This window comes from Macrotis lagotis, chromosome X, assembly GCF_037893015.1.
Source record: "Macrotis lagotis isolate mMagLag1 chromosome X, bilby.v1.9.chrom.fasta, whole genome shotgun sequence".
In the NCBI taxonomy this organism is placed as follows: Eukaryota; Metazoa; Chordata; class Mammalia; order Peramelemorphia; family Peramelidae; genus Macrotis; species Macrotis lagotis.
In genome coordinates, this window is record NC_133666.1 from 144,772,592 (window position 1) to 144,909,093 (window position 136,502).

The following is a 136,502-nucleotide window of genomic DNA, read 5'->3' on the forward strand; positions in this document are numbered from 1 at the left end:
TATATTATCATATGAAAAAATGCCCTAAATCATTACTGATTAGAGAAATACAAATTAAAACAACTATGAGGGGCAATTAGATGACATCAACCCTGAAATAAGAAGAACCTAAGTTCAAATCCAGCCTCAGACACCTAGTTGTTGTGTGACTATGGGCAAGTCACTTAACCTCATTGCCTTACAAAAACCAAACTCCACCCCCCCCAAAAAAAAACACAAAGTTCCATCTCCCACTTATCAGATTGGTTAAGATGACAAAAAGGTAAAACGATTAATGTTGGAGAGGTTGTGGAAGGATTGGGGCATTAATGCATTGTTGGTGGAGTTATGAACTGATCCAACATTCTGGAGCACAATATGGAACTATGCCCAAAGAACAATAAAACTGATCATATCCTTTGGGGGTTTTTTTTAGGTTTTTTTTTGCAAGGCAAATGGGATTAAGTGGCTTGCCCAAGGCCACACAGCTAGATAATTATTAAGTGTCTGAGACCAGATTTGAACCCAGGTACTCCTGACTCCAAGGCCGGTGCTTTATCCACTACGCCACCTAGCCGCCCCGATCATATCCTTTGACCTAATAATACCAATACTAGACCTATAAAATAAAAAAGGGAAAAGTCCCACATATTCAAAAATATCTATAGCAGCTCTTTTTTGTAGTGGCAAAGAATTGGAAATTGAGGAGATGTCCATCAATTGGGGAATAGTTGAACAAGTTATGGTACATGAATGTTATGGAGTACTATTGTTCTATAAGAAATCATGAATGATCAGACTCTAGAGATGCATGGAATGACTTACAGGAACTGATGTTGGGAGAATGGAGCAGAAGCAAGAGAACATTATACACTAACAACATTGTGAGTTGATCAACCTTGATGATGCAGCTCCTCTCAGCAGTTCAGAGAGCTTGAACAACCCTAGGAAACTGGCTATGGACAATGCTATCCCCATTCAGAGGAAGAGAAACCAAACCAAACCAAAAAAAAAAAAAACCTCCTACAGAATTTGAATAAGCACTACCTTCACTTTTTAAAAATTTCTCTTATGTATTTCTTTTCTATCTCATGGTTTTCTTTCTTTTCCCTTAAACCTAATTCCTTATACCAAAAATGACTAATCTGAAAACATGGTAAACAATATTCACCTGATTGTTCCCCTCAGAGGGGAGGGCATTAGGAATGGAGGGTGTGAGGAAATTATGTGACTTAAAAATATGCAAATGCATGAATACTGAAAAAATTTCGAAACATGTAACTGGAAAAAATAAAATATCAATAAAAAAGAAACCCTTCTCTAGAAGATTACAGAAATAGGGGAAGAGTCGTAGCAGATTACAGGGGGTTTTAAAGAGTATTCTACAGTCATTTTCACAGGCTCAATTTTGTAAGGAATTCAGAACCCAAGAAGGACACACATTTTACTAAGGTGTAAAATAATAATAATTTAAATAATTTAATTTAGTATAATTAATTTTAACAATAATATGGATTATTTTTTAAATTTATAGTGCTAAATAAATAGTACCATGTTACAGTATTTAAGATTTGCAAAGTACATTATAACAGTATCTCATTTTATTCTCACAACAATTCTATGACATAGGTGCTATTATTATGCCCAGATTACAGTGACTTGTGAGCCCAGGGTCACACAGCCAGTAAATGTCTGACATAGGATTCAAACTCAAGTATTTCTGACTCCAAGTCCTTTGCTCCAGCTATGGCACCACCTAACTATAGGAAACAAGTACAGAGACCATTTCATGAAGATGATCTCACCACCTGCAGCCTTCATTCCTACTTTCATGCTGCTGGATGAAACTGAAGGAAATCACAAGACTATACACCACAAATAATCTCAACTGGGTCCTCCCTGCAACAAGGCAATTCTTTTATACCTACCGAATTGATTCACTATCCTACTTGCAATAACTCTTACAAACCTTTTCATCCCTCTTCAAGACTCCCATGAGTCTCCCTGTTCCTCCCTTCTAAGCTTGCCTTGTATTTTACTGAAAATAAGGTCATTCTCTGAGATCTCTGACTTTTCTCCACCTCCTTTTATCATCCTACTTTCTGCTGCTATTTCCTCCTTCACCCCCTGTCTCACTTGAAGAAAGGGTCCTGCTTGCCAAGGCAAATCTCTCTACAAGCAAAGGTGACTCTACTATATTCCATCTTTTCAAAACAAATTGCTCCTATATCATTTCCATTTTCTCACTTATCTTCAGTCTCTCCTTGCTTACTAGCCACTTCCCTACTGCCTACAAACACACCTACGTCTCCCTAACTTCAAAAAATTCACTTCATCCATCTTCACTAGCTGTCATTCCATATCTTTCCTCTCTTTTGTCATTAAATCCCTTGGGAAGGCTGTATAAAATAAACAGATTCCCCCCCCCCAAGTTAGCAACTTAGACATAGTAATTCTTCCTTTATTCAATTCTTCATGAGCAAAACAAGTTGGGAGCTAGTGAGAATATTAAAGTACATATCTGCAGCCTGCTCAGTTCGTCCCAACTCATCTACAAAAGTAAGGCAGAAATACCTTTAGGAAATGTTCTGCCTACCCTCAGTCTTTTAATGTCCAGTTTCCCATGGAATATCTGGAACAGGAACAGATGATTGATGACGATGAAGAAGAGGATGGTACAATGGATTTTCTGTTGGTTGACAACTCTTATTGTAATGAAATCAGTCACATAAAATTGATGGAAAACAAAATCTAAGTTGTCATTTGTCAAATGAGTTTGGAAGGCACTTGGAAATGTGAGCATCCGATGTTCACTTGACTGACAGAGAACTGACAGCCTGCAATCTTGAAGGAAGACATACAACCTCCAATAGGGCAGAGAGGTTATTAGTTTTTACGTCCTTTATTAGTTCTTTTATGTCCAATATGAACAAGTATAAGAAGGGATCCCTTGGAGATTGGAATTTATAACTGAAAAATGATCCCCATCTGACCAGTGTTCATGCAACTAATCTTTCTTAAAGATTCCCAGTAAAAGGGTTCCACCACCTGTAACATATAGTGCACGTGCAAAACCAGTTACCAATATTTCTATTTACTAGGGCTGATAGTATTACACTAATAAATCTATACTCATAAATGTATTCAGTCAAACTTCATTGACAAACATCAAGCTCTCTAAGAACAAATCACCAACCTGATACCTTAAGGTCCCACTAAGCATGCCTTGTCCTAAAACTCAGGACAAGGTAACCTCTCTGCCCTATTGGAGGTTGTATGTCTTCCTTCAAGATTGCAGTCTGTCAGTTCTCTGTCAGTCAAGTGAACATGGGATGCTCACATTTCCAAGTGCCTTCCAAGTTTGGAAATATAGGAGGAGCCTGTCCTATCTCCACCCAGGATCAGACTGATGGCTGGGACCAGATATGGGGGATGCTTCTGACTTTACAGATTACATCTAAGTTGTAAATGGGTGATGTGTAACTTAAGTTTTATGATGAAAAACTCCTATCAATCACATCTAATGTCATAAGTATTTATCAGTTGTTTGCCAGATTTGGTGGACACATGTCATTAGTAATCATTTACCAAATCTAAGAGAAACTAACATAAATTTGATAGTGTTTACAAAATCTGAGACACACATATCACTGCAAAATTATACATTTGGAAAAATAGCTTATATAACAACTATTTTTCACAAGATGTAGGGTTTAAAGCAAAATGGTATTGTTCAACCCCAACACCCTTATTCCCATTATAGTATCTTACTATACTTTTCATCCTGCTTTTGGAAAACTAATTATTAGAAAGCTTTTCCTTATATCAAAGTCTAAATTGGCATCTTTACCATAGATTGCTCTTAGTTCTATTAGCATTAAGCAGAGAAAGACTAATTTCTGAATAAGTGCTTAATGACAGCCCCTAAAATAAGTGTGAAATAACTTAGTGTGAAATGACAGGTGCTATGAAGAAATTTTGAAGGAGAGGTAGGGAACTGCTGCTTCAGAAGATAGTAAACAGCTGAGGAATTTATAAATATAAATTTATAAAATTTATAAAAATTTTTTTTATAAATAGTTCACTTGCCAGTATCAGCGAGGACAACCATTCCAAACCTAGCAGGACAGACCCCTAGAATCCTAGATATTCATTTTACAGCTATTTCCATATTCTGGGGTAAAAATGAAAACTGCTGAGTTTCTGATCTGGACACCTAGACACATGATCAATTCTCCTTTATTGGTCCCTCTCCAGAATTTAAGCACCCTCAATGTTCTGTTCTCTTCTCTCTTTGGGACTGACTCCTAAGTTTAAATCTCCAGCTTTCGTGTTTCTCCTAACAGTCATTTCTGCATTTCCATCTGCAGGCTAGCTATCTCCAGCTGGATATCCTGCAAGCATCCCCTTCTCATGTCAAAAAATGAACTCATCCCATTTCCTGAAAATATCCTCCTGAATTCCTTCTTTCTGTTGATGGTATTATCAACTTTTCACTAGGCTTAGAATCTTGGCTTCTTCTTTTTCTTCTTTCTTGTTCTCTCTCTCTCTCTCTCTCTCTCTCTCTCTCTCTCTCTCTCTCTCTCTCTCTCTCTCTCCCTCCCTCCCTCCCTCCCCCATGTACAACCAAGTTTTGGCAATTCCTTGTTAAAAATATTTTTCAAGTCTTCCCCTCCCACTACATTCCCACATCTACCATTTTCAACTACACCCTTTCACCTGGATTATTGCAATGGATATATAATGAGGGAAGAGGGTGATCAACAGTTGCTGGGCACCAATCAGAAGAATTCCCGATGTCCTCTCATCAAAGGGTTAGGGAGCATATCTAGCTCCATGGGAGGTGCCATATGACAAAAGTCTAGTCTCTACCCTTCCAAACTATCCTGCACACACTGCTAGATCAATCATCCTAATGCACAGCTCTCATTGTGCTCCTCTTCTCCTGAGAATCGTAAAATGGCACTTCTGTTCACACTGCTTCTTCTGTGAGCCTACAGAGGCCTCCCCTGCCATCTCTGACTGACAAAATTCAAATACCATCTTAAACGCATCCTTTTCCAAAGTCTTTCTTGATTTGTCCAACTATATGTAATCTTTCCCTATTCAGAAACCCCCATAGAATTTTGCATATCTTATAGGGCAATTATAAGCTACTGACATATATACTATATGACCCTGGGCAGGTTGCTTAACCTTTCACTGACCCCAGTCAATTTTCTAAGATTATAAATTGCTGATTTAAAATAGTAGAATTTTCCTCACAAGGGAAACTTCTGATTTAAAATGGTAAGAGTTTTCTCACAGGGAAAACTAGCTGTATGTCCAAGCCCCCAAAATTGCATAGTCCCTTGAATAGTTACTTTAAAAAAAAATAAATCAGGGTTTATTGTCTTGTTAATTGCATAGATTTAAGAAAGTGATGAAGAAACTGTTAATAATTCAGATTAAATTTCAAAGCCATTCCATAGGTACATTTCCCCACACATCCTCCAAAGAAATGATTGTTAAACATTTACCAGCCCTTCTTTGCCTATGAGAATATATGATAGTGAATTCTCCATATTAAAGTATCCTATAGAGCAGAGATTTGTAACTAGAAAGTCCTTAGAGATTAAACCCTCTCATTTTAAAAAATATTTTATTTTTTCCAATTAAAATTTCCAATTTTTAATATTCATCTTATTATAAGATTTTGATTTCACATTTTTCTACCTCCCTCTTCTGCATTCCCTCTCCCCATAACAGTGAGTAATCCAATATAGGTTCATTGTATAGTTCATTTTGAAGAATCACAGAATTTCAGAGTTGAAAGAGATGTCAATGACCAGTTAGTTCAAACATTACCTGAAATAAATCCCTCATTTAACATATATCATATCAGTAGCTGTTTGAAGAACCCATGACTGGGAGCCCTCTACTGCCTGAAGCAGGCCATTCCATTTTTGGACAAATATAATTCTTGAGAAGTTTTTTTCCTGAAACCAAATCTAAATTTACCTCTTTGGAATGTCTATCCAATGTTCCTTGCTTCTGCCCTCTGGAACAAATGGAACTGTTCTATATGTCTCATCTTTCCTCTATGAGGGAAGTGTCCCAGACCAACCCTGCAAATTGCTAATGCTTAGAATAGGACTGGCTGTTTCAACTCTTAAGTCATGATCCAGTCAGAAAGTTCATCCACATTGACAATGAGTAAGGAGAAATGAATGAAGTGAGATATTAAGAAGGAAGAAGAATGGGTTTATCAGGTGCAAGCTAGGGTTTTTTGTCAAGATTTCATCTCTACAGCAAAGTGTGGGGGGGGGGAATAAGAGTTTGAGATTCAAAACCAAGTGTCAATTATTTGTCAGACTAAGATAAAGAAAAAAATAAGAAAAATTATGGTATGACAACAGTTGAAGGAAACATTTGTCTGGTTAAGGACTGCTAGGAGTTACCTATTTTGCAAGCCCAAGCATAACTGACATTGACACCATAATCTCTCCATAGACCTCAGAGACTGGTTTTGCAAAGGTATCATTCAGGTGGAAGGTGTAGATTACTGGCTAATGAGGAGGTTTTGGAAGGGATCCTGTTCTAACTCTTTGGCATCATAAAAAGGGGCATTTGAGATGAGCTTTTAATAATGGGTAATATTTCCATAGGAAGTAGAAAGAAAACAACAGAAGATATGGAGGTAGGAAAGTAAGGGGTAGGAAGAACAGATCATCCATTTGGAGAGAAGGGTACATTTTGAGACATGAGAGATAAAGTTGAAAAAGATTCATAATGTACAAGCCTTTGAAGTCAAACTGAGGAGTCTGGATTTTAAACTTTGCATAGCACTTTACAAATGTATCTCATTTAAGTCTCACACCCCTGAAAGGAGGTGATATTATTCCTACTTTACAGATGAAGAAACTGAGGCAGAATTTGAAGGTCCTCCTAACTACAAGAATATTACTCTATCTACGGTGCCATCTAGTTGACTCGAACCTAGTAGAACTGGAGTGGAATGGAAGGTTTTTGAGAAAAAGAAAGAGAAATGTGATGAGCTATGTTTTAGGAAGACAGTTTGGCAGTAATGTAGAGGATGAACTGCTAGGAGGAGAAATTGGAGATTTGCTAGAAGACTAATCTTCTGGGAAGAGATTGTGAGATCTTGAACTATGAGAAAGGAAAAGAGAGGATGATAATGAGAGACATTACAGAGGTAGAATGGACAGAACTTAATGAGCAACCAACTGAATATGAACAAAAAAATCAAAGGGTCTGAAGTCAGGCCTAAGGGAGGGTAGTGAGTATCATTAACATATCATGAAGTCAAGATCCTGAAATAAGGAGCAAATTTTGGGAAGAAGATGATGAATTTGGTTTTGGAAATGTTGAGCTTGAAGTCTCTTGTTCATATGTTCATTTCCTCCACAGGACCTAACACAGTAATATACATGGTTCTCTTCCCTGTAGGAACCCATTCCAGGTCTCAGATTGATCTTGCTAATGTGTGGTAAACTCAGAATTCAACCATCTCAGTGGCTAGTCTATCTTTAAATTGTCCAGGTAGATGATTTCCCTATTAGGACAAAAAAAAATTCCTTATTAAGGAAAAAAATTAATAATCAATTAATTAAACAATCAAGTACTGAACACCTACCATGTATGAATATTATGTGCCTCGGGAATGGAGAATATAAAGAAACCATGAATCCTCAGTCCTAAAAATCTTAAACATATTTGAGAAGATAAGACTAGGGCATATAAAAAAAACGAAAAAAATACAGCATGACCTATAATTCAGTGCCCCCTTCTACAAGTACGCAATAGAAGCCAGAGAAAAAGGAGATAAATTTAGGGAATTAGATGGGAAATGTTTCATGGAGGAGGTGGAGCCTGAACCTGGCCTTGAAGGGTAGGTAGGTATTAGATTGTCATCGGTAAATGGAAAGGACATTTCAAGGAGATGGGCAAGTGTAAACAAAGTCTCAAAAGTAGGGATAAGTTTAGGAGGTACAGTGAGGAAAATAGGCCTGACTAGGACTTCAGAAGTGGGAGATAAAGTTGGGTAGAAGGGATAATCAGATTAAAGAAGTACTCAAGAGTCACAGAGAACTTTAAACATTTTTTTTCCAGGAAAGGATTTCAAACAAAGGAGATGTTTATTATTAGAGAATGGCTAAGGAAATTATGGTATAGTATTGTGATGGCATGCAATATTAAGATATGAAAGGGCATGTTTCAAAGAAACCTGAGAAAACTTGAATGAACTGATGCATAAGTTAGTAATAGAACCAGAAAAATAATATAATATTAACATTATAAAGAAAAACCTTTGAAATACTTAAGAACTCTCATCAGTGCAATAAAAAGCCATAACTTCAGAAGTACTAGCTTAGAGGTCCACAATGACACATTTTCTGACATGACCAAATGTGTCTCTGTTTTGTTTGGCTATTAAAAAGTTAAAAGGGAGAGTATTTTTAAATCTTATTTTCTCCTGAAGAGAGGAGAGTTATGAAGGAAATGGAAAAAAAAAGAGCATTAAAAACATTTATAAAATGTACATAAATGAGCTAAAGGAAGTTCAGAGACACAAACAGAACAGGTAATATTGGAATAATTGTATTAAATTTATTAGATATTTAATGTTATACATAATTGAAATTCAATTTCTTATGCCATTTTCTTTCTGTTCTTTGTTATTTGAAATATCATATTTGCTTATGTCTGTCAACTTCTTAATTTAAAAAAAAGAAAATAATTCAAAAGTCAGGTAGAGGAACTTAGTATGCATGTAAAATGTATGAACAGATAAAATACCTCATTCTTCCCTAGCTAATTTCAAATGAAGAAAAACAAAAAGACTTTGAGTGGGAATTGTGGAAGCAATACCAGCTATTTGCTTCCCCATTTGGATTATCACAAGGCTATGCCTACATGGGACTGCTGTTTCTATCTCTTGTTATATTTATTAAGGGGAAAATATTTTATGGAAGCAACAAAATGGGTTCCCACCATTTAAGCGTTGGCAGAACATATTAGGGTAAATGAAAGTAACAATACAATTATGCATTAAGAAATCACAATTAGGAGGAATTCAGAGAAACATAGTAAGATTTCTATCAACTGAGGTAACTGAAAGGAAAGAGAACCAGGAGAATAATATACCCATGAAAACATCAAAAAGCAGTCAAACTCAACTTAGTTGTATTGATCAATCCTGATCAGCTTAGTTGTAATGACCAATCCTGATTCTAAAGAAATACTGTCCTACTCTTATGAGGGAAGTGATAAAACAAGAATTGTTTTCTTTCTTTTTTGTATACCCCCAGTATTTACTATATTGCCTAACAAGAGGTGGGCAGTTAATAAGTACTCAATGGAACACAAAACATGGCTTTTGTCCTCAAGATTTTTATGCTGTAATTATGTCTAGACAAGATATAAAAAATTTAGTACCATAACCAAAAGAGATCAAAGAGGAAAAAGAATTATTTACATATAGTCATAGAAGCTATTTTTGTAGTTGCTAAGAACTGAAACTGGAGGAGGTGTCCATCAGTTGGAGAATAGTGAATACATTTTGGAATACAAAAGTAATGGAAAACTATTGTTCCATCAGAAATGATAAAAGGGATGGGTTCAGAGAAACTTGAAAAGACTAGTGAGAACTGCAGTTGATGTAGAGTGAAGTAAACAGAAGCAGTAAATAATTTAAATAACAATATTGACAATAAAAAATATTAAAAAATTCAAGATCTCTGATCAATGCAATCAATGACCAACCATAAGTTCAGAGGATGGATGATTTGTGTTACCAAACTACAGACAGGGATAGATTTAAGATGCAGAAAGAGACATACATTTCTGGACATGGATAATGGGGGGAATTGTTTTGTTTAATTATACATATTTATTACAAGTTTTTTAAATTTAAAAATACTATTATATGGGAGAGAGGGATAGAACTGGAAAAAAACAGGTAACATAATATCAAAAAATTACAATGGGGTTGGCTAGGTGGCTTAGTGGATAAAGCACAGGCCTTGGAGTCAGGAGTACCTGGGTTCAAATCGGCCTCAGACACTTAATAATTACCTGTGTGGCCTTGGGCAAGCCACTTAACCCCATTGCCTTGCAAAACCCTAAAAAAAAAAAAAAAATTACAAAAGAAATAAGTTGGGGTAATGGTAGGGAAAGTAAATGTCAATTTACACATTTGAAAAAATTAAGAAAAAAATTTTTAAATAATGTGAACAAATTTTTTTTAATTAAGAAAATAAAGTAGTAACTCAAGAAAGTCCCCATAGCTGTCAGAGAAGTCTTCATGGAGGAAATAAGTTGAGCTAGATCTTGAAGGATATTGTGTGATTAGATAAATGGGGAGGGATTGAAAGGCAATTGATGTAAGGAAATCGTGAGTAAAAACGGGGATGCACATGGCATTTATGATTACGAGTTTATCGCTTTCTTTCTCCTCCCTTCCTGAAGTGTTCGTATAAGGTTTTATATATGTTATTATGAGACTAGAACAACAGTTCAGGGAAGTGATGAAGGACCTTGAATACGGTTAAACTAGAAATAGGTTGAAAAGATGCAGGTATTCCCCAAGATTATCTAGAAAGTTTAGTTAACCTTTTCATTCCTGCATCTAGGAAGCTTAAGACTAGGTAAAGTTTGACACACGCCACCAAGAAACTACACTTCCCAAGAACCCTCGCGCGCCAACAAGCCAACACCTCCTTCTGGCACGCGCGTCTCCTCCCTTTCCCTCCCCCTTTGCTCTCGCACCCGCTACACTATCTATCGCGAGAGGACGGGCCGCGGCGGCTGGAGCGGCAGTGATCTGTGGTGGTGGTGGTGGTGGTGGCGGCCGAAGGCGGCGGCGGCCATTTTGGTGAGGCCTCTGGAGCGGCGGTGGCGGCGGCGGCGGTTCGCGGGGAGTGGCACCTCCCCTCCCCCCCACCGCCCTCCTACATCCGTGCGTGTCGAGAGGAGGAGGCAGAGACGGGACAGCGGCCGTGCCGGCAGGCCCTGTGAGACCCGGGGCGGCCGCGACGACGAGAGAGAAGCCCTCCCCCCTTTCCCGGCGGGGGGGGGGGTGGCGCGCGCGCCCCCGAGGACGCAGGTAAGAAGAGGGAGACAAGATGGCTGATTGCTCTCTCCCTCCTCCCCCCTCCCCCCTCTCGGCGGGGAAGGACTGCGCGCGCATCCTCGCTCTCTTCCTTCCCCCCCGCCTTCCCGGGCGGCTGCGCGCGCATCTCCGGCCGGGCCCCGGGGCCAGTGCGCGAGACTGCCGGCGCGCGCCCATAGAGAGGGCCAGAGAGGCCAGCCGGGCCGCCCGGGGCACCGGCGTGTTATCCGGGCCCCTCTTTCCCGCCCTCCGCGCGCGTGCACGGGCGACCGCGTCTGAGAGGCGAGCGCCAGATCCAGGTGCGCTCTTGGCCGCGCGTATCCGCGACCCCTCCTCGCGCCCCGGCTCCCTGGTCTCTGTCCCCAAAAGCGCGCAGGAAGGGAGTGGGCAGGCTGGCGCGGGCCGGGCAGCGGCCGTGCGTGCCCGCCTCCGTGTGCTCCCTCGGGTGGGTGGATGGGGGCCCGGCCGAGCTCACCTGTGCTCGCGCCCCTCCCCTCTCCCTCCCCACGCCGGGATGGAGCGCTGGGCCAGGCCGGCCACCGAGTCCTGTGCCCCCCGACCCTGGGCTCCCGCCGCCTCTCCCCGCCCCCACCCCCGCCTCTGCCCTTCCCTCGGTGCGAAGATTGATTTGGGCGGGAGCGCTGGGGCTTGGGCAACCCTGCCAGGGCTCCCCACCCCCCGCCGCGCACGCGCTGCCTGCTCCAACTTGGGATGTGTGTGGGGCGGGGGGGCCGTGTGTGTTGTGTGTGTGTGTTTGCGTGTGTTTGTGTGTGTTTGTGCGCGCCTTCCCCGAACCCCTCCTCTTCTTCCGCGGACCCGAGTGCGCGCACCTAGGAGAGAAAGGCGGAGTTGGGGAGGGGCAAATAAGTGGGAGGAGCTGGTGATAACATGGGTTAAAGAAGTCAGAGGTCAGAAAGGGTTAGGGCTGGAGTCTGGGGGGCGGTGGGACTGGGAGGGAGCCGCGATCAGCCCCTCGAGGTGAAGAGGTCAGCCAGGGCCCAGCGGGAGGAAACGGGAATGCCTTAAAATGTGGTGAAACATTTCCGGACGTTTAGAGGTTAAGCCTGACAACTTCGGGTACGGGCCTGAATCGGACTGTAATCTAACCGCCGGCGCTGGGATTATATCTGCAAAGAAAGTGTATTTGTGAAGCCAGCCCGTCAAGGATTCGTGGGGCCCAGTCATTAAAGCTGGTTGTTTCCATTATGAACAAGCCTGAGAAACCCAAAGGCTTGACTGTAAAAGTCAGAAAAGTCATCTTCCTACCCCTTCTGTTTACCTTTCCTGTGTCCCCAGATGCTCTTCTTTGCTCTATACAAACGGATAGGATTTTTGAAGCTTTCTTTTACCATATTCTCTTTTTCCTGCTCTTCCCTTCTTACTTGGTGGCAGAAATTTGTTCCTACTCCCTGAAAGCATTCCCTTCTCTTTCTTCCTCAAAGCTCTGACTAGAATCTTTCTGTTCTATTAATTTTGGATACATTGAAAAACTCAAAAACAAGTAGAGTAGAATATATCTATAAGGAAGTAGTTCTTAAAATGAAGACTCCTTTCCCTCACCCTCATTTTAGGTGTGCTCTCCTTTGATACAGCGGCACCGTGGAAGTGCAGACTTTCACGGCGGGTGTGGTCTCAGCTCACACAGGTGAGAGGGAATCTAACAGTGGTTGGGGGCAGGATTTCTGGGCTACTATATTGAATGCTGACATAATACTTGATTGTGTTTTCTTTGAGGAAAGATTGACTTCATTTCTTAGGGGACAATCTAAATGCTAGTACTCTGAATGAAAACATTAGGGAATAATGAGACTTTCCATTCTGGTGTTTAGAAATTGGAAGTAATAGGATTTTCTTTCACTGCTTCTATCCCTGGGGATGACTGTGATCCTATCCTGTCTCTCCCACTCATGTGAAACAGGTACTCCAGAGGCCAGTGGATCCGAACGGAGGCTGGGACGCCCTGGGGGGCCCCGGGCCCTGGACAGTGGGTCCCGGTGGCCGGTGGCCCAGAATGAGGCCAGCTCCCAGCATGCCCTGCAGCCGGACGCCAGCCCCTCGGCTAGCAGCAGTGGTGACGACGATACCGTCATCATCCAGGCACCCTACGTGGAGCCCAGGAGTGGGACAATGCAAAGTAGCCCCTCTCCTGCCCACCCTCAACTTCCAGTTCTTCAGACAGAGGTATGAAAAGGAGAGATTTTTCTCCTGTCAGGAAATGTGGTTCTAAGGTGGGGAGAAATAGGAGGTAAGATAGAATGGTTTTGCTTTGAAGAGAAAATAAATGATGAGCATATTCTCCCTCTTCAAATTGCCTTCTCTGTATGCCCTATCCCCAACAAAATAGATTCTCCTTGAGAATAGGAATGATTTTGTTTTTGTCTGTCCCTTTTCCTGACACAACCTTGCATATAGTATAAGCATGATAGATGTTTGTTGAAGTGAGCCATTCTTTCTTTTCTGGAGTGAAAAGTGAGAAACCTAGTGTGTTCGTGGCTGTATGTGGTGCTTCAGTTGTCTTCCTCTTCCTCAGCAGATGGTATCAGACAGCATGACAGGAAGCAACCCAGTATCTCCAGCCTCAACTGACTCTCCAGCCTCCAGTGGAGCAGGTGGCATCTCTCCCCAACATCTAGCCCAGGACTCTTCCTTGGATGGACCTCCTGGTCCTCCTGATGTCTCCTCTGTGCCACTGGTTGGACTCAGCTTATCCCAGCCTGCTGATCCAGCCAGTAAGGGTCCTAAATGGGAGAAAAGCCACGCTGAGATTGCTGAGCAGGCCAAGCATGTATGTACTTTCTGACCCACCCCCATTCCCTACCCGCACAAGTCCTTGAGGGTCAGCAGATCTCCTTTGGGAACCTTCTTATCATGGATATAGCCACATCTGCCCTATTTACCCATTTCCTTTCTCCTATACTTCTAGGATCTATTTGTCTTTTCTCATCTTCACTGTCAGCCTCTAGCTTTTGCTCTCTGCATTTCTTCTTGGTCTTTTGTCCTCCATCTTAAGTTCACCTTTCTGTCATTAGTTGTTTTCTCCTCTGTGCTAAGACTTCCTGAGTTAATTTTTCTCAGGAAAGGAGTAGACAACAAGGAGGGAAATCCAAGGCAGTATTTTCGAGTTCTTTAGAGTAAGGACAGAGTAAGAATAAAGTGACTATCCTTGTGTCTCTGGGAACACATCCTTTTGATACATTTACTCAACTCTTGTGCGTTTCTGTGAAATGATTATGGTTGGGAGCTATTGGCCTCTGCTTCTTTACTCTCCCAGGAAGCAGAGATAGAAACACGAATTGCAGAGCTTCGGAAAGAGGGTTTTTGGTCACTAAGGCGATTGCCCAAGGTTCCTGAGCCAGCCCGACCTAAGGGTCACTGGGACTACCTGTGTGAAGAAATGCAGTGGCTCTCTGCTGACTTTGCTCAGGAAAGGCGATGGAAACGGGGTGTGGCTCGTAAGGTAGGCAATCTTTCTCTCATTCCTCAGGGTAAATCTTATGCTCTGAAAATGTTTTTTATGAGTTGAAGAAGTCTATTAGGCTTAGGGCAAGTTGGAAAAAAATCATGCTAGGATCATAGAGCTGCTGGGGATAGAAAGGAATGATGCTTACAAATAATCAGATGTATTTTGATAATTAAAGTCTCTTTTCCCACTTTTTTCCTGTGGGGAGGAGGAGGAAACAAGAGGAACAAGTTTCTACTGTCACTCTCAATTTTAATTTCTTCCACTAGGTAGTACGGATGGTAATTCGTCATCATGAGGAACAGCGTCAAAAGGAAGAACGGGCCAAGCGGGAAGAGCAGGCCAAATTGCGACGAATTGCTTCATCCATTGCCAAGGAAGTCAAGCAGTTCTGGAGCAATGTGGAGAAGGTAGGAATTTGGGAAATGGGAATGTTTGAACTTGTTTATATACTAGGACGGTCAGATAGATTTGTCTGCCTACTCCAGTTCATTATTACGACTCCTATCAATCAACAAATATTTTAAGTATCTACATATACTAGGTGCAGAGAACGTAAAGTTGGTTCTTCTTTTCAAGAAGTTTACATTTTGGGGCATCTAGGTGGTGCAGTGGATAGAGCACCGGCCCTGGAGTCAGGAGTACCTGAGTTTAAATCCAGCCTCAGACACTTAATAATTACCTAGCTGTGTGGCCTTGGGCAAGTCACTTAACCCCATTTGCCTTGCAAAATCCTTTAAAAAAAAGAAACTTATATGTTAATTAGTAAAAGGTAATTGGAAGGGCTTGGGTATAGGTGCTAGCAGCTGTGAGGAATCAGAAAAGTTTTATTTAGAAGATGATTTTTTTTTTGCAAGGCAATGGGTTCAAGTGACTTGCCCAAGGCCACACACCTAGGTAATTATTAAGTGTCTGAGACAGGATTTGAACCCAGATCCTCCTGACTCCAGGGCCGGTGCTCTATTCACTGCGCCACCCTAGCTGCCCCTAAAAGATGATTTTTTAAGGAAACCAGGTAGTCTGAGAGGTCACAGCAAGAGGCAGTGCATTTGAGATCTGGGAGACAATTGGAGTAAAGGCTATAGTTGGGAAATAGATTGTAGTATGTGAAGATTATACTAAAAAATATGTAAAAGCGAATTATGTGTTAAATCTGGAAAGGCTTATTGAGTCAGTCTGTGAAGGAATTTAAATACTTAATAGAAGACTATATTTGATCTCTGAGTTAATATGAAATCATTGGAATTTATTGAGTAGTGGGACTGTGATCATACCTGTGCTTTACATAAAATCAATTTGGTAACTGGAAGTTGGATCAGAATGAGGAGAAATGGGCAGGAAAACTATTGCAATAATCCAGGGCAAGAGGTGACAAAGATTTCACTAAGATGATGTAGTGAAAGGGACAGATAGGAAGGTACAAACTGAAAGATTTTTTAACTGAAAAGATACGTGGTGAAAGTAAGCAATCAAAGAAAATACCAAGGATAAGGACTTGAATAACTAGGATAGTAGTACCCTTAAGTTGTTGTTGGTGGTGGTGGTGGTGTTTGTCCTTCATTCTTGAAGAAGACCTGACATCAGAGAGGTGATGTCACGACACACATGTGAATTGTATTTGAGTGAGGTGTGGGGTTCAGTGCCTAGTCACTAGTCTCACTTCATCTGTGGAACCATTTGGTTCCATTGGTCAGATATATGAATCAAGATGACTGGAGATAGCCATGGTGGCAGTCAGGATTAAGTGACATGCCCAAGGTCACGTAACCAATAAGTCTCAAGGAATGAGGTCAGATTTGACTCCGGGCTGGTGTTCTAAAAACTCCACCATCTAACTGTCCTAAGCCAGGTTTAGGGAAGTTGGGTGAAGATGGATGGATTTGGTGGGAGAAATGATTATGATTGGACCTGTTGATTTTGAGATCCTATAAGATAAACCAATTTAGAAATTCTAGTAAGCAGAAAGGATGCTCAAGACAGCCTTGGGGTACAGACTTCAATAGAAAACCTGATTTGGTGATTAAAGGAGTCTGAGGAATGATCAGAAAGGTATAAAGAGAACCGAGAGGGAGCACACACTGTCACAAAAATCTAGAGAAGAGAAAGTCTACTAGTTAAGAGGATGGTTTACAGTGTCAGTAGGCATGAAGTCATAGAGGATGTAAATTGGAAAATTTCACCATATTTGGTAACAGTAGAGAATTTCAGTTAATTATTCAGACTGAAGCCATAGCCAAGCATGGAGAAGGGGAGTGAGAGGAGAGGAAATAGATGCAACTTTGTATTAAAAGTTTGATTGGAAAAGTATTGGGTGTTAGTCTGAGGCATAGCTGCAATGCAGAGATGATTTTTAGGGATAAGGATATTTGGGTCCTTTTATAGGCAGCCTGTCAGGTATGGACAGGGAAAGAAAAGATTAAAGATTATCAGGAAGGGAGAGAAGAGCAATCTGCCAAAGTAGGCAGGGGAAAATTTGAATGAGAATGAATTAATGAAGCATTTATTAAACACTTGTTTATGTACAAAGCACTACAAATAGAAAAGTCAGTCTCTTCTCTCTAGGAGCCCACCCTTCTTCCTGGGGAAAATGTACATAGGGAAGATTCCATTTGCAGGTCACATGGAAAAATCCCATGGTCCTTAGGTACAAATAACTGAGCAGATGTTGATGCTTCTCCTTTGACATCATTTCCACTGATAAAGTCATATCAGTTTGTGGTGTTAAACTCTTTGATAGTGCCCAGAACTTTCTTTTCTGGGTTTTTGGCAGCTGTTGCTTTAGCAACTGCAAAAGCAGTTGACGGGGCAGCTAGGTGGCGCAGTGGATAGTGCACCAGCCCTGGAATCAGGAGGTACCTGAGTTCAAATGTGACCTCAGATACTTAATAATTGCCTAGCTGTGTTGACTGTGGGGAAGTCACTTAATCCCATTGCCTTAAATAAAAATAAAATTTTTAAAAAGAGCGGTTGACAGACTGTATCTCTATAGGGCTTGCTTCCTAGCAAGCCTAGGATGATAACAGATCCCTAAACTGGAGGAAATAGCATTCCAAGCTTCTTGGGCTCAGAGTCCCCAGTTGTCTCCATTAGGGGCTACGGGGAGATTGTGCTTAACTTGGTAGTCGTCTGACTTACCTAGCACATGCTGTCTCCTACTTCTCCCCAGGGTGTCCCAATGCTTCAGATGGGATGGCTTACCTGTCCTTGTGTTGCAGTTGGGTATCAGTTGGTAGGGGTAACTGGATCCTTCTCCATTGGAATTGCTTCCTTGGTTGATGGCTGTGAGGGCTAGAAACAGGGGTGTCATATCAGCACCACATATAGATAGGTTGATCTTTGCTGAGGGATACCTTAACATCATTTTTGTTATGCATGTGGGTTCTAATTGGTACTGAGTGACATAGGCAAAAAGTAGACAACTCTTGGAGAAAACAGACTTATCTTCAGGGATCATATCTTGTACTTGCTCTGACCTAGATTTTTCCTTGTTCTTCATAGGTGGTACAGTTCAAACAGCAGTCTCGACTAGAGGAAAAGCGAAAAAAAGCCCTAGACCTTCAACTTGACTTCATTGTGGGCCAAACAGAGAAGTATTCTGATTTGCTGAGCCAGAGCCTCAATCAGCCCCTTGCCCCAACCCCAAGCAAAGCTGGCTCTTCCCCTGGCCTTGGTTCTTCTCACACTGGTTCAGCTGCTTCTAGTCCCCCACCTCCTGTCCTCTCCCAGCTCGATGATGAAGGTAGGTGCTCTTCAATTCATTTCCCTTTCCTCCTCAGAAACAGCTCAGACCTGTGACTTAGTTAACTTCATAGTTCTGACCTTGTTTTTTATGTTCTAGATGGAGACTTTCAGCCACAAGAAGAAGAAGAAGATGATGAAGAGACAATTGAGGTGGAGGAGCAGCAAGAGGGCAATGATGCAGAGACCCAAAGGCGTGAAATTGAACTGCTTCGACGTGAGGGAGAGCTGCCCTTGGAAGAGCTGTTACGTTCTTTGCCCCCCCAGCTGCTGGTTGCACCTTCCAGTCCCACCCAGGTCCCTTCATCAAGTGATGGTGACTCCCAAGAGGTCCTAGAGGAAGATGGGGAAGAAGAAGAACCTCAGCAGGGCCTGAAGGTGCAAGAGAAAAGGGCAGGGTAGAGAAGAGGGATGAATTTTAGGCCTGCTTTGGGTTTTTGAGAGGATTAGAGATTTAATATCAGAGCTTTATAATGGAATCAGTCAATGGACATTTGTATTTGACTCGTGGAATCTGGGTCCAGCTCTTGACCATACTTTATAGTAAGTGGAATAACTGGAGATTTATGCAGAACTGTTGTCTTGGTTAATTAGACTACATTTAGAATATTAGGTTCAGTCCTTGGTCCCACATTTTAGAAGAGCTATTCATGAAATGTAAATTGTTCTGAGGTGGGCATCCAGGATGAAGAAGGACCTTAAATTTATAAAGGATTAATTCCTATAAGGTTGAAGAAAGTTGAGATAATTATCTTGGCAAATAGAAATCTTAAAAGGGATATGGTAGCTGTCTTAATGTATTTGAAGAGCTATCTATTGAAGAAGAAATAGTTTTTCTTTATAGCCCTTTAAATCATTTGATGGAAGTTGCAATGGCAATTGTAGGTTTCACATAAGAAGCACCCTCCCAGTAATTAGCCTTAGGAAATAGTGTAAGTACTCACTGGAGTTATTCAAAGACTGGATGACTATCTGTCATCTGTGTTTCAGAATTCATTTTCTGATATGAGTTGGAGTAGATGCCCACTGGAATTTCTTCCAACTGGAAATCTGTGATTCCGATTCTGGTATCTGAATTTGGAGACGATTAGGGACTGCATTGAAGGTGTTTTGGTGTTAGCACAAGGTGGTCTTCTAAGGCTCAGCACTTCCACAGGTCTATCTCCAGGCAATGGGGTTAAGACTTGGTAGCTGGTGCTAATAGTAAAAATCCCTTGGTTATTCTTTTGCCCTGGCCATACCTGTGGCAACAGTGACTTGGGGGAATAGTAGGATGGGGGGACTCATTTTGTGGTGTCTGAGCTAATTTTATCAATTTTCTATGTTTCTAAATAACCTTCCTCGTTCTTCACTTAGAGAAAGCACCCAGCGTCTGTCACCCACCGAAACAAACAGCTTTGGCATCCAGATGAGGAGGATGAGGAGTTCAAAGCTGATGAGGATGAAGGTTAGTCCTTCAGATTCCTCTTTTTTCTCCTCCTTGGGGAGAATATATAACTTCTCTCCACCACTGACTTTTTACTCTCTTCCCTAGCAGAGGATGAAGAGGATACAATAGCAGCTGAGGAACAACTGGCAGGAGAGGTAGACCACGCAACGGAGCTCAGTGAACTGGCCCGAGAGGGTAAGGGTACTGGGGATGAGATGTTGCAGAAGTTGAAAAACTTATGATTTTTGGGAATATAGCACTTTCACAGGTCCACCCCAGCTGTGGGGCTAGGATTTGGTAGCTGGTGCTGAAAATAAACCCTTCAGCCTCCCACCCCTGCCCAGTCTAAATCAATGACTGTAGCATTTGTTGGGCAAAATAGGCTGAGACAACAGACATTGGGGAAGAGATAGAAAACTGATCCCAGTTTGTCCTCTAGGAGAGCTTTCAATGGAGGAGTTGCTACAGCAGTATGCAGGGGCCTATGCTTCAGATGCTTCAGTTCCAGGTTCAGGGAGTAGTGAAGATGAGGAAGATGAAGTTGATGCTACTAACTCTGAATCTGAACAAGATCAGGAAGAGGAAGAACATCCCCATGAGGATAGTAGCAGTCAATCTGGTATGTGGGGATTTAGGAATCATGGACTTAGAGATGAGAAAGAACCTTAAAAGTACAAAAGTAGATAGACATTGTAAGTTAAGGATTAGGTGTGACGAGTTCTGATTCCTGTCCCTGTCAACACAGAATCAGCTGATGAAGCAATTGAGGAGGAAGAGGAGAATGTTTCGGAGGAGGAAGAGGCAAGTGAGAATTCAGACTCAGAGGAATCAGAGTCAGAAGTGTCTGAGCAGTCTGAGGAGACCCAGCCTAGGAACGGAGCAGATGAGGAAGAAGAAGAGGAAGATGATGACTTTGGAGTAGAGTATCTTCTGGCTGAGGATGAAGAACGGAGTGAAGTCAAGGAAGACAGTGGCCCTGTTGCCTCTGGGCCCCCTCCATCACTGGGCCCTAAGAAGGAGATAACTGACATTGCTGCTGCTGCTGAGAGCCTTCAACCCAAGGGCTACACTTTGGCCACCACCCAGGTACCAGCTAATCCTATCTTTGACTTCACTTATCCATGCCTGTCTTTGTCTTCCATGTTTCCCAGTCATATCTACTTTTTTCCTACACAAAACTTCACCATTCTCCAAAGTTATCCCTTTTTTCCCCTTCCCTACCAGGTGAAGACTCCAATCCCCCTTCTTCTTCGAGGTCAGCTACGGGAATACCAGCATATTGGACTAGACTGGCTAGTCACTATGTATGAAAAGAAGCTCAATGGCATCCTTGCTGATGAGATGGGATTGGGGAAGACTATCCAGACTATCTCCCTGCTGGCCCACCTGGCCTGTGAAAAGGGTAACCCTAGAAAGAATCTAGATCCTGGGGACTTTGTCTTGATACCCCAGGAAGAGGATGTTTTTCCTTTGGACCCTACTTCTTTGGGAGCAGTCCTTGTGTCATTAGGTAGGAAAAGGTGGGATAGAGACATGAAAAAAATTTGACCATGGATGAAGAGTATTCAAATTATTTAACCAGTAATGTGGTTACCCATCTGACTGAGGATTAGAAACCACATGAGTACTGGGGGTTGATGTCTGTTGCTTGGAAGTCAACCCCATTGTTGAGGATCTGATATCTAGATAGAAGGACAGGAACTGGGAAACTGTGTACCTATCAGGACTTTGGACAGAGTGACAATGGGATTGACTGAGGACTCCATTGGGGAAAACTGGAATATTCTGGGGCTTCAGAGCTTCATGGCCTCATCTCTAACCCTTTGTCCTTATTGTTGAATAGGTAACTGGGGACCCCACTTGATCATTGTCCCTACCAGTGTGATGTTGAACTGGGAGATGGAACTAAAGCGTTGGTGCCCCAGCTTTAAAATCCTCACTTACTATGGAGCTCAAAAAGAAAGGAAGCTCAAGCGGCAGGTTAAGACTTTTGCCACTTTTATTTGATCACCCTTGATTCTGTCTTCCTTGTTGGCCTCTTCTTGCCCTCTTTTCTTCTGTGGATCTTTTTTTTCCTTTTACAAATGTCAAAAAATTTTCTTCGAACCTATCCTTGATTGCTAGATCTTTCCTTTGTTCCTCCCCCTTACTATTCCTCACTTCACCCTCCTATACCTTATTCATTTTTCTTTTTAAAAATTTTTTCTTCTTTTCTGGTCTCATAGGGCTGGACTAAGCCCAATGCCTTCCACGTTTGTATCACATCTTACAAACTGGTGCTGCAAGACCACCAGGCCTTCCGCCGAAAGAACTGGCGATACCTCATCTTAGATGAGGCACAAAATATCAAAAACTTCAAGTCACAGCGATGGCAGTCTTTACTTAATTTCAACAGGTGAGGATGGAAAAATTTGGGCAAAGTCTTAGGGTCTGACAAAATTAGTCTAACCATCTACCTGAATTCTGGGAGAATGTCCCAAGAAAATAAGTTGAACCTCCAAGGTCTTGCCATGACCCTTTTGCTCTCTGTTCTGTGCTTTCCTGTAGCCAGCGTCGTCTGCTCTTGACAGGGACACCATTGCAGAATAGCCTAATGGAACTGTGGTCCCTGATGCACTTTCTGATGCCCCATGTCTTCCAGTCCCACCGAGAGTTCAAGGAATGGTTTTCTAATCCCTTGACTGGCATGATTGAAGGCAGTCAGGAGTACAATGAAGGGCTAGTCAAAAGGCTACACAAGGTAAGAGGAAGGAAGAGTAAATTAAAATACAAAGTCAGTGGGGAAAGACCACTGTTTTGCTTAAGTATAGAACAGTCAGTATTCATACCATATTGGCAAAAGTTGGAGGGAATATCCCCTTTTTTGTATTATGGACTGACTTGGGGCAGCTAGATGGCACAGTGAATAGAGCACTGGCCCTGAAGTCAGGAGGACCTGTCTCAGACATTATAATTACCTAGCTGTGTGACCTTGAACAAGTCACTTAATTCCACTGCCTTGCAAAAACTAAAACCAAAACCAAAAAAAAAATAAATGAGTTGACTTTTTCAAGGAAATGTTCTTAAGGAGTATTGTTTGGGATCTGTTGGGAAGTTTCTGTTTCATCCAAACAAAACATAGCACGTTTTAAAAGTAAATTAGTCTAGGTTTAGATTCACATAAAAATTACAAGGAGATAGAATAAAAGAGTAGTAAAAGAGCACTGAACTTGACAGAAGACTTAAAGGCAAGTACTAGTGATAAATTCAGACAAGTCATTTGAACTTTCTGGGCCTCAACTTCCATAAAATGAAGGAGTTGAATTAGGTGATGGCTTTTATTCTTATAGTCTTAATATATCTGTTAAGAAATATTTCAGGATGCTGAAAAGGTTGGGACTCCAAGGAGTCTCAAGGAATCTAGGGCAAGGAAGACAGCCTTTAATTCGAAACATTTTCCCCCCATGATTTGACAGGAGAATGTGGGTTGTAACATGGAGAAGGCATGGTTCTTAGGTGGAACTTGGACAAAATAAGTCTTTTGGTGTATTAGTGGTTTCCAGGTTTTGCCCATAGTTTTCACTTGTTTGTTCCTAGGTCCTCCGACCCTTCTTACTGCGCCGGGTTAAGGTGGATGTTGAAAAGCAGATGCCCAAGAAGTATGAACATGTAATCCGTTGCCGTCTATCAAAGCGACAGCGCTGTCTTTATGATGACTTCATGGCACAGGCTACGTGAGTCTCTCTCCAAGGTCATAAGCATAGGTGCTAGACTTCCAAGTAATAAGTTTTTGTCCAAGTGGCAGTTGGAGGGATTTTCTGGAATCTCACCTGTGTTTTACTTCTTTTTTCGGACAGTACCAAGGAGACACTTGCTACTGGTCACTTCATGAGTGTCATCAACATTCTGATGCAGCTGCGTAAAGTCTGCAACCACCCTAACTTGTTTGACCCACGGCCTGTGACTTCTCCTTTCATCACTCCTGGCATCTGCTTTAGCACTGCTTCACTGGTGCTTCAGGCCACAGACACCCATCCTCTGCAAGTAAGTGACCTCTCCCATTTTGTTTTTAGTCATTAGTAGTCACTTCGTCATACCCCCCCCCCAGCTCAATACTCACTTTTTTTTGAGTTAGTGACTGACTTCTGACTTGAACCTCTCCCCTCCCTCACTGTGTTGACTGCCTACCTTATCTCTGCTTACCAACTTCTAGTCACCTTGATTGACTTTGATTAGTCCTCTTTTCTCTGGCTCCTTTGATAACAGCGGGTGGACATGGGCCGGTTTGACCTGATTGGGCTGGAAGGCCGAGTATCTCGTTATGAGGTTGATACATTTCTGCCCCGGCATCGCCTGTCTCGCCGGGTACTACTGGAGGTGGCCACTGCTCCAGATCCCCCTCCCCGTCCCAAGCCTGTCAAGATGAAAGTTAACAGGTACTAGGGCTGATGAATAAATGAATGGGAAATAAGGGAAATGGAATAGGTAACAGTGGAAGAGAGGAATGATATGGGAGAAAGAATAAACAATGGATATTTAAAATATTCTGAATGCTAGTAAAGAATAGGTTGTAGATAATTCTAAGAGGACTGAGAAGTAATTATGGGTTGGTCTGGTCTGGTTTTTTTCTTTTCTCACTTTCATCTACTTTTCTGAATCTTGTCTGGATTCTTCATATCTGATCTACATTTGTATCTTTTTTTCCCTTTCCTTTGTGTAATTTTTTTTGCTTCGCCTTTCTATTTTCTCTTTGGTTTTTCTCTATGATAGGATGCTGCAGCCAGTGCCAAAGCCAGAAGGCCGAACAGTAGTTGTTGTGAACAGCCCACGGACACCCTTGAGCCCTGTCCCAGCCCGACCTCCTCCAGGCCCTGAGCACTCAGCCCAGCTTACTCCTGGCCCAACCCCTCCAGTGCTGCCAGCCCCACTACTGATGTCATCCTCATCCCCTGGGACTCCGCTTAACCCAGCATCCCGGCCATCTGGTCCAGTCCTGCTACCCCCTCTGCAGCCAAACAGTGGTTCCCTTCCCCAGGGTGAGTTGCCTAGGTGCTAGAATACTTCAGAAGTTACACTTGGGTCTCAGAAGAAGTAGGGAATGAAAGGGACTTGAAAAAATGGTTAGGGAAAGGGAATAAGAATGGTTTGGTTGGGGTGGAAGAGACCATGGAGGTTCCTGGGACCAGCCTAAGTCTAAAGATCACACAAGGTGCTGATAGTCCCCTACTTTGTGTCCACAGTGCTGCCACCCCCTCTGGGGGTGCTGGGCGGAACCCCACGGCCCCCTGCCCCGGCCTTGCCCTTGAAGCCATCTCCACCTGCCCCAGTGCGCCTGAGCCCCTCTGCTCCACCTGGCTCATCCAGCCTGTTAAAGCCCCTGACGGTGCCACCGGGCTATTCCTTTCCAGCTGCAGCTCCTCCAACCCCGGGGCCTCAGCGCCTCATCCTCTCCCCTGATATGCAGGCACGCCTGCCCTGTGAGTCTTGAACAGTTTGGAGTGACTCAGGGATGGGGGAGGAAGTAAGGGAAAGGACTGTAGAGGAAAGTTCTTAATCCCATAGAGACAGAAAGTGAAATTAAAGAATGCTACAAAGGGGAAAATGGGAGGCAGGGAGGAGAATGTAATAGAGGAGGTGAGTTTTCAATGGGTTGATAAAAAAAAACACAGGATTTCAGAGAGGACACAGAATGTGTGTCTTGTGGGCAAAGGGATATGGCTAGTGGAGTAAGAAACCCAAAGAACAACTAGCTTTTCTCTCTCTCCCTCTCTCTCTCTCTCTCTCTCTCTCTATTTCTCTCTCTTCTCTCACAGCTGGCGAGGTGGTGAGCATTGGGCAGTTGGCCTCTTTAGCACAGCGGCCAGTGGCCAGTACAGGGGGCAGTAAACCCCTCACCTTCCAGATCCAGGGCAACAAATTGACTTTGACTGGTGCCCAGGTGCGCCAACTTGCTGTGGGGCAGCCCCGCCCACTGCAAAGTAGGTAAAACCCACCCCCTGTCCTGCCTTGTCCTCTGCCTTATTTTCCTCCCCTTGTCTCTGCTTTTCTTCCCTTTTTTGAATTTCAACCTCATGTCTCCTTCCACATATAGTAGGCAGCCTAGGGTGGGTGGCATTGAAGGGAATAATTTTTATTAGATCTTAATTTTAAAAGGAAGAAAGAGGCTTTTGTAATGGGGAGATATGCCCTCTTTCTCTATTTTTTCCCTTATTCTCACCATCACTCCTGCCTTTGCCAGCTGACAGCTGCCCCCACCCTATTTCTTTCTTTCTCGCTCTTGTCTTCTCTTTCCTTTCTTGTTTTTTCTCCCTTCTTTGCACCTCTTATCTCTCTCCATTCTTCCCCTATCTCCTCTCCCCCTCTTTTCTCCTTCTCTTTCTTTCTCTCTTTACCTAACCCAGGGAACGTGGTGCACCTGGTGTCAGCAGGGGGGCAGCACCAAATCATCAACCAGCCTGCCCATGTGGCTCTCATCCAGGCAGTGGCCCCGACCCCTGGCCCCACCCCTGTCTCTATGCTGCCTTCTTCGACCCCCAGCACCACCCCTGCCCCTACTGGTCTCAGCCTCCCGCTTGCTGCCAACCAGGGTGAGGCTCTTAGCTTCATCTTCATCCCCATGCCAGCCTTGGTCCCTCCAGGCAACCCCTAGGTTTCTATCTGTGCAATTCCCAATCCTGATTTGTCCATCCCATATAGCCTTTCTGTAATACTGCTTCCCCTTGCAGTACCTTTGATGTCTTATCATCAATCTTTTCTGTTCACTCAGTACTCTGTTCATCTTCTGGTTTCTTCTCAATATGGCTTCCTCTTGCAGTGCCCCCAGCCATGGTGAACAGCTCAGGAGTGGTGAAGATTGTAGTGCGCCAGGCCCCTAGGGATGGATTGGGTCCTTCACCCCAGTTGGCCCCTCCACCTCGGCCTTCCAGCTCTGGACTTCCAGCACTACTAACCCCACGACCTGCACTATCCTCTGGTCGGCTTCCTACTCCTACACTGGGCCCTAACCGGGGCCCCCTGCCCCCACTGGTCAGGCCCTTGCTCAGGCTACTGCATAGTCCCCCACCAGAGACAACTGGTAAGTCCCCAGAGCCAGACTCTCTAGGATCTTTGCTGAGATACGGAGCCCAGAAGTAGTTAAGGGATAGCAGGATTTACAGGGTGTGCTATGTAAAAAAACAAACAAACAAACAAAAACATGGTGAGTGAATTCATTGAATCTGATTAGTCTTGTAAAGCAATTCATGTTTGCACAGGACTTTAGGGTTTACAATATACTTTACACTCAATAAGTATTATTTTTCTTTTACAGATGAGGAAATTTAAGGCCTAGAAAGGTTAAAGGACTTGCCCAGGATTATGCCCAACTAAGTGTTAAGGTCTAAGATTGAACCCAGATCTTGTTTCTATTCCTGTGATCTCCCATTACACTAAGCCAGTTCTAGTGATCAGATTTTGGGTTGCTTTGGAAATCCTCTACCTTGGAAGTAGTGATTAAACTCATACTGGAACTTTTAAACTGATTCTCCTGGGAGATTCCTTGATCCCAGGGTATTTGACTAGAACTTTGGAAGTAAAGGACATTGAATGGCCTTTAAGGAGAGTAATTTGGTAAAGGTAATTGAAAGAGTACTAGACAGGTGTCAGGAGTAGAGTTCTACTTTTTTTATTCTGCCATTAACTGTAACCTTGGGCAAGTCATCAGTCGTCTTCAGGCCTCAGTTTTCTTTTCGGTATAATAAATAGGTTTAACTAGGTGATCTTAAATCTCTTCTTGTTCTAATATTCTATGATTTTAACTATAATGGGTTGCTGATATAACCTATAATGTGGAAAAGTAGGATTATGAATCTTTCATGGAAAGCAAGTAGTTAGAATATTATTTGGAAATTGCAGGGGTAGAGTGAGAATAGACTTTTGAACTAACTCTTATCCTTTTTCTCCACAGCCTCAGTTCCTGGCTCTGCTCCTGTCCCCATCTCATCATCTTCCCTTCCAGTCTCAACTTCACTTCCTGGTTCAAGCTCATCTCTCTCTAGTCCTATCTTGTCTCCACTTCCCATCCCAGTCTCATCTCCACTTACTGGCCCTGTCTCATCTCCCCTTCCCATTTCAAGTTCCACTTCACTCCCTATTCCAGTCTCAACTCCACTTTCCAACCCTGTCTCATCTTCACTCCCTGTCTTAGCTCCACTTCCTGTTTCAGTGTCAACCCCAACTCTCTTGCCTAATGTGACTTCTGCTGTCTCAACACCTGCTTCTTCAGCCCAGTCTCCATTAGGAGTTGCCTCATCAGCTCCAGCCTTGACACCAGGCCTGAGTACAACTCCTTCACCTGCATCAGTTCAGGCTCCAGTCCACCCTCTGACTCTGGCCTCAGCTTCCACAAATGTTCAAAGTCCTAGCCAGACTGGAACTCCAACACCCACACCAGTCCTGGTTCCTGCTTCAGCTTTGGCCTCCCCTGTTCCAACAATACCAGCCCCAGCTTCCACTCAAGCTCCCACTCTGACTCCATCATCTACAACATCTCCGGCTCTGACTTCTTCACTGACTCCAGGACCAGTGCCACCAACAGCAATCCTGGCTTCATCTCCACTTCCATCACCAGTTCCCATTCCAGTCCTGGCTCCATCACCAAGTCCTACTCCTATCCTGGTTCCGTCACCAACTCCACTTCCAGTCTTGGCTCCATCTTCAGTTCCAGTATCTACCTTAACTTCAACTCCATCATTGGTGTCAGGCCCAACTCCAGTCCTGGCTCCATCATCAACTCAAACTCTGGTACCAGCTATAGTCCCAACACCTTCAATAGGCCCACCTTCTACCCAGACACTGACCCTAGCCCCAGCTTTAGCACCACCTCTTAGCTCTTCTGCTCAGACACTCTCTCTGGGTCCAGTACCTCCTCTGGGTCCTTCTCCGACTCAGACCCTCTCATTGGCTCCAGTGTCTCCCCTGGGTCCAACTCCAGTTCAGACCCTCACATTGGCTCCCACTACACCACTGGGTCCATCTCCAACTCAGACACTTTCATTGGCTCCTGCAACTCCTCTGGGTCCGTCTCCAGCTCAGACACTTGCTTTGGCTCCAACTTCCCCCTTGGGTCCTACTCAGACTCTTTCTCTGGCCCCTATACCTTCATTGGGTCCAGCTCAGGCACTCTCTCTGGCTCCCACTCCACCTTTGGGTCCATCTCCAGTTCAGACTCTATCTCTGGCTCCAGCTTCCCCACTGGGATCAGCTCCAACTCATGCACTGACTTTGGCTCCAGCTCAGACACTGAACCTGACCCCAGCCCAAGTTCCAGTGCCCCCTCTGGGCCCAACTCCAGCACAGACACTGACACTGGCTCCAGCACAGACAATATCTTCTGCCCCTCCACCATCTTCCCTCTTGGCTCCAACTTCAGGCCCGGCTCCCTCACAAGTCACCATGGTTTCTCGACTGCCTGCTCCCAGGGATGAGCCTGAAACTCTGACGCTGCGTTCAGGCCCCCCTAGCCCTCCTCTTCCGGCTACCTCGTTCTGTGGAGCCCGGCCCCGACGCCAGCCACCTCCACCACCCCGCTCTCCCTTCTATCTGGTAAGTCTTGGATTCCGTAGGAAGAGAATTAGTTTGAAGTGGGACAGTGGCTCATTTGGTAAGTTTCTGGAGGGAAATGTAGGGAGAGTTGCTTCTTGCTTAACACATGAACAAACAGCAAATTTTCAGACTTCCAAAAAATGGATGAGACATTTGAAAAGAGATCATTAAGGAAAGAGTGGACAACTATCTCAGCTGAATAGATGCTCCCTTTCATGAAACTGGGGAGGCATAATTTAGAGCAGTAGTGACCAACCTTTTAGCTCTTATGACCAGGTGGAATACAGAATTCTGTACCCATTCATGAATACAGTGTAACAACAAATACTAGGATAAGCTCAACCTCATTCACTTGACTTTAGCTCCAACCTACCTCCTGTACCTCCCCCCTCCACCACTCAGATGAATGGGCAGCAGGTTGGACTCACTTGATCTAGAATCTAACCAGCTCTGATATATGAGTGTGCTGAAATTCTGTGGAATTTTCTTGTCCTGTATATATCCAGTTCAATAGAATCCATACCTGGGATGGAAAATTCCCTAATAGACCCAGGCCTTTCAGTGAGAGGCCCCCCCCACCCTCCTTTTCTCCCCTGTCCTTCACTCTGTGTGTCTCACCTCCCTTGCTGTTGGAGTTGCCAAATCTTCAAATGCTGCCAGTGCTGGAGTTGCCAGATCCTTCAAATGCTGCAGACCCCATGAAACCACCCTTTATCCCTAAAGAAGTTTGAAAGGAAAATGGCATATCAAAGTTAATGTAAAACCTATAGTTCATTGGTATGCAGACTGTTAGCCTTCTGCTACTATGTCCCCTTCCTACTGTTTGCCACATAATCGCATCCTTAACCTTTCTTCCTATTTCCCCTCAAGTTCCTAGACTATAAAGCAGGAGAATCAGGGCAGAACTTTGAGAGTATCATTTTGACAATTTTAGATTGTTGCTTTTTTTTTCTTCCCATCTCATCATTGTTCATTTCTTTCTTATTCGTATTGCTTCTAGATCCTTGTACCCTGAAAAGCCATGTTTTCTGAGTTAAACAACCTGGAAGGGATAACAGTTAGAAAGTTAGGGTTTTTTTTCCCTCCCCACCAAACAGACATTTTGCCTGAAGGCAAACAATTGGGATGAAATGTTCTTAAGAACTTCATCAAATCAGGAATATGGGTAAAGATTCCAAAACTAAATTTTTTTCCTTAGATTTTAGGATTTATTTTTTTTTTTTTTGGCAAGGAAAATGGGGTTAAGTGGCTTGCCCAAGGCCACACAGCTAGTTAATTATTAAGTGTCTGAGGCTGGATTTGAACTCAGGTACTCCTGACTTCAGGCCCAGTGCTCTATCCACTGCACCACCTAGCTGCCCCTTTCTTTAGATTTTATTACCTGGATTTGTGTTTTTGACTTTACCCAAACCTCCTCAGCAAGAACCCAGCTTCAGATTTGATTGGCTATCTTTGTATTTAGTTGTTGATCCAATAACCCAAGTTGAATCTTCTGAGATAGATAACCATTTCATCCAGAGGTAATCTTGGAGGGCTAAGTTTTAGCAGGAAATCCTTTTTAAAAAGTGTCCTTTTGACTCATTTCTAAAATATACAGAGAACTGAACCATATTTTTAAAACAAAAAGCCATTCCCCAATTGACAAATGGTCAAAGGATATGCAAAGGCAATTTACAGATAAGGAGATCAAAGCAATCCGTAGTCATATGAAAAATTGCTCTAAATAATTACTTATTATAGAGAAATGCAAATTAAAGCTTCTCTGAGGTACCACCTCACACCTCTCAGACTGGCCAATATGACCAGAAAGGATGATGATCATTGTTGAAAGGGTTGTGGGAAATCTGGGACATTCTTACACTGTTGGTGGAGCTGTGAACTCATCCAACCTTTCTGGAGAGAAATTTGGAACTATGCCCAAAGGGCAACAAAAATGAGCATGCCCTTTGACCCAGTAATACCGCTACTGGGTCTGTACCCTGAAGAGATGTTGAAAAAGGGTAAAAACAGTACTTGTACAAAAATATAGGCAGCCCTGTTTGTGGTGGCAAAGAATTGGAAATCAAGTAAATGTCCTTCAGTTGGGAAATGGCTTAGCAAACTGTGGTTTATGTATGTCATGGAACACTATTGTTCTATTAGAAACCAGGAGGGACGGGATTTCAGGGAAGCCTGGAGGGATTTACGTGAACTGATGCTGAATGAGATTAGCAGAACCAGAAAAACACTGTACACCCTAACAGCAACATGGGGGTGATGTTCAACCTTGAAGTACTTGCTCATTCCAGCAGTGCAACAATCGGGAACAATTTTGGGCTGTCTGTAAAGGAGAGTGCCATCTGTATCCAGATAAAGAGCCATGGAGTTTGAACAAAGTTTAAGGACTATTCCCTTTAATTTAGAAGAAAATCCATATCTTATTGTCTGATCTTGTTATCTCTTAGACTTTTTGTCTCTTCCTTAAGGATGTGATTTCTCTCTCATCACACTCAATTTGGATCAATGTACAACATGGAAACAAAGTAAAAACTGACAGATTGCTTTCCATGGGGGGGGGGTGAGGGGAGGGAAGTAAGATGGGGGGGGTTGTAAAACTCAAATAATATCTTTTTTTAAAAGTGTCCTTTTCTAAGATAGCCTTGGGAGAGGAACTGTTATTTGGAAAAGTCTCTTTTTAAATAATTTTTTATTACCTCTTTGTTTTGACCTTCCATCTCTATTTTCTCTGTATTCTAGTGAAACTGGTATTCTACTAATAAGAGCCACCTTTGTTTAGCCTATTAGCAATGTCCACTTTAGAATAAGAAGGTTTGCAACAAAGTCAGAAGAGTCTCAAGATCTTAAGGTACTCATTGACTTCTCTGTGCTTATCCCATCCCCAGGATTCTCTGGAGGAAAAACGGAAGCGACAACGGGCAGAACGACTAGAACGGCTCTTTCAGCTGAGTGAGGCCCATGGAGCACTGGCACCTGTGTATGGGACTGAGGTGTTAGAGTTCTGTTCCTTGCACCAACCCCTTGCCAGCCCAGTTGGACCCCCTGTCCCTGGTCCCAGCCATCCTGCCTTTTGGACTTATACTGAGGCTGCCCAACAAGCCGTGTTGTTTCCCCAGCAGCGTCTTGACCAACTGGCAGAAATCATTGAGAGGTTAGCAAGATTTGAGATTGGTGTATGGAGGAAAAGTCAGTGGTATGAGATTGAGAGGCAAGGTTCTATGACATAATCTTATGATTTGTGTGGATTAGGTGAGGGCAGGGTGTAAAGGAGACCTCTGGGAGCTCCAGTTCCCTCTCTCCACAATGTCTCTTCCCAACAGGTTCATCTTTGTCATGCCTCCTGTGGAGGCTCCTGCCCCATCCCTACATGCCTGCCATCCACCTCCTTGGTTGGCTCCACGCCAGGCAGCCTTCAAGGAGCACCTAGCTTGTGAACTTTGGCCCCGGGCTCGGCCCTTGCACCGCATAGTCTGCAACATGAGAACCCAGTTCCCCGATCTGAGGCTTATTCAGTACGATTGTGGTAAGTTCATGACCTGGGGCGAGTATACTAAAAAACAAGTTGTGATAAACTTTTATTTCCGTTTTTTTTTTTAATAGAATTACTAAAGCCTCTTGGGCAATGTAGGGCATTCTGTGTGACATGGTGTATCTGAATTTCCCATTAGGTGTTTCACTTGTATTATGGACAGGATAAAGAAATAAAAGCTAGCTGGATGATAGCTGGATTGATTAAGTGATCAAAGAATCCTTAAAATTTTTGAATAAATGATTGATGTCAACGTAGAAGACAGTCTTTAGTTGTATGCCTTGAGGCCATATTGAATTGAATGAAAATATGAATAGAAGGTATGCTTATATTTTTAAATGGCACAAAACTGGGAGGGATAGCTGACAAGAGCATATGACCATGCTAGGTTTCTGAAAGTTGGGGGGGGAGATGTTTAATAATGAACAGTGTAAAGCCCTGTGTTTTTTTTGGGGGGGGGGTAGGTTTTTGCAAGGCAATGGGTTAAGTGGCTTGCCCAAGGCCACACAGCTAGGTAATTACTAAGTGTCTGAAGCCAGATTTGAACTCAGGTACTCCTGACTCCAGGTCCAGTGCTGTATCCACTGTGCCACCTAGCTGCCCCAGTCCTCTGTTTTTACTTAAAATTCAGCTACACAAGTACAGGCTGAGGGGCTGCCAGGCTTAGTAGCAGTTAATATGAAAAAGATCTGAGAATTTTATCATTCAACACTTGTATAAAATTAATGCAGTTATTAAAGGCCTAATGCGCAAAAGCAAGTGAGGCAATTAATCTTGGTTGTATTCTTTATCAGACCACATCAGAATAATATTTTGCTTCATTTAAAGAACTTAGGGGAAAAGTGAAACATGAAAAAAAGGTCAGCCTAACAGTATGCAAAATAGTTGAATAAACTGGGAGCATGACCTAGGGTAAAAAAATTAGGTACATGGTTGTTATTGTCACATATTTGAAGGGCATTTTAGAGGGATAAGGATTGATCAGAATTAGCTGGATAAATTTTAGCCTGATTAGAAGCAATAACTTTTCTAAGGCACTTGTTTTAAACAATTGGAATGGGTTGCCTTGTAAGCGCAATCACTGAATATATTTACTGAGAACCTAATTTGTAAAATATTTAAGTGATTTACTTAAAACATCAGTAAACAAAGCAGAAAAGTACAAATTTTTTTACTTGTTGATTTTCAAAGTGTATATTAAATTTAGCATGATTAGTAAGAAAACTGCCCTGCTTGTCTGTGTCCCTTCTGAGTTTCCTTCTTTTTTTTAGTGCTATTTTCTTTTTCCCAAATCAACTCTCATCCAACTTCTTTCTTTCCTGTCTCCCTCCTTCCCACCCCAGAAACACATAAAAAGCCTTGTCAGCAAATATATGGAATAAGATTTTTTGGTCTATAATTCCCTGACAGTTCCTGTGATATCTTCTATACCCTGTTGCTTGGTGGATCTTTGAGTGAAAGTTAAAAGTAAAAAGTGGTAAATGTTAGTATATATTGCTTAGTGAGGGGGAGCAGATTAGTGAAGTTCTTCAAGAAAGGAGACAGGTAGTCTCTGCCACTCCTGCACAATTCTTGATCTCCCTTTGGTGAAATAGTAGGGAGGGACTTTACCTTCAAAGCCTGATTTATGACCTAAGTTCACTGTACTTTTTAACCCACATTCTTATTGCTCTCCTAGAACATAGGTGTCTTTTCCATGCCCAAACCCAATTCCTGCTCACTGTGCTTCTGCTCTCATGTTTTCTCAGGAAAGCTGCAGACACTTGCAGTGTTGCTAAGGCGACTCAAGGCTGGGGCACACCGAGTGCTCATCTTCACCCAGATGACTCGAATGTTGGACGTGTTGGAGCAGTTCCTTACCTACCATGGCCACCTCTACCTACGGCTGGATGGTTCTACCCGTGTTGAGCAAAGACAGGTGACCCAGGGGTCCCTGTCATCCTTACATCTTCAAAGTCTCTCCATTCCTTGTGATAGTAAAGCTTAGTTGTGTTTCTTAGGTCTTTGTGACCTTCCTCTCTGCCTCCCATCTTCTCCCTGCCTTGATCCTTTGACTCCCAGAAAAAGGCAGGTTCCACCTTCCCACTGTTTGTCTTATGGGCACTGATTCCACCTCTTGACTGATTCTTTACCGTTTCTGTAGGCTTTAATGGAACGGTTCAATGCAGACAAACGAATCTTCTGCTTCATACTATCAACACGAAGTGGGGGTGTGGGTGTAAACTTGACTGGAGCAGACACAGTCATCTTCTATGACAGCGATTGGAATCCCACTATGGATGCACAGGCCCAGGACCGCTGCCACCGCATTGGCCAGACCCGAGATGTGCACATCTACAGGTACTGTCTCCTGCACACCCAGAGTCCACTTGGTGATCTGCCTCATCCCTGGTTAGAGAGGCTTCTCACCTTCCTTGGATTTGTTATAGAAATAGTTCTCCCACAATCCTCAGGCTTATCAGTGAACGGACCGTGGAGGAGAATATTCTGAAGAAGGCCAATCAGAAGCGAATGCTAGGGGATATGGCCATAGAGGGCGGCAACTTCACTACAGCATATTTTAAACAGGTATCCATCCACACCTTCTAGCCCTACTGTAATAAACCTCACCTTAACAGACTTTTTATGTCTTAAGAGGCATCAGAGATTTGTCTTTTAAGTCTCTATACTCTTCCCCCCCCCCCCCCCCAACCAGAATGCTCTAGCTGATGGAACTCTTTTAAGAGTAATTCCCTAATGGGGCGGCTAGGTGGCGTAGTGGATAAAGCACTGGCCTTGGAGTCAGGAGTACCTGGGTTCAAATCCAGTCTCAGACACTTAATAATTACCTAGCCGTGTGGCCTTGGGCAAGCCACTTAATCCCATTGCCTTGCAAAAAAAAAAAGTAATTCCCTTCACTTACATAGATTTATTCATTGTTCCTGATCCTTCTTCCTCTTTCTCATCAACAGCAGACAATTCGTGAACTGTTTGACATGCCCCTGGAAGAGCCAGCTGTCCTTATCCCATCTGTTCCTTCTGCCCCTGAGGAAGAGGAAGAAACTGTGGCTAACAAGCAAACCCACATTTTGGAACAGGTGAAAGAATGATAATACATAAAATTGGGACTGTGTCCCTATCAATTTTTTGGACATGATGAAATAAGAGTGATTAACACTCTCCATACTTCTCCAGGTACTAGTCAACTCTTGATTTTAATAGTCATTTATAGGCTATCCATCATTCACTTTGAATTACTTTAAACTGTCATGCCCTGTCATTTTGTTGTATGAGATTAAGGAATTTGAGGGAAAACATTTTAGAACCATATTGTCTTCCAAATCCAAAGAAAAACTGGTTAATCAGGTAGTATTTTGAATTATTTGTGCTACTTTTTATCTGTTAGCATGTTGCAGAGGGCTTTCTGCCTAGTCCAGAAAGAAATGGAGTCCTACAAAATAATCTGAATTAGTTCTAGTTTGGTGGGTTTCTATAGGCAAAATTTCTGGCTCCTTTGAAAAGAGTATTGATTTGGTCTAGAATTAGTTTTGTTTTCACCAAGTTACGAACTGTGCTTGTAGACCTTCCTGAACATTTGCTTTTGAGTATAGAATTCAAGGGAAAGATTTGTGGTGGTTGGTGAGAGCTTTTTAAAAAAAAAAAAGCATAGGGTTATTTATGGGCAGTTCTAACAAGTACCCCTTCCCTTTTCCACTTTCTAGGCACTATGCCGGGCAGAGGATGAAGAGGATATCCGTGCAGCCACCCAAGCCAAGGCAGAGCAGGTGGCAGAGCTTGCAGAATTCAATGAGAATGAAGGTTTCCCCACTGGGGAGGGAGAGGAGAGTGGGCGGCCAGGGGCTGAAGATGAAGAGGTGTCCCGAGCTGAGCAAGAGATAGCTGCCCTCGTGGAGCAGGTCAGTCTCTTTCTCACCTTATTTTTCCACTTGCTTCATCTTTCTATTAATATAACCCTCCTTTAGGCTCTTTCTCTTTATCTCCACCCTGCCCTCTCCAACCACTTTCTAATCTCTTTCTTTCCTTGATTTCTCTCCATCCAGGCTTGCTAGTTTCAGTAATAATGCTTTATCTTAGTTTCAGTAATAATGCTTCATCTTAAATCTATCTCAGTCCCCTTTTATTCCTCATTCTTTCTTCCCCTCCTTCTGCCTTCCCTTATAAATGAGGATAGTGGCTGGGGTACCATATTCCCTGTATTCATGTCTACTTCTTCTTTAAAGCTAACTCCTATTGAGCGCTATGCCATGAACTTTTTGGAGGCATCGCTGGAGGATGTGAGCCGTGAGGAGTTGAAACAAGCAGAAGTGAGTTATCTACCTGTCCCTGGTCTAGTTGTTACTCCCTCAGTCTTTCCCATACCACTGAAACCCATTTCTCAAATCTCTCCTCACTTCATCTTTTTCTGGTAGGAGCAAGTAGAGGCTGCACGAAAAGACCTAGACCAGGCTAAGGAAGAAGTATTTCGTCTACCCCATGAAGAAGAAGTGGGAGCAGGAACTGGGGATGAAACAGCCTGTGGCACTAGTGGGGGCAGCCATCGTCGTAGCAAGAAAGCCAAGGCCCCTGAGCGTCCTGGAACCCGAGTCAGTGAAAGACTTCGTGGAGCCCGGCCTGAGACACCAGTGGCAAATACTACTGCTACCCCTCCTGCTCATCATACACGTAGTAACTCCTCTGCTCCTCGTCACAGCCGAAGCCCTGCCAATGAGAGAGTCCCACGGGCTACCTCACGGCTCCGGCTCATTTCAGTTCCAGCTCCTGCCTCCACACTAGCTCCTGCCACCCCACCAGTACTTAGTACCCTGCCAGTTTCCACCTCTCCACCAGTCCCCAGCCTTCCACCAACCTTGAGACCTGAGGTAGAACCATCAACTCAGTTGGAGCCACTCCCTCAGTCATTGGAGCCTAAGTATGAGGAGGCAGTAGTGGCTGGTCCCAAGTCCCCTCCACTAACCCCTCCGCCCACAAAAGACCTGCCATCAAGTACCATTGAGCTCCCTATACCAGAGGAGAGTCTCTTCCCTAGTATACTTGCCCCAAATCCAACCCCTAAGACAGAGGCTGTTTCTAATGGTCATGAGCTGGAGCTTCCAGCACATATTGAGGAGATCATACCAATACCACCTAGCGATGAAGAGTTAACCCTAGCCCTAAGTGAGGACAATGATTTTGGGTCCCCATTTTCTGGAGCCCCTGCAGAGCTTTCCCAGGAGTTACCAGACATTGAACAGCCAGTGGAGGTTCAAGTCCCATTACCCAGCCCTGAGAAATTTGAGGTCCCTGCTTCCTCAGAGGTTACAGGTCCATCAGCTTCTTCTTCTTCAGCTGCCTCTTCACCTGAGAGTCCTTCACCAGCTCGTCCCCCCAGACGTCGCACCAGTGCTGATGTGGAAATTCGAGGACAAGGGACAGGACGAAGCGGGCAGCCCCCAGGGCCCAAGGTATTGAGAAAGCTTCCAGGAAGGCTGGTCACTGTAGTAGAAGAAAAGGAGCTTGTGCGAAGGCGACGACAGCAGCGTCCAGCTTCAACACCGCCAGCAACAGGGCCTTCAGAGATTGGGGTCAGTCCTGGAAGTTCTTCAACTAGGAGTAACTCTGAACCTGAGTCTTCTCCTCCTCTGGGAGGCTCCTTTGATTCTGTGCCCCTTACCGCTCTGCCTCCCCATGCTCGGCGGCCTTTGCCTGCTCGCCGCCGTATTGATCTGGGCAGTTCTAGTGGGGATAGCCCAGAGAATGGGGAACAGGGACAGCTGGGTTTACCTGTTATGAAACGAAAACGTGGCCGACCACCCAAGAACAGGTCCCCCGGAGATGCAGGACGTGAACTACATGAGTTGCTCCAACCTGCACCTAAGGACAAGGCCAATGGGGCTGAGTTAATGGCATCACCTGTGGAAAAACGAAAGCGGGGGCGGCCCCCTAAGGCACGAGAACCACCTACCCCAGGAACTCTGCCCACACAGGGAGGTGGTGGCACTGAGAGCCGGACACCGCCACCCCCCTTGCCACCTCCCCCTCCCCTTCCTCTTGTCCCTTCTCCTATCCCTGCCTGCCCTACAGCTGTCTCACCCTCCCCACCCAAACGGAAGCGGGGCAGACCCCCAAAAAACCCACCATCACCCCGACCTAGCCAGCCACCAGCTTTTGAGCATGACAGTTTGTTGGGTCTTGAAGCTGGTGGAGGGGGGAAGCAACAGCAGCAAAAGCTTTCTGTTGAGAGTGAGGGTAGCTCCTCTGATGAGGATGGGGGCCGCCCTCTTACTCGCCTAGCCCGCCTCCGCTTAGAAGCAGAGGGTCCCCGGGTTCGGAAGGCAGAGGGATCTGTGGCAGCCATCTCTAATAGGGATGATGCAGAGTCGGCAGAAAGTGGCACTGGTGGCACTGATTCAACAACACCCCCTGTATCACTGCTCCCAGTTCCCCGTTCAACCCGGCTGCGTCCGGGCTCCCTAGTCCCCCCACTGGAGAGTGAGAAGGTGCCCCGAAAACGGGCCGGGACACCAGCCACTGGTGGCCCTGTCCCAACCAAGAAGAGGTATCCACGACCTCGAAGCCCTTTGGGGGCTGAGGTATCAACAGAGGAATCGGAGGCTGAGGCCTCAGGTGAGGAGGAAGCCGAAGGTGATGATGTCCCACGCCGCCGGTCTCTGTCCCGACGTCCAGTTGTGGCCACCTCTGGGGACCAACGTGTCCTGCGAAGCAGTACCCCTATGAATACAGTTGGCCCTTCCCTCAGCCACAGAGGTCGGAAGGCTAAGACGTGACCAGGCCCTCCCTCCACTCTGACTGGCCAGCTCTGCCCCTCTATCCCCACAGCCAGTCCTGACTGTTAAACCACTACTTGAAGTCTGGGGGGAGGCCTTCAGGGGAATACAGGGGGCCTTCCCCCTCTCCCTACCAAAGTGTGTGTGGGGGAACTGGTTGTCATGGAAACAGGGCTCTCTTTACCCACCCCCCCCCCACCCCCCCCATCCCTTGGCTGGGCAGTGTTAAGGGTGGCAAGATGGCCACTGTCCCCACTTTCCTATACTTGATTCCCATCCGGCTGTCTTTCACAGGTCCCCACCCCCCCAGGGGGAGGGGGAGGGACCCCTTTCTCTGCGATGAGTTTTTTTTTTTAAGAAGAAAAAAAGAAAAATAATAAACTTAGTTTCCGTATGAGCATCAGCGTAAGGAGACTTCTGATTTCCTGGGATGCTGGAGGGTGGGATGGGTCTTCATTTCTTCAGTCTTACCCTAACCATCTGATATTCTTCTGTGACTTAGGGTGGTTAGAAAATCTTTGAAGTCTCTTAAGAATAACATTTTTCTTAATACAGATTTCTGTGCATCTTGCCAACCATTCAGATTGTCTCATCCCCCTTCATTTCCCTATAGTTGACTCCAGCTCAGATTGTCACCTAGGAATAATATTCTTTGCCAGTGGGTCATTCTTGACTTCTCAGAAATTGGGTATAGCTTAGCTTCAACCTCATACATCTCCCTTCTGGCTTCACCCTTCCATCTTCCAGACTCACCCTGCTGCTCAAACAGGTTTGAGGTGACTCCACCTTACTGCTCCCCTGTAGTTCCAGCTCTTAGGGTGGGTGGATAGAGAGCCAAGCCCCACCCTTGAGCCCAGATCCTTGAGCCAGAAGGAGATGTCTCCACCCAAGCCAAACAAACCAAGAGGCTGGGAGCTGAAATTCAGGACCTACTTCCAGGTAAGAATCCCTTTTCTTTGACTTTCCCTGGCTTTATCATAAATCTCATATCCTTATTCATTTCCCCATTAGCTGGAACTATTACTTTAACCTAACTTTAAACTGACCTTAGCTCACAGTTCTTCCATACACATAGCTTTTATTTGCATTCATTACTTGACTTTTTTCCTTCAACTTCCTCATCTGTTCCCTTTCCATCTCTTCAGTTTCTCCTGGAAACTTCCTCCCCTTTTATCTATCAAGTCTTTCTCTAAACCAGTGATTAATTTGGTCAATGCTATTTTCATACCAATTTATTTCCCATTATGATGGAAAGGGTAAGAGGAAGTTCTAGGGAAGGAATTTAAGTCGTAAATCACCTCATGCATGAGTCATTGCAAAAACTTAAAATTCCTTGTCAGACAACATTCCTGAGAAATTGGCTGTGCCATTTGATACTCTAAAAGAGGATTTGAGATCTGAAAAGAAGAGTTAGTGCTTGGGGTCCCAAACACCCAGACAGACTATTCTTTACAGGTGATGGGAGAAGAAAAGGCACTGGAGATGTTGGTGAGCATAGAGACTGACCCTCCTCCAGCCTCACCACCTGTTGGCCGCAGCAGGCACTCACTTCGATGTCTTGCCGTCGCCAGCATCATCTGTGGCTGCTCCTGTCTTGGAGTCATGGCTCTTGTGTTTGCTGTCAAGGTGAGGGATGTGGGACTTGTGGGGAAAGGGCAGGAATGGGCTAGGTGGTTGGGGTCTAAAGGAGTGGGAGAAAGGGTGAAATGGAGACTGGCAGGACAGTTGGGCATAAGTGAGACAACCCATAACCTGGACCCCAAGCCAGGTTTTGTTGAGCTCCTTGAGAGCAGGGATTGTTTGGATCCCCAGCACTTTGTGTGCTTTGCACATTAGTAAGCACATCTTTGCTTAAAAAAAAAAAAAACCCAACAACCTTCAGATTTTGTGTATTTGGTAGGAAATAAAAATGGAGGAGCACCTGGTGGTAGTGTACCACATAAATATAAAGCTAGTGTTTTCATACTATTACCTAATTTACTACTTAGAGTAACCCAAGAGATTGAGTTAAGTATAAATTATGCTCGTTTTATAATTGAGAGGAACCAGAGATGAAGCCTTTAGTATTTGTATTTTGAACCAGTTAAATAAAGGATGAGAAAGGAAAGAGCTGACCCGGGGTCCTGACTTCACAGGCTGAGGAACGACATAAGGCTGGGAAACCAGAGGAAGCCTTGTTCTGGGGGCATCGAGCCAGGCGACTTGCCCTGACTAGTATTGCAGTGTGGTTTGGAGTGCTTGTGCTGGGACCCCTGCTCCTCTGGCTTCTGTCATACGCCATTGCCCAAGCAGAGTGACCCTGTGACAAACCTGGACAGCATGAGGTTTCCCTGTGGCCTCATAGGTGGGACTCACCTACGGCAAGGTCCTTCACCCTGACCAGAAGAACAACAAGGTCCCTCAGGTCCTGGAGGGTATTGAACCACCTTTCAAAAAGTGGTTTCCAGAGGCTGCCTCCTCAGCAAACAGACCACAGAACGATTATCAGGCGGTTCTGATAAAAGGTTTGGACTTGCATGGACTCACTCCTGCCCTTGGGGGTCTTAGCCCCATACATGGGGTTGGAAAATAAGCAGTCTTGATTCCGTTACAATTTTGTAATTAAAAGGGGGGGTAGGTGGAGGGAAATGCCCCATTCTGGCTGATTTGCACCACTTTTTTCTGTCCCTTGGTAATAGCTGTTCACTTTCAGAGGCGGGGAAAGATGACCTATCTTTTTTAATTCAAACAAATATGATGTGACTCACCTGACACCCCTTGGCTTTACAAATAAAGGTCTCATTAAGGTTAAGTGACATGTCCAGGATCACACAGCTAATAAGTCGAAACTGAGTTCTTCGGTCTCCCAGACCTCTGCAAGACGTTCTGTTGTAAACTGCACTGTACTTGATCAAAGTAAGGCAAGGACTTGGGAGGGCAAGGAAGCGGAAATGGTTGAAATGAAAGTTTTTCTAAGATTAAATCTTTTACCATTCCCCCAAACTCCTCCACCTTGTAGCAGTAGATTAGGGAGGAAATCTGGTGCAAAACGGATAGAGCCCAGGCTAAGAATTAGCTTTTTTCCCTTTGCCAGCAGCAGGGGACACCCCGAAGGTTCCTGGAGGAAGCCTGGACTCCAGAAGGGAATCTGAAGTGAAATCGAGGCTCGGTTTCTCTTCTGTACATCGACCCGGCAGCTGTTCATTAGCTTTGGGCCCCTGAGTCAGGTTAAACCATGTCCCTGGGCATGGATGTCCGAAAGCTAGGGTGCTGCCGGCGTGTGGCCATAGTTCCCAAGTTCCAGAGCGCCACTCCTCTCCGGCACCCGCCGATGGAACCCCAACCCGACAAAGAATAGTCCGCATCCACTGAAGAACGGAATCACTTCCGGAGTCCTTTCCCAGGGTTCCCTAGTCAAGCCTGCCCCGCCCACCTGCCAACCTTTCCTGCGCGCCGATTGGACAAAACACGCCTTCTCCTGTGGGGGGGCAGAGTCCTCCCCTGTTTTCCCGCCCTCCGGGTCCGGGATCGGCTTCCTACGGGCTAGCGCTCGTGGGCCTTCGCCCAGGAGATTGGAAAGCTGGTCTGGGGGAGGAGTGAAAGCGAAGGGGCCGCGCCTCTGATTGGTGGAAAAGGATGGGGGTGGAGTCTGAGGCCCAGGACTCCAGTTGCCGGAGACTTAACTCGGGGCTGCGCGCCCGGAATCCTGGAGCCGGAGACCGCGCGGAGACCCCGGGCCGCCCAAGCCGTCCCCCATCCCCCTCCCTTTCCGCCTGGTGGGTGAGACCGAACGAGACCCCCCATTCCCTCAACCCTCCCCCCTCCCCCGGCTTTCCCAGTGCGCCTGCGTGTCAACGGTCCCACTCTTCCCGCTCCCGCGTCCCCCCCTTTCCCCTTCCTCCCAGCCCCCTCCCCCACCCCTCCTCTCCCTCCTCCCTCCCCCCCCGGGCCGCAGGCTTCTCCTAGGGCGCCTCCCCGAGCCCAGGCCCTCATTCTCTCCGCCGCCCCCCGCTCCCCCTGCCCTGCCCTGAAGATCCTGGCTCCTCAGCCGCTCGCTCGGCGCTGCAGGGATCCCAGATGCGTGTCCCCCCAGCCTCAGCCCCGGAACTCGGGCTGGTGGGCCTCGCTGCCCTCCATCCCCGCCCTTGCCGCCCTCCCCTCCGTGTCCTCGCAGGCTCCGCAGTCTTTCAAGATGACGCTGGACGTGGGGCCGGAGGATGAGCTCCCCGACTGGGTTGCGGCGAAGGAGTTCTACCAGAAGTACGACCCCAAGGATGTCATTGGCAGGTAGGGCTCCGGCGCCCCCGGGAGGCGCCCCTGCACAGGGACCCGGGACCCGGGACCCGGGACCCGGGTGTGCGATGCCGCCGGCCTTTGTCTTTGTAGTTGGGACCAAGCGCTCCTCGTAGGAAACTTGTTCATGGGGAATCTGTTAAACCCTACATTTAGAGCCAGAATGAAGCTTAGCTCGACCAGCCCAGCCGCCCTATTTTATAGAGGAAAGAGCCCTAAGAGCTGGTAATGTCTTGCTGAGGTCACAGAGGAAGTGACAGAGATAGCATTTTAACAGAGCTATAGTTCTGCTTGGGTCCCAGAAAACATCTAAAAACCATGGATAGTACAATTGCAGATGAGCATACTTCTGTTTAAAATAAGCAAAACGTTTGTAACGATTAAAGCTGTTAGAGAAGTAGAAGAGTCTGTCACCGCTTCGCTTCGTTTGTTGCAGGAGATCTTTAGATACAGGCTTGAGAATTGCTCAGACGCTCATGAATTCAACCAGTTCTCTTCAGATCCAGTTTGGTTAAGAGATGTTAAGGCCTTTTTAAAATTTAAAGTTTGATGACTAACATGTTTCACATCCCTTTCACTTCTCAGTATATATTCCACATTCAAGCAATTTCTTATGACAAGTTATATAAAGAGGGAAAAAAAGTTCAGCAAAGTTAACCTTGCCGACTCTTTAAGTCCCACCTTCTGTACAATGCCTTACCTCTGTAAATGAAGGGGAAGATACACACTTTCCTCTTTCAGGGGACCAACTTTGGTCATTTTAATTTCACAGCATTGTTTCAAGTTTTTGTATTTTATGGTTTTGTTTACCGGGTTCTGCTTACTTTACTTTGTTTATATGAGACTTCCTATGCTTCCCTATATCCTTCATAGCAATTACTTTTTACAGATCAGCATACATTCATACATATACCATGTTTAATGATTTTTAGTCATTTCCCAATGAATTGGTGTCTATTTTGGTTTTGGTTTTTTGAAACTACAAAAAAATACTGCTGCAAATATTGACTATATGTGGGATCTGATGTTCTAATACTGAGATACTGTAATTGTTGTGGACGGGAAACTGCTTTGCAGGAATCTGTTGGGGCAACTAGGGGACATAAAGCAGTAGCTTAGGTGTTGAGAGATGAGTTCAAACACAACCTCAGATGCTTATTAGCTATGTGACCCTGGATAAGTCACTTAACCCCAGTTGACCCCCCCCAAAAAGTATCTAAGCATTGTAAAATATGAAGGACTATTTGATGCTTCCAACCACAGAGTATTATCATTTCCATATGATGTCAAAAAGAGACATAGGCACGCACATTAGACAAACAGGTTTAGTAGGAATAGCACAGGACATGTAGTCAAGAGACCTGAGTTTGAATTTTTACATTGACACTTAGATATAGTGACCCTCAACAAGTCATTTAACCTCTTCTGATTCTTGTTTCTTTCCTTATAAAATGAAGCTAACCATATGGCAAGACAAGTGTTAACAAAGTTACCATTATGAATGTAAATTAGGTTAAAAAATGGAAAACCTCAGATATTATGTTAGTGGCAAAGCTGGCTCCTAATCCTTACTTTAATTAATAAATTGATGTAATTCTTTTAGATAAGGTCCTTCAAAGCAGACAACTGAAAAAAAAAAGAGGATAAGAAATGATTAGAGAGAGGCTATAAGATGATCCAAGCGAAGGATTAAGTCTGAAGGAGGCCAGCTGGATAAGGGGTGGCAGGAATGTACAAGTTATAGGAGTAAAAAAGTTCAGCCTTCTCACAATTCCTTTTTTATCCCTTTCCCCCTTCTCCCCCCCAAATCAGGGGTATAAGTTCTGTAGTTAGACGCTGTGTTCACCGTGTTACTGGCCAGGAGTTTGCAGTGAAAATCATGGAGATTACTGCTGAAAGGTTGAGTTCTGAGCAACTGGAGGAGGTGCGAGAGGCAACCAGAAGAGAAACCCAGATCCTGCGCCAGGTTGCTGGCCACCCCCACATCAGTGAGGCTATACCTCCTTTCTTTGATAACCCAGCTATCCCAACCAACTCCTTAACTGTCCCCAAAAAAATTCTCCCTTCCACCTTCACATTGCCTGTTCATCCCCTTCTGGCTTTGTGTCATCATGAATTCATAAATCTTTGGGACCCCATAACTCATCTTACCTCTTTTTTCCCTTCCCTATAATAGCTCCCCTTTCCATCTCACAGTAAAAAAGCACCCTTAATGTGTCTCCTCCTTTGCATTTCTCTGGGTCTTTCCTTCTCTTTTTCCCTCTTTCCCCAGTCACCCTCATCGATTCCTACGAGTCTTCTAGCGTCATGTTCCTGGTATTTGACCTGTGAGTATCTCTCTTTGGTTGTGGTGTGTTTCCTAGACTTTCCTCCTTTTTCTTTTTGCCTTTTGTAACTTCTTTCTAAGAGTGAGAATGACTAATGAACCCTAAAATATTTCACCTAGAAGGCACTGAAAAAGATAAATCAGTGAACAAAAACAAACTGCATAAATGATGGACATCCATTCCTCTGGGGCTTTGACAATCCATAAGTAGGCTCCCTTTAACTAGCTTGAGCCTGAGTAATTACCTCAGTCATAGAACCCATTGTAGGACCTTTGGTTTCTTCCCAAAGAGAAGACTATAAGGGACTGATTCTTTTTCATCATTGTATATATAGGATAGTGATGACCTTGCATATAGTGGGCATTAACTTTATTAAAGGACAACAATGGCTGGTTCCCCTTAGCTTCCCATCAAGATAGATCATTGACCTTTGATCTTTCAGGATGCGGAAAGGAGAGTTGTTTGACTACCTCACAGAGAAGGTTGCTCTCACAGAGAAAGAGGCCAGGTAAAAAGGAGACCTGGGTATGGAGTAAGGGAATTTCTGTATCCTATCAAAAATGAGGGAATGGGGGAAAAAAAAAACAAATGAGTGCAAAAGGTGCTGACTCTGGGGCTGCAGAAGAGAATACTCTTCTGCCCCCCCCCCCAGGTCCATAATGCGGTCTCTTCTGGAGGCTGTGAGCTTTCTTCATGCCAACAACATCGTGCATCGTGACCTGAAGCCTGAGAATATTCTCCTAGATGACAATGTGCAGATTCGACTTTCTGACTTTGGTTTTTCCTGCCATTTGGAACCTGGCGAGAAACTTCGAGGTAAAGGGAATCTGTTTCCTGAGCAGCTGAATCTTGATTGGAGAAGCCTATGCTCAGGGAACTCTCTAGGTTGTAGATAAAATGATCTTTGTGAGGATGGTACCTCAGTCAAAAGGTTCCATCCTCACAAAAATCAAGTAGGAAGCCCGTGAGTGAAATAAAAATTAAAGCTTAATAGTACCTATTTAGTTTGTGACCTGGGATCATTACAGATTTTCAGTAACAAGTTTTAAAACGAGGACTTTTATTAAGAAAATGAGCTAATTATTATACCATATTCTCCAAAATTCCAGTTTTTATGTTAGTGACATATACACTGGGAGTGTGGAAGTGTGGTGGTAACTAGGGAAACCAGAGTATTCCAAGAAACAATGCAAATTATTTGTAAAATTATAAACAAGAGTTTGTAGTCACATATGTGATCAGGGTATCTAAGACTCCTCCCAACAGCCACAAATCAAATGGATTGGAGGAGAGGGAAAGCTTCAAGGTAGGGAAACTAGGTAGGATATTAGTATCTCTAACATGTGTCCTTATCTCTCCAGAATTATGTGGGACCCCAGGCTACTTGGCCCCAGAGATTCTGAAGTGCTCCATGGATGAAACCCACCCTGGCTATGGCAAGGAGGTTGACCTGTAAGTTGCTAGTTGATTGTTGATCTTTCTCCCATTTCATTCCCCTATCCTAAACCTGTTCTTCCCTCCTCTCAGCTGGGCCTGTGGGGTGATTCTGTTCACACTCCTGGCTGGTTCTCCCCCATTCTGGCATCGACGCCAGATCCTGATGCTACGATTGATCATGGAAGGCCGATACCAGTTCAGGTCACCAGAATGGGATGACCGATCAGCAACTGTTAAAGACCTGGTGAGTAGATCAAAGGCTCAAAGTGGTAGGGGAGTTGCAATTAGAAGTCCAGGAATCAGGGGAAGAAGTGTCTCATAGCTTCTGCTCTCTCTTAGATCTCAAGGCTGCTCCGGGTGGATCCTGAGGAAAGACTGACTGCAGAGCAGGCCCTGCAGCATCCTTTCTTCCAGCGTTGTGAGGGTCGCCAGGCCTGGAGCCTTTCTCCCCTCCAGAGATTCAGAGTAAGGACAGAGAGAAAATATTACAGGATAGAGGATCCTGGGAAAACAAAACCTACTACCACATCATTTACCTCACTTAAACCCCACTCCCCTTGGACCTAGATGATAGATCTAGATATATTTTTAGTGTGTCCATGATTGTTTTCTTCTTTTTTTGTTCTTAGGTAGCAGCATGGACAGTATTGGCTGCAGGCCGAGTTGCCCTGAGCAGTTGCCGTTCAAGGCCCATGACCAAGGGAGCTCTATTAGGAGACCCATATGGGCTTCGACCAGTGAGGCAACTCATTGACAATTGTGCCTTTCGCCTTTATGGACACTGGGTAAAGAAGGGTGAGCAACAGAACAGGGCTGCCCTCTTTCAACACCGGCCTCCTGGTCCATACCTGGGCTTTAATACAGAAGAGGAGGGAGATCCAAACAACACTGATGATGAATCTATTGTTGCATAGTTGGGTTCCCCAGATGTCTGCTTCTGCTTCCCAACCCAAGAGCCTTGGGAAGTTCAGGTTCCCCAATTGAAGGCTTCAGTCAACTTGGTCACCTTAGACTCTGGCCAAAGGCATTCTTCCCTTCTCTTGTGCTCTCTGATGGTGATGTTACAAAGGGGACCAGTTCTATGCCCCCATTTCCTGTTGCTCAGGACTACAGGACTTGAAAATGGAAGGAAAAGGGACCAGCTGAGAATGTTTTTCACATCTTTGCTGTTGCTGTCCATTTTTCACGTGTAATAAATCATCCTGCACACTGGGAAACAAAGCTGTGTCTTAAAAGTGGAGTGAGAAGGTGCTCAGAAGGGGACCTGGGGGAAGGGACAGGGTACTTTTGGCCCAGGCTTTTATTTGGGTAAATTCCCCAGGGGTTACTTGGTTTTGCTCTTGGAGACCATGGTAGGATTCTCAAGGGCAACCAGTCTGCTGTTAAGCTGCTCCTCTCCTGCTTTCAGCCGTTCCTCTACCAACTGCCTGAGTTGCACCAGCTCCTGGGTAAGCTGGGCTGAGATGAAATTTCGGAGTATATCGCCTGGACCTGGGGTTGCTGAAAAAAAATGGTTCAAATTTTAACTGAAAGAAGCTTCTCAGTCCCAAATTGTGAGGAGAGGGCATTCAGTGTAGCACAATGCTGTATCAGGGAGTGTCCTGGGAGGTCGGAAATACACTTCTCAATTCAGTATTATCAGGATAAGAAAGGAAGGAGCTTCCCAGGGAAGGCTTAGGGAAACAGGTGCCCCTCAATTTCCTTACTTGGCTCCACCTCGGGTTTTGTTTCTGGTACTGGCTCTTCTAGAATAGGTGACACTGTCTCTGATACCACCTCTTCCTCTTGTACTGCAAGATGAAAGGAAGAATGTGAAACCTTAGGGCATGCTTCCCAACACTATTCCCAGGCCCACTTTAATACATACCCTCTTCTTACCATCTGCTGGGGGCTTTACTTCAGGCAGACCTACATATTGAAAAGACAAATCTAACCGCACCTGGGAGAGTGGAATGACAACTGTTAAGATAGGGAAATGGGATAGATAGAATGGAAATTTTTCTTGTATCCTGTAGGACCAATACCTGGGGGGTGAAGACATACTTGTAGAGCTTAAAATGACGGAAGTAGGTGTTGATGATATAATCTGATAGATTTAGCAGCTGTTCTTCTCCAAAAAGGTCAATGCTGAAGGGGGGCCGCTGTGGGAAAGGATAAGAACATATAGCTTGGTTTGTTTTTTTAATGAACTTTATTTTTTATTTATTTATTTTTAGATTTTTCAAGGCAATGGGGTTAAGTGGCTTGCCCAAGGCTACACAGCTAGGTAATTATAGTGTGAGGTCAGATTTGAACCCAGGTACTCCTGACTCCCAAGGCCAGTGCTCTATCCACTGTGCCACCTAGCCGCACCCCTTTATTTTTTTACAGAATCTTCAGGACAAAGAACGGGAGAAAGCATAGTTTTGGCCTTCCAGGACTTAAGGTGGAAAAGGAGGGAAATAGGGGAAATTCTGCTGGATGCAGCATTGGATGGGGATGTTAAATTTTTCAGAATTCTCATTTCCTTTATGGTGAGACTAACCCTGACTCCATGGCAGAAGAGGAGATTGGTGAAAAATTGGAAACAGTCTTCCATGTTGCCTAAGGGGGTTGCTGAGGAGAAGGAAAAAGAAATGACAGTGAGAACTCCTCTCAGTGATAACTGTAGTGGTATTGGGAACTCTGGGATGAGGGAACTCCCTCTATAGGTACAGGATGGCACCACCCCTGCACCTTTTTGGAGTTGCCTAGAACACCGAGAAGTTATGGCTTGGGTTACTTGGCTCTGTGTTAGTATGTATCAGAAGTAACACTTGAACACAAGGCTATTTCTAATCTACCTGTCACTATCGATTGGAATAAGTGATTTCCCCGTCTAATACCCATTTGCTTCTTTACAAAAGGTTTAAGTAAAAAACGAAGTGTCCCTCCCCAAAATTCTGTTGACCTTACTTCCGACAGCCTTCCGTTCTGTACAAATCAAATCAACAAGCATAAAGTGCCTACAAAAGAAAGGCAGTAACTGCCTTTAAGAAGCTCATTGCCTAATGGAAACAATGCAAAACAATAGTGTATAAAGAATGGCTCCAGGATAAAAGAGATGTGGCTTTTAAGCTACTAATTTCACTTTGGAACCCAGAGTTTTTTTGCTCAATCTCATCCATCCTACCAGGGTAGCCAAAACACTATTTGATGCTTATCATGGACCTTGGCTCCTTGCGTCCCTCCAACCCTCCCCTCGGCCGAGATCTGAAGAATCCTGGCATGGTGCTTCTCTTAACACTAGGACTCACCAATGCAGGCCTTGTGGAGGTCCTGAAGCAGAGCGCAAGCAGCCGAGGTCTGCTCCGGAGAGAACCCCTGCTGCCGGCAGAAGATCAGGGTGTGGCAAAACATGTCCAGCGTCACCGCCTCCCTAGGACTCCTGTCTGCCTTCCCCAGGCCTAGCAGTTCCGCCAGCAACCTTGCGGGGATTGAGGGGAAGGTAAAGAGCAACCAGTTCAGCAGTAAAAGTCCCCCATTGGGGGTTCCTAGAGAAGCTCCCTCCCCCCTGGTTTTCCTCATCCACCCAAAGCATCAGGGTCCTGGGGCGGGGCCCCTCCTGGTCACTTAGCCCGTACTCCTGCATCTCCTCCAAGGTGCTGGTTTTCTCCAGCAGGTCCATGGAATGCACGTCCAGGTACTTCCTGCCGTTCGAAAGGGGGAGACCAGGAAAGAAGTTGGGCGGCCGTCCACCAGGGCCAGCCGGGGGGCAGAGTCGAGGGGAGGCCCCACCCGCCCCGGCCCCGGCCCCGGCCCCGGCCCCGGCCCCGGCCCCGGCCCCGGCTCACCACAAGCAGATCCGGGGCTGAGGAAGCGGCGGCTGCGGAGAGAGAGCGCGTGTGACCCCTGCGCTCGGCCTTTCTGGAGGGGATCCGAGAGGGCCAGGCAGGCCAGGCCGGCCCGCTCGGCCCCGGCGCCGGGGCACTCCCGGGCCGGGCACGCCCCCCCCCCACTCCCAGGGAAGCGGCGGAAATGCCACGAGGCCCGGGGCCACTCCTGCCCGGGACTCTTCGCGTCGCCCGGAAACGAGGGGCTGGAGCCGGGCAGAGGCCGGGCAGGCCTGGAGGGCACGTGAGGGTCCGTCCCCCTGGAGTGCCCGGGCGGCGCTGCCGCCGGGGGAAGTTAGGGGCACGCCTTCCCACGGGTGTGCGTGAGCTCCGCGCGCGGGGCCCGCACTTACGGGCATCAGGTTGGCGCCCGGCTCCTCCTCCCGGCTCTCTCTTCTCGACGGCGGCTCCGGCTTTGGCGTGAGCTCGTTCTCCGCTCTTGAATTCAAATCTGCTTCCTCATTCAGGCCCGGGGCCGCGTCCAACCGCGCCTCGGAGGCGGAGCCCGGGCCCAATTCTAGGCCAAGACTCAGGCCTGACACCCTACTCGATTTTCTCCGTTTCATCGTGCCAACCGCTGCCGCCCCAGCCTACGCGGACCTGTTTCTCGGCCGGGTGTGCCTTCAGGCCGGGGCCGCGGGTCGGAGCATCGAGGCCCTGCCCCTTGTGGCGGTACGTCAGCCAATCGGGACCAAGAAATGATCTCGATTTGGCCAATCCGCGCCAAGCGTCGTTGCTGGGTTAGCAGTTGCTAAGAGGGCTTGTGAGGGCGGGGTAAAGGCGTGTGACAGGAATGAAGAGCAAACCAATAAATGAGGAAATGCTACGCAAGCGCAGTGTTTTCCGCCGCGAGTATTTGCTCAGTCCTCTCCACTTTACCAATAAGGAGGAGGGTGGAGGGACTCGACAGGAAATGTGATCTGGAGACGGTTGCCATGGTGCTTTGCCGTTTCACCAATCAAGGGCAAGAGGACGGACTGCTGGGTAAGGAAGCATTCCGAAGGCAGGAGGCGGTTCTAAAATCGCGGCTCTGACCAATAAGGAAAGAAAGCAGACAAATTTCGCTGCGTGCCCGCCCACTCCCCGACGCCTGCGCCCTTGGAAGGAATTTGATGCGACATCCGGTGACGTACATCATGGCGGCGCTTGGTGGAGGCTGGCACAGGTGAGGGATCCCTTGGGACTGTTGGGGGCCGGGACCCGGGGAAAGGAGGCCGCTGGCCCCCTGGGGAGAGGCTCTGGAGGACCTGAAGACTTCCCGGGAGAAGGAAAGAAGGAGCGGAGCCTCCCTGCCCCCACCGGGTCCTTGAGCCTCCCCCGGCCCCGCCTCTCCCTCAGGTGAAGGAAGAGCCGCTTCTGGTCGCCACTCTCTTTGCAGCCATGTCCGGGGCCGGCAACAAGCGCGCAGCCGGGGACGGGGGCTCGGGCCCCTCGGAGAAGAAGCAGAATCGGGAGGAGAAGACCACGACCACCCTCATCGAGCCCATCCGCCTGGGAGGCATCTCCTCCACGGTTAGTGCAGCCTCTCCGGCCCCCTCCCCATTTCACTCCACACTCAGCCCCCCACCCCAATATCCAGACTCAGTGTCCTCGAAAGAGCCCCGAAACCGGAATCTAAAGAAAGGAAACTGGAACCCGGAGCCCGGCCAAGTCAGTCATGTTCCCTAGGAGCCTCAGGTTTCTCATCTATTCATCTCAAAGCCCCACACATTTACCTTCCTATTCTTGTCTCTAATTTTATCTAAACATTCATCAGAAAATCTAACCGAAACACTGAAGATTATCCTCTAGGCCCTTAATTATTCAGGAAGAATCACTGCAGCACTCTGACTGTGCCTCTGTCATCCTCCCAACTAGTAGAGATTAATTCAGTTTCATTAATGCGTCTTTATTATTGTTAATACTTTGTGACATGACGAAGAGGAAACCAGGGAGACTTGATTCAGAATCCCACTTCTGACACAAGTCACAATTTCTCTAGCCTTCCTTTCTCCTTGTAGGAAATCTGTAATGCTCATTTTACAGGATTGTTCTGTGGTTTAAAGGAAATCATATGTAAAGCACTTTACAAATTACAGTGGACCTTTAAATTCATTTATCATTATAACTTTAAAAGTTACAATGAGCTTTTGACTCACCATACCTTCTTGCAGCACCCTGCTTTCCATTTCTTTTTTTCCAGAGAGTTTATTATAGCCTTCCTGACTCGTGCGTTCTTTTACTCACTCTTCCTTCTACAGGAGGAAATGGACCTGAAGGTGTTACAGTTCAAAAATAAGAAGTTGGCAGAACGACTGGAACAACGACAGGCCTGTGAAGATGAATTAAGGGAACGAATTGAAAAGTTAGAAAAGCGACAAGCCACTGATGATGCTACATTGCTCATTGTCAACCGCTATTGGGCTCAGGTATGTCTCCACTGGTAATGACTCCTGTTACTTGTCTCAGTTTATCTAGTCCGGATCCATAAAATCTCCTTGCCTCCTTGCCATATGTCTTCATTTTCTCATTCCTTCTATCTTAGATTCAGTTCCCAGTTCCGTTTTCTTTATAATCTTTTTCAACTTCCAATTCCAACAATGAGTTTTCATTGTTCCCTTTTGGAGAGAGAAAATTTTGCCATTGAAACCTCCAGAAAAATTATATTCTTCTATTGCTTCCTCACAGCTGGATGAAACCGTAGAGGTCCTCCTCCGACGACATGAGGGACGAGGAGAACTTCTATCTAGGACAGAAGAACCAGGAACCCAAGATGTCTCTGAACTTGATGGGGCCCCTTTGCCTGAACCAGGAACTACAGAGAGAAGAGGTGAGACCAGTGGTGGAGAGATAACAAAAAATCATGGGGAAAGTGATGAGCAGAGTGACAGTGATCGAGGGAGAAGACCGAATTTAAAGAGACATATAAATGTTAATAATAAAGGCTTGCTTATTGGAAGCTATAATAGGGTTTTGATTCATCATACTTCCTCCAGGACCTTGCTTCTCATTTTTCCTTTTCAGTATAACTCTTGAACGCTCTCGTATACCCATGTCAAGTATGACAATTAATATTTGATCTCTGTCACAGATCTACCCACTCTGCAGCTTCGGCCCCCACTAAGTGAGCCAGCTTTGGCTTTTGTGGCAGCCCTCAGGGCCAGCAGTAGCGAAGAGGTAGAACTTCAACTCCAGGGCCGTATGGAGTTCTCCAAGGCAGCAGTGTCCAGAGTAGTAGAGGCCTCAGACCGCCTACATCGGCGAGTAGAAGAACTGTGTCATCGAGTCCAAAGCAGAGGTGAACTCAGGAGTACTCAGCCCTCTTCCCCGTTCAGAACTATACCAGACCTATTTCACTTGTTCCCCAATTCCTTCCAGGAATCCTTTGTCTGTCATTTAATCTTAGTTTCCTGCTCCTTACCTTTTCTTCTGGTTGCCACTACCTTCTCATTACTCCCTACCTTTTCAGGAGAGTGTGAGTCCCTTGGGGAAGGACTTAGGACTTTAACCAGGGAACTCAGGCAGGACAACAGGAGACTACAGGACTTGACCACACAACTGCAGGAGAAGCACCACCGAATCTCCCTGGAAGTAAGACTGCTGATATGGGGCATTTGAATGAATCTTTGGAAGGAGATAAGAGGATTCTCAGTCCACACCTTGATATTTCACTTCCACAGTACTCAGAACTCCAAGACAAGGTGACATCAGCAGAGACCAAGGTGCTAGAGATGGAGACTTCAGTGGAGGATTTACAGTGGGACATTGAGAAACTGCGCAAACGAGAGCAAAAACTCAATAAGCACCTAGCTGAGGCCCTGGAACAGGTAGGGAATGGGAGAAAATAAAGGGGAGGTCAGTGATTTGGTTTCTGGACTAACATAATTCCAGTTCTTTCTATTCTGTTCCAGCTCAACTCAGGCTACTATGTATCAGGGAGCTCAGGCAATTTTCAAGGGGGCCAAATCACACTCAGTATGCAAAAGGTGAGCTACTAGTCTTCCATTCCCCATCACTCCCTTTGGGTCACACTTTCCCCTTCTGAGATCCCATTTTGTTTGTCTATTTTTGGTTACCCATCTCTGTTTCTTCCTTTATCTTCTGGCCTTGGTCCAGTTTGAGATGCTGAATGCTGAGCTAGAGGAGAATCAAGAGTTGGCCAATAGCCGCATGGCAGAGTTAGAAAAGCTTCAGGCAGAGCTACAGGGTGCTGTGCGGAGCAATGAACGACTCAAGGTGAGGGATAGGATGGGGAGGATAAAATAGTTAAAAGGAAAAGGTCACTTCAGAGAGTGTTTTAGAAAGGGCAAAAAAAATATTAAAACATTAAAAAAAAAGCAGCTAGGTGGCACAGTGGATAGTGCACTGGCCCTGGAGTCAGGAGTCTCTGAGTTCAAATCCGGCTTCAGATACTTCATAATTGCCTAACTGCGTGACCTTGGACAAGTCATTTAACCTCATTGCCTTAAATTAATAAAAAAAAAAATTTAAGAGGGGAAAGGGGCGGCTAGGTGGCACAGTGCATAGAGCACCAGCCCTGGAGTCAGGAGTACCTGAGTTCAAATCCGGCCTCAGACACTTAATAATGACCTAGTTGTGTGGCCTTGGGCAAGCCACTTAACCCCATTGCCTTACAAAAAAACTAAAAGGGGGGTGGGATTTGGACCAACTGTTGTGGGACTTTATTATTCTATTTTCCTTTTCCATTCCCAGGTGGCTCTTCGGAGCTTACCTGAAGAAGTGGTAAGAGAGACTGGTGAGTACCGACTGCTCCAGGCTCAGTTCTCTCTGCTCTACAATGAATCCTTGCAAGTGAAGACCCAGCTAGATGAAGCTCGGGGGCTACTTCTGGCTACCAAGAACTCCCATCTGAGACACATTGAGCACATGGAGGTAAGGGAGAATATGATAGGCTCATCATCTGTTCCCAGGCCCTAAATCATTTTATTTTCCCTCTGGTATCCTTCAGGAAAGATTCAGAGCATCATTTACGTGGAGATGGGATTCTATTCTTTTGATGTACCATAGCATTTGGGGGAGTGGAAAGGGGAAAGGAAAGTAGCAGAACCTGTATTCTAATGCATATCACCCTATTCCCTTCTAAATAAAGACAAAAAAGAACTCATTGTGAATGCAGGGTGATTATATAGTTGTTACGAATTTGTTTTTAGGCTAGAAAGGTTTGCTGTCTCTAAAGGTACTGCCTTTACTTTAGTGTATTTTTCTTAAATGCAAAGGCTTAGCTCTTTCCTCAGGGAGAAGAAGTAGGGGGATATGTAGAGAGGGATATATGTGGAAAAGTAGGGTTGCAGTTTATTTTTATTTTATCATTTGTTGGTGGAACAGTACCATTGTGCTACAAGAGATACATTTAATCCTTTTTCCTACCTGAAAATAAGTTGCATTGCACTTTGCAAGAAAAAGAGAGGGAATGGGGTCATGACATCTTTAGGGCTTAGACAATGTATATTGTAAAGAGTATTGAATTCAGCTTTGGAGAGAAAGATTTGATAAGAGAGGTGTCCCTTCTTTGGCCTCTACCTCCCAATTTCTGTGCTCTTGATCATGGACAGAGTGATGAGCTGAGTCTACAAAAGAAGCTTCGAACTGAAGTGATTCAGCTAGAGGACACATTAGCCCAAGTGCGCAAAGAGTATGAGATGCTGCGAATTGAATTTGAACAGAATCTAGCAGCCAACGAGCAGGCAGGTAAGGGATGCTGGAGGTTAAAGGGTCCATGGAATCATCAGGGGCTATCCTAGGTTATCCTATCCTAGACTATCCTATCTAGTCCAGTAAAGTCAAGAAGAAGTCTGGTTTTTCAAGTTCCAGCTTTGTTACTGAATATGACATCCTGTGAGTCATTTCACCTTCTGGGATTCCCTTCCTTCTGAAATAGCAAGAGTTGGGTTCTTGCTTTCCCTTAGAGGTTTTTGAGAATCAAATGATATAAATATCATTTGTAGGAAAGAGTTTTTAAGAACTGTAAAAGTATATGTATATGTCTGATTGTAGTTTCCTAGTTTTCTGTACTTTTGTGACTCCTTGGGGAATGAAAACCTGATTGTTTGATCCAAGTGAGCTTCTGCTGTCACCCTTAAGGCCCCTCCACCCACCTTTTCCCATAGGCCCCATTAACCGGGAGATGCGCCACCTGATCAGCAGCCTGCAAAACCACAACCACCAGCTGAAGGGTGATGCACAGCGGTATAAGAGGAAGCTGAGGGAGGTGCAGGCGGAGATTGGCAAGGTCAGGCGGGTTATATCAATGGAGAGACATGCTGAACTAACCCTGTGATCCCAGGCCAAGCATTTGACCTTTCTGAGACTTTTTCATCATCTCAAAATCAAGGATAATAACATCTTCCCTACTTAAGAGTGGTTATTGAAGAAAGTGTTTTATAATTATAAAATTGTTATAGGAATGTGATTGTTATTGAAGTGTGGGGTAATATATAGTTCCTGATACGCCATAGGAACTGAATAATTGTTTGTTTTATCATATAATTTTGTAGCTGGAGCCAGTGAAGTATTGATTAGAAGTCCTTAAACTGGAACCTGTGGCAGGATGGGCTGGAAAGATCTGAATGAACTGCCACAGGTTCCAGTTTAAGGACTTCTAATCAGTACTTCACTGGCTCCAGTGTTTGGTGCTTCCAGGGACCTCAAAGCCATGACATTTCTTTCCTTTCTGGGTTCTTTTAGCTCCGGGCACAAACTGTTGGCTCAGGCCCTTTAGCCCCATCCCAAACTGCCTCTGAAGATCAGGGATCTGGAGGAGGGGGAATATTGGCCCCAGTGAAAGAAGAAGAGAATACTGCTTCAGGACCAGCTGCTCTCCAAGAGATCAAAAAAGAGTCAATCTCAGCCCCAGTGACCCCCACGGCCTCCACAGCCAGTGTGGTGAAGAAAGAAGAGCCCCCTTTTGAAGAGGAGGTGCCTCTTAACCAGGCCCAAACCCCACACCCCACACCCCAAACCCCTGCTTCCAGGAGCCGTGAGGCTGAGTCTCGAGGAAAACGAGAGCCCCGGGACCGGGAAGGACCAGCAACCGGGACCCCAACATCCTCTTCCTCCTCCTCCTCTTCATCAAGGGGAGATCGAGACAAGGCCAAGGCTGAGGAGAGCAAGAGAAAAGAATCAGAATTACTAAAGGGACTTCGAGGAGAGCTCAAGTGAGAACCAGCCTGTACCCCTTACCTACTTATCCCAAGTCCTCTCTTCCTTTTCCTCCTCCTTTACCATTTTTTTCTACATTCATTCTGTCATCCTTAACAAAAAGGCAAATATATGTGCATTGACTGAAGAATTCATAGTGCTCAGAATCAACCCCTGGCTTGTTCTGCTGGGTTCTATTTCTATCACTCACTCTATACTTTGAATAAGTCACCTGCCCACTCTAGATCACATTTTCCATATCCGTCAATTGAAGGAGAGTTAGAGTAGATGATCTTTTTCATCTCTCATGGTACAAGTATTACAAACTACTTCAGTCCCTGTTTGATTGTGATTGCCCTTTCCTATGGCCTCCTCCTTCCTTTTGCCATTTCTTTCCTATCGCCACTACTCTTTGGTCTCTTCTTCTGAGCCTCTCTTCCCCCTGTCTTCTCACAAAATCTACTTTTCCCTCCAACTTGACTTCTTCCCTGCCCAGGAAGGCCCAAGAGAGTCAGAAGGAGATGAAGCTGCTGCTGGACATGTATAAGTCTGCCCCCAAGGAGCAGAGGGACAAGGTGCAGCTCATGGCTGCAGAACGCAAAGCCAAGGCTGAGGTGATAGAGACTGGGGCGGGGGGGGGGGATAGGGGGAGGGAGGAATATGGACTGAAGTGAGTGAAGTTGATCAAAGCCATTTTGTCTCTGGGGAGGAATCAGTGCAGCATTGGCATCATTTTATGAGTCCCTGTTGTTTGAGCTCTGACACATGATTTGAAAAACCAAAAAGCTTATGGAATCTCAGGCTGCACGAGTGGCAACATAGCAGAGGTTGGGCTGGGTTGTACTATATACAAAATAGTAGATAGCTGCCATACTCTCAATGCTCACTTGTGGACCCTATGTTAAGGTGTGTCTGTTGTGTGTTAGGCAGGCAGCCAGGAAGGGGATAAGGCACAAAACTACAGCATATAAAGACCAGTTGGAGAAGTTAGGGATGTTTAGCCTGGAATATAGAATGCTTAGAGAAGACAATAGCTTCATATCTTTTGAAAGGCCATTTTATAGGAGAGGGAGAATACTTATTTTGTTTGACCTCGTGGGACACTCAATAAAAATATTTGCATATTTGTTCAAATTAGAGCAGTTCAGTATTGGAGTGGACAGTAGCCATGAGTTTCCCATCACTTGAAGTCTTCAATCGCAAAATAAATCACTTGTTAGGAATGTTACAGAGGAATTTTTATTTCAGGCAAGGACTACGTGAAGTAACCTGAGATCTATTCCAGCTCTTAGGTTCAGGAAAGATTCTAAAGAGGCTACAGTACCAGCAGGAGAGAAAGGATAAAGGTGATGGTTAGTTGCATTGAGAAAGGCCTTTTGGCCTCCAGGAAGACAGAAAGACAGACTTTTTACTGGGTTGGGCTTTGTGCTTGAGCTTGAGAAGTAAGGAACCCAGGAATGATTTCTGGAATGGAGGAAAGCAACTATTTTGACTAGCTCCCAAATTCTGGGAATAGAGTGAGGAGCCAAGGCAATCCTGGTCAGGTTAGATAAGAACATTAGATTATAAGTGGTATTTGAAGGAACAGTCCAACAGTGATCTTTCCCCCAGACTTAGTCCCTGAACCTGCCACAGGTAGATGAGCTTCGGAGTCGGATCCGGGACTTGGAGGAGAAGGAAAGAAAAGAGAGTAAGAAACTGGCAGATGAGGATGCTCTGCGGAGGATCCGATTGGCAGAGGAACAGATTGAGCACCTGCAGCGTAAACTCGGGGCCACCAAGCAGGTGTGGAGACCAAGTTATCCATTTGTGCTTCTCCTTCCCATGGTGCCCCCTTACTCCCACCAACCCCAGATGTGTTCCCCCAGGAGGAGGAGGCGCTGCTTTCAGAGATGGACGTGACTGGTCAGGCTTTTGAGGACATGCAGGAGCAAAATGGTCGCCTTATACAACAACTGAGGGAAAAAGATGATGCCAATTTCAAGCTGATGTCAGAGAGAATCAAGTCCAATCAGATACATAAGCTGCTCCGGGAAGAGAAGGATGAGCTGGGGGAACAAGTCCTGGGCCTCAAATCTCAGGTGCAAACATGGCAAGGGGTAAAGGGGGGGGGGGGTCATAAGTGAGGCAAAAAAGCCATCAAGCACTCAGATATCATCCCCTCATACTCTAGGTGGATGCTCAGCTTTTGGTGGTACAGAAGCTAGAAGAGAAGGAACGAGTTCTTCAAGGCAGCTTGGGGAGTGTGGAGAAGGAGCTAACCCTACGAAGTCAAGCCCTGGAGCTTAATAAGAGGAAGGTGAGCATACAGGCTGGGTGGCTGGACACTTCAAAATTCTCCCTGGCCTCCCCAGTTCATTCACCATCTGGCCTCTGACCTCTAGGCAGTGGAAGCAGCACAGCTAGCTGAAGACCTCAAGGTACAGCTAGAACATGTGCAGAGCCGGCTTCGGGAAATCCAGCCCTGCCTGGCTGAGAGCCGAGCAGCCCGAGAGAAGGAGAGCTTCAACCTCAAGAGGGCCCAGGTGAGGCTAGGGCTAGGGAAGGAGATATGGGGCCTCAGACCAGTGGGGTCAGGAGTGAGGGTTCTAGGTACTGATTCATGGGAATCTTACCCCAGGAGGATATTTCTCGACTTCGACGGAAGCTGGAGAAGCAGAAGAAAGTAGAAGTCTATGCTGATGCAGATGAGATTTTGCAGGAAGAAATAAAGGAGTACAAGGTGAGCAGGCAGGGTAGGATTGGATGGGGCAGGGCAGGGTTCAGAGGTTCTAACTAGTTGAGAGAGGAGGGGGAGAGGAAGGTAAAAATCACAATGATACATTGACTAAGCCTATTCCCTTCTTCATTCTTTGTGTCCCAGGCCCGGTTGACATGCCCCTGCTGTAACACCCGCAAGAAAGATGCTGTCCTCACCAAGTGCTTTCATGTTTTCTGCTTTGAGTGTGTAAGGGGCCGCTATGAGGCCCGTCAGAGGAAATGCCCAAAGTGTAATGCTGCTTTTGGGGCTCATGACTTCCACCGTGTCTATATTAGCTGAGGCAACCTGCATCCAGATTCCCCAACTTCTACAATCTTGGTTGAGTTACAGGGTTGGAGGACCAAGGCCTGCATGGTTTCCATGGTGCTGTCAACTGAACCTAGACTTCAAGAGTCATGCCTCCAAACCTCTCTCTTCCTTTCTGCTTTGGACCTTAACTATCCAGCCCTCAAACACTTCATTCATCTGGCATGTGTGAGTTTATCCAGCCATACCTTCAGATCTTTATTTTTCTGGTTCAAAACCCAGGCATTTGTCTGACCCCCACAACTCATCTCCAAGATTGAACTCTCCTGCTAAATGTACCCTCTGCCCTGGTCCGTCACAGGAAGTGGCTCATTTTGGAAAAGGTTGCCTTTCTCCATTTGGCCTTATCTGGACACAGACTGTGAGGGGAAAGTGATTGTGTGAACTTGCCCCTCTGAAGGCTTAGTTGCAGGGAAGAGAGTTATTTTCTACCCCATTAATCTCACTCCACAGGGAAAGCTTTCTCCAATTCAGGTCTGTAGCCAGGTCTCATCCATAGTTTTGTCTTCTTCCTTTATTCCCTTTCCTCTATTTCCTCACTTCAAAAAGCTCCCTGGCATTTATCTCCTTGGGGCTTGTTCTTCTTTATTGATCAGCCTGGCTTCCTAGGAAATTTTCTTTCACCTAACAGGATGCATCCAGGAGGCTTTACAACTTCAGTCTCGTTCCCAGAGTTAAGATTTCTGTTACTAATCTCCACCTCAAGGGGCACTACCCCCCCCCCCAAAGTGCTTGTAGCTGCATCTGGATCGGGGCTGGCCCCATCAGGTGCATCCTCTTGTTGGAGAAGCTGGGCAGGGTACCATGGGGAATCATTTCATCATCTTGGGACTGGGAGGGAAGGGTTTTCCATGTTGGGTAACCTATGAAGGGTTGGTCTGTCTCCCCTTCCATCCTCCCTCCCCCCCATGCTTTCTCTTTTCTTTGTAAGGAGTTGCCAAATTCTTCTTAGCTTGGTACACATGGGCCTTTCAATTCTGGGACCCATATTGCTGGATGAGGCTGGGACTATCAGGTCGGGAGGAGGATTTCACTCAGAATGATGAGGGTCTGCGGGATCCAGTGCAACCAAAACTGCCCCACTGGCATTTGTTCCCTTTGTGACATGCATCAGGTGCTGGTCTACAATTTCCGGAACCCCTGTGCCCAGGAGCTTTACACTGCATTTGCTACTTAGATCCCATTTCTCTATCCTTCAGCTGCAGCTTTCTCAATTGTACTACGGGATCTGGGAATTCCATATGCTAGAGATGGAACTGAATCTTCAGAGCTGGAAAAATCTTAGATTATTTGGCCCCTTGGGCTTTCCATGAGCCTCCTCATCTCAGAGCCCTAGCTATCCCATCTCCTCCTCTGTGATATGATGATAACAAATGGAGCAGGAAGAAGTAACCAGACAAATTAGAGAGAGATGGTCTAAGACAGCACTGTAGCCGAAAAGATTTTCTAATAACAAACTCTCACATCTGAGTCCAAATATTTTTCTTCCTCATGGCCAACTTCCATTCTTATCCTTCTCTCTACACCTCTCACCAACATCCTGTCTCATAGCTTCATTGCCAAGGAGGAGTACAATTCATTTTTCAAGTTCCTATGTGCTTGGACTCAGAGAACCTGTGTTAGATTTCTTGTATGGCTGATATTTGTTATGAGGAATAAAACTTTAAACCTTTACCTGAACATCATATTTAAGTTGTGTGATTCAAACCCTAGTTAGAGTCCTGTGTTTTTAGAAGAATAGAATCCATTTTCATCAACTATTCAAGCCCCAGGATTCCTTAGCCTTCTCCAAATTCAAACCAATTTTTTTCATCTTAGTACATGGAAAGCATCCTGGACCAAGGGCCCAGGAGTATGAAAGAATTAACAAAAGAGCCAGAACTGGAAAAGTTCGGCTTTAAGAGGACCTCTGGGCTTGTTCTCTCCCCACCCCACCCCCAGGTATTTTATAGACCTGGTCAAGGACTACTGAGCCTATACCCTCATACTTTTTATTTGTATTGCCACTGCCCTAAAATCAGCCCATCTCACAATTGGACTATTAGGGAAACTTTTTAGTTGGTCTTCCAAACTCCAGTCTCTTATTTCTAGCTCACATAGGGCTGCCCAAATAATCTTGAAAAGGCAAAGGTCTGGTCAGGCCACTCAGAAATCAGTAACTCCAATAAGTGTAATTGTGCTAGATCCTGGAAATAATGTGACAGAGGTGGCCAGAAGTGTTGTGCAATATGGAGAGTGATGATGGCAAAGGAGAGAAGCAAACCAGATAGAGAAGAGCAAGAATACCTTCAGCTGAAAGAATGAGAGAATGGCATCTGAGCTAAGCCTGGAAAGGGGGCCCTGATAGAGGAGAAGGGAGCAAATTGAAGGGAAAGGGAAGAGTCAGAGGTAGCACTGAGGTTATGAACTAAACCTAGGTTTTGGGTGGGGTGGTGATTTTTAGTTTTGACATGCTGAGCTAGATGTACCACTAGGGGGTTGTTCATTACATCAATGTTGATATGGGAGTTGAGTTCAGGGAAAAATGTATTAGGAATGATGAGAAAGATCTGGGAATCCTCTGCATTTGGAAGTAAATGAAAGCCTCAAGAGAAAATATACAAAGAAAAGAAGAGTGCCTAGGACAAAGCATTAGGAGATGGAGCCCAAATTCTTCACCTTAGGGCTCTGTACACTTGTAGACTTTTAACCTTAGTCCTTTAAACTTTCCAACAAAGTAACTCTCACCCTCTTTGTGACTGCTCATTTTCCCTGTACCTGAAATTCCCCAAGCCTCACCACCTCTGTTGACTATGCCCCATTCCATCTTTCACAGTGTAGTTCAGATGCTCCCTTGTCCGTGAAACCTTTCTGAATTCTGGAAGCTGGAAGTGATGATCCTCATCTGATCTTTCAAATTGTACTCTGGTGCACTTAATTCTCATTTGTATCACAGTTAAGTGTGTACTTAAATTAACTGTCCCTACAAAACTGAGCTCTCAGAAGGCAGGAATCATGGCATTTGTGTCTGCCTAGTACCTACTGTGTCAACAGGGAGTATTCATTAATGAGGAAATCCCAAAAAGAATAAATCACTTGCTTGGGTCTCAGAATATGATCATATGGCAGTCATGGATTCAGGGCCTAGGATTAAGGTTTCCTGGCTTTGCTGAGAGTTTATTGAGTAAGCTGAAGCCAACCAGAGGGAAAATTATTTGTGTGTTAGAACTGTGCTGCTGGGTTTTATCTGTCATTTTCCTACCCAGTGGCTGGAGAGTTGGGATTGCCCAAGTCTGTCATTTGTCAGGGGATGGGGGAGAGAAAGAGTTCAGGAATGAAAAGTTAAAACCCCTGAATGAAAGGGAGCCAGGAGAGGTCAGAGAGAGTAATAAAAGCCCCCTTAAGAAGATGGAGCTCTGCATAACTCTATGAAACCAATATGGTGCTGATACCTAAACCAGGAAGAGTTAAAACAGAGAAAGAAAATTATAATAGACCTATCTCTGATGAATATAGATGTAAAAATCTTAAATAAAATCTTAGCAAAACAATTACATCAAGTTATTACTAGGATAATACATTTTGACCAAGTAGGATTCATCCCAGGAATGCAGGGTTGGTTCAATATTAGGAAAACTGTTAGTATAATTAATTATATCAACAACAAACCTATCAGAAATTATATGATTATATCAATAGATGCTGAAATAGCTTTTGACAAAATACAGCACCCATTCCTACTAAAAACACTAGCAAGTGTAGGAATAAACGGTCTGTTCCTTAGAATAATTAGCAGTATCTATCTGAAACCATCAACAAGCATTATATTCAACAGGGAGAGGCTAGAGGCATTCCCAGTAAGATCAGGGGTGAAACAAGGGTGCCCATTATCACCACTACTATTCAATATCGTATTAGAAATGTTAGCTTCAGCAATAAGAGAAGAAAAAGAAATTGAAGGAATTAGAACTGGAAAGGAAGAGACAAAACTCTAATTCTTTGCAGATGACAAGATGGTATACCTAGAGAATCCCCAAAAAATCATCCAATCAACTACAGGAAACAATTAGCAAATTTTAGGATATAAAATAAATCCTCAACTTTTCTATATATGACTAGCAAGAAACAGGAAGAGCTAGAAAGAAAAATCATTCAAAGTAACCTCAGACAATATAAAATACCTGGGAGTCTATTTGCCAAGACAGGCTCAGAAACTTTTTGAAAACAATTATAAAACACTTCTCACACAAATCAGATTTAAATGGGCAAACATCAACTGCTCATGGATAGGTAGAGCTAATATAATAAAAATGACAATTCTATCAAAAGTAAACTACCTATTCAGTGCCCTACCAAAGTTCCAAAAAATTACTTTTAGAGTTAGAAAAAGTTGTAAGTAAATTCATATGGAGAAATAAAAAGTCAAGAATTTCCAGGGATTTAATGAAAATAAATGCAAAAGAAGATGGCTTAGCCCTACCTGATCTAAAATTATATTATAAAGTATCAGTCATCAAAACTGTCTGGTATTGGCTAAGAAATAGAGTGGTGGACCAGTGGAATAGACTAGGTGCAATAGCAGGAAACTATTATAGTAACCTGCTATTTGATAAACCCAAAGAGTCCAGCCATTGGGATAAAAATTCTCTTTGATAAAAACTGCAGGGATAATTGGAAGTTAGTATCGAAGAAACTTAGATTAGATCAGCACCTAACACCCTTTAACAAGATAAGATCCAAATGGATACAGGATTTAGATATAAAAAAAAAACTATTATAAGCAAACTAGAAGATCAAGGACTAGTTTACCTGTCAGATCTATGAAAAGGGAAGCAGTTTATGATTAAGGAAGAGATGGAGAACATCACTAAAAACAAACGATGATTTTGGTTACATTAAATTAAAAAGCTTTTGCACAGACAAAACCATTGTAACCAAGATCAAAAGAAACAATCTTTCCAACTAATGTTTCTGACAAAGGACTCATTTCTAAAATATACAGAGAACTGAGTCAAATTAAAAAAAAAGCCATTCCCCAATTGACAAATGGTCAAAGGATATGCAAAGACAATTTACAGATGAGATCAAAGTAATCCATAGTCATAGGAAAAATTTCTCTAAATCTTTACTTATTAGAGAAATGCAAATTATAGCTTCTCTGAGGTACCACCTCACACCTCTCAGACTGACCAATATGACCAGAAAGGCTAATGATCATTGTTGGAAGGATTGTGGGAAACCTGGGACACTATTACACTGTTGGTAGAGCTGTGAACTCATCCAACCTTTCTGGAGAGAAATTTGGAACTACGCCCAAAGGGCAACAAAAATGTGCATGCCCTCTGATCCAGCAATACCACTACTGGATCTATACCCTGAAGAGATGATGAAAAAGAGTAGAAACATCACTTGTACAAAAATATTCATAGCAGCCCTGTTTGTGGTGGCAAAGAATTGGAAATTAAGTGAATGTCCTTCAATTGGGGAATGACTTAGCAAACTGTGGTATATGTATGTCATGGAACACTATTGTTCTATTAGAAACCAGGAGGGACGGGAATTCAGGGAAGCCTGGAAGGATTTGCCTGAACTGATGCTGAGTAAGATTAGCAGAACCAGAAAAACACTGTACTCCCTAACAGCAACATGGGGGTGATGATCAACCTTGATGGACTTGTTCATTCCATAAGTGCAACAATCAGGGACAATTTGGGGCTCTCTGCAATGGAGAATACCATCTGTATCCAGATAAGGAGCTGTGGAGTTTGAACAAAGACCAAGGACTATTACTTTTAATTTAGGAAAAAACTCTTATTGTCTGATCTTGCTATCTCTTATACTTTATGTTTCTTCCTTAAGGATATGATTTCTCTCTCATCACATTCGATTTGGATCAATGTATACCATGGAAACAATATTAAGACTGGCAAAATGCCTTCTGTGGGGGTGGGGGAGGGAAGTAAGATTAGGGGGAAAATTATAAAACTCAAAAAAGTAATTTTTTTTAAAAAGCCCCCTTGAGGCAGCTAGGTGGTGCAGTGGATAGAGCACCAGCCCTGGAGTCAGGAGTACCTGAGTTCAAATTCCGCCTCAGACACTTAATAATTACCTAGCCGTGTGGCCTTGGGCAAGCCACTTAACCCCACTGCCTTGCAAAAACTAAAAAAAAAAAAAAATCCCCTTCCCAAAATTTGTATAACTCAAACAACTTCATATACACTGACCTTCAATCCCCCAGAAACAAATTATAGCCCTGAGAGCAGGATGAGTCCTTTGAGGTTCAAAGCTGGGTTTTTTGTTAACCCATCTAGAACATTCCACCCAGGTCTACCAACACTTCAGGAAAATCAGAGGCCAAAGAAGGCCTAGGGTTAAAGAAGGGAGATTGTCAAGGAGCCCAGCTCCACCTCACCCTGTTGACACACACACTCACCCCATGGTTTTGCCATAACACCAGGCCCAGAGGAACAAAAATTGCCCTTCTTAACCTTCCCTATCCAACCCTGCTCTTTTTTCTAAATTTTCCCAACCTCCATGGCTTCCTTCACAGCTAATGCTTTCCTTATCCTAGACTTTCCTAGCTAAGTCTTAGGTACCCAATTTGAATGATTAAATCCAAAGAGCAACTATGAGAATGTTGCTTATTGGGAATAGAGAATTTGAGAAAATTTTGTCTCCTGTTTCTCACTCCTTGACCTCAGAGTTCAGTTCTTACTTGCCCCAAGGATTCATAATCCACAGCTTATTAGAGGGTTGTTCTTAGCAATTACTGTGTGCTCTCAAGAAAGTCCTGATACCTTAATTTAGTTCCTTCATCAATCTGGTCACATTGAAACTGAAGTTTTGAATGCTGTCAAGGTAGGATAAGGGGCAGTTGTTTATGGCTACTTAGTGGGTCAACAGAAGGAAGGTGACAACAAAATGCTTGCTACACTATAGACAGAAGGACTTTAACTGGCACTAAGTCACATATCTTATAATAATCACTTATTTTCTCTGTTATTCTTTCTCACATTAAAGAGAGGAGAGGGAGGTATGTAAAAAGAAAAGATTCAAAACTTTTAGAAAAACCAAACATGGGGACAGCTAGGTGGTGCAATGGATAGAACACCAGCCCTGGAGTCAGGAGGACCCGAGTTCGAATGTGGCCTCAGACACTTACTAAACAATCTAGCTGTGTGACTTTGGACAAGTCACTTAATCCCACTGCCTTAAAAAAATCAAACATATGATTATTATAATAAGATATGTTCAGGCCTCAAACTTTAAGTGGGAATTGAAGAGATCTTTTAGTCTAACCATGTCATTTTCCAGAGGAAAGAACAGAAACAAAGAGGAAAGTAATTGCAGATAAATAGCAAATGGGTGGCAGAGCCAAGAATTGAGTCTAAGTCTCCTGACTCTTGCCTACCACACCATAATTAGATAATTTCTAAAATCCCTTCCAGTCTTAAAACTATGATGCCTCTCAAACAAGTCCCCCCACAAATAGTTTATTTCTTGAACTAGATATGGAACAATTGACTTGCCTCATCTGAAATGTTCTCACTTAGAGCTAAACCTTACCCTTTTACCAAATTCCCAAAATTGTCCTTTGGATCATCCCTATTGGTAAGTTGTGAACCTTACTTGCCAGGGGTCATAAAGTCCTCCATCCCACTTGCAAAACTACTCTAAGAACCTCTGTAGAGAAAACAAGAGCGATACAGAGGAAAGTAACCTGGTAATCTGGGGGATGGGATATGACTCTAATAAGTAGTGATGCTAAGGATATGAAAAAGTATTTAGTTATAAAGTGTCAGGAATGGAAAGGGACTCAGACCATTTTGCCCTTTTCTCAGAGAAAAAAAACAAACAAAATAAAAGAAGGGAATTCACTTAAGGTCAACAGTGCCCAGAATTTCCCAGCTCTAATCATATCCACAAGAGACTCCTACTCCAACTACTGATTATTATAATGAATTTGGTCAGTAAAGCCAAACTTAGCGTAATGAGTTTATAACTGAATGTCTGAATTTTTCTTTAAATTGATACTTCTCTGTCTAGATTTCTAACTCACAGACAAGAAGTTGGGAAGGATGGTAGCCTATACCAGGAAGCTAGTGAGGGTGCTAAATAGGGATGAGAGGATTTGGCTCCTTCAGTCATGAAAATCCAGATGAAAATGTTCTTTCCATGAAATATCATAGGGTCAGACAAAGTCAGATGTGAAAAAGACCTTAGAACAATTTCAGAGCAAGAAGGAGCTTTGTAAGATCTATTCCATCCCTTTCATTTAATAAAGAAGAAAACTGGAACTCAGAGAGGGAAGAGACTTGCCCACTATCAAACAGGTTATTGTAACAACTAGAATTCAAACCTAGGTCATTTGACTCAAGTTTAGAATTTTTTACACCATTCAGAGCACAAATGCCTGCAGAATTTTACTGCTTTTCAGAGCATGAATGCCTGCAGAATTAGGACAGGAAAACTGAACTGATTGGTGGTCATCATCATCTAAGCAAGTGAATGGACCAGCCAATACAGCAAATGACTTAACTGTACCTGGGACTGAGGTTGATATGATAGGGAAGAGCAATGGATGTATCTGTGAACTTATTTGTGATTATCTGGTAAAGGCAAATATTTGCTGAGCTCAGACCCTGGATCTGGATTCCTTGGATCTGAATTGTGATCATTCACCTATGAAAATGTTGAGTCATATATCCTGTAAAACCTGAATTGTCATTTGCTAATACTCAAAGCAGAAGAAATTAAACCAGTTATAACTGATCAATTGTACTCAGGGGATGGAAAAGTTTAAAGGAGACCCTGATTAATGAGCTGATGATTCTTTCCTGCTAAGGTAGGACCTTTGTTGCCTGGGAAACTGTCTCAGAGATCACTCATATTCTGAGCCACTTTTCAGTCTCAATTTCAATCACACTACAATTTCACTCCAAGACTCAACTCTAGCCTTTCCCTCTTGCATTGCCACCCAGCTCTGACCTGACGATACATCCAACTTCACCCTTTGCTTTTATTTCTGGCCTAAGACTGGGGAGGTCCAGTTGAGACACCCTAAGAAAATGCCTTGATATCCTCACTCCAGCCAACCCTACAGAAACAAAACCCCCATTTCTACTTAATCTTGAGCTGATGAGGGATGAGTCCTCTTCTGAAAGAACTCCAGGAAATGAGCCTAGGTTCTCCCTACTTGGGTCTCATGTCCTACATTGTTCTGTAAGGAGATGTCACCTTACAATGTGGCAGTGGTTATTCCATTAAGATCAAATCACCAGGGGCAGTGAGGTGGTGGCACAGTGGACAGAGCACCAGCCCTGGAGTCAGGAAGACCTGAGTTCAAAACTGACCTCAGACTATTTATTTGGGCAAGTCACTTAATCCCATTGCCTTGCAAAAAACAAAAACAAAATCTCTATCTCAAATATACTTATTCTCACAAGGGTAAGAAGGTTTTCATAGGAAGGGAAGAAGACAAGCTAGACAAGCTGGGAGAGGATGAAGAGAACAGGGACTGAGGGAGGGACAGGATGAGCTAGAGAAAGGAAGCCTCCGAGCCTGAAGCTTTTTCATTCTCCTGTGATGGCAAAGTCCTTTCCCTACTCGGAACAAGGCCTGGACTTAGCAGCTTTAACTCCTCTGCTGCTTGGTCAAGTGAATATCGTGCTTAGAAGCTTTGCACAGGAGGGACGTGGTTTGCATCAGTTGGGAAGAAAGCCCTAGTTTTTTTAATATTCATTGTCATTCTTGGGGGGGGGGGGCTAGGCCAGGACTGGGATGGAAGGAGAAGGGAAGCTTATATTCCCCCTGGGGAAGCTTATATTCCCACTCCACAAACTCCAGTGGCTAATGCCTCCAGGATCAAACACAAAATCCTCGGGCATTCAAAGCCCTTCTTAATCTAGTTCTCTCTTGGCCTTACAGTCTAATACCTTACTCCCCACTATTTAAAGATATTTCTTCTATTTAATGACACTGCCTTTCTGGATGTTCCGGAAAAAGATAACCCCATCTCTCAGTCCTGGACATTTTCTCTGGTTGGCTGCCATGCCTTAAATGTTCCCCCTAACTCCCACCTACTGGATTCCCTGAAGCCCTAACTAAAACCCCATTTTCTGCAGGAAGTCTTTTCTACCCTTTTAAATGTGCTTTCGCTCATTTCCTAATCATCCTGACACATGGGGATAGCTAGGTGTTCAGTGGATAGAGTACCGGCCTTGGGAGTCAGAAGGACAGGAGTTCAAATCTAGACTCAAGACCCTTGCCACTTACTAGCTGTGTAGCCTTGGGCAAATCACTTAACCCTGATTGCCTGCATCTAGGACCATCTCCAGTCGTTCTGATTTCTATCTGATCATGATCCAAATGGTTCTAGAGAAAAAGTGAGGCTAGTGACTCAACAGCAGCCTCTCACTCAAATCCAATTCACATGCTTGTGTTACCTCCCTATTGTCATAGTCTTCAAGAATGAAGGACAAACATTATCCTGATAGATAAGCAGCACTTGAGCATTTGATTGACTTTCACCTTGGGCTCCAGGATTAAGTTTTAAGGGTTTTTGTGTTTTTGTTCTTTTTAATTTTACTTGTAGCAAGATAGAGAAGATTGTACTTTTCCCCAAAGCATGTCAGGGTGGAGATGGCTGCATTCTTCCCCAAAAAGTCTGAATGGGTGGCCCTGACTTGTTTTCCTGGACTCTACTGTGATCAGCCCATATTCCAAGATTCTTTCTCAGCTCTAGGCCCCTCCAAAGCTTGGAAAGAGAGAGTGGAGGAAGGTTCAGTTCCACTACCACTACAGAGTTTGTGACAAGCTTTGTGGACTCTCTTCCCTTCTCCTTTTTCTTAAGCCCTAGAAAATTGTCTTTGTACCAAGTGTAGGAAAACATTTCTCAGAATGACCAGAGCAGCAGTAATAGAATGTAAAAAGGTGGAGGGCAGGGGGGAACCTAGACTGGGGGAAGATGACCAGGATTTAGGAAGACCAAACCTGGATTCTAGGACAATAGGTCAGGGGTAAGATTGATGTATACTAGATTGAACAGGGGTTCCATGAAATCTGGGAATAATGGAAGCAATGAACTTCACTTAGCTTTTTCTTAAGGGTCAGGTTTTGTTAACTTAGCCTAGGGCTTGAAGTTCCAGCTCCTTTCCTCAAAGGTGAAAGGGCAGTTCTGCTGATTTCTTCCAAAGAAGTTTCCTCTACAATCAGATGCATGAGATTCTGGGTAATAGTCTTGAGGACTGAGACAGTGCATGAAGTGAAGAGGTGGGGAACTTGACCTCCTGGATTCTAAGATGACAGGACATGAGTTCCCAGCTGCTGTGATGCAAAATCCCTTCCCTTCTTTTGGTTTGTTTCTCCAGGTGTGAAAATGAGAGGGCCTAGAATTGTTGAACTAAAACACCTCTCTCCTAGATATAGCTTCTGAATAATCACGTTAGGCCAACTTATGCTTCCAACTGTTTCCAGGGCACCTCTTTTTAATGTTTGGTCCTTGTGATTGATGCCTCTTCTTTAGAATTCAAACCCTGCACTGGGGTTTTAAAAGCACTAACTTCTGCCTTTTCTAGCCCTTCCAGATACCTTCAGAAGGAGCAAGGTTAGCTTTTAGCTTGGGGACAAATAAGTTATCGTTTGAGCCATCTTGTGCCAATAATATGTCAAGTCTAAGGTTCCTCGTTGGCACCAGCAGCAGAGAGCACCCAGTTATGGCTGGTCCTGAGGAAGCAGTGGAATACTGGTACATTTTGATCCAGGGTGAAGGAGGAGACAGAGGCGGGAAGAACTCGGGAAATTGCATTCCCTTTATTCTCTTCAGCTACTCCACACAACCACCAGTGACACAACACTGTTTCTGACACACAACACTCAAAGGAGGAGACCCCTCCCAGCCCACTGGTCTGGAAAAGGAGGAGTCATTGGGCAGTGAGGGAAAGCTAGGTCACCCTGATCTGGGTTATGGGGTCTGGTGTCAATTCACCACACCTTCACCAATGGTTAATGGACTTTGCACCTCACTGCTCTCAGATGGTTTCAGGCCTCTCCATCATTCAGCATTCCCAGTGCTAGCAAGTTCCCACCTCTCAAATCTTTATCTCTTTAAGACACTAACCCCACTCCTTCCAAATCAGCTTCCAATGTCTCCTTACACTGACATCTCCAACTTGCCGATTCAACCTTGGATCCCTCCTCACCCTGGTTTCTGCTGTTGACATTTTATCTGACTGGGGGTCAAATAGTTCTAGAATGAGGGGGAATGACAAGGAGCTTGCAAAATGGATCAGGTAAAGGTGGTCTCCCCTGAAGCTCATTTATTTGACTCAGCTTTAAATTTAGCTCTGGGATGGAAAACAGAAAAACATAACAAGTTGGTGTTCCTGATTCTGCAGTGGGATAGTCAACAGGGAGCTGACGCTGACATGGTATGACTGCCCATCCAAGCTATAGAGATTCATGGGCAGTAGGGAGCACACAAAGCTGAATAGAACAGTGAAAGTCACTAGCCCTGGGATTGAAGATCCATGTATAGGACTGAGTAAGTTTAGGGGAGAGAAAAGGAATTGAAAGGATTGGATCCCAAAGGCTCTGACCCCTTCCCCCCATTCTGCCTCGAAAACTCCAAATCCCAACCAGATCAGGCTCCCACCCTAAACTCTGAATTAGAGAGAAGACCCCAATCCCTCCCCCCAACCCTATAACATGCGATCACCCTAATATTCTACACCCTATCTCCTCTACACAGTCTACAGCACAGCCCTCATAGGGCTGGTTTCTGAGAACTACCCTCAGCTACTGCTCTCCCCTACAGGACTTTCCCCCAGACTTTCTAGGGTTCCCCCCACTATAGCTCCTTAGGGCTTGCCATTCCTGTTTACTAAGGGGTTGGGGATACTTTTTGCCTAGCTTTACAAAGGTTTTATCTCTACAATTTATAGGGTATTTTTGCTTCTACTAGTTTAAAGGATTTTTTTTCTCCTAGACTTGAGCACTTTTCTTCCCTTCAATTTTATAGAATTTATCCCCCCCCCCATACACACATTTTTCTCATACCTTGCTTACAATTTGAAGGGATGTGCATTTTTTTGTGGGGGAGGGATATAAATCTATAATAGCTTTCCCTTACAATTATTCTACAGGGCATCCCCTCCCATTGCAATAGGGCTCTCCCACTCCAGTCTGAGCTGATCATTGTGGTTTTAAATGTAGAAGTGGTTTCTTTTCCTTATAATTTAGTGCTCTTTAAACAGTCAATTCCAGACTCTCAGGGTTTTATAATTTCATGTGGAGGAGTGCTTTGTCCCCAAAAGGAACCTTCTCCCTCAGAGCTTAAAAGGAGTTTCCTTAATAGCCTTTCCTTTGGGGAAATAATTCCTAGGACTTTTTCTAAAGTTTTATATAGCAGAGGGATCCATAGTTTTATGGCTAAGACTTTAGGGATAGAATACTCTTGTGCCATCTAACAAAGTCCTTTATCTCAGTGTTTAATTAAAGGGGGAAATCTTACCCTATATATATTAGGGGTAGTCTTCTTTGAGCTGTTTAGTTAGCTCCCTTACAGTCACATAACCCAAGTCTCCCCCTCCATTATAGGGTCATTTACTGTAAGTTTACATGATTTGTATTCTCTTAGAAATTGGAAGGGGGTAATGGGGATCCCTCCAAGAAAGCAGTTTTATTTCTTTGGGTTTTCCCCTTCTAAGGTTTTTGGTTACACAGTACTGAGCTACCTAAAGAAAAAGCAGGGCATGTAGAAGTCACCTCACTGCAGAGTCCCATAACCCCAGAAGGCACCGGGAGTCTGTGAGGAAAGGAAAACATGGAGAGATTGAAGGCAAACGGGACAAAGGAAAAGGGGCGGGGTTACAGCCAACTCTTGATTACTACAGGGTGGAAAAGTCTTTGCTTAGTAGACCTTTGGGGAAGGCAGGAGTAGAGAATAATAATGGAATGCCCATTGGTCCATTCTATCTTAATAGCTGAGTGGAAAATCAGTATCTGATGTTGGGGAAAATCTGCTTCTTTCATCTAAGATTTGTCCTTCTCTTTCCCCCAGGTAACCAAGAGGTGGCTATATAGTTTGAAGACTAAGGGAGAATTTAGTCACAGGCTTCAAGTCTCTGAAGGGCTTTATTCTTTGGAGGATGATTAGCAGCTATTCTCTCTCTCCATAAGAGGACAGAACAAGAGGAAATGGGCTATTGCTCCAGCAATAGAGGTTAGACATCATGAAGAACTTCCTTCAGAAGCTGAGAAGGGGAAGGATGGGGAAGAGGAAAATTGGAATCTTTCCCTGGAGAGACCTCAGAAGATCTGGGCAAGCCTCCCATCTGTGGAGTTTTGCTACCACTAATTTTTTAAGATTTTAGTAGCATAGTGGAAACAAAGTTTCCTCAAAAATGTATCTTGCTGTGGCTTATGTTTTACCAAGAATACCTTAATGAAAATTTCTACAGTCTTCTGAGATTTGTAGGGACCTTCCAATATTTTTATACGGAGATTTTTGAACTCTTCCCCACAAAAACTTCAAGTTGGAAAGAGGTTCTCCATCCATCCTACTTTTTTACCTTCACAATTTTAGGGTTTTGGTGGGCTTTTTCCCCTACAAAGGACTTAACTTTTTTTCCTTTTAATTTTATACAATCCCCATATCCTCCTTTTCCTCCAAACCCCCATAAAATAGAACTTTTCTCCTATTTTTATAGGATTCTCCCACCATAATTTATAGGATTTTTATCATTTCAAAGATATTCCCCCTGTAGACATTTTGGGATGTTTCCTGCTTAATTTATCTAAGCTTTCCCCATATCAGATTAACAAGGGCACATTTTCTTCAAAATTCCCATTCTCTTTCCTTAATAATTTAGTCCAATTCCTTGACCTCTAATCCTGCCCCTCCCTCCAACAATTTACCTGGGATTTCCCCCAAAGGAATCATTCAGGATAGGTTCTAAGAGACAATTCTTCAGATAACTTTTCCGGAAAGAGAGGGAGGTTATTCTACAACTGTAGAGAAGTTGTTTTCCTGCACCTTTTTTTTAGGGGTTTCCTAACTTAAAAGCTTTATAATATTTTCCCTCCCTTTCTAAACCCTATAGTTTCATACAGTTTTATAGGGATGTCTAGAGACAATATTGAGCTTTCTTCCTACAATTGTATAGGGTTTTTTCCAACTAAAATTTATAGGGTTTTTCTGCTACAGACTTACAGGGGTTTTCTTCCTACATATTTATGGGGTTTCTACCCCAACAGTTTTTTTTCCTCAACAGCCTTATAAAGGGATCCCCGCCCCCCACAACTTTGCAGGGTTTTCCCATCACTGATTTTCTCTCAAGTGTCCTTTCTTTCCTAATAATCTTATTGGGTTTCTTCTCCTTCCCCCTATAATAGGGCAGTAAGGTGTTTCCTCTCATGACAGAGAGCATTCCCATGCCCCCAACTTCAGTCTCATAAGGTGACACCAGGATGGCTGCCCCGGTGAAGGAGAAGGGTTGTGGTTTCTGTGAAGCCTTCTCCACACTCAGGACATATATAGGGTTTCTCTCCTGGTTGGGTTTTGGGGACTTCACACTGACTGCTGCTTTCTGTCTTGGGGGATGCTTCCCCGTCCTGGCTCGTTGGCAGTGTGGCTGGTTCTGGGAGGGTCTCCCCAGGTGTAGGGGGCTTTTCTTGGGTGTGGCTCCCTTGGTGCCGGATGAGGGCCAGGCGGTCCAGGAAAGATACACCACAGACAGAGCAGCTGTAGGGTCGGGCCCCCAATGGGCTCTTGAGGTGCTCCAGGAGAACAGAGGAACTTTTATGGGGTTTTTCTCCTGCATGGACCTTCTGGTGCTGCAGGAGCTCTGAGCTGAGACTGAAGCTTTTTTGGCACTCGGGGCATTTGAAGGGTTTCCCACTCAAGATGGGACTGGGTCCTGCCCCTTCCCCGACACCAGTCCTATACTCTGGAAAAATATATGGTTTTTCATTTCCATGGGTAAGCTGATGCTGATGGAGCACAGAACGGTCCAAGAAGCTTTCCCCACAGTGAGAACAGATATAGGATCGTGGGGAGAGCAGCTCCAAACTCTGACTGAAGCTTTCTCGACCCTCGAGGTTTTTAGGGGTTGGTCCAATATGGTCCACGCTATCACCCTTCTCAGCACCTGGATAGGATTTCCTCCCAAGGAAGGTCCTCTGGGGGCGGAGCTGAGAGGGGTGGGGAGATGGACGTTCAGTGCCATCAGTGGTTTTGTATGGGTTTTCTCCAATATGTATTCTCTGATGCTGCATAAAAATATTCTCATCATTAAAGCCCTTACCACACACTAAACATTTGTGTGGCTTGGCTCCAGGTGGTGGGATCAGAGCTGACTCCCCAAGCCCCACTGAGAATTTATAGGGCTTCTCTCCTGCTGGGCTGGCTGGCTCTGTTCCATCCCCAAGAGCTCCCCCAGAAGGGGTCTTTCCACCTCCATGTATGAGCCGATGTTGCAACAGCTCAGCTGCATCCACAAACGCCTTTCCACACTCAGGGCACAAGAAGAGGTTCTCGTCCATGTGGGTCCGGACATGGGTGATGAGGTTGGAGCTCTGGCTGAAGCTCTTGCCGCACTCGGGACATTTGTAGGGTTTCTCCCCAGTGTGGGTCCGTCGGTGCTGAATGAGATGGGAGCTTCGGATGAAGCTCTTGCCACAGTCGGGGCACTTGTAGGGCTTCTCGCCAGTGTGGATGCGCTGGTGTCGGATGAGGGTGGAGCTCATGATGAAGCTCTTGCCGCAGTCCGCACAGATGTAGGGCCGTTCCCCCCGATGGATGCGCTGGTGGTTAATGAGGTTGGAGCTGACACTAAAGCTCTTGCCGCACTCTGGGCATTTGTAGGGTCGCTCCCCGGTGTGGGTCCGCTGGTGCCGCAGCAGTGTGGCACTGAGGGTGAAGGTCTTGCCGCACACAGGACACTTGAAGGGGTCCTCCCGTAGGTGGGTGCGCTGGTGCTTGATGAGGGTCGAGCTGTGCCCGAAGCTCTTCCCGCACTCAAGGCACTCGTAGGGCTTCTCGCCGGTGTGTGTACGCTGGTGCTGGGTCAGCTCGGAGCTCTGGATGAAGCTCTTGCCACACTCAGTGCAGCGATAGGGCTTCTCGCCGGCATGGATCTTCTGGTGCTTGAGCAGGTTGTGGTTCTGGCCAAAGCGCTTGCCACATTCAGTGCACTTGTAGGGCTTCTCGCCCGTGTGGGTGGCCTGGTGCTGGATCAGGTCCGAGCTGCGGTAGAAGGCCCGGCGGCACTCTCCACACTTGTAGGGCTTCTCACCCGTGTGGGAACGCTGGTGCTTGATGAGGTTGGTGCTCTGGGTGAAGGCCTTCTCGCACTCGGTACACTTGTAGGGCTTCTCCCCGGTGTGTGTCCGCTGGTGCTGCACCAGGTTGGAGCTCCAACTGAAGCACTTGCCACAATCGGGGCACTTGTAGGGCTTCTCGCCAGTGTGGGTCCTCTGGTGCTGCACCAGGTGAGAGCTCTGGGTGAAGCTCTTGCCACACTCCGAGCAAGTATTGGGGCGTTCACCTGTGTGGATACGCTGGTGCCGGAGCAGCTTGGACCATTGGCTGAAGCTCTTCCCACACTCATTGCAGATATAGGGTTTGTCGCCCCCTGAGGGCCGACCCTGGACCAGTTCACGAAGGCTGGGCTCACTGGCTGTCACTATTGGGGGGCTGTTCCAGGTAGTCAGGGCCCCCCACTGCCAGCCTGCCTCACAGGCCTTGGTCCAATCAGAAGGAGTGGGAACTGATTCAGAGGTTGGATTATCCAAAGGAATCTCCTCCAAGGGCATCTCTGGGGGATCCTTGAGTTCTGGACTATGAGGTGGGTTTCCCAATGTTGTCTCATCACCTGACCCCTCTGGTTGAAGATTCTCTTCCTCATTTTCACTTCTAGCACCTATGAGAGAAAGGAAAAATCCAGACTCCAGTCCCTCTCAGAATCCAGGGGTCTAAGAGACCCAAAATTTCCCTTTGGTTTTCCCCTAGATCTGTTCCCCTCCCAGAACCTTGACAATCTACTCCCCAGTCTGTCTCTTGTCTTAGGTCCACAATTCTCTTCTTGTTCCCCTCACCTTTATGACCATCTCTCAGGCTCTCCTCGGGGCCCTGGAGATCTGGGCCCCATAACTCTGCCCCTTGCTCCATCCTAGAGATCAGGGCCGGTGTGGGGTTCAGGGGACCCTAGGGAAGGAAAGAGATGAGAATATGACAGGGCTGGGAACTGATTTTTGCACACTGAAGACAAATGAAGGATTTAACTATGGTGTGAAAGTTAGACTCTGGTCATATTCATTCTCTCTGAGGTTCAGTTTTCCCTTCCTCAGGTTTCAATCAGCCTCTTCCCAAATTATTTGGTCTTTAGTCCCCCTTCTTTTCTCTGGGCCAGCTTCTTGTTCTAGATTTTGGTTTTTTAGGAAACCAGTAAAATAAATTAAGAAGCCCAATTAAAAGCTCATTAGGGATACTTTTGAACTCTGTTTTTTGGTTTAGAAGGCATTAGACCGCCCACAGTGGGGTGGCAAGGGGAAAAGAGGAAGTTCTTACCCCATACCATAGATGCCTCGGGGCTGGGAAAACAGGCAGGGTAAACCTGTTATTTCACCAATCAGGAAAGCTCATTAAGGCTCTAATTTTTCTTCCTTAATAGAGCTGCTAATTAAGGCCAATAAATGCTTCCTTTATGAGGCTTGGAAAAAGCTGGGGTTGTCTTTGACATTTAAAGTGTTAAAAAAAAAAAGATCACTTGCCTTGGGGAGAACAAGTTTTCCAACGGTATAGGAGTACTTTCTCCTTCCCCGTTATTCAAGTATTGGGACAACCTCAGGACAAGACTTGATTTTGGCTTGTTGGTCTCAAGTATTACAGGAAAAGTTGCAGTAAGAAGATACAATTATACCACTTAGAAGTAGATGTCTGAGGTAATTAAGCACAGCCAAAGGAAGCCCCCCCCCCCCAAAAAAAAAGGCTGTCACTTAAAAGAGAAAGCCCATGGTAGCTCCTGGACTACTTTCCATAGACTGAATAAGGCATACTTTTAATATAGGAAAAGAATAGACCTTCTTAGAAGCAAGGATGGCATGAATCCAAGAAGTGCTTCACAACTAGGCAAAGTTTCAATTATTTTCTGCTCTAATATAGGATTAAGTTCTATAAAGAGCCAGTACCAAGATAAAAAACTTAAGAAGGGATATGAGGCTATGGAATCTTTCCACAGCCTCATATCCCTTCTTAAGTTTTTTTTTTCTGCAGTCAAGAAAGTATGATACTACCTCTTCAAATGATACTTAATGAGCAAGACATTCCAAAAACTTTCCAAAATTTTTCTGATTCAATGCTTTTGAATAAGAGATTTTATATGAGGATAGCAGAAAAAGATCAAGGAAGTCAAAGTGACCCCAAAGACAGATACGGCTGACTCAAAAATAGATGTGGATACCTAAGAAAGGCTATAAAAATGACAAGGATAGGGTTTTTTTTTGGGGGGGGGGGAGAAGAATGTTGGTAAGGCAGTGGCATGCTAGAGCCAGTAACTATCAGCTATGCTGATTATTGCATTCTCAGTGTGAACATTTGTATCCCAGAAATTAGAATATGCTTCAAATCAGGGCTTGATTTATTGTTTTGTTATCTAGACTTAAGAAAATGATGAAGAAAATGTTAATAATGCAGATTAAATTTAAAAACATGCCACGTACAAATTGAGTTTTTTCCCCCTGAACGTCAGTTGTTGAACATTTACCACCATATCCCTGGTGCTTGCAAGGGAAGGGAAATTTTGGAGAATGTTCAAAGAAGGGAAATGGTGATGAAGAAAGAGCTGAGAGATTAAAGAGGAAGGGAAGAAGGCTATGTTAACTACATTCCATTTTTTTCTCTTATTCACAAAGGGTAGACCCCAAGAGAAATATTACAAAGGACAGTAAGTAGGAGGCAGGGAGGTTAGACTTTAAGAAACAATTCTTTATCCCTCAAGATTTTTTTCTTAGATTAAGAAAAGTTTCCAATTGATGGATGCTTGGGAAAGGGTAATCCTATCTTAAGACAGAAGAGACAGGACAACTCCCTACTATCCTCTCCCCAACTCTTGCAAATTGCCTTGCTACATATAAGCTCTGGGGAAAAGTGGGAAGGATTCAATATGTATGTATACAAAAGATGGACTGGTGGGAGATATGTATGTATGTATGTATGTATGTATACACACACGAATTGAAATTATCAGACTCAGTGATTCTAGAGTGGAAAAGAAAGGGTTAGTGGAAAGCAGCACTGGCCTAAAGCATAAGTCAGGGTGACTCAGGGCAATCAACAGGCCCACCTGAGGTAGAAAATGATTTTAGAAACAAACAAAGAGCAAGAGGATGCCTGGAGCTCCCAAAGATTTTCTGATTTCTCCCTTAAAAGATCCTAAATTACTAGCTGATTTTCTCTATACTGTAAGGAAACCCCAAAATGAAAGAGGTGGGAAAACAAATACAAAAAGGAGAAGGAATCATCCTCAGGGTCACCCTGAAAAAGGGACAAGAGAGAGGAAAATTCAGACACCCTAACTAACCTCCAGGCCCTGACTCATCCCAATACACACGATTCTTTGATGCTTTTACCAGAACTCAGGAGTTCTATACCTTCATTCACCACCCAATTCTCTTCTAATCTTCCAATCTACAACCACAGCTCCTGACGCCACCAATAATCCTTGCTCCTTTCCCAGGTCTCCTTTCCGAATTGAAGCACTAAGGGGATCCTACCCTGTAACCCCTAGTCCCTCTTTAGGTTTAATTCCATTTTCCCAGAATGCTCAAGCCTCTAGTCCTCCCCATCAGCCTAGACCCCCTCTCTCTACCCAGAATCCTCTAGCACTCTCTCCCTCCACCCTAACAGCCCCCACCCCCCACCCAGGGGAACAGGATGAGGAGAGGAAACAGCTTCCAGAACCCAGGTGTCCAGCTTCCCAGCCCTCCTAGGTCCTTTGTCTTTCCCCCTTAGGCCACTCAGGCCCCTCTCGACCGCCCCCACTTCCCATGAACCCAGGTGTCCCCGACTCACGGCTCTGGGGGCTGGGAAAGGCTGAAAGGCAGGATACAGCCCCAGGGGATTTAACCCCTTAAGTATCCTGCCTTAGGGTTTGGGGTAGCTGCTGAGGACTCTGGGGTCCTTCTCAGGGGGCGATCCCAGTCTGAGGACCCGGGACCAGTTCAGGGTGACTGGGACGGAGCAGGAAGTGACCCCAGCTTCCCGGGCCCCTCTAGCCTGGAGTCAGAGCGCCAGCTCTATGGGATTTAACCCTTCACTGCCCACAGCACCAGGAAAAAGGGGAACAGTGGAAGTCAGGGAGGGGGCTAGGAATCGGTCCTTACTCTTACACAGTAAGAAAAGACGAAGGTCAGGAGGCACAAGCTTGAGGACTTGAGAGGCGGGAGACAGAGCTTAAGGAGGAAGTCAAAACGCTCGAAAATCTTTCCAGATTCAATTCATTTCATTTCTAAGGAGGACAAGGCTACATTTTCCAGAAAACTGGATCTATGCTGATTTTTCCTGGACATGTTTCAGCAGTACCCCATCCTTGTTCTGAGTCCAAACTTGGAGAAGGACACGGATTGACTAAGCATAAGTGTTAAATAAGAGGGTAAAAAATGCTTCTATTATCAGGAGCAAGGGGCTTGAGAGTTGATCCAAGACAAGGAAAACAGAAAAGCACAGGACAATGTAGGAGGCTATCCTAAATATTAAATTCTTGTTCATATTAAATGCACAAGAAATGTAAAAAAGGAGATCTGATAATATAAATAAATAAATGAGCACTTGAGTTCAATGATAAAGTTTTGGGTCCCAGCTCTAACAGTAAAGAGCTCTGAGACATGAAGGAAGTTATTTTCTCTCTCTTGGTTTTACAGAGGGTTGTTTGGAAAATCAAAGTCCTTCTTGTCTTTCTAATTCTGTGTCAAAACAGTTTTATGCACCATGTTTTGTCTATACCCCAGGATAGACACACCTTAATTCATACTCCTGAAAGAACAGACCCTCAATAATACTCCTAGCTGTGTATCTTCTGATTATTTAGGTGACTGAGGCAGCAACCCACAATTTTTCTTTTTAAAATGTTTTATTAAATCTTTTTTTTCCACATCACTTTCATTTACAAATATATTTCTTCTCACTTTCCTACTTATAAGGCCAAAAGAATTTCCTTTCTAAAAAACAGTAGGATACTCAGAAATCCCAACTACCATTTAACTAGAGTTATTTGGACAAAAATTGGTCTTTTTGTATATCTCTACCCACCTCATTAATATCCCTCTCACCCATGTTTTCCTACAATTCTTGTTCACTGAAGCCTAGTAAAGTAAAGAAACAGGGTACTGACTTAGGATCAGAAAATCTGAATTCCTCTTCCTTTGACACTTAGGACCTATAAAACCATGGATATATCATTTACCCTTCTGAGCTTCAATTTCTTCAGTAAAATGAGAATAGACACCACCTACCTTAAAGGGATATCATAAAGATTAAATGAGGTAATAGATATAAAAATTTAGTAGCCATAAAGCATTAAATAATTATCAACTATCTTTACTATGACCTTCTTCATCTCTCTTAAGGGTATCTCTCTTTCTCTTCACTCTGCTTACCAAAAAATCTTGGTAAATTATTGGTTGGGTGGTCTAAAAGTCTGATTTAGTGGAATAGCCATCGTAACCCTTCTTCCCTGTGAGTATGATGCCAGTGATACCTAAGAGATCTATCTCCTACTACCATTGCCATTGTCCAGATACACATTTTAATTGCCCGAATGTAATATGTAAAGAGAGGCTAAGGATGTTACATTTAGGAAATGGTTATCACTTAGGTCAGCCTTCCAGTGATATTTGTCTGCATTTCCTAATCAAGATTAACCTTCCTCTTGATTTCCTTCTTTCTTTTAAAGCATCATTCTTCTAGTTCCCCAGATTCAGTTATCTTTTCTTATTTTCTTCTCTCTCTCCTCCTTCCCCTTCTTATTAGTGCTATGTATTCTTCTTTCATAAAGTTTCTTGAAACTATTTTTTTTCTTTCTAAGCCCATTTCATAACTTTCTAAAGTCCACCTATCATGGATGCTATAAAGTAGAATGCTGAATGAGGAGGGAGATTGTTCTCAATGACCTCTAAAGTCTCCACCAATTCTGAGATTTGCAGTTCTGATTTATATTCTTATTATCTCTTGTCCAAACTATTACATCTCAGCCTCCCAATTGAAATCTGTCTCTTCCTCCTATGAGTTCTCCCTCCAATATTAAATTTCCTAAAACAACGTATTCATCAGGTCACATGTGTTCAGAAACCTTCACTGGTCCTATATATCCTACAAAAGAGTTTTTCCAACTGCTTCCAGTTATGTAAATTTATGCATGGCCCATATGCCCATATTTCCAACAATCAACATGATACTGGGTGGTCTTCATCTATAAATATCTTCCTGTCAATCTGTACCATGATTTGTCCCAAACTGACTTCATCATCAACTAATCAACAAATATTAGTTAATCTACTATCTACTAGTCATTGTGCTACAGAGATAAAAATATGAAAAATGAAACAATCCCTAATCAAAAGACTTGAATTCTAATGAAGGATATGACAAGTGTGTGTGTATGTGTGTGTGTGTGTGTGTGTATGTATTTATAGAATATTAGTTAAATACAGAGTATTTTTGGGAGTGAAGTCAGTAGCATTTGGTGGAGAAAGAATAAGGAGAGATTTAATTATGAAGAAGATGGCACTTGAACTGTGTCTTAAAAGAAGAGAGGGATTCAGGGGCGGTTAGGTGGCATAGTGGATAAAGCACCGGCCTTGGAGTCAGGAATACCTGGGTTCAAATCTGGTGTCAGACACTTAATAATTACCTAGCTGTGTAGCCTTGGGCAAGCCACTTAACCCCATTTGCCTTACAAAAACCTAAAGAAAAAAAGAAGAGAGGGATTCTATAAGATAGAGGTGAGGAAAGAACATGTTACAAGTATTGGGGAAGACAGTCAATGTGAAGGCATGGAGTTAAAAGATGGAGTGCTGTGGGTGAGGAATAAAGACAAGGCTAGTTTGGTTAAGAGGAGGGAGAATATCCAATAAGGCTGAAAAAATATGTTGGGACCAAGTCGTGAAAGAAAGGCTTTAACAAATAAACAGAAGAACTTATACTTGGTTCTACAGACAATTAAGAAACAGTGAATAGCATTTAATGAATAAGAAAATAATCAGATCCGTTCTTAAAGAAAAATCATTTTGTAGGTAGTATGCAGGATAGAGAAAGAACCAAGGCAGGGAAAATAATTAGGGCTTACTGCAGTCACCTAGGTGAAAGTTGATAGGGGCCTTAGCTAAAGTTGTGGCTGTGTGACTAAAAGAAGGGACCAAAGATAGGAATGTTGTGGTGGTAGAAAGAAAAAAATTTGGCAACTTACTGGATATAGAAGGTGAAAGAGCATGAAGACTCAATAACACTATGATTAGGAACAATAGACTGAAGGAGAAATCATACCTTTTAAAGAAATAGGAAGTTTGGAAGAAAGATAGTTTTGGGAGCAAAGAAAATGTTTTGGACATGTTTAGTCTCCAGGATATCTGGTCTGAAATTTCCAATATATAATTAATGGTCCAGAATTAAAATTCAGGGGAGAGACTGGAACTATATATAGGTGACTCCTAAAACAATCTGTAATAATAAAAATAATGAGATTGGCAAAGTTATCAAAAAAGAAAGTATAGAGAAAAAAAGAAGAGTCTATCTCAAAACTTTGAGGAATATCCCCGAGAAGTGAATAGGATATAGATGATGAACCAGCAAAAGATGAGAAAATAGTAGTCAAGTAGAAAGAGAATAAGAAGAGATGAATGTCTCAAAATCTCATAGAAAATAAGAGGATCCAGAAGGAGGCAATGGATACAGTATCAGTCAAAGAGATATGCAAATAAGGATGAGGATTAGGGAAAGACCATCAGATATAATGATTAAGGGAGCTGACTCTAGAGAAAGTAATTTCAACTGAGTGAAGAGTCAAGAAACTAGGTCATAAAAAGTTGAGAAGAAGAGAAGGCAATGACAGCTTTTTCTAGAAAAGATAGCATGAGAGGTGAGCCAAGTCTGTGTAGGTCATTTAGGAATGAGGAGTCTTGTGCTTATATATAATGGAGGTTTTGGTTCAGGACTCAGTCACTTAGATGGCATCTACACAAGAACAAAGGTGTGAAGAAGCTTCTAAGAGAATTATGATGATGTACAAGGGAAATGCCTTTGACACCCAGAGCAGATGTTTCAAACATGCACTTAATGCTGAAACAGATTAAAATGTAATTGGGAAATATTTCACAAAATAAATAAAAATACAATAGAACATAGATAATATTAATATGTGTTTTTTTCCTAAATAAATATGTGGCCCAAGAGGGATCCATAATGTATATATTAAAGGTCCCTGTTTCTATTCAAGTGAGATACTATTGGATTAAACATTGACTAAGAGGAGCTTCTCTGAATTTGCTTTGAAGGCATTCAAAAATACCTGCCAGTTTCAGCTACTACTGTCTCTGTGCAACGTTGTCTTCAACTGAACCCTGGTAGTGTGACAGTATCTAGGGAGAAATTAGATGATAAGGGGAAGGGCCATACATACTTGCCCCATCTGGAGACCAGAAGGGCCCCTGAGAAATGGGACCATTTTGGCTTAATTCTTTTTTTTGTCTGTTCTAGGTATAAGTAGTAGATAGAGCCTCCAACTTTGTCATCAGAAGGAGTCACATGGGTCTGGGAGTCAAGATCCAGGCTAGATGTTGCCATCTAACATTGAAGAGTGACCTTTAAGACCCTAGCCCAGTGGAAGGACTCATCCAGAGTGATACTGCTGTCCTTGGACTTGAACTTGATGGAACCAATACATAGCTCATAAGAAATGAAGTCACTTTTTGAACACTTCTCTTATGTTTTTCCTTCCTATCCCACGGTTTTCTTTCTTTTCCCTTAGTCCTAATTCCTCATATGCAAAATGACTAATAGTTTCAAGTTTTATCAGAGAGTGCCTAAGACTTGATCCCTTCTTGTCACCATCTTGGCTCTGCCCCCCCCACAAAATGACTAATATATGAACATATTGAATACAAAGTGTACATGTACAACTTTTACCAGGCTGTTTACTGCTGAGAGGAGAGGGGTAGGAAGGAAAATGGTAGAAAAATGTGCAATTTATAAATATGCAAGTGAATGAATTATGAAAATCAAAATATCAGGGCAGCTGGGTGGTGCACTATTTAGAGTACCAGCCCTGGAGTCAGGAGGACCTGGGTTTTTGGATCTGGCTTTAGATACTTAACAATTGCCTAACTGTGTGACCTGCAAGTCACTCTTAAGCCCATTGCCTTAAACAAAAAAATTTTAAAAATCAAAAAGAAACTCAAAATATCAATCAAAAAAGAAAAGAAAAGAAACAAATTAAGTTATAAGCCTAATCCCCTTTTAAAGACCAAAGTACTATAGAGAAGATTATGCCCCCAATGTCAGGATTATGTTTGCTATTTGTTCTTGGTATACCTGGTAAAGTAAATATTCTTTTGTAAAAGCCATTTGTGTTAAAGTGCTTAAAAGGAACTGGCATGCTAGTCATGGGGAAATAATATCTACCCTCCCTTTCATAGTGGAGGGAAACATAGCCAGTGGAAATTCCTCCCAATTCAGTAGAAAAAAGGAACCCTACATATCCTCAGGGTACCCTTTAACTGTGAAGGGCTGAGTGATGTAAAGGGCCAGTCCTTTAAATGTGTGGGGCCAGAGTGAATATATTTCATATGTTTAAAGGAAATGGGGAGGAAACCAATAGATGGGGAGAAGTCAAAGAATAGAAAGGGGGAAAGAGAAGATCAAGGTTGCAATGTATGAGAGAAGATGGGAAAAGATAGGTTGAAGAGCTCATTTAGGGCAAGAGAATAATCTTTCCCTATAAACTAGATCACCTTTCCTAAGGATCTCATTTTTGTTCTTTGCTTTTTTTTGGGTTTTTTGTTTTTAGGTTTTTGCAAGGCAAAGGGGTTAAGTGGCTTGCCCAAGGCCACACAGCTAGGTAATTATTAAGTGTCTGAGGCCAGATTTGAACCCAGGTATTTCTGACTCCAAGGCCAGTGCTTTTATCCACTATGCCACCTAGCCACCCCAGGATCTCATTTTTGTCAAATGTATTATCATTCACTCATTCAAAATTTATGTGAATTATCTCTTATGGGCAAAAGTTGCGATTGTTCCAGATCTCTAGAGTAGACATCAGGAGAATTATTTATCTTTTTTTTCTCCTCCATCCAATAGTTCTACTTTCTACCATTCACAATTACCAAGTAATTTCTTCCTTTAATATATCTCTTGGGTACCACCTTATACCTCTCAGACTGACCGATATGACCAGAAAGGACAATGATCATTATTGGAAGGGTTGTGGGAAATCTGGGACACTATTACATTGTTGGTGGAGCTGTGAACTCATCCAACCTCTCTGGAGAGAAATTTGGAACTACACCTAAAGGGCAACAAAAATGTGCATACCCTTTGATCCAACAATACCACTACTAGGTCTATACCCTGAAGAGATGATGGAGAAAGGGTAAAAATATCACTTGTACAAAAATATTCATAGCAGCCCTGTTTGTGGTGGCAAAGAATTGGAAATCAAGTAAATGTCCTTCAGTTGGGGAATGTTCTATTAGAAACCAGGAGGGATGGGAATTCAGGGAAGCCTGGAGGGATTTGCATGAACTGATGCTGAGTGAGATGAGCAGAACCTGAAAAACACTGTACACCCTAACAGCAACATGGGGATGATGATCAACCTTGATGGACTTGCTCATTTCATCAGTGCAACAATCAGGGACAATTTGGGGCTGTCTGCAATGGAGAATACCATCTGTTTCCAGATAAAGAACCATGGAGTTTGAACAAAGTCCAAGGAGTATTTCCTTTAATTTAGAAAAAAAATCTGATATCTTGTCTGATTTTGTTATCTCTTATACTTTATGTTTCTTCCTTAAGGATAAGATTTCTCTCTCATCACACTCAATTTGGATCAATGTACAACATGGAAACAATGTAAAGACTGACAAATTGCTTTCTGTGGGGGGTGGGGGGAGGGAAGTAAGATTAGGAGAAAAATTGTAAAACTCAAAATAAATAAAATCTTTAATAAAAAAAGAAAAGAAAAAAATATCTCTTGGATTCACCCATCCTCTATTCTCAGTCCCGTCATCTTAATCCAGTGATTAATCAGCTCACACCTGGATTGCAATGACATTTTTTCAAGTAGTTTTTCCTATTTCCAGTCTCTCCCTTCCAATCAATAAACTACTTTTCTAAAACATAATTTTCTTCATGTTATTCACCTGTTCAATAACTTAAAATGGTTTCTTAATGCTTGCCCATTCAAATTCAAGGTCCTTTGCACTCAAGACCTTGTTACCTTTTCATTTCCCATTCCTTCCTGATACAGATACACGATGTTAGTAACACAGAGCTTCTCATTAGCCTCCATTCCGGGATCATTTCTGCCTCAATGAATTTATCTTTAATCTCAATTAAGAGAACAATATTCTTCCCCATGGAGACTATTCAAATTCCATGTATCCTTTAAAGCAGTGATGTCCAATTCAAATAAAAACAGGAACCATTAATACAGATATAAGGATCCCAATAGTTTACAAATTGACATTTTTTGGGCATATTATATTTATTTTATTGTATTTTATTTATTTTGCTAAATATTTTCCCATTATATTTTAATATGGATTAGGCCACACTTGGGAGTGTTATAGCTGCATATGGTTTCAGGTTTGACAACTTTGCTTTAAAGTCTATTACAGAGTGGCTAGGTGGCGAAGTGGATAAAGCACCAGCCCTGGAGTCAGGAGTACTTGGGTTCAAATCCGGTCTCAGACACTTAATAATTACCTAGCTGTGTGGCCTTGGGCAAGCCACTTAACCCCATTTGCCCTGCAAAAACCTAAAAAAACAAAAAAGTTTACTACACTTCAGGTCCTTCTCTGACTAAGCCAGAACAAAGTGATCTTTCTCTTCTTGAAGCACTTATTTCACATTATGAAATATGAGAATTTTCTTTTGAAAGGTTGTGAGCTCTTCAAAGAAGGAACCCTTCTTATTCTTCACATGAACCTTCTACTTACTATGTGATAAGTCTTCACACAAAGCATTCAATTCTTTTTTGGTTTTTTAGGTTTTTGCAGGGCAAATGGGGTTAAGTGGCTTGCCCAAGGTCACACAGCTAGGTAATTATTAAGTGTCTGAGGCAGAATTTGAATTCAGGTCCTCCTGACTCCAGGGTCGGTGCTCTATCCACTGTGCCACCTAGCTGCCCCTCAATTCTTTCTTAAGTTGTCTTTTTCATTTAGATGTCAGAGAGTTAGATTACCTTATTTCATACTTCAGAAAGTACAACTATATTCCATAATAATAGAATCATAGAAATTTGCCTAATCTTGCTAGGCCAGGCTTAAAAAGGTTAAATTACTTGCCAAAGTACAGTGGCAGAAAAGACTTGGAATCCTAATACCTGATACCTATTCCAATGATGATCCATTCATCAATAAAATGTTTCTATTTAATGAATTCCTTTATCAAATTTATAACATCAAAATTTCTGACATAGGAACATAGCTGATTGCTCAGACTTCATTTCCTAGGATTTCCCTGAGATCTAGTTTAAAACACAGAACTGCTAAATGAACTCATGCATACACATGGGATAGCTTTGGTAAAAACTGGCAGGTCAAAAGCATGTAGAGTAGTCCCCTACAACATGAGAATGCTTTAGATTTCACAGCTCACAATACCACTACTGGGTCTATACCCTGAAGAGATGAGGAAAAAGGGTAAAAACATCACTTGTACAAAAATATTTATAGCAGCCCTGTTTGTGGTGGCAAAGAATTGGAAATCCAGTAAATGTCCTTCAATTGGGGAATGGCTTAGCAAACTGTGGTATATGTATGTCATGGAACACTATTGTTCTATTAGAAACCAGGAGGGACGGGATTTCAGGGAAACCTGGAGGGATTTGCATGAACTGATGCTGAGTGAGATGAGCAGAACCAGAGAAACACTGTACACCCTAACAGCAACATGGGAGTGAAGTTCAAACTTGAAGGACTTGCTCATTCCATCAGTGAAACAATTGGGAACAATTTTGGGCTGTCTGCAAAGGAGAGTACCATCTGTATCCAGATAAGGAGCTGTGGAGTTTGAACAAAGTAAAAGGACTATTCCCTTTAATTTAGAAAAAAAAAATATCTTATTGTCTGATCTTGTTACCTCTGAGAATTCTGTTCTTTTTAAGGATATGATTTCTCTCTCATCACACCCAATTTGGATCAAGGTACAACATGGAAACAAAGTAAAGACTGACAGAGTGCTATCTGTGGGGTGGGGGTCGGGGGAGGGAAGCAAGATTGGGGGAAAATTGTAAAACTGACATAATATCTTTAATAAAAATAAATTTAAAAAAAGAAAAAGATTTCACAGCTCAGTCAGAGGATTCAGATCTTCAGCCTGCCATAGGATCCTCAACAGAATACCAACCTGCTCCAAGAGGTATTACATGGAAAAATCAAAGAACAGCCCATCATTCATATGTGAAAACAAAGAATACTTGGCTGATATAAACTCCATACAGCCTTTGGAGCATTTGCAGAAATTCTGTAGTAGACTTTTTGTTTGGATGGAATCAGAACCAAGAGAATATTCAAAAGGCATCAACTGACAAAAAATTATTCTTTTCTCTGTTAAGCCTGGCATTTGAGGAGGCCAAGCTGCTGTAGGTTTATTGGAGCAGGGAAAGGGACCTCAAATCCACTCTTTCCCAGAGCCAACATGATGCCAAGAGTGGATGCCTTGCTGTTGTTTCTGTCTCTGAGTTGTCTGTCCTTTCCTTATTTTGGGTGAAGGAGATTGAAGATGGCTATAACCGTAGGAGGTTCAGAAGTTATGGAGAGCACGCTATCAGAAGTCTAGCTGATAGAATCCAAACCAGGATTTTCCAGAAGCCAGATAATGTGAAACAAAGCATTGAATGATGTGCCCTGCCCTGCCCTGCCCTGCCCTGCCCTGCCTGGTCCATCGGGAACAGAATTGGCAATTCATCTGTTCATCAAGCATGCCATATTTGTTGGGGGGGTAGGCAAATTGTACTATTTTTAAGCCCACTCTCCCCAGTAATGATGGTCATATAAGGAAAAGTATGCTGCCTTCTACACTTGCCCTGAAGTATAGAAATGTTTATTCTTCTCTTTTTGCTGTATCTTGGCAGATGATCCTTTTGTAAAAACTAAATTGATATTATTTGGCTAAATGGAACTAGATGGGAAGAACATCCTGAGTGAAAACTTTAGTATTATAGAAAGACACCCTGAAATTATCAGGGATACCCTAGAAGCCTACTCTTGAGATGTAGCTGACCTTGCTCTGAGTGATTTCAGAGAAGTGTTATATATACAGTCCACTAAAGTAGTCAATACAATATTTTTTCACTAATGGATCATGAGTTCAAAGTGACTATGTTCCTCCTCCAACATGCTATAGAAAAAAAATGAGGATTAAGGGAATATTTAATTTTTGAGCTCCCTAGAGTCTGGAGATGGTTGCACTCATTTGTGTGTGTTTATTGCTCAATAATGTTTCCTTTTTTATTTATATCTTATAATAGACAGCATAGTTTAGGAGACAGAAGCCCTAGGTTAAAGCCCCACCTCTGATGCAAAGCACCTGTCCAGTCCTGACCAAGTCACTTTATACCTCAGGGCACTAGGCATCTTGCAAAGAAGGTACTTTGGTAGAGATCCAATTCCCATTCCTATTCTTAAATATTTCACTCCATACTAGATCTGGGAAAAATAGTGGAGCCTTAGATCTAAATTTCTCAGAGGTGCTTCAAGGACCTTCCAATATAGTTATGTTGAGTTTATTTAAAGAAATCCAGTACCCCTTTTCCCTTGGGGCAACTGGGTGGTAAAGTGGATAGAGCACTGCACTTGAAATCAGGAAGACTCAACTTTATGAGCTCAAATCCATCAGACACTATCTCGGTGACCCTGGATAAGTCACTTAACTCTGCATCAGTTTCTTATCTGAAAAATGGTATCTTTGCCAAGAAAATACCAAACGGGGTCAGAGTGATGCAGGAAGTTATAAGAATATGATACAGGAGTTATGGACACAAGTGATTTGTAATTGGAAACAGATTTTGTGATTCTTTATAAGGTTAAATTTTATAAAAATGTTACCTGCTCCTGTGATGTAAATCAACTCCTATTGTTCCATTGTAAATGTTTCCTCATCCTTACCACCCCTGACCCATCTTCCATTCTTTTACCTGGATTCAGTCACACAGAGGGGGAGGGATTTTCCTCTTTGCCCATAGTCTACTGACCCTTCTGTACCCAGAGTGGGCAAAGACTATAAAAGCCTGGTTTGGACTCTCCTCAGGGCACGTAGACTCACGGGAGTCTCGGCCCAGTCATTTCTTCTCTCTCTCTCTCTCTCTCTCTCTCTCTCTCTCTCTCTCTCTCTCTCTCTGTTACTCAAACCTCACCTAGCTTTTTGTTGTTATTCTATCCTCTAGCAGCTTACAAACTGCTTGCTGCTTCTCTAGGATGAGAAAAGATTTTAATTTGTACACTTTGCAGATTTGTATAATAAATTCTGGGTGGTTTTAAAAGCTCAGGGCTATAATGTGAATTCTTTCACCATTCAAGGCCTCTCAGTCTTAAATTGGAGACCCCAATCCCTGGCAACAATAGTCAGACACAATTGAAAAACAACAACACCCCCCTTTTTTTTTTAGGTTTTTGCAAGGCAAAGGGGATTAAGTGGCTTGCCCAAGGCCACACAGCTAGGTAATTATTAAGTGTCTGAGACTGGATTTGAACCCAGGTACTCCTGACTCCAGGGCTGGTGCTCTATCCACTGCACCACCTAGCTGACCCTGGCAACAACCCCTTTTCCAAGACTGGATTGATTTCGAACAGAAAGCTACCATGTTTCTACCAGATGGGATTTTATTTTTTTTTAAGATTTCCAACCCATTCACCAAATGAGCAATAGTCATAGGAAATGAAAGGCAGTTTTCAGAAGAAGAAATCAAAACTATCTATAGTCATATGACAGAATGCTCTAAATCACTGTTGATTAGAGAAGTGAAAATTTAAGCAACTCTGAAGTATTGCCTCACACTTATCAGAAATGACAAATATTGGAGGGAATGGGGAGAAAAAAAGATACACTAATGAACTAGTCCAATCATTCTGGAGAACAATTTGTAACTTTGCCCAAAGGGCTATAAAACAGTGACCTAGCAATATCATTTACTAGGTCTTTATCCCAAAGAGATATATAAAAAAAGGAAAATATATATATACAGGAATAATTACAGCAGCTTTTTTGTGGAAGGTAAGAATTGAAAATTGAAGGGGTTTCCTATCAACTAGGGAAAAGCTGAACAAGTTATGGCATACAACTATGACAGAGTACTATTTTGCTACAGGAAATAACAAAGGAAGTGGATTCAGAAGAATCATGGCAAGTCATATGTGACCTGGCAAAGTGAAGAAGAACTGGGAGATAGATCACAACAATGTTGTAATCAATGTGATCAATACAATGATATGAGACAATTTTAAAGATTCATGATGAAGAAATGCTATCCATTTCCAGAAAAAGAACTGATGAACTTTTGAGTACAAACTGAAATATAATTTTCTTGCTTTCCTGATTTTTTGGCCTTTTTTTTGTCAATATAGCTAACATGGAAATATGTTTTCTATGACTTCACATGTATAGTTGTATTCTTTTTCTTGCCTTCTCAGTGGGTGGGAGAAATGGGAGGGAAGGAAAGAATGTGGAACTCAAATTATAAAATAATACTAAAAATAAGTTTATTTTTTAAAAAATAAAGATTTCCAACTAGATTTATCCTAGTTTCTTTCCCAATTTCCAATCTTGTTGGTGGTCCATCATTTTTATGTTGGTTTTTTTTTTTTGCAAGGCAATGTGGTTAAGTGGCTTGCCCAAGGCCACACAGCTAGGCAATTATTGTGTCTGAGGTCAGATTTGAACTCAGGTACTCTTGACTCCAAAGCCCGTGCTCTATCCACTACACCACCTAGCCGTCCCTAGTTCATCATTTTTGAAGAGAACTAATGACATCCTGGGATGATGTCTTCACTTATGTGTGAATTGGATTTAAGTGAAGCAGAGTTGCACAAAGTTCATCAGCCTTATTCTCTCTTTCAGCGTCATCAAAGTCCAGGGACAAGACAAAAGTTCAAGACAACTGGTGATGGCCCAGATGCAGTGTTTGACCTTGGTATCTTCAATGTCTAACTGAGTTCTAAGTGTTCCATAGCACCTGAATCAACTGTTCTTATCTACCCATTTTGCCCATGCTTGAGGCAGGTGATGCTCTTAACTCAATTGAAGGATTTAAGGTTATTCTCAACTTTATTTAGCCCATCTGCCAAGATTATTTACTGGGGCATGGCTGCTGTATATGCCTTCATGGAACTGCAGTCAAGAATTGAATACCAACTAGACACCAAACTTGAATGAATAGCCCTGAAAAGCACTTTGCAAGCCTCTTGATCTAGCCTCTTGGATGGTCCTCTTTGAACACCTACATTTTCCAATCTTGCTATCACTCCCTATTGGACATCTCCAACTGGATGTCACATCATCATCTTAAACTTAACATGGTCTCACCATCTTCTATCCTAAGTCAACCCATTTTTCAAACTTCCTTATCTCTACTAAAGGCACCACTACCTTTCTAGGGACTAGGTTTGCTAACTCTTTAGTTGTTACTGACTACTCCCTCTCCTTCACTCTCTACTCACATCCAATCAATTCCCAAAACTTGCTGATCTTACATCCACAAGAGCTTTCAAATATGTCCTCTTCTCTCTACTTACAAGACCATCCCTTGGGTGGTACTCTCACTTCTTGCCGAGACTCCTATAACAGCTTCCAGCCTCTCCCATCTACAACCAACTTCCAAAGAGCAGCCAAATTGGCCTTCCTAAAGCACTCCCTGCTCAAAATCCTTCAGTGACTCTTGCCTCTAAGGTAAGATACAAACTCCTATGCTAACATTTAAAGTCCTTCACAATCTGGTCTATCTGCCCAAGCACAATTCACCCAGGCTTATTGCACATCACACTTATTTTACCAACTGAGCTCTAATCAACTTGTCTATTTGCCATTCTCCACATGATATTCCAACTCTGACTTTCAAAGACTTTCCCAAATACCTAGAAACCATTCTGGCCTTTCTTCCCAAGTTTCCTTTATGGTTCATCTACTTCCTATGAGAAAACTTCCTTGATTCCCCTATTAGTACTCTTTCTCTCCTCCTCAAATGTTCATGCATTATCTATCAGTATATACTTATGCTTATATATACTTAAAAAACTAACTTACCAGAAGGCAGGAACCATTTTTCATTTTGTATTAGTATTCCCAATATGTAGCAGAGTCTTGCACATGCTTAAATAATATTTTTTGGATTTGATTGGATAGAATTTTTTGTAACCTTTATGCAATTTCCTTATGCAATCCAGTTTACCCTCTACTTATTCAATTCTGGGTCTGCTCATTATGCATTTTCAGTATCCATCAAACTTATACATAATTTTCACTTGAAAAGGTTCTGGAATACAGGGGAGTATGATGAGAGTAACCATTGTGTTCCTAGGTCCCAAAAAACCTAATTAGCACATCAAAATCTAGAAAGCACTGAACTTCAAAGGCTTTGAGAACTGCTATCCCTACTGGAGAACAAGAATGCAAAGGGGGTTATGGCAAAAATGGAAGATTTTGTAGCAAAAAAAAAATGATTGATATGATTCAGTGACTTGACGTTTGACTCTTTTGGAGCACAAAGTTCCTTTAAACCTTTATACTAGGTGTCTGTCTGTCTCTGTCTCTCTCCGAACATACATTTATATACATGTTTAAAAATGTGTGTGTGTGTGTGTGTGTGTGTGTGTGTGTGTGTATGTACTAGAGATACTGTTCTTTGTAAGTCATTTATTCTATTGTTAAAATTATGTGCAGTGCCAAAGTCCCCTTAGGGTTGAGTCAAGTCTAGTCATTCTTTTATGTAGTTTTTTTGCACTTTAAGTCTGGCAATTCTACAAAGTTTTTCTTAAGGGGCTTTTAAAAAAAATTGTACACATTAACAACAGCTCTGTGAGTTGATCAACTTTGATGGATGCAGCTCCTATCAGCTCTTCAGATTCAGCTCCTATCAGCTCAGAGAGCTAGGACAAACCTAGGAGACCTGTTATAGAAATACCATCTACATCCAGTCCAAGAAAAAACAAAACAAAAAAAAACTACAGAATCTGAATGAACACTATGTTCACTTTCTTAAAATTTCTCTTACTTTTTCCCCCATACAACGTTTTTTTCCCCTTTTCTGTTAGATCTAATTCCTCATTCAGAAAATGACTACTATGTAAACATGTTAAACACAAATGTACAGGTACAATGTTCACTAGACCCCTGAGGGGAGGGGAGGGGGGTTGAAAGGGAGAGTGGAAGAAAATTGTGTAACTTATAAATTATGCATGTGGATAAATGTTGAAAAACTCTCATAACTTGTCACTGGAAAAATAAATAAAATGTCAATAAAATATTTAAAAATAAATAATTTTATAGGGGACACTTTTTCAATATGGTCATTCTACCTCCGAAGTCATTTTTTTAAAAAAAGCCAAAAATATAAGCAATTTTTTTTTGCTCATGTGAGAAATGGAAACCACTTTTTCCTATTCATAAGTATCCCTTTGGCAGGTGGAAAGGAAAGGGTTATTCCCACTGAGATGACAGAAACCTGGGCTCCTAGAGAGGCGCTTCCGTCTGTCCCAGACTCCAGGCTTTCCGAGTTCCCTTCCTCACCCGCCCCCTGGAGATTTCCCGCAGGAGCTAGAATCTACTCTCCCCCGCCCCGCCCCCCGTTTCCTGTCTCCTCTCATTCCGAGCTGGGAGGGAGTTGGGAAAGGAAAGGCTGGCCTTTGAAGGGTCGGATCGCTCCTTCAGGAGGAGAGAAACCCGGGCATGGTTGGGAACATTAGGACCGCCAATTGGGAACATTAAGACCGCCAACCCTCCAAGGGATCGGGACAGTCTCAGAGAAATACAGCTGTCCACTCCAATTCTCACATATGTCAGGAAAGAGTGAACAAACAATTGTATTCTCAGAGTTCTTTCATTCCTCGATTTATTGTTTTTTGCCCCATTTTCCTGTTCTGGCCTGGTTTGGACAAACAAATAAATGTGCCGCTGCATTTCAGGTCTGGGTCTTTTCCTATCCCTGGATAGCCCAGTTAAGATGAAGATAATTGTTATACTGTAGCTATTGTAGTTTTCCTGGGAAGAGTAGAGTCAGAAGAGTCCTGCTGAGATCGCTCTCTACTGCTTCAGCAGGTAAGGGGGGCACTATATTGGGTAAACATTCATTCACTCCTGTTGTCCCCTTCTTCCAGTCCCTTTCTCTGACTTTACTTTGCTGTCTTCATTAAAGATAAATTTATTTTTGGATTCAAGGGTCCTTCTGCCTTTCTGTCCATCGCCATCCATTTCTTCATCTCTTAAATTAAAATTTCTCTTCTACATATGATAGTACCTATCTATGCCACGTCAATAAATTGCCCTTTTAAAAACCAAAATGCCTAAAATCAATTTCATCATCTTCCCCCAAAACGTATCCCTCTCCCAACTTCCCCTTTTCATTATTCAGTTACACAGCAATAGAACACTTCCTTGCCCCCATAACCATGTCCTGTTGATTCTTTCTTTGAACCCTCCATTATTGTTAGCATCCATCTGCCAAACAGAAGAAATTATATTTTATCCTAGAAACAGCAGAGAGCCACTGGAGTTTCTTAAACAAAGAGAAATGTGGACATACCTGATCTTTATGTATTCATCAATTTGGCAGCTATGTTGAAATAAATTGTAGTAGAGAGACCACCCTTCCTCTATATAAACACTCCAGTCCAACAAGAAGGTCTAAATCATTGTCTCTGAATTCATTCCTTATGAGTTTTGGTTACATACACCATTCCCTATGTCCTTCCTTCACAAGAATCTCCCTGATTTTCTTACTACATAAATTTTACCCATTTTTAAGGCTCTCTTTTATGAAGCCGCCCCCTGACCAAACTCATATGCTGAATTACATTGTTAATTATATTCTCATATATGTATTTGTCTCTTTAATTACTTTGTAAACTCTTTCAAAGCCAGGACCATGTTCTTTGTATCATATTCCAAGTATACCCAGCACATGGCAGGTGTTCAATAAGATTAAATGAATGCAGCTCAAGACTTGCCACAAGGTGACACTATCCACAATGGATCATCAAATGCAACAAATTCAGTATATATTTATTGAGGACCTCCAATGCAAAAATTCTTGTGTTAATTACTAAGGAAGAAACAAAATTAAATAAGCTAAAACAACTGTCTCAAAGGAATTTATAAATCTAACAGGAAATAAGATATAATCAGAAATAATTATGATACATAAATAAAATGTGTTACTTTCTTTAAGGGAGACACATAGTACTATGAGAGCTCAGAGTAGGGAAGAGATTACAACTGGCTGGTATTATCTGAAAAATAATTTGAGCTTGATGAATGTATAGAATTTCAACAGAAAGAATAATGGAAAAGGAATATAATTAGAATGCTTTAAGTAAAGACAGAGAGACATGAGAGCCCAGACTTTGCTTGAGGTGAAAGTAGACTGGTCTGACTGAAATGTTGAGCATAAAAAAGGGGGGTAGTATGAGATAAATTAGATAAGTAGGTTGAATTCAGGGTCTTAAAATCCAAGGTAAAATGCTTAGATTTTAATCAGTAGGGGGTCAGGAGCCACCAAAGACTCTTGAGCAGTAAAATGACATATTCAAAACTAAACATTAGGAAGAGTAATCTGGCAGTATAGGATAAATAGAACAGAAAAATACCTAGAACTAGCCAGATGCATTAGGACATTATTGGACAATAATCCAAGTTAGAAAAAAAGTTAATGAGAGCCTGAATTAGGTAACATTAGGAATGAAAAGGAAGGGGTTAATTTAAAGACAGATTGTGGAGAAAGAAATAGTACTTGGGTGACTGCTTGGATATGACAGAAGAGACAGGAGTCAAAGATGATTCTAAAGTTTTTGTTTAGTTTTGTTTGTTTTTGTTTTTACAAGGCAGTGGGGTTAAGTGACTTGTCCAAGGTCACACAGCTAAGTAATTATTAAATGCCTGAGATGGGATTTGAACTCAGGCCCTCCTGTCTCCAGGGTTGGTGCTCTATCAACTACACACTTAGCTACCCCTGTAAGGATTTTAAGTCTCAGTAATGGGCAAATGAATATAAATAGGGAAATGAGGAAGGTGAATATATTGAAAAAGAGAATGATAAGTATGATTTTTATATATATTTTATTTATGCTCAGGATTCTCTATCATCATTATATTCGTAATTATTATCATAGACATCATTATTATGGTAAGTGCTCAAAATTATTTTGTATACATTTCAAAATTCTTAAGAAACCCCAAAAGACATTCATTAAAACCTTGATTAAATAAAAATTTATATTACAGAGGAAAACAGTTTTGAAAGATTATAGATGCAATAATTAATCAGGCCTCTAAAAGTTCAATGATGATTGTATCTCCCACTTCTGGAAAGCAGTGATGGATTAGAGGTAATATGTGGATATGTTTTGTTTGAATATATCTTTTCCTAAATAAGGTAGAACATTTAAAAATTTTTTTATTTTTTTGTTCAATTGGGAGGAAGGGAGATAATAATTGTGATGTCCAAAAAAATAAAGTGTTAAAGAAATATTTATAAAATAAAGGAATTTTAGAGACATAAATAGAACAGTATTAGAATTGCTATCTTAAATTTATTAAATACTTTAAAGAACCAAGAAGCTGTACGTAACTGAGTCAGTTTTATGTGTAATTCCCATTTTCTGTTCTTTGTATATAAAAACAGTCATATTTATTGGTGTCTCATATTTTTAAAGTTCATGATTTTTTTTGCAAGGCAATGGGGTTAAGTGACTTGCCTAAGGCCACACAGCTAGGTAATTATTAAGTGTCTAAGGCCAGATTTGAACTCAGGTATTCCTGACTCTAAGGCCAGTGCTCTATCCACTGCACCACCTAGCCTCCCCCTGTTCATGATTTTTTAAATGAAAAAATCTTAAGTGAAAAAGGGGATGGGGCAGAGTTAAGATGGTGGAGAACAACATTCTTGCCAAGCTCTTCCAACACACTCCTCTATGACAATTTTTCAAAATGTGTCAAAGCAAATTCTGAATGGAAAAAACAAATCATAACAGGTCATTTTTCCAGTCCAGGGTAGCATAGGAGGGCAAAAAGAAAAGCCTGTAGAAACCTTAAAAAAAATAAAATCAAGTTTTTAAAAGCTGAAAAAAATAGAAAAAGATATAAAATCTCCCAGGGAAAACTGACTTCGAAAATAGATAGAATATATATAATTAAGAATTATTGAAATACCTGAAAGCTATGATTAAAAAAAAAGGGAAAAATAGAATCACGAATAATACACTGATTACCTCCTGAAATAAATGCCAAAATGAAATCTCCCAGGAATATTATAGTCAAAATCCATAGTTCTGGATTTTGAAAGAAAAGGAAAAAATACAGAAAGGAGCTAGAAATAAATTATTGAAATATTATGGAGCTCCAGTCAGGCTGACATAAAATTTAACAGCTACCACTATCAAGGAGCAGAGGACTTGGAATATGATATTCCAGAAGGCAAAAAAGCTAAAAATATAACCAAGAATAACCTACCCAGAAAAACTTAATATAAACTTACAAAAAGACATTTAAGTCTTTCTAATAAAAAAAAGAGTTTGAATAGCAGTTGAATTAGAATTGAATACAAAATCTGACAGTCAAACAAAAAATGGTCAATATAAATGAAAAATCTTAAGGATCTGTTTACATCCCTATGGGGGGATGTACATGTAACCCCTTCAAATAGCATCATTATTAGGGCAGCCAGAAGGAATCTTACTTAAGAGGTCATAGGTGTGAGAATCTAGTTTTGTAATCTTGAAGGGTGAGAAAGAGAGAAGAGAAAGGAAGAAAGTAAAATTATCTCACATAAAAGAGACTTGCAAAGCTTTTACAGTGAAGGAGAAAATGGAAGGGGAGAATGGGCAACATTTGAATCTCTTATCTGATTCAAGGAGAGAACACATCCAGGTAGATATAGAAATTTTTTTTTGCAAGGCAAATGAGGTTAAGTGGCTTGCCCAAGGCCACACAGCTAGGTAATTATTAAGTGTCTGAGGCTAGAGATTTGAATTCAGGTATTCCTGACTCTAGAGTCAGTGCTCTATCCATTGGGCCACCTAGCCACTCCCTAGATATAGAAATTTAAGGAGGGAAATGAGAGAAATGAGTGGTGATAAGAGGGAGAGTAAATTAAAGAAGACAATGATTAGAAGTAAAGCATACTTTTTTGAGGAGGGTAAAAAACAAAGGTTACAAAGAAAAAAAAATAGGATGGAGGGAAACATACAATTAACAATCATAATTAACTGTGAGTGGGATGAAGTCACCCATAAAATAGGGGAGTAAACTGTAATGGAAACCAGAATCTCAACAATGTTGTTTATAAGAGATACTTGAAACAGAAAGACACTCACAGTTACAATAAGGGGCTGGAGCAGATTCTATTTTGCTTCAGTTGAAGTAAAAAAAAAGTAAAAGTTGTAACCATGATTTGAGACAAATCAAAAAAAAAAGGGACCTAAAAGAGATAGTCAGGGAAACTATATTTTGCTAAAAAGCACCATGGACAAAAACTATCATTGTGTAGCATATATAAATCAAATGTCCTTCTCTTGTTGTTGAGTTGTTTTAGTCATGTCCAACTCTTCATGACCCTATCTAAGGTTTTCTTGGCAAAGATACTGGAGTGGTTTTCAAATTCCTTGTCCAGCTCATTTTACAGCTGAGGAAACTGAGACAAATAGGGTCAAGTAAGCCCAGAGACATACAACTAATGAGTATCTAGGACAAACAACAACTCATTGTGGTCAGATTTGAATTTTTCTGATTTCAGGCCTGGTGCTTTATCCTCTTCACTACCCACCAATGGGTAGCATCTTAATTTTTGAAGGAAAAGGTAAATGAGCTACAGAAAATAATAGTAAAATTATATGAATGGAAAATCTCAATGTACTCCTTTTAGATATAGATAAATCTAATCGTAAATAAAGCAGAATTTTAGAAAAGTTATATGCTCCAGAGACCCCACCCTGGAGAATAATGAATGGAAATAAAGAGTACAGTCATACCTCAGAGATCTTGTAGACTTGGTTCTAAGCCATCTCAATAAAGTATATATTGCAATAAAGTGAATCACATGAAATTTTTTGTTTCCTAATGTACATAAAAGTTATGTTTACACTATACTGTCATTTATTAATTGTGTAATAGTTGGCCAATCAAAAGGAGCTTTTTCTTTTTTAGGTTTTTGCAAGGCAAATGGGGTTAAGTGGCTTGCCCAAGGCCACACAGCTAGGTAATTATTAAGTGTCTGAGACCAGATTTGAAGCCAGGTACTCCTGACTCCAAGGCCGATGCTTTATCCACTACGCCACCTAGCCACCCCTGTTTCTTTTCTTTCTTACCTGCCTTCATTACTGAGAAATCCTGAGGGTCTTACTCTCCCAGCTTAATTTTTTTCTTGGAAGTGGTCATTCTTGGACTCTTTTCCTCATTTTTCTCTTACCTAACCTTACTCACTAGCTGGTCATTGTCTCAGTTAAACTGTGACCTGGGAAAGACCTAGCTTAAAGGTCAATGTTTCCCATTGCATCCAGAGCCATCTCTAGTTGTGCTGCTCTATATCTGGCCACTGGATCCTGATGGCTTTGAAAGATTAAAGTGAGGCTGGTGACTGTATACAGCACCCTCTCACTTAAATACAATTCATTTGTATGTTTATAGCATCCCCTCTCTGATGTCATGGTCTTCTTTGATAATGGAGAACTTATACCAATGTTATATTTAGAGGAACCCTAGAAAGTAAAAAGCTAGTCAAAATAGAAATAGCTAACAACTTTAGTAAAGTTTCATGAATAAACCCTCACAAATTATCACCAATTCTATATTATTATCAACAAAATCATTTAAATTCCATTAAATTCCAGAGAAATTCCACTTAAATTAACTGCAGTCAGTATAAGTACTTGAGAGTCTATCTGTCAAGACACACACACAGGAAGTAAATGAACACGATCACAAAACATTCTTCACACAAATAAACATCTAAATAATTGGAGAAATATTAATTGCTTGTGGGCAGACTGAACCAATATAATAAAAATTACAAGGGGGTGGCTAGGTGGCACAGTGGATAGAGCACCGGCCCTGGAGTCAGGAGTACCTGAGTTCAAATCCAACCTCAGACACTTAATAATTACCTAGCTGTGTGGCCTTGAGCAAGCCACTTAACCCCATTGCCTTGCAAAAAAAAATTACAATATCAGCTAAGTTAATTTACTTTTTTAGTGTCATATAAACCAAACTATCAAAGAATTACTTTATGGAACTAGAAAATAACAAAACTCGTCTGAAGGAACAAAAAGTAAAAAATATCATGATAACTAATGAAAAAAATGAGATCTCAAACTAAAGTACAAAGCTATATCATCAAAACAATTTAAATCTGAATAAGAAAGAGTGGTAGATCAGTGGAACAGATGAGGCACACAAAATATGCAGAAGCAAATGAACACAGTAATTAATGTTTTATAAGATCTCAAAGATCTCAACTATTTGGGCAAGAGCTCACTATTTCACAAAAACTGTTGGGGAAAACTAGAACATAATCTTGCATAAATTTGGCATAAACCTACACCTCGAACTATATAGGAAAATAAAGTCAAAATGAGTACATGATTTAGATATAAGGGGTAAAATGAGAATAAGAAAGAATGAAAGAAATCTGTCGTATCTAAGGCTAGAGGAAAAGAGAGGTTTTTGAGAAAGAAAATGGATAATTTTGATTAAATAAAATTAAAAAGTTTTTGCACAAATAAAAACAATGCAGCAATGAAAAATAATTTTTACAAGCAAATTTATCTAATAAAAGTCTCATTTTTCAAATATAGGGAACTGGAACAAATTCATAAAAATAAGAGCCATTGACCAATGGATAAATGTCAAAGGATATGAACAGTTTTCAGAAGAAGAAATCAAGGATACCAAAAGTCATTCTTAAAAATGTAATTTAAAAATGTAATTTTAACAAATCTGAAATGTAATTTTAAAATGCAATTTGAAATGTAATTTTAAAAAATTTGGAGGTACAACCTCACACCCAACAGATTGGCTAACAAGAGAGTAAAGGAAAATGGCAAATGCTAGAAGGAATGTGGGAAAATAGGTACATTAATACAGTGCTGGTAGAGCCATAAACTGGTCCAACTAGTCTGGAAAAGTTTGGAACTCTAAGTAGAGTTTGGAACTCTATTTAGAAATACTAATCTATACCTCAAAGAGGTTTGATTTTTCTTTTTTTTAAGTCTTTTTTTTGTTTTTGTTTTTTGCAAGGCATTGGGGTTAAGTGACTTGCCCAAGGCTACACAGCTAGGTAATTATTAAGTGTCTGAAGCTGTATTTGAACTCAGGTACTCCTGACTCCAGGGCCCATGCTCTATCCACTGTACCACCTAGCCACCCCTTTAGCATTTCTTTTAGTATTTCGATCCCATACCTAATTAATATTGTACAGTGAATATCTTTCTACTCTACCCCTACTTTAAGAAGAAACCTGGACACAACCCCTAACCTAAGCTACAAGTAAATTTTCCCCAGGGTGAGGGGGATAAAGATTTGACAAGTGAAAGTGTGTGAATAAAAGGAATCTAACCCTCCCTAAGTTTGAACCTGATCCAATCACATACCTGGGTCCCAAAGCAGAGGAGCCCCAGATTAGAGAAGGGAGTAAGTAGTACTATAGTTCCAATCCCAGCAGGTTTCTTCCAGATTACAACAGCAAAAAAGCAATTTCCCATTTCAATATTCAACCTGAATCCTAAGGCCTACAGCTCTGCTTAGTATCTCAAATCTGAAGAGTTTAATTTCCCATCTCTGCTATCCTAAGTCTGGGGAAGAAGGAAGTAAAAAGAGAGGTAGCTCCCTAGAGAAGAATATAATCATCTTCTTGACTGTACATGCAATGGGAGACCACAAGAAGTGACTTTAACAAACAGTTCTTTTGCTTGGTTCCTCTCCTGGAAGACTTTTGGAATTTTCCTTTGTATTTCACAAATCTAAAGATTAAGGATGAGTTTCTTAATTATGAACCTTTCAATGCTCTCAACAACTTTCCCTCTATTACTGATAAAAGAATTGCTGGTCTTTCCAGGGGAGTTTCTGTGCAAAGAAAATGACCTAGTCCAAGGTATGGGATATATTTCTCAGGCCCAGGAAATAGTAAATTTTTCAAGTGATTATTGAATTAGCCTGATGTATAATCCCAGATCATACAACCTGCTAAGAGGAAAAAGGACTCAAAGACAATTTTATTGGAATTTCAGGCCAGAAGTGTATCTACATTCTATAACACTCTGCTTTTGCCCAAGAGCACCAGTCATCTGCAAGTTTTTGAGCACTGAATCTACATATTTGGAGGCAATACATGGACATTGGAAAAAGCAGATCTGGCCTTAAATTTCAGTTCTGCTACTTTGGAAAGAATAACTGCTTTTTGGAGTCAAAAGAATCTGGCTTTAGATCTGATGCTCAAAATCTGTATGACTTTGGCCAAGTCACTGAATTTCCCTGGGCTTCAGGAAAACTTAATTGCATAGTAGGATGGGGCATTGAGTTTGGAATCTGAAGACTAGAGTTCAAATTCAGACTTGGGCACTTACTATGGGTAAGTCACTTAACCTTTGCTTCTTTTAGTTTTATCAACTGTAAAGTGGGAGAAGAAGAAATGATCTTAGAATTGTTGTAAGGATCAATATCCTTGTAAGGTTTCCTGGCCCATAGTAAAAGCTATATAAATTTTTTTTTGATGTGTTCAGCCTTTGGAGGTATTCTTAAATTCTGATCCTTCTAAAGGTTGTGGCCAGGAAAAGACTGGTATCAACATGTTTCTCTCCTTTTGCTTGCCTAGACATTGTGGAAAGCAACCTGGGTATCCAAGTCTGATTACATGGAGCTCTAATGACTTTTTCCAAGTCATTTCGGTCTTCTGAGCCTAGAACTGTTGCTGTGTAAAACCAGCACAACATCCTCCTACTTAAAGTTTTGTGAACAGCTAATGAGAATGTGGGAGCCCTTTGAAATCTGCTCGCCCTATAGAGGCCATTCTTCTGTTCTCTCCACCTGCCGGCTGACCAGCAGTAACGGTCCCTTGGTCCCTTTCGGGGTTCCATCACTCCCTCTCTGCACCGAGTTCGATACTCCTGCCATTTTACAGATGAACAAAGAGAGGCTAGGGGCGGGAAGAGGCTTTGCCAGTCCCACAGGCCCCCCTCACCCCCTCCCAACCCTCGGAGGCAGCCTGCTGCTTCCACCGAGCTGCTGGCTCACAGCTGGGCCCAGGGATGCCTTTGGGCACACTCGGGGTCCGGGACCCCGCGTCCTTTTCTTGGGCCTTCTCCTATGCTCCCCTCCCCAGCTTACAGGTGGGGCTCAACTCGGCAGGCAGGGGTTGGGTGTGGGGGGGGAGGGGGAGGGGAGGGGGAGGGGAGGAGGAGGGGAGGAGGAGAGGAGGAGAAGGAGGGGGAGGAGGAGGGGAGGAGGAGGAGGAGAGGAGGGGAGGAGAGGAGGAGGAGGAGGAGAGGAGGGGAGGAGGAGGAGGAGGGGAAGAGGAGGAGGGGGAGGAGGAGGAGAGGAGGAGGGGAGGAGGAGGAGAGGAGGAGGAGGAGAGGAGGGGAGGAGAGGAGGAGGAAGGAGGAGGAGGAGAGGAGGGGAGGAGGAGAGGAGGAGGAGGAGGAAAGGAGGGGAGGAGGAAGGAGGAGGAGGAAAGGAGGGGAGGAGGAGGAGGAGGAAAGGAGGAAAGGAGGGGAGGAGGAGGAGGAGGGGAAGAGGAGAACAGGAGGGGAGGAGGAGGAGGAGGGGAGGAGGAGAGGAGGAGGAGGAGGAAAGGAGGGGGAGGAGGAGGAGGAGGAGGAAGGAGGAGGAGGAAAGGAGGGGAGGAGGAGGAGGAGGAAAGGAGGAAAGGAGGGGAGGAGGAGGAGGAGGAGGGGAAGAGGAGAACAGGAGGGGAGGAGGAGGAGGAGGAGGAAAGGAGGGGGAGGAGGAGGAGGGAGGAGGAGAGGAGGAGGAGGAGGAAAGGAGGGGGAGGAGGAGGAGGAAGGAGGAGGAGGAGGGGAGGAGGAGGAGGAAGAGGAGGAGGAAAGGAGGGGAGGAGGAGGAGGAAAGGAGGGGAGGAGGAGGAGGGGAAGAGGAGAACAGGAGGGGAGGAGGAGGAGGAGGAGAGGAGGGAGAGGAGGAGGAGGGGGGAGGGGAGGAGGAGGAGGGGGAGGAGGAGGAAAGGAGGGGAGGAGGAGGAGGAAAGGAGGGGAGGAGGAGGGGAGGAGGAGGAGGGGAAGAGGAGAACAGGAGGGGAGGAGGAGGAGGAGGAGAGGAGGGAGAGGAGGAGGAGGGGGAGGGGAGGAGGAGGAGGGGGAGGAGGAGGAAAGGAGGGGAGGAGGAGGAGGGGGAGGGGAGGGGAGGGGAGGGGAGGAGGAGGAGGAGGAGGAGGGGGGGAGGGGAGGGGAGGGGAGGAGGAGGAGGGGGAGGAGGAGGAAAGGAGGGGAGGGGAGGGGAGGGGAGGGGAGGAGCGGCCACTGCAGCGGCGCCTCGCGGCCTCGCGCCTCCAAAGCCAACCGCTTGCTTGCCGCCGCCGCGCGTGCTCGGAGGCGGGGCGAGGGCAGTGCGCGAGCCTCGGGAGCCGGTCGCCGACGGCCCTTAGGCCTGGAGGCGGAGCTTCCCTCCAGAACGCTTGTCGGCTCCCGGTGTGGAGTGGACTCTCCCTCTCGGCCCGCCTCCGCAAGCGGCCACTTAGAAAGCGGGAGCCGGGCCCGGGCAGGATAGAGGAGTGCTCTGATTGGTGGGCCGAGTTGTAGGGGCCCCGTGTCTGAAGGCGTCGGCTAGAGGGCAAGGGGAACAGGGCCCAGCGGCCGAGTGGCGCGCTCGGTGGGCGCAGGCCGCTCCGGGTGGGCAGAGCTGTCGGTTCAGCGTTCGGCGCTCCTTCCTCGGTCACCTGTCGTAGGTGAGTGGGGGGGGGCAGACCTGCCAAGTGGGGCGCCCCCCCCCAGCTTTCAGCGCGCAGCTCCTCTGGAAAAATAAACTGAAACTGAGGGGGAAGACCTCCACAGCCTCAGAGGCGGCTAGCTGCAGGCCAGAGAAGCTCAGGGAGTCCCCTCAATAACACAGGTGCTTCTGATGCGCGCCCCGGTTTTACCTTGGGGGGGAGTTCAAAATCTAAGACAGAGTGAGTGATCATAGAGCTGACGAGATCTTGCAGGACTTTAGACCTGCCTGAACTTTTCCCCAGTCTTCTAAGAAAGATTTTATTTATTTTGAGTTTTACAATTTTCCCCCTAATCTTGCTCGCCCCCCCCCAAAAGGCATTCTGTTAGTCTTTACTTTGGTTCCATGCTATGCATTGATCTCAGTTGAATGAGTCCCCAACCTTCTAATGCACCCACCAAGTTCTGAGTTTTCCAGTTTTTCTTCTCCTAAATGCCAAACAAACTTCTGACAGCTTTTCCAGTGGCAGGGTCATGGTCTTCAGAATCTTGTTACCCCAATAGGTGAAGATCTTAAAGGAAAAAGAGTGTTCTAAGATGGGTATTTCTGCAGCCCTATGAAGAAAGAGAAAATCCAAGCAGTTCTCAGGTTGGTGAGGGGCATATACCCTGGCATAGAGAAGGGTCGTTGAGTCTCCACAATTTTCACTGACCTTTGGGACACCAGACCACCTCATATTTTTTTTAAATAATTTTTTAAGATAGCATCAAGGGGCAGCTTGTTGGCACAATGGATAGAACACCAGTCTTGGAGTCAGGAGTACCAGAGTTCAAATCGGGCCTCAGACACTTAATAATTACCTAGCTGTGTGGCCTTTGGCAAGCCACTTAACTCCATTGCCTTGCAAAAACTAAAAAAAACAAAGTATCAAAAAGCCCACTTTCACAGATAAAATTCAACAGTCATTGAGACATTAGGTGCAAAGGCACTGGGCTAGGTGATTGGGAAACAATGAAGAACATAGACAATCTCTGTATCTCAGGCAAAATACAGGTACCAAAGATTCAGAGTGCTCTGAGAAGTTTTTGGAGGGAGACTGACTTGAGTTCTGACCCTGAAATCAGGAAGAAATCTTCCCCAGTTTAAGTCTTGCTTCAAACACTTTGTAGCTATGTGACCCTGGGCTGGTCACCTAACACTGTTTGTCTTGGTTCCTCAGTCTGTAAAATGAGCTAGAGAAGGAAATGGCAAATACCTGCAAAAAAAAAAAAAAAGAATGGAAGTAAAAAAGTGGAAGATCAAAACCAAGTCCTGATTCAAACATTTAACTTGGCATTCAAGACCCTCTGGTTTCTAGTCCTAGCCAACTTTTCCAGGGTCATTTCACATGAATTTTCCTTCATAGACTTTATTCTCTAGCCAAAATGGATTCTTGGATCTGGTATAGGTTTAGTCTTCTCTTTTCTTATTTCCATTCTTTTGTGCACACTCTTCCCCATCCTGGCACAGATTCCTTTTACATCATTTCTTCTTGAAACTCTACTGCTGGGGCGGCTAGGTGGGGAAGTGGATAAAGCACCGGCCCTGGAGTCAGGAGTACCTGGGTTCAAATCCAATCTCAGACACTTAATAAATACCTAGCTGTGTGGCCCTGGGCAAGCCACTTAACCCCATTTGCCTTGCAAAAAACAAACAAAAAAAAGAAACTCTACTGCTATAATCTCCCTCTATCCCATCAGCCATCTGTAATTCCTCCTTCCATGAAACTTTCTCTCTGATCTTATCATATTCTTCCCCTATTACTAAACTTTAACTCTTTTTTCTTTTAGGTTTTTTTTTTTTTGCAAGGCAAATGGGGTTAAGTGGCTTGCCCAAGGCCACACAGCTAGGTAATTATTAAGTGTCTGAGACCGGATTTGAACCCAGGTACTCCTGACTCCAGGGCCGGTGCTTTATCCACTATGCCACCTAGCTGCCCCTAAACTTTAACTCTTCCAGGTTAGACTGTGTTATATTTTATCTATTTCACATGCCTCTCATGGTAGATATTATTACTGTCATGTTGATTTGAATCAATATTGAGTATGTGAAGGGGAATAATGTTAGATAGTGGTACAAAATGTTCATTGGCATTAGACTGAAGAGAGCAACTTAAATATCAGGATAAAAAAGTATTCTCTATGCAATTAATATACATTGAGGAGTTACTATTTCTTCAAAAGAAAATATATCAATAGGAAAAAGTTGAGGGTCTTTTCCCTTTCCCATAAATAGTACTATCTCATTGGAAAACAGCAGATAGCAAAAAGCATCTAAGATGGCAATTGTGATTGATAACCCATATAACATTCTGTTCTTATGATTAGTTCACTCTTTCCTTTTTCCTTTCAATTACCAATTTTTATTTTTCTCTTTTTCATTTCCTACTATATCCCCTTCATGGAATCTTTAACAATAAAAATTTGGAGAAAACCCAATAAGCAAAATGACTGTATCTGAAAGTATATGTAGTACTCTGCATCTCTACCAAGAGGAAAGAAAAAAAATGTTTATTAATTACCCATTAACATATGCACTGTATTAAGTGTCTTATAAATATTATCAACATTGGGAGAAGGCAGACAGAAGCTAAGTAACTTGGCCAGAGTAACAAAATTAATAAGTGTCTAAGGTTGAATTTGAACTCAACTGCCAACTGTACCATCTTACTGCAAAGGAAAGGGGATATATTTTATCCTTTCTTCTCTGTGACCTTAATTGGTCATTGCTATTCATTTGAGTTCAACAGAATTTTAGATGTTTCCTTTACATTGTTATAGTTATGTATATATTTTTTAAATTTTTATTTAAGGCAATAGGGTTAAGTGACTTGCCTAAGGCCACACAGCTAGGCAATTATTAAATGTCTGAGGCCAGTGAACTCAGATCCTCCTGACTCAGGGCTGGTGCTCCAACCATTGTACCACCTAGCTGCCCCCCCTTTTTTAACTTTAAAAAAAATTTTATTTATGGCAATGGGGTTAAGTGACTTTCCCAAGGTCACACATATAGGCGATTACTTAGTGTCTGAAGTCAGATTTGAAGTCTATATTTTTTTGAAGAGAGTTCTTTTTAGCTCAGTTTTATCAGTTCATATAAGTTTTCCCATGTTTCTCTGATTTTTCTATTGTCTCACAGATAAGAATCTATTTCATTCATATACTATATTTTAATCAGCCATTTCACAGTTTGGTACATAACTTTTTCCAAATTTCTGCTACTTCAGGTTATCTGAATGTTTTTAACCAGAGAAGTACGGAGTAGTATTTTCAGGATATTAAAGAGGCAACAATGTGGAAAATGATTTGGAAGGATGAGTACGTCAGCAAAGGACAATTTAAGAAGCTGTTACTTGATCCAGGGGAGTCACAATGAAGACAGATGTCCCTTTCTAAGCACATGGATTTTTTTAAAATTGTTTTTTATTTTGAACTTAAACACCAGAAACGAGCATTTTCCAAATACACATCATAACACAAAAAGAAGATTGTATCTGAAAATGTGGATCTTCATACTGCTTGATTTTTTTAAAGAATAGTAAGGTCTATATATTACTTTCAAAACTGCCCCACTTATTCAAAGTAATATATTCTTTCATTTATTTGGGAGGGAGGCTTTGGGGTTAAGTGACTTAACCAGGGTCACACATTCATTATAAGTCTGAGGTCAAGTTTGAACTGAGGTCCTCCCAACATCCAGCTGCCCCAAAAGCAATATATTCATTATTTTTTTATTTATTTAAGGCAATGGGTTAAGTGACTTGCTCAAAGTCACACAGATAGGCAATTATTATGTGCCTGAGGTTGTATTCAAACTCAGGTCCTCCTGACTCCAGGGCTGGTGCCCTATCTACTGTGACACCTAGTTGACCCAAAGCAATTTATTCACGAAAGCAGCAAACATTTGAGTCAATTGGATGTTTGATAGTGTCCAGGAGAGTTTAATTGTGCAGTTTCCATCTTGTCCCCCCCCCAAATTAAAAGCTTTCATAACATCTTGGATTTAGAGCTGTTAAACCTTAGGAATTAATACTAATAGTTACTATTTTTTTTTTTTTAGTTTTTGCAAGGCAATGGGGTTAAGTGGCTTGCCCAAGGCCACATGGCTAGGTAATTATTAAGTGTCTGAGGCCGGATTTGAACTCAGGTACTCCTGACTCCAAGGCCAGTGCTCTATCCACTACGCCACCTAGCCGCCCCTGATAGTTACTATTGATCTAGCTCTTAATCTGTGCCAGGTACTGTGCTACCAATTATTAACCCTGGGATTTCTATTTCACAGATCCAGAACTGAAGCACAGAAGAGACTTTTCAGTATCTGCGTTCAGATTTGAATTTAGGTCTTCTCGACTACAGCGGGCCAGCTAGCTGCCTTATCAGCTACAAACCTTATTTTATAGAGGAAGAAACTGTAACATGTTATTTATTGCTCAGCCTTGTAGAATCTAAAAATTTGATAAGTATTCCATCTAAGCCCTTATTTGAGTCATTGATTTTTAAAGAATTAAATATTATTTATCTTGTAAGATGAATATAGCACAAATTCCTAAGACATTTAACCAGTCTTCCCTTTATGTTGATATATAACCATTAATGATTATTTTAATCCATTTAGCTATACAGTAGTCTATCTTCTTGTCAAACCTTAGTTCATTTTGAGCTTTAGTATCCTTAATATTATTCTTATAGGACTTACTTGTGTCTATTATTGAAGGTCTTCCTCTGCACACACATTGTTCTCTTTAGACAATCCTTTTTCTCTGTGTCATAATTGTATATTTTTGTTGTTTTTGTTATTGCTAAGCAGTTCAGTTAAGTGACTTGCCCAAGTTCACATAGCTATGTAATTATTAAGTGTCTGAGACCAGATTTGAGCTCAAGTCCTCCTAACTCCAGGGCTGGTGTTCTATTACTGCGCCACCTAGCCATCCCAGAATTGTATCTTTTTTAAATTCATGCCAAACATTTCCATATTAACCATGTTACAGAAAAACCCACAAACAAAATTTGAAAAATAATTTTTTTAAAAAATTGTTTCACTCTGCTTTTAGAGTTCATCAGTTCTCTCTCTCTGAAGGTGGTTAGCATCTTTCATCATGGATCCTTTGGAATTGTCTTGGATTTCTGTCCTGGTCAGAATAGCTAAGTCTTTTCACAGTTTATCATCTTTATAGTATTGTTATTACTTTTGTACAATGTTTTAATTCTGCTCACTTCACTTTGCACTTCACTTTTTTCTCATCATATCAATCAAGACATCTTAATTGCATTTAAAGCTTTCTATCCCACTTACACTGATTTACCTCAGTAGAATTTTAGTCTGTATAGGACCCTATTTGTCCTTTCTCTGAAACCTTTGGAATCTGCTCTCTCAAAATCTTAATACACCCAGGATTTGGGATTAGTGTTAGAAAGTGTGATCCTTGGGGGCAGCCAGATGACACAGTGGATAGAGCACCTGCCCTGGAGTCCGGAGTACCTGAGTTCAAATCTGGTCTCAGACACTTAATAATTACCTAGCCGTATGGCCTTGGGCAAGTCACTTAACCCCATTGCTTTAAATATATAATTTTTTTAAAGCAATAGGTAGTTGTTAGAAATAACAGAATTCATGAAAAGAAAAGCTCTCAAAAAAAAGTGTTATCCCTTAACATAATAATCAACATCAAACAGAATCCAACACTTAAGGATGGTGGAAAGTACAATGATCTGGGGAGTCAAGAACTTTGAATTCCAGTCACAGTTCTGACACATCCTAGTTGTGTGATCTTGGGTGAGTCACCTCACTGCTCAGTGCCTCATTTATCTTCGAAAATAACTTCCAGTTCTAATTCTATCTGGCTTGCTTTTCAGTGCTGACATTTTGTTCTGTGAGTGGAATTAGTCAACTGATGAATAATCTATTCTTTGTGTTTTTAATTATTGATTTTTAATTTCTTACATTATTTCCTGGTTTAACCATCATTTACTTCCAGATATCTTTCTTTCATATAAATTACCAAAAAACAGGGACTGGGTGGAGGTGGTGGGGATGGGAAAGTTCGCTAAAATTAACCACCACATCAACCTTGTCCAACATTTCCTGCAGTATTGCACACCCATGATCCCCACCCTCTGCAAAGAAAAAAGGAAGGTGAACCTTACATCTCTTCTTTAGGGAATTTTGCAGAATTCATTTGAATTTATCATTCTCTTCATTGCTGTCATGGATGTTGATCTAAATTCTGCATACTTCACTCCTCATTGCTGTTGATCATTTCCTTAATGCCTGGGGATTTGGCCTAAATCTGCACCTTTTTCCTGAGTTGACTGCCTCCAATATTTCTTGCTTTCTGAAAAAAATGCTGAGGATCAAGGACCCGGCTGTCCAGGGAGATCAACCGGGAATATAGGTCTTTCTTTAGGTTCCGAATAAGAGCCCACCCTCATTAAACAAGAGCTTTGGATTGGTGCCCAGATCCTGGTTTCTGCCCACCGGCCCCAGCTCTGATTGGCTGGGGGGAGGGGAAGTGCGAGACGGATCGCCCCACACTGGTTTGCGTAGTGCTTCATTTCTGTTGTTATCTTTGACAGTGGCACCCCCCAAAATAGCATAAGAGATAACAGTATACAAGGAAAATAGACAATTTTTCCATCCTCTGGGCAGGTTGAGATTTGTAGTATGGCCAAATGCCTTGGCACAATTAGTAGACCTGGAGGGTTTCCCCTATATGCATTCTCTGATGCTTTAAGCGGACGCACTTCCCACAGTCAGGACATTCATAAGGTTTTTCTCTTTCATGGTTCTTCAATGACAGGTTAAATGAGAACTATCTCCAAAATTATCACATTCGCCACATTTATAGGGTTTTTCTCCTGTGTGAGTGGCAGGGTTAGTGTTTTTATTAAAGCTTTTCCAACATAGGAATATTTGTAGGGCTTCTCTCCTATGTGTATTTGGTGCTCAAGCAGAAGGGAACTCTCCTGGTAGCACTTCCCAGAGTCTGGACATTGATAGAGTTTATGTGTGTGTTCTATAACTTCTTTGGTGCTAAACAAGATTTTTGTATCTTTCAAGGATTTTCCCACATTCATTTCCCACATTCCCACCAGTTGTGTTTCTGGGTGCTGAAGAGGTTGGAGACTTGACTGAAATGTTTCCCACAAACTTCACATTTTTTTTTGCAAGGCAATGGGGTTAAGTGGCTTGCCCAAGGCCACACAGCTAGGTAATTATTAAGTGTCTGAGGTCAGATTTGAACTCAGGTACTCCTGACTCCAGGGCTGGTGCTCTATCCACTGTACCACCTAGCTGCCCCCTTGGTCTTACTCTTATCTGTATGACAGTTCCTTATCAGTCTTCTTGTCTCTGTTCATGCATGTCACACTCTCTAACTGTGTGTATCTCCCAAGGCTTGGCCTTAGGCTCTTTTCTTTCCTCTCTATTCTCTCATTTGGTGATCCCATCACCACCTGGGTTCAATTAGCATTTGTTTCTATGCAGAGGATTCCTAGATTGCTACATCAAGCATCAACCTCTCTCCTGAGCTAGGCACATATGTCTTTGGACATTTCAACCTGGATATACTGTTGACATCTCAAACTCAGTATGTCCAAAATGGAACTCATGAACAATCCCTCAATCTTCCCAACTTTCCTATTACTATTATACTACCCTCTGATCAGTCACCCAGATTTGTAGGCTTGAATTCATCCTCAATTTTTATTCATAACCCCCATCTATTATCAAATCTTATCATTTCTACCTTCACAACCTCTCTTACATGTCTCCCCTTCTCTCCACTCACACAATTACCACTCTTGTATAGGTCCCTGTCACCTTTCACCTAAACTTCTTCAATAACAGCTTCATCCCCATTCCAATTCATCCTTTGTTCAGCTGCCAAAATGATTTTCTTAATGCATAGATATGACCATGTTACCCCACTACTGACACTCCAGTTGTTCCCTACCATTTAAAGTTCAAATATTAAGTCCTCTGTCATTTAAAGCCCTTTAATAACTTGGCTCCTTCCTAACTTTCTGTCTTATATTTTACTCCACACACTCTATAATTCAGCTTCACTGAACTACTTGTTGATCTTTACATAAGACTCTCCAGGGAGCAGCTAGGTGGCACAGTGGATACAGAGCACCAGGCAACACACATGTTCACACACATATCTCTTGTGTGTACATGCATGTAAGTTAGATGGTATCTCCCTCCATTAGAATGTGAGCTCTGTGAAAGGAGGGACAGTGTTTTTTGCATTTTTAACTTCAGCATGTAGCTCAGTACCTGGTACAATGTAAGAACTTAATAAATTTCTGTTAACTGACTGAAAATTCACAATGCCTTCCATGAAGTGAGTGCTTAATAAAAATTTGAACTAAATAGAGGATAATAGACTATTTGAAAAAAAATTTTGAGGGGTCACTTTAGAAGGAGTGAAGAGCAAGCCAGAAGCAACTGAGAAATTTGGACTGAGAAAATTGTTAGAGATCCAGTCAGTCAGCCAAGCATGTATTAAGTGCCTACTAAGAGGCTACCAGTGGCTCAGTGAAGGGAGAATTGAATTCAAATTGAATTCAAATTCAGCCTCAGATACTTCCTAGCCATGTGACCCTGGGTAAATCTCTTAATCCCTGATTACTAGACAAAATGGATGGTCTGAATGAGGTATTTTGCCAGGAAATTATTTCAGTACTTTGCCAAGAAAATCCCAAATGACATCACAAAGAGTTGGATATGACTGAAACAACTGAACAACAATAACAAAGTGTCTATATCAGTCACTGTGTTAGATAATGGAGTATAATGAAAGTCAAGAGTGCTTGACTTCAAGCAGCTCCCAATCTAATGGGGGAGACAACAAACAAATAAATATACACAATCTCTATACACACAAAGTAAAGAAAATGATTGATAGAGGAAAGGCTCTGGAAATAAGAGGAAATGAGAAATCCTTCTTGTAGAAGGTAATATTTTAGTTGGAACTTAAAGGGAAGCTGGAAGTCAAAGATGAGGTGAAAGCTCATTCCAGGCATTGGGAGCAGCCAGAGAAAATGCCCAGAGCCAAGAGATGGAGTATCTTGACAAGGGTGACAATGTCACTGGACTGAAAATTATATAGTTGGGAATAAGGTAAAACTGAAAGGTGGGGCTTGAGTTATGAGGGGGTTTTGAATGCTAAAGAGAGGATTTTGTTATTGGTCTTGGAGGTGATAGGGAACCACTAGGGTTTTTTGAGTAGAGGAGTGACATGGTTGAATCTGTGTTTTAGGAAAATTTGTATGGAATGGAATGGGAAAGAGATTTGTGTCAGGTAAACCAACAAGTAGGTATGAAATGATGAAGGTGGTGGCAGTATCAGAGGAGAAAAGGAGGAATATTACAGAGAGAAGGTGCAAAAGTGAAAATGACAGGTCAAGATTCAAGTAAATTTCACTAAGTCTGGGATTTCAAACTGTCAGAACCTAAAAGACTTTGAAAATGACCCAATCCAGAACTCTCATTTTACAACTGAGGGAAAAGGATCAGGGAATGTGACTAGAAACAATTTAAATTTCCTATATTCAGGGTTAACACTTTTGATGTCTTTATCTTAAATTTAGAGCTTTTTTGTGTCAGTCACTGTCAGGGCTTGATAGAACTGAGTGGCTTGTAGTTGCAAATATAAGAATTTTGGAATTTTTTGGATTTGAATCTGATTCCTTCAATTAATGGGTTTATCAAAATATTTTCTTTCTCTTCTGATTGAAGAGAGAAGGGGTGAGTCCTACAAGTACTTTTATACTATGACCCTAGAGAGACTGAGAAAGGCAACTTCCTTTTCCACTCAAGAGAAATTTTGGATTAACCAGGGTTTTGTCTACTCAAATCCCCCTCTTCAGTCTGACTGTTTGAGGAACTTTAGTTCCTCTCTTTTCCAAAAGGAGCAGCTAGGCCCTATTCATGGATACTATTGAGCCACATCATGCCTGAATATGGAACCTACTTCTGATGGATAAGTAAGTACTTCTTTCTGGTTCTGCCTCAAAACCCAGGCAGCTTGCTACCAAACCTCAATGACTAGGGAAAAAAAATGAAGATGATATTGCTAGCAGTCAATTGGAAAAGATGGAAAGAGAGGGAATCAAGAATGCAAATAGAGGGGTTGGCCTTGGTGAGGAGAAGGGTCAGGTCATCATCAGTTACCACAATGAAGAAGACAGTGGAAAAATGTTAAGAGAGCCATGAGATGAGGAAGAGGAGAGAAGAGGAAACTCTTATTGAATGGCCTCAAATTTTTCAGTTGACTATCAGACAAGGTCTTCAACAGAGTGAAGAGAGGGAAGCAAAGAGAGTAGATTAGGCCCCTGGCTTTTATCTTAGCATCAGCAAGATAAGATATTTTTAAAGTTTTGTTTTACAGCAACCATACCTTTTCTGTTTGTTTTGTGTTGAACAGCAACTTAAGTCTGGGTTCCTATTTCCTGTGAAATCTTCTCCATTACAGAATTCTCCTCCATAAAATCATAGAGTTTAACTACAAAAAACAAAAACAACACAAAGACAAATTCTATTTTATTTGAAGTGCCACATATCTACTATAACCAAGCACATAGTTTTATACTGTTCCTTTGTTTTACTTGAACTGAGTTATCCAAGATGCAATTTCAAAATGAGACAATATGAATGACCAAGAAGTTTTAAGAATGCCAAAAGATTATCATTTAATAGGTCGAAAACAAACTGAAGGGGGTGGCTAGGTGGCGCAGTGGATAGACCACTGGCCCTGGAGTCAGGAGTACCTGAGTTCAAATCTGACCTCAGACATTTAATAATTACCTAGCTGTGTGGCCTTGGGAAAGCCACTTAACCCCGTTTGCCTTGCAAAAACTAAAAAAAATGTACTTATACATACCAAGTTGGAGGGGGAAGAATTAACCTCTGAGGGTCACAGGGAGGAATTTGAACTGAATTTTGAAAGAAATCAAGGATTCTGAACAGCAAAAGTAGAGAGAAAGAGAGCATTCCAATCAATAGGGTGGGGGAAGCCAATGCAAAGACATGGAGCCCACAGAGATAAAACAGAGTGGGTCCAGTGTAACTGGATCATAGAAGTTGTGAAGGGGGAATACTGTAACATGTAAATAGATTGGAAAAGTAGGAAGGGCTAGGTTATAAAGCACTTTAAATGCCAAAGAGTGGAATTTATATTTGATCCTAGAGGTAATAAGACACTACTGGATTTTATTTAAGAGGGAAGGAAGGGGCAGTTCGGTGGCACAGTGAATAGAGCACTGGCCCTGGAGTCAGGAGGACCTGAGTTCAAATCCAACCTCAGACACTTAATAATTACCTAGCTGTGTGGCCTTGGGCAAGCCACTTAACCCCATTTGCCTTGCCAAAAAAACCAAACAAACCAAAAAAAAAAGGGAAGGGAATAGAGATGACGCTGACAAATCCTTTATAAAAATCATGTTGGCTTATTTGAGGGTTATATTGAAGGTTGTGAGATTTGAGGCAATGAGACCAAATAGGTTATTGTAATAGCCCTGCAATAGGCTAATGACTTAAATTAAGAGTGGTAGCTGAGTAAGTGGAGAAAATGGGGCATATCCAAAAGATATTATAGAGATAAAAAGAAAAATTGTCAGTTGATTGAAGATGATACCAGGTTTACATGGCTGGATGATGCAAAGGTAATCTCAAGGTGTGGCCGATTATTAAAGATTTAGAGATAAAAGATAAGATTTAAGGCCACTGAAAAAGTGTAAGAATTCTAGCTCTCTCTGGGATGTTAAAAGTGCTCATGATTTTATTATAGTAAATTATTACAAATATACAGATTAAAACTCCTAGAAAAGCAGTAACCCCTTTAATAATAGGCTAGGTGCTCTGTGGTGGCAAAGAACTGGAAATTGAGTGAATGTCCATCATTTGTGGAATGGCTTAATAAACTGTGGTATATGTATGTAATGGAACACTATTGTTCTATTAGAAACCAGGACAGATGGGAATTCAGGGAAACCTGGAAGGATTTGCATCAACTGATGCTGAGCGAGATGAGCAGAACCAGAAGAACATTGTATATCCTAACAGCAACATGGAAGTGATGATCAACCTTAATGGACTTGCTCATACCAACAGGGCAACAATCAAGCACAATTTGGGAATATCTGTGATAGAGAATGCCATCTGTATCCTGAGAAAGAACTGTGGAGTTTGAACAAAGATCAAAGACTATTACCTTTAATTATTTTAAAAAAAATGTTATCTTATATAATTCTGCTATATTTCATACTTTGTTTCTTCCTTAAAGATATGATTTCTCTCTCATCACATTCAACTTAGATCAATGCCTACCATGAAAACAACATAAAGACCAACAAACTGCCTTCTGTGGGGAGTGGGAGGAGGGAAGCAAGATAAGGGGGAAAATTGTAAAATTCAAAAGCTTTCAAAAATAAAGAATAGACTAGGTTAAGTTTTGAGTGAGAGTGAGAGAGAAGAGGGAGGGAGGGAGGGGGGGAGAGAGAGAGAGAGAGAGAGAGAGAGAGAGAGAGAGAGAGAGAGAGAGAAACAGCCTTGGCCATGTAGTATGGGGGCCCATGGAGGACCACCAGGGCCAAGCATGGAAGCACATGAGCTAAGAAGGAAAGAGAGATGCAGACATCCTACAAAGTAGAAGACAGAGGTAAGAAGAAAGAAAGGGTGGTGCCTCCTGTTAAATACCCTTCTGTGGTAGGTTGGGTAAGGGAGAGCACTCAGGGAATGGTATTGCACCTTGGGACAGGCATCTTTCAATGGCAAGCTATATACTGGTCCTTTCTATCCCAAGGTACTTGACCCCAAATTCAACATGTCATTTCCTGTCACTCCAGGTCTATGGCCAAGGTTAGGTGAAGGGGAAAATGGGAGACAAGATATGAACAACAGGAGTCAAGGGGAGACAGGATACAATCATCAGGGGTCAGTTTGCATCTCAGGAGCAAATAAGATTTTAACAGCATTAAAGCTACAAAATAATTCTCTGCATCAAAGGATTATAGAATAGTTGTGAATAGGGATGTTTTGGGAAATATTGAATTCTTTTTTGAACATATAGGAAATATGTCTAGTGCTTATGGGAATACTATGAAATACCTAACTAATATGCATTTAGTAGTTCATAGTACAGAACGAGACCCCATAAGAGAGATTAGTTAGATTTAAGAATCTCTATGTAAATATGGTGATTGAACTCTTGAGAGCAGATGCAATTACCAAGTACAAGAATGTAAAGGAGAAAAGAGATCAAAATGGAGATTCAGCAGGTGCAGTGGATAGAGCACTGGCCTTTGAGTCAGGGGGACCTGAGGTCAAATCTGACCTCAGACCCTTAATAATTATCCAGCTGTATGACTTTGGGCAAGTCACTTAACCCCATTGCCTTGCCAAAAATAAAACAAACATCTAAAAAAAAGGCATGGGAAATCATGTAAATTTCTTTCCATATTAATGTCCCCATCACCCCCCAAAAATAAAATGGGGGAAAAATAAGCTTCAATTTACACTTAGATTCATTTCTGTTTGTGGAGATGAAATAGCATTTTTCATCATGAGTCCTTTGGAATTGATCAGAGTAGCTAAGTCCTTCATAGTTGATCATCATTAGAGTATTTTGGTTACTGTGTACAATATTCTCTTGGTTTTTATTCACTTCATTTTGGTATAGATTTCCCTTCATTAAAACTGCATAAGGGCTGGCTAAGTGGCACAGTGGATAGACCACTGGCCCTGGAGTCAGGAGTACCTGAGTTCAAATCTGACCTCAGACATTTAATAATTACCTAGCTCTGTGGCCTTGGGAAAGCCATTTAACCCTGTTTGCCTTGAAAAAAAACCTTTTAAAAAACTGCATATATAAAAAACAGTTCAACACGTGATTTTTGACAGTTGATGGTTTTTAAAATATTTATTCCCATTCAATTTTTATGTCAATAAGATTGGGAACTTTTGATTTATTTCTTATTTTACTTCAAGGAAACCATGCTTAATCTAGGCTGCCAGGGATTTTTAAATAATTAAAAACTAATGCTCTAATCTATATTTTGGAATATCACATTCTCATCAGATGGAAGCCTTGATGTCTTTGAATAGAAACTACATTGAATTAAGAGACAAAATCTGTTCTTTTGATCATTATCTAGTTTATTGCATGTATTTGAACTGGTGGCATCATTATCCTTATGTAAATTATTAACTGAAGAGGAGTCCAAGATAATTTCATGACTAATTGACACAATGATTATAATGTAGTTTATATGTTCCTTTCCTTAACAAAGAACCAATCCCTATTTTTAAAGTTTAGAGAAGGTATCATACTGTTGATATAATATAAACCCTTAGGTTTATCATGCTATTTTAGTAGGGTACCCATGACAAATATAAGCACTACTTTGAGGTGGACACAGCTCATGCAGTTTCTTTTATAGATCTGATAAATTACTTATAGAGATCAAAGAAGTTTGAATAATTCTGAATAAGATGACTGAATACAATGGTTGTGGAGAAGCTCAATTTTCAGACATGTAGTCCAGCAAAGATCTAAAAAGAGTACCAGATTAAATCATGATTAAGAAATCCAAATAGAGATTACAATAAACCTCTTCATCCAGTCCAGAACTGCACAAATGAATCTACTAGTTAATTTACGAAATAAATGAAAACACTCAGGAATAACTTTACCAAAATCCAGAGTTTCTAGTTTTAAAAATGTTTTGAGGAACTACAGACAAAAATCACACAAGTCCTGGAAACCAGTCACTATTAAGAAGAAAAGATCTTGTAATACAGTGTTCTGAAAGGCAAAAGATAAAAAGACTTACAACCAAGCATAACCATCCTGAAAGGATAATTTTACAGAAAGAAAAATGAATTCTTACTGGAATAGAGGAGTTTCACACATTCCTAATGAAAAGACCAAAGCGGAGTAAAAACTTTGAAATACAAACACAGAAATAAAGAGGAAACCCAGAAAGATAAATATATTTGAACAATTGGAAATGGATATATGAAGATGACATGTTTGCATTTCTAATAGAGGAAGAAACCCAGCAAAACTGAACATCCTCTTCCAGGGAAAAAGATGGACTTTCAATGGACCAGGGGAATTTCAAATGTTCCTGTTGGAATGGCCAGAGCTGAACAGAAGATTTGATCTTCAAATACAGGACTCAGGAGAAGCATAGAGAGTGGAGGAAAAGAGGAAAAATATGAGGGACTTAACGATGATGAACTACATGTATTCCTGTATAGAAAAATGGTACTGATAATACTCATATGAACCTTCTCATTTAATAGAGCAGGCAGAATGAGCTTTTATAGATGAAGCACAGGAGAAAACTGAATTTGAAGATATATTGTGGTATAAAAATGGAGTCAATAGATAAAAGGGAAATGGTAGAAAGAAAAAGGAGAGGAGGAATAGGCTAAGATATTTCATATAATAAGATTTTTCTTTATTACAATGAGCTATTGCAATGATATGGAAGGGGGAAGGCAAGGGGGAATGAGGGAATCTTTGCGCTCATCAGAGGTGGCTAGGAGAGGAAACAGCATATATACTCAATGGGGTATAGACATCTGGAGCAAGAAGGGGGGATGGGGGAAGGGGGGGAATGTGAGTGATAGAGGAGAGGATGGACCATGGGGGGAGAGTGGTCAGATATAACACATTTTCTTTTTTACTTCTTGCAAGGGGCTGGGATTGAATGACCTGTCCGGGACCATAGGGCCGGGTGGAAGCTCTGTAAGGGGTGGTATGGGGGCTCAGGGCCTCTTGGCCCCAGGGCCAGGGATCTGTCTGCTGCGCCACTCAGCTACACTACAGCAGAGTCAGAGTGAAAGGAGAGAGAAAATATAGTACATGGTAGTAGAGAAGTATGAATGGAGGGAGTTGCAATTAGCAATGGCAATGGTGGAAAAATATGGAAGTAACTTTTCTGATGGACTTATCCTAAAGAATGTGATCCACCCGCGACAGAGCTGGTGGTGTTGGAACACAGACTGAAGCACATTTTTTATTATTATTATTTCCTGGGGGGTGTTGAAGGGCAAATGGGACTGGGTGGCCTGCCTGGGGCCACACAGCTGGGTGACTGTTGAGTGTCTGAGGCTGGATTTGGACCTGGGTGCTCCTTGCTCAAGGGCCAGTGATCTGCCTGCCACCCAGCCACCCCTACTATTATTATTACTATATTATTTTATTTTGGGTCTTTTTTTCATTTGTTTTTGTAGGGCAATGGGGTTGGGGTGGCTTGCATGGGGTCACACAGCTGGGTGATTGTTGGGTGTATGGAGCTGGATTTGGGCTGGGGTGCTCCTGGCTCCAGGGCTGGTGCTCCATCTACTGCACCACCTGGACATACCTATAATTATTATTATTATTTTATTTTAATTTTAATTTTAATTTTTTTCTCTCCCCTTTATTGCTTATGTGGGTCTATATTTTCTTGGGGGGAAGGAGTTTTATATTTGCTCTTAAACAAGAATATTTTAGTAATGTATAAAAAAATTATTTGTACAAAATAATAAATAAATAAATAAATAAATCTAATAGAGGAAGAAGAAACTAGTACTCCTTTCAGAACCTAGTGTCTTATAAGTATCAAAGAGAGAACTGAATAAGACAAATAGACCTGGGAACAGTTGTGTTTTGTTTTGATGGTTTTGAAAGGAAAGAAAGAGGACTGTTCTAGAGAATACAGGAAGAAGGAGAATAACCATCTTTTATGGCATGAGCAGTAATTAATCCCTCTTCCCATTCTAGTTAGGCTTGTTGAAACATTACTTAAGACTAGGTTTAGGGAACTAAGGGCTCAGACTATTGACTATCCTTTCCTAATTGAATGAGTACAAAGCAACCATTAAGGATCTAGAAAAGTCAGATAGTTGACTGATGAGTCAAAACAAGAACTATTCAGCTGAATCAATTCAAGGAGTTTTCAATACCTATCTTTATTGAATGTCCTGCTTTAGCTAAGTTGTTAAATTGTTGAAAACTCTTTTTTAAGTGTTTCATTTTGTTCTACTATTTAATCTTTTTTTAAGGTTTTTTTTTTTTTTGCAAGGCAATGGAGTTAAATGGTTTGCACAAAGTCACACAGCTAGGTAATTATTAGGTGTCTGAGGTCAGATTTGAACTCAGGTACTCCTGACTCCAGGGCCGGTGATCTCTCCACTGTGCCACCTAGCTACCTCCATAAATTGTTTTTTTTTTTTAATTGGAAAAGTGATCCTACTAAATTTCTGTTATACAAAGAAAATCCTGATATTTAAAAGACAGACAAAACAGAAAAAAAACTATGATCACTATTGAATAGTAATACCAAAATATCAAATAAAATATAAGCAAAGGGTCCATAGCAAAATATTAAAACAATCACATACCTTGAACAGGTAAGATTTATCCTAGGAATGAAGGATTAGAAATCTATAAATGAAAACTTAATAGATTTAATCTATTAAGGCATATTAATAGCAAAAGCTAAAATTCATGTAATTATATCAATGGATATAGAAAAGGTTTTTGACAAAATACAGCAACTATTTCTGTAAAAAAAAAAATACTCAAAAATCTTTACCTGAAATATCTTTCTTTTAAGTTCAGTGGTAAAGCAAAGAAATCTATTGGCAACACTTGTTATTTGATATAATTTTAGAAGTCATCTATGTTGGGAGCCAGGGTCTCTAAGCTGTTTGACACAGTCGCGGCAAGAAGACTCAGGGCAGTCACACTGCCTGATGGAACAACATTTCCTTCTTCAATATATATAGGGATTCCATGTATACCCATATTCATAGATCTATTATTGATTGCAAAACTTACTCATCCTAATAGTGGAATGACTATAAAGGAAGGATTTCAGAGAAATTCCTTGAATAAAACAGATTGTGAACTCTGTCCAAATTTAACAGGACTGCCTCTCCCTGAGACATACAAAAGGCTTCAACATTATGAAATCTTTGGAAGATACAGCACTGGGAGTTCCAGGGAGATGTCAGAATATATACAGGGAAACCAGATTCAAGATGGGTCAGATAGAATTCCAGGGAAATTAACAGTTTTTTCCCCCTTATCATACACAGGAATATATAATAAAGATGGTGAGAGAACAGTTAGTATAGGTAACCAATTTGTGAACTCTAACAGCCTTAGTTTATTGGGAAAGAATAAAAAGTCATAGAAACCATAGCGTCTACCAACAAGGGCTGAAAGGAAAATTAGTTATTGAAGGAGTCAACGGACAGGTGGACAAACATAACTACCCTCACTATAGGTTGTCAAGGAGGCATATCGAAAATATTACATATGCAGTACAAAAACATAGAAGCATTCCATTAAACAAATTATATCAAAGATTATTATAATGAAAGTTCTGTTTAATCAATAACTTTACTATGCAGCAACAAACTAGGCAACAGGCAGGATGAGGTCATCATGGTCTGAGCAGGGACAAGAAAATTAACTACAAGATTGATAATCACACTTGTAACCACTACATGATCAAACTTGTAACCATATGAACTGTGTGATTAATGATGAAAATTGTATACTTTTGTAACCAAGGAGATGATTTAGTTTGTTTGTTTCATATGATTCTAAGACTATAAAAATAAATCTAAGTAGCTGACAGTCAACCTGCTCCTGCCTTTACCCACTTGTTGACTCAACTCATTTCGCTGACTCTATCCCTTCTGTCAGGTTCCAAGGACCCCGCGGAGGCTGGACCCCCACATATCTAAAAATTAATTGAAGCAATATCATTATCAAAATAGCAGGATATAAAAATAAATCTGCATAACATCAGTTTTTATGCTTAATAGCAACAAAATCCAGAAGAGAGAATTTCTATTCAAAATAATTACATCATGTATAAAAATTACATCATGTAGGTATCCACCTACAAAGACATACTCAAGAACTATGTGAATACAACTATAAAACACTAGTCTTTGACTTGCATTATTAATGGCTCATAATTATAAATACTCAGGCCAAAGTGATTAAAATAGTTTTTTATTAATAACTTTTCTGTAGATAAGGACTATTTTTCCCTAATGGAGCAGTTTGCTCCTCCCCTTTGAGCCAGCCATTGGTCTGAAGCATCAAGGTTATAATCTAATCAATATGATCACCCCACACAACTCTCTAATATGTTTTCCTTGATCTAGTCATTGTACTATTGAGCACAGGGGAGTACATAGTAATATGTATGAACTTCATTGAGCAGGCACACTTGCAGAGGACAGGGACCCTAGGTTAACTCAGGACCAGATGGAGCAGGCTTAATTCAGATCTGATCAAATTGGGGTCAATTCTCTTGTCTTACACTCATATAGCTGTATGTATGCACAATAGCAACAGGCAGATCACAGTCTTTGTAATGTATATATTTTTTAAACTAATAATCTCCTCTTACATTCTGTGGAAGCCAAACACCCTACATTCCTCACAGCTTGGAAGCCCCAGATTTTGACATTATTCCTAGAAGTTCTCATTTTAAGATTTCTTTGAGGAGATTATCTGTAGAGGCTTTTTTATTTTCACTTTATACCTTGCTTGGTTCTCCTAGACCGGGGCAATTTTCATTCAAAATTTCTTTTTTTTTTTTTTTTTTTTTTTTTTAGGTTTTTGTAAGGCAAATGGGGTTAAGTAGCTTGCCCACAGTCAAGTAATTATTAAGTGTCTGAGGCTGGATTTGAACTCAGGTACTCCTGACTCCAGGGCTGGTGTTCTATCCACTGCACCACCTAGCCACCCCCATTCATAATTTCTTGAAAGTCAGTATGAGACTGTCAGGGATTTTTATGTATAGAATGGTAACCCTGTTCCTAGAGTCTAGAGTCTCATTTTTTTTTCTTATTCTTTGTTAGAAAATTTTCATTTCATTTATAATACTATTTTCAAACTCCTACTTTATTTTTTCTAGGAATATTTGATGATTAGCTTATCACTTGACTTGTTTTTCTAGATCAGATGTTTTTGATAGATGATACTTTATTTTCTTTTGTTTTTTCAATCTTTTGATATTGTTCTAGTATTTATGGCCTCATGTTTCATTGATCTCTGCCTGACACAATCTCATTTTCAAAGATTGTTACTTGAGTAAAATTTTATACTTTCCATACTAAGCTGTTTATTCTCCTAAATTTTTCCTCTGGAATAGAAATGTCAAACACACTGCCTGTAGGATGCAGACATTTTCCAAGTAGTCCAAATCCAATTACAATGTAATTGGAAAATATTTAACAAAATAGTAAAATATTATAATACATAGACAATGTTGCCATCTAGCTTTCTAAGTCAATATGAGACCCATAGTGATTTTTATGTAAAGATTGGTAGCCCTATTCCTAGAGTCTAGAGTCTCATTTCCTTTCTCATTTTTTGTACTAAAGTTTTCATTTCATTTATAATACCATTTTCAAACTCCTGCTTTATTTCTTTTAGGAATTCTAGTAGAACTTGTGATATAAATCTATGTTATTATTTTAGGCTTCACTTCTAGATGATATGAAATTATTTTTTATTTTTAGGTTTTGTGTTTTGAGTGTCCCTTGTTCCAAAATATTTCTTATTTTCAGTAGGTTCTTTTTTTTTTTGCAAAGCAAATGGGGTTAAGTGGCTTGCCCAAGGCCACACAGCTAGGTAATTATTAAGTGTCTGAGACCGGATTTGAACCCAGGTACTCTTGACTCCAAGGCCGGTGCTTTATCCACTACGCCACCTAGCTGCCCTTCAGTAGGTTCTTTTTAATATTTTTTTTCTAACCTTACTTTCCAGACTAGCACTTTGTATTGGGGTCATGCTTTGCGTGTTTCTAGAAGGAATGATGGGACGGACCTTCTTTGGTTTGATCTGTATTATCTGGAATCATGATGATGAGTGTTATATCTTCAATGACCTCAAAAGCAGTTCCAACCAGTGTACTGCTGGGGAGGTCTACTCATGACTACCTACATATGGGTGATGTGATCTGGCTTTGGGTATGTTCTGATTATTTCCTTCTCAGTTCAAATCTTGCAAAGCCCTTAAACTCAAGATCCAGAGTCCGTATTTCCCTGAGTAGATGCTCCAACTACACAATACAGATTTAGACCCTGGTTTGGGCTCTTCTCTCCTGGTCTTCATAACCAGGTACAAGCTATGGACTTAGTTGACCTGCTACTGATCCCCATTTGTGAGCTGTGCTCTCGGATGGGCTATTGTCTAGACTTCTTTTCATTGTGCCCAAAGACTTCTTGTTGTACAGAATTAGATAGAAAAATTTAAAAACATGGCCAATGCATATATTTTTGATTTGCTATAGTCATTTGTTACAAGGAAAAATTTTGGACTTTTATAATTGGGGCAGGGTGACTTGGGGATAGATGAGTGCTGGAGCTAGTGATATTAAAAAAATGAAAAGATGGTGATTAAAACAACAAAGACATCAAGCACAATTTTGGGGAGAATACCATCTATATCCAGAGAAAGAATTGTGGAGTTTGAACAAAGATCAAAGATTATTACCTTTAATTTTAAAAAAAACTGTTACCTTATTATATAATTTTACTATCTCTTATACTTTATTTTTTTTCCTTAAGGATATGATTTATCTCTCATCACATTCAACTTAGATCAATGTATACCATGGAAACAATGTAAAGACTAACAGACTGCCTTCTGTGGGGAGTGGGGGGGAAGTGAGATTAGGGGGAAAATTGTAATACTCAAAATAAATAAAATTTTAAAACACTCATTTCCCAATAAAACCATTCATTTAAAAAAACAACAAAGGAAGATGGCGACAAGAACGAATCCTGCCTTAGGCGCTCTCTCATAAGTCTTTGAAACTAAGGACTTTAACTAAATTTTCGAGAGACAGAACCCACAGAGGGACCCAGTGAGGCAGTTCTCCTACTCAAGGTAACCTGGAAAAGAGCAGAAAGGCTCTGCTCCCCAGGGTTGGAGGAGTGGCCCGCCAGAGCAAAAGAACTTCAGCCTCCCAGAGGCAGCACCAGGGCACAGCTCACAGCAGCGGGGGAGTTTCCTGAGCTACGCCCTGGGGAGCACTGGCACAAATTGGGGGAAGGGGGGGACCTCTGCCAGAGCAAGCATGTGAAGTCCAGCCCTCAGGGCACACAGCGAACATGGCCACTGCATTCCAGATCCAGGAAACATAAGCAGGTGGAACCCTTAAGCAGGAGCCTCCAGGGCACGAGCCCATTGAGCTGAGGGAGGGGAGTGAAGAGAGAGAGACTGCAGAGCTCTGCCTCTGCCTCTGGAACAGGACTCTGGGTCTCTGACCACATTCAGATCCTGATCACAGTCTAGGTCCCCCAATAGAACAGCAGGGCCCCCCCACCTCAGCCCCGTGGCAGAGGGGGGCACATATGGTCATTCACAGACCAGGAGGGAGGACAGAGCCTCACACATTGAGACCCTTGTGGGAGTGTCCCAAAAGCTCAGGAAGCAAGCCCCAAAACAGGCTTACACTAGGAAAATGAGCAAGCAGAGAAAAAAGAGGAACACCACTGAGAAATACATTATCTATGATGCCAAGAAGGATCAATATACTCAGTCTGAAGATGAGGAAACACAAGCTCCTGCATCTAAAGACTCCAAGAAAAACAGAAATTGGGATCAGGCTATGACAGAGCTCAAAAAAAGACTTTAAAAATCAAATGAGGGAGTTAGAAAAACTGGGAAAAGAAATGAGAGAGATGCAGGAAAAACATGAAAATGAAATCAGCAGCCTAGTCAAGGAAATCTAAAAAAAAAAAATGCTGAAGAAAATAGCATGCTAAAAACCAGCTGAGGTCAAATGGATAAAACAGTTCAGAAAGTTATGGAAGAGAAGAATGATTTAAAAAGCAAAATTGGCCAGATGGAAAAAGAGATAAGAAAACTCTCTGAGGAAAAACAAATCCTTCAGACAAAGAATGGAACTCAGGGAGATTGATGAATTTACGAGAAATCAGGACTCATTACTTCAAAACCAAAAAAAATGAAAAATTGGAAGAAAATATGAAACATCTCATTGAAAAAACAACTGATATGGAAAATAGATTTAGGAAAGATAATTGAAAAATTATTGGAATACCTGAAAGTCATGATCAGAAAAAGAGCCTTGACATCATTTTCAAAGAATTACTGCAGGAAAATTGCCCTGATATCCTAGAAGCAGAGGGCAAAATAGAAATGGAGAAAATCCACTGATCCCCCCGAGAAAGAGGTCCCAAAAAAACCAACCCCCAGGAATATTATAGCCAAGTTCCAAAACTCGCAAGTCAAAGAGAAAATATTATAAGCAGCCAGAAGGACACAATTCAAATGTTGTGGAGCTGCAGTCAGGATCACACAGGACTTAGCAGCAACTATATTAAAAGCTCATAGGGCATGGAATACAATATACCAGAAGGCAAAAGAGCTTGGAATGCAACCAAGAATCAACTACCGAGCAAAAATGAATGTCCTTGGCCAGCTAGGTGGTGTAGTGGATAAAGCACCGGCCTTGGAGTCAGGAGTACCTGGGTTCAGATCCGGTCTCAGACACTTAATAATTACCTAGCTGTGTGGCCTTGGGCAAGCCACTTAACCCCATTTGCCTTGCAAAAAACCTTAAAAAAAATGAATGTCCTCTTCCAGGGAAAAAGACGGACTTTCAGTGAACCAGGGGAATTTCAAATGTTCCTGTTGGAATGGCCAGAGCTGAACAGAAGGTTTGATCTTCAAATACAGGACTCAGGTGAAGCATAGAGACTGTAAGAGAAGGGGAAAATATGAGGTACTTAATGATGATGAACTGCATATATTCCTGCATAGAAAAATGATACTGATAATACTCATAGGAACCTTCTCAGTTAATAGAGCAGGTAGAGGGAGCTTTTATAGTTGAAGCACAGGAGAAAGCTGAATTTGAAGATAAAATATGGTGTAAAAATGGAGTCAATAGAAAAAAGGGAAATGTAATGGGGGAAAAGAAAAAGGAGAGGGGGGAATAGGCCAAGATATTTCATATAATAAGATTTTTCTTTATTACAATGAGCTATTGCAATGATATGGAAGGGGAGAAGGCAAGGGGGAATGAGGAAATCTTTGCTGTCATCAGAGGTGGCTAGGAGAGGAAACAGCATATATACTCAATGGGGTATAGGCACCTGGAGTAAGAAGGGCGGGACAGGGGGAAAGGGGGGGATGTGAGTGATGGAGGAGAGGATGGACCATAGGGGGAGAGTGGCCAGATATAACACATTTTCTTTTTTACTTCTTGCAAGGGGCTGGGGTTGGATGGCCTGTCCAGGACCATAGGGCCAGGGGGATGCTGGGCCTAAGGGGTAGTAGGGGGGCTCAGGGCCTCTTGGCCCCAGGACCAGGAATCTGTCTGCTGTGCCACTCAGCGACCCTACAGCAGAGTCAGAGTGAAAGGAGAGAGAAAATAGAGTACATGGTAATGGAGAAATACAAAAGGAGGGAGTTGCGATCAGCAATGGCAAAGGTAGAAAAATATGGAAGTAACTTTTGTGATGGACTTACCATAAAGAATGTGATCCACCGGCAACAGAGTTGGTGTTGGAACAAAGACTGAAGCACATTTATTATTATTATTATTATTATTATTATTATTATTATTATTATTATTTTAGGGGGGTGCAGGGCAAATGGGGCTGGGTGGCCTGCCTGGGGCCGCATAGCAGGGTGATTGTTGGGTGTCTGAGGCTGGTTTTGGACCCAGGTGTTCCTGGCTCAAGGGTCAATGCTCTGTCCACCACCCAGCCACCCCTACTATTATTACTATTTTATTTCATTTTGGGTCTTTTTTTTTTCCTTTTTGGGGGGTTTTGCAGGGCAGTGGGGTTGGGGTGGCTTGCATGTCACTGCTGGTGATTGTTGGGTGTATGGGGCTGGATATGAGCTCAGGTGCTCCTGGCTCCAGAGCTGGTGCTCTGTCCATTGCGCCACCTGGCCATACCTACAGTTATTACTATTTCTTTAATTTTAATTTTTTTCTCTCTCCTTTACTTTATAGCTCAAGCGAGTCTATATTTTGGGGGGGAGAGGGGGTATTTTTTTTACTCTTAAACAAGAATATTTTATTAATGTATAAAAAACATTATTTGTAAAAAATGAGAATAAATAAATATTAAATATTACAAAAAAACAACAAAGACATTAAAGGCATTAGAGACAGTTCACAGGAAAAGACATTTTGAAATGTGTTGAATTTATTACAAATCTTTTAAAACATTTACAGGGTAAAACAAATTTCATTTCACAAATAGGGTCCTTTTTTCTGTTTTTTCTGTGGAAATGTTTTATAATGGAATTAAAGAGAACAACTTCATTGGATGAGCAAACAAATTAGTTATTCCCCTGAGGTCTTCAAATAGAGAAACACTAGGGAAATGGAAACATTGTAAATTGAGAACTGCCATGGAAGGATACTTCTGCAAGAAGAGAGGAGGGAATTACTGTTTTCCCAATGTATAAAAGGTTCCCCATGAATGAGATGCACCTTAATTTGGGGGCCTGAAATTTGAAAAAAAATGTATTACAAAAAGTTATTGAACTCAAGTTTTATTCATCATGAAATTCAAGAACCTTCTGCTCATAGCTTTCAGGCGTCTTTTGGACAAGTCTGGTGGGTGAATGCATGCTTAGTCCATTCTGTTTCAAGAACCTGAAGCACAAATTGTGTCCTCCTTTGAAATTAGTCACTTCTTTTTCATCAGCAATTCTTCTTGCCTCATGCTCATCTTTGTGGATATTGCTCTTCAATCCATTTCTTCAATTCCCTCTCTATATCAGGCCATTTGACTTACTTGCCTCCCATGGTCTTCTACCCTGGAGTTTTCAGCAGGGTTTCCTTCTTCCCATAGCCAGCAGTTCTTCAAGAAATGAATAAAACTTTCTCTTCATACCTTGAGAGATCTCTGAAATTTATTTAAGTGGAATTCATCCCACACAAAATGGTGACAATAACCTTCAGGATTATAACTGTCTTATTGAAGTAACTTGTCTTGAAATGCAAGGTCTAGAAACAGTCTACTATCCTCCCAAGTTCCTTACAGAGAAAACAGGTGGTGTTACAAGTCTCATTTGGAATTCAAAGCCTTTCTTCTAAGAATAATGGTTTGGTTTTGCTAATATTTCTTAACCCTGAGAGAACTTCACTGGTAATATTAACCCTAAGAAGGTTTTATTGGGAAATAAATAAATTACTCCTTTCTACCATCAGCCATGTAATTTGGTAGGAGACCTATTCAAACAATTGGAGACACATTCAGACAGACATGGATATAAATATTGATTTGAAGAGCTATGAGTTCTTGAAGCATCAAAAATTCTGGGTATGAATGGGAACAGACACTGGGAGCAATCAGTTCACCAGAAGCACTGCGTCCAAGAGGAGCTTAATGAAGACTTTTTGAAGAGAGAAAAGGGCTTAAGACTTACAAAACCTTCAATACATGAAGATGTGAAT

General features: G+C 42.4%; 6 protein-coding genes and 3 long non-coding RNA genes across 19 annotated transcripts; 5 read left to right on the forward strand and 4 right to left on the reverse strand.

Moving 5' to 3' along the window:
* The first annotated feature begins 10,779 nt into the window (after window positions 1–10,779).
* Window positions 10,780–39,967, forward strand: SRCAP (Snf2 related CREBBP activator protein). Of its 6 annotated transcripts, none has more exons than XM_074204787.1 (32): window positions 10,780–11,086; window positions 12,664–13,273; window positions 13,623–13,877; window positions 14,364–14,549; window positions 14,822–14,962; window positions 18,051–18,291; window positions 18,391–18,668; window positions 19,647–19,737; window positions 19,825–19,914; window positions 20,159–20,338; window positions 20,465–20,805; window positions 20,944–21,229; window positions 21,563–21,699; window positions 21,945–22,114; window positions 22,267–22,459; window positions 23,296–23,432; window positions 23,556–23,742; window positions 23,965–24,134; window positions 24,469–24,734; window positions 24,939–25,175; window positions 25,512–25,676; window positions 26,513–26,773; window positions 27,644–29,280; window positions 32,163–32,428; window positions 32,598–32,800; window positions 34,555–34,724; window positions 34,950–35,146; window positions 35,260–35,374; window positions 35,758–35,883; window positions 36,508–36,702; window positions 37,027–37,110; window positions 37,216–39,967. In XM_074204787.1, the coding sequence occupies exons 2-32, from the start codon at window positions 12,968–12,970 to the stop codon at window positions 39,568–39,570; spliced, it is 9,666 nt and encodes a 3,221-aa protein (XP_074060888.1). In that variant the 5' UTR covers window positions 10,780–11,086; window positions 12,664–12,967; the 3' UTR covers window positions 39,571–39,967. The 6 variants fall into 6 exon arrangements, with proteins under 6 accessions (XP_074060888.1, XP_074060892.1, XP_074060890.1 ...); XM_074204791.1 differs by having other exon boundaries at window positions 20,944–21,121; XM_074204789.1 differs by having other exon boundaries at window positions 19,828–19,914.
* LOC141501111 (uncharacterized) lies at window positions 21,014–30,590 on the reverse strand. The gene is made up of 3 exons (XR_012472140.1): window positions 29,899–30,590; window positions 26,427–26,569; window positions 21,014–24,112 (listed from the first exon to the last, which is right to left on the reverse strand). It is a non-coding gene; the product is annotated as an uncharacterized LOC141501111 (long non-coding RNA).
* Window positions 35,748–43,227, reverse strand: LOC141501112 (uncharacterized). Its single transcript, XR_012472141.1, has 3 exons — window positions 42,318–43,227; window positions 38,567–38,656; window positions 35,748–35,830 (listed from the first exon to the last, which is right to left on the reverse strand). It is a non-coding gene; the product is annotated as an uncharacterized LOC141501112 (long non-coding RNA).
* On the forward strand, window positions 40,044–43,134 carry TMEM265 (transmembrane protein 265). Its single transcript, XM_074204796.1, has 3 exons — window positions 40,044–40,509; window positions 41,026–41,196; window positions 41,706–43,134. Exons 1-3 carry the CDS (start codon window positions 40,447–40,449, stop codon window positions 41,865–41,867), a joined length of 396 nt encoding a protein of 131 aa, XP_074060897.1. The 5' UTR covers window positions 40,044–40,446; the 3' UTR covers window positions 41,868–43,134.
* Window positions 43,228–43,245: 18 nt separating the features above from the next.
* On the forward strand, window positions 43,246–48,827 carry PHKG2 (phosphorylase kinase catalytic subunit gamma 2). Its single transcript, XM_074204794.1, has 10 exons — window positions 43,246–43,325; window positions 43,724–43,836; window positions 45,655–45,830; window positions 46,115–46,169; window positions 46,612–46,677; window positions 46,822–46,985; window positions 47,531–47,621; window positions 47,697–47,850; window positions 47,946–48,071; window positions 48,236–48,827. The coding sequence occupies exons 2-10, from the start codon at window positions 43,742–43,744 to the stop codon at window positions 48,518–48,520; spliced, it is 1,212 nt and encodes a 403-aa protein (XP_074060895.1). The 5' UTR covers window positions 43,246–43,325; window positions 43,724–43,741; the 3' UTR covers window positions 48,521–48,827.
* On the reverse strand, window positions 47,213–52,354 carry CFAP119 (cilia and flagella associated protein 119). The gene is made up of 9 exons (XM_074204795.1): window positions 51,811–52,354; window positions 51,419–51,450; window positions 51,209–51,274; window positions 50,882–51,051; window positions 50,131–50,201; window positions 49,631–49,747; window positions 49,485–49,545; window positions 49,313–49,396; window positions 47,213–49,106 (listed from the first exon to the last, which is right to left on the reverse strand). The coding sequence occupies exons 1-9, from the start codon at window positions 52,021–52,023 to the stop codon at window positions 48,931–48,933; spliced, it is 990 nt and encodes a 329-aa protein (XP_074060896.1). The 5' UTR covers window positions 52,024–52,354; the 3' UTR covers window positions 47,213–48,930.
* On the forward strand, window positions 51,688–63,341 carry RNF40 (ring finger protein 40). The gene is made up of 21 exons (XM_074204793.1): window positions 51,688–52,129; window positions 52,421–52,622; window positions 52,796–52,969; window positions 53,698–53,865; window positions 54,125–54,266; window positions 54,528–54,734; window positions 54,906–55,027; window positions 55,117–55,263; window positions 55,348–55,422; window positions 55,553–55,672; window positions 56,150–56,329; window positions 57,010–57,145; window positions 57,565–57,686; window positions 58,142–58,611; window positions 59,091–59,208; window positions 60,230–60,379; window positions 60,463–60,675; window positions 60,768–60,893; window positions 60,979–61,119; window positions 61,215–61,316; window positions 61,458–63,341. Exons 3-21 carry the CDS (start codon window positions 52,838–52,840, stop codon window positions 61,632–61,634), a joined length of 3,048 nt encoding a protein of 1,015 aa, XP_074060894.1. The 5' UTR covers window positions 51,688–52,129; window positions 52,421–52,622; window positions 52,796–52,837; the 3' UTR covers window positions 61,635–63,341.
* Window positions 63,342–67,980: 4,639 nt separating this feature from the next.
* ZNF629 (zinc finger protein 629) lies at window positions 67,981–82,880 on the reverse strand. 2 transcript variants are annotated; one of them, XM_074200185.1, is made up of 3 exons: window positions 82,711–82,880; window positions 79,737–79,845; window positions 67,982–79,561 (listed from the first exon to the last, which is right to left on the reverse strand). In XM_074200185.1, exons 2-3 carry the CDS (start codon window positions 79,807–79,809, stop codon window positions 77,091–77,093), a joined length of 2,544 nt encoding a protein of 847 aa, XP_074056286.1. In that variant the 5' UTR covers window positions 79,810–79,845; window positions 82,711–82,880; the 3' UTR covers window positions 67,982–77,090. The 2 variants fall into 2 exon arrangements, with proteins under 2 accessions (XP_074056287.1, XP_074056286.1); XM_074200186.1 differs by lacking the exon at window positions 79,737–79,845 and having other exon boundaries at window positions 67,981–79,561.
* Window positions 82,881–109,582: 26,702 nt separating this feature from the next.
* Window positions 109,583–122,385, forward strand: LOC141499727 (uncharacterized). Of its 5 annotated transcripts, none has more exons than XR_012471742.1 (5): window positions 109,583–110,005; window positions 110,550–110,634; window positions 113,252–113,567; window positions 114,307–120,014; window positions 121,991–122,385. It is a non-coding gene; the product is annotated as an uncharacterized LOC141499727 (long non-coding RNA). The 5 variants fall into 5 exon arrangements; XR_012471746.1 differs by having other exon boundaries at window positions 114,307–115,797; XR_012471743.1 differs by lacking the exon at window positions 121,991–122,385 and having other exon boundaries at window positions 109,585–110,169; window positions 114,307–120,760.
* The last annotated feature ends 14,117 nt before the right edge of the window (window positions 122,386–136,502 follow it).

Excerpts from the sequence above, each read along its gene's own strand:
- SRCAP (XM_074204787.1), top strand. The coding sequence starts at position 12,968 with ATGACTGTGATCCTATCCTGTCTCTCCCACTCATGTGAAACAGGTACT. Across the intron at positions 13,878-14,363 it reads TTGCTGAGCAGGCCAAGCAT|GAAGCAGAGATAGAAACACG; the intron begins GTATGTACTTTC and ends TTACTCTCCCAG. Across the intron at positions 35,147-35,259 it reads CGAGATGTGCACATCTACAG|GCTTATCAGTGAACGGACCG; the intron begins GTACTGTCTCCT and ends CACAATCCTCAG.
- TMEM265 (XM_074204796.1), top strand. The coding sequence starts at position 40,447 with ATGTCTCCACCCAAGCCAAACAAACCAAGAGGCTGGGAGCTGAAATTC. Across the intron at positions 40,510-41,025 it reads AATTCAGGACCTACTTCCAG|GTGATGGGAGAAGAAAAGGC; the intron begins GTAAGAATCCCT and ends TATTCTTTACAG. Across the intron at positions 41,197-41,705 it reads CTCTTGTGTTTGCTGTCAAG|GCTGAGGAACGACATAAGGC; the intron begins GTGAGGGATGTG and ends CTGACTTCACAG.
- PHKG2 (XM_074204794.1), top strand. The coding sequence starts at position 43,742 with ATGACGCTGGACGTGGGGCCGGAGGATGAGCTCCCCGACTGGGTTGCG. Across the intron at positions 46,170-46,611 it reads ATGTTCCTGGTATTTGACCT|GATGCGGAAAGGAGAGTTGT; the intron begins GTGAGTATCTCT and ends TTGATCTTTCAG. Across the intron at positions 47,622-47,696 it reads TATGGCAAGGAGGTTGACCT|CTGGGCCTGTGGGGTGATTC; the intron begins GTAAGTTGCTAG and ends CCCTCCTCTCAG.
- CFAP119 (XM_074204795.1), bottom strand. The coding sequence starts at position 52,023 with ATGAAACGGAGAAAATCGAGTAGGGTGTCAGGCCTGAGTCTTGGCCTA. Across the intron at positions 51,052-51,208 it reads ACCTTGGAGGAGATGCAGGA|GTTGCTGGCGGAACTGCTAG; the intron begins GTACGGGCTAAG and ends AATCCCCGCAAG. Across the intron at positions 50,202-50,881 it reads CCTCCACAAGGCCTGCATTG|CAACCCCCTTAGGCAACATG; the intron begins GTGAGTCCTAGT and ends CCTTCTCCTCAG.
- RNF40 (XM_074204793.1), top strand. The coding sequence starts at position 52,838 with ATGTCCGGGGCCGGCAACAAGCGCGCAGCCGGGGACGGGGGCTCGGGC. Across the intron at positions 54,267-54,527 it reads AGGAACTACAGAGAGAAGAG|ATCTACCCACTCTGCAGCTT; the intron begins GTGAGACCAGTG and ends TCTCTGTCACAG. Across the intron at positions 55,028-55,116 it reads ACCACCGAATCTCCCTGGAA|TACTCAGAACTCCAAGACAA; the intron begins GTAAGACTGCTG and ends TCACTTCCACAG.
- ZNF629 (XM_074200185.1), bottom strand. The coding sequence starts at position 79,809 with ATGGAGCAAGGGGCAGAGTTATGGGGCCCAGATCTCCAGGGCCCCGAG. Across the intron at positions 79,562-79,736 it reads CCTGAGAGATGGTCATAAAG|GTGCTAGAAGTGAAAATGAG; the intron begins GTGAGGGGAACA and ends TTTCTCTCATAG.